At 42.8% G+C, this 144,179-nt stretch overlaps 1 protein-coding gene across 2 annotated transcripts; it reads left to right on the forward strand.

The window, feature by feature from the left end:
* Nucleotides 1-24,513: 24,513 nt before the first annotated feature.
* LOC126481353 (uncharacterized) lies at nucleotides 24,514-92,541 on the forward strand. Of its 2 annotated transcripts, none has more exons than XM_050105049.1 (5): nucleotides 24,514-24,638; nucleotides 28,675-28,700; nucleotides 40,898-41,027; nucleotides 59,510-59,667; nucleotides 92,042-92,541. In XM_050105049.1, exons 1-5 carry the CDS (start codon nucleotides 24,593-24,595, stop codon nucleotides 92,267-92,269), a joined length of 588 nt encoding a protein of 195 aa, XP_049961006.1. In that variant the 5' UTR covers nucleotides 24,514-24,592; the 3' UTR covers nucleotides 92,270-92,541. The 2 variants fall into 2 exon arrangements, with proteins under 2 accessions (XP_049961006.1, XP_049961007.1); XM_050105050.1 differs by having other exon boundaries at nucleotides 59,513-59,667.
* Nucleotides 92,542-144,179: the final 51,638 nt, after the last annotated feature.

Genomic DNA, 144,179 nt, shown 5'->3' on the forward strand with positions numbered 1-144,179 from the left:
CTAAAAACAGCCACCTTCTTCTATCCAGCCACGCCCTACAACCTCGACCATGTCACCCGTTTTGGTCATCCTATTACAAGTGGTGTCAGTTGGGCAACCAGCGCATCACACACTCTTGTTACAATTGGTGACAGAAGTGGTCTTCTCCCTGGATTTGGAAGAAATTGGGGCTGGTAATCGACGAGGATATGTGGCACCTGAAAAGAGCCACAATGGATCAGCAACTCCTGCAACATGACAAGTAAGTGCCAATTTTCCGTTTGGTGGTTTGTCTGAACCTGTAGCATAGTCCGTCTTCCCTTCCTATTCTTCTTTCTGGGCTTACGGTAGTCTTGATTTGATAGCTGGTAGTGATGGAGCAGTCTGTGTCAGCCGAGGTGGCTATTCGGCAGCTACTTGAGCGAGTGTCAGAATTAGAGATAGAGCTTGCTCGGTCTAAAGAAGCGAGCAAAGAACAGTTTCCTGTTAATGCAGTAATTTTTGACACTAACGCTGTGTCTTTGGTCACCCCTTTCTCAGGAAACGCTGGGAAAGATGTTATGATTTTTTTTGAGAACCTTAGCATGGATGCTAAATTGGGAAATTGGGGTGCAGAAACACTTTTGCATGTGGTTAAGTTGAAAGTAACTGGGGATGCCAGAGCGTACGTTACATGCCATGAAGAATTAAGGGATGCTCAGACATTTGAAGTATTCACAAATGGGTTGTTGGAAAGGTATCGCAGGCAAAATACGTCTAGATATTATCGGGAACAATTGAATAGAATGTATCAAAGGAATGGGGAATTAGTAGAAGCTTTTGTAGATCGAATTCGAAAAATTAATGTTAATACATATGAGATAACAGATTCCTATAGGGTTGATGAAGCCATTCTGCAGGAAGCTGAGCAGAGGGCACTAGACGCATTTTTGTGGGGAATACAATCGGAAACCTCCCACAAGATTAGGATGGAATTCCCTAAGGCTCTCAATGAGACAGTCGGAATCGCTGTGGCGTTAGAGGAAGCAGTAACAAAGATGCGGGACAGGAAAGCAGTGTTAAATGCAGAAATAAAATGTTTCAAATGTGGTTGAATGGGACACATTAGATGCGAGTGCAAGGGAGTGCAGTGCAGGAAATGCAGACGTTGGAGTCATTGGGAGAGTAATTGCAATGGGTCCTCGCAGAAACATGATAGGAAACCGCAAGGTGGGCCTCACCCTCCTCAGTTAAACAGGGCAGGGGGTGATGTGTCCACTGTGCAACAGCCCTGGTAAGGATTAATGGTAGTGCAGAATCAGTGGCAGACTTTTTTCTGATCGGCTTGGTGAGGGGCAGACCGTACAAATTTTTATTGGATACCAGGTCTCAGGTATCTGTGGCGATCAGAAATGTACTCGGTAAAGTAGAATTGAAACCACCACGCTGGGCTTAAGTGGCATGGGTGCGGGACAGGTGAAGTCACTCGGATCAGCAGTGTTAAACTTCTGAGTGGAAATAAGGAACTTCCAGGTGAAGGTAGAAGTTCTTACAGTTGTTGGCAGCAGCTATGACGTCATGCTCGGATTGGATTTCCTCCTTCCGCATCACGCTAAAGTTAACCTGGAATGGCGTACAGTAGAACTGGACAGAATACAATTTCGTCTAGGTTCTGAGGCCGAAAAACCATTATTGTCACAAGGAACCGCCCAGACGTTGGGTGGGTCACCTAAACTGCGTACAAGGTCCCTTACGCTTAACTCGCGGGATACTTTACCGAAGGGTACAGGGAAAATAATCTGGGCAGATTTTGGAGCTAGCGTGCCGGTAAATTCGTTGTGTGTCGTTGAACATTTGTCTGGGTAAAATGAAGTGTTTTACGCGCCGTAACGTATCCTACGTGCAGGAGATAGAAGGAAAAAAGATTGTGCCTGTTAGTATTGATAATATGCAGTTAGCATGGGGTACCGTAATAGCGAATCTGGAGATAATAGGGGAAGATGAACTGGAAATGGATTTTGCAGTAGAGTACACAAGACCGGGAGAGTCTGTCAGCTGGTCCGCACTGAGGGGTAAAGTAGCACATTTAGAAGTGCAAGACAGAGAAGTCATGGAGAACCTTTTGATAGAATATAAAGAGTTCTTTAATTCTCATGGTCCACTGCCTGCCACACCGTTAGTTCAGCATTACATCCCCACTGGGAATGAAGCACCGGTGTATAAACGTCCATATCGTGTTCCAAAACGTTTACAGCCTGTCATGGAAGAATTTATTAAATAGCAGCTTAGAGGTGGGATAATAGAAACCAGTAGTAGTCCCTGGTCCGCTCCTGTGGTAATAGTGGGTAAAAAATCACCTGATAAGGGCAAGGCATATCGTTTTTGTTGTGATTATCATATCCTGAATCAAAAAAACTGTATCGGATGCATACCCAATGTCTAATATCACTGAAACTCTGGATAATTTGGGTCAGTGTTGGTACTTCACGACCTTGGATCTTCGAAGCGGGTACCATCAGTTGGAGGTCGCCCTGGAAGACCAACCGAAGACAGCTTCTTCAACACCTACAGGTCATTTTCAGTATCGGCGAATGCCTTTTGGACTCAAAAATGCTCCAGCAACCTTCCAACTGTTGCCTGATAGCGTGTTACGAGGGCTGAAACCTAATCAGTGTATGGTATATTTGGACGACATAATTGTTTTCTCAAGGGACATGCAGGAATATGTGCGCCGTTTGCCCGAAGTTTTCGATCGTCTGAAAGCAGCGCGGTTAACTCTTCATATGCAATAATGTCATTTTTTGTTGCAAGAAGTCCGTTATTTAGCTCATATTATAGGACAGGAGGGTGCCCGCACGAATCCAAAACTTGTAGAGGCGGTAATGAATTTTCTGATACCTACAAAAGTAAAAGATTTGCAGTCGTATTTAGGTCTCGCCAAATTTTTACAGGAGGTATATTCCAAAATTTGCGGAAATTGCAAGACCCCCTCATGCAGTTGTTGAAGAAGGGAGCAAAATTTCACTGGTCAGCAGAATGCGAAGAGGTTTTCAAAAGTTAAAAAAATTGGCAAAATCTAGTCCGGTATTGGCTTTTCCAGATTTTAGTAAACTGTTTATATTATCTTGTGACTCTAGCAATTTTGCTTTGGGTATTGTATTATCTCAAGAAATAGATGGGCAGGAACACCTGATAGCATATGCTTCGAGACAGCTAAACAATGAAGAAAAAAATTACTCAACAACCAAGAAGGAGTTATTGGCATTAATTTTCAGAATAACCTATTTCTGGTGTTATTTGTATGGACGACGTTTCAAGGTGATTACTGACCATGCAGCATTTAAGTTGTTGTTAGGGCTTAAAGACCCAACGAGTAGATTAACTAAGTGGGCTTTGTGCCTTAGTGAGTACATTTTTGACGTGATTCATCGACCGGATAAATCACATGGAAACGCAGATGGTCTGAGTCGTAAAGTATGCGCCATCGAATGCACGGGAATAAATGAGAAGGAATGGGAGGAGGCACAAGCCACCGACACAGATTGTCAACGATTTACCTCGCAGCGACAGTTCATCGTGGAAGATGGGATATTGCACCGTAAAACTAGTAACAGTCCACGCATAGTCGAACCAGAATAATTGCAAAGCGAAATTTTAAGGCTAGCACATGATTCAATGTTTTCTGGTCATTCGAGTCGAAGAGCAACGGAAAGGAGGGTAGCACAGAGTTTTTGGTGGTCAACGTGTAGGCAAGATGTCTATCAGTAAGTAAAGAATTGCATTCCGTGTGCTCAATGGGCAGAATTGAGTCATCAGAAAATTGTGTTGCAATGACTACCAGAAGCGGATAGATCTTTTCAGTTACTTGGCTTAGACGTCTTGGGACCATTTGTGCAAACACCAGCGGGTAATCGCTATGTTTTAACAACAACAGATCATTTTTTGTGCTATGTGTCTTTGACAGCTATTCCAGACCAGCGAACCGCAACAGTGGCCCATCCCATGGTACATCAATGGATATTGAAATTGGGAACACCTGAAACTATAATTACAGATCAAGGGACAAATTTCATGTCCGATTTCATAAAACAGTTATGCAATTATTGCAACAACGAGCGCATTACACCCGCAGGCTAATGGTCGGACCGAGAGAGTTCATCGTACAATAGCTAAGATGTTAAGTTATTATGTAAATTCGCAACACAACAATTGGCATACCCTGTTGGCGATTGTAACCGTGGTGTATAACTCAGAAGTGCATGAAAGTACAGGATTGGCTCCGTATGAAGTACTGTTTGGTCAGAAGATGCCATATAAGTTTTAATTGCTCAAGACCCCATCAGGAACCGATATTTTGGCTGTTAAGGATTTATCCACAAAGTTGAGAACAATCTGGCGGCAGGTGAAAAAAAAAAAGAACACTAAAGCGTTAGAGAGACAGGACAAAGTTCACAATAGAAGGCGGCTTTACCCAAATATCATGTAGGACAATGGGTGATGATGACTAATCCATATGTGCGAAAAGGCAAAACAAAAAAATTTGTATCCTGGTATCAAGGTCTTTACCAGGTGATCGAGATGACATCGCCGGTGAATGTAAAATTACAGCTTCCAACTAGCCCTCCTATTGTGCATGTGAACCGAATTAGGCCTTTCAAGGGGAATTTTGAGGAACTTCCTTCATTGTCTGCAGTAACTTCTAGTGGAGAGAAAGATGAATCTAAGAAAAAGAATAAGAAAGGAGTAGATCAGCAAGAGAACCAAGTTAATTGTGGAAGCGTTCAGACATGCTATTATGCTCTTAGGCCACGTGTAAAAAGGAAGAGCTAATGTGAGTTGTTTTTCTTTGGTTTCTCAGGAGGCGTGACGTTCTGGTAAGACCAGAAGTTCCAGCGTCATGGGTTGTGCTGAAGAGGGAAGAGGGAAGGTGTGCAGTATCTCTCAGCATAGTTATCCTGTTTTGCTGTTGCAACTTAGCTGAAGCCTTGAAGGAACATCCTATATGAAGTGGTGTTTTGTTCTCACGACAAGCAGACGTAATTACGTCCAGACGTCAATGGACCTTAAGGGTGGACTGTAATATTTGGGTGGTTGAAGACGATAGCTGTAAATTAGAGGATACATTTAATGAATTTCATTCCATGGTGGCTAATCAGTCAAGGTTTAATGACACACAGGGGGAATATCAGCTACTGCGATCAGCTTTTGCATGCTTATAAACTCAGTTGTGGCAAACTGCATGGTCAATCCCACACGTCGAGGGAAAAGAGGATGGTTAGATGCAGGTGGCCATATCCTAAAAACTGTTTTTGGGACCGCTGACGTGGTAGATATTAAAAGTATTAATGAAACACTACGGCAGGTACAGGATAATGTGAATAGCAACCAGGGATGCTAGATCTTCACACAACCCAACTAGAGAGTTTGGAGAAAGCTGTAGTTAATAATACGCACCATTTGCGAGCTTTGGCCATGACATTTATGTCCCACATTAAGGCCACAGCTGACACAACCAATCACGACTTGGGTTGGATAATATCGATTCACAGCTGATAATCGCTAAGCTGCTCCGTTTTCTTGCTGCTGGCCGGAGTGGCTGAGCGGTTCTAGGCACTACAGTCTGGAACCGCGCGACCGCGACGGTCGCAGGTTCGAGTCCTGCCTCAGGCATGGACGTGTGTGATGTCCTTAGGTTAGTTAGGTTTAAGTAGTTCTAAGTTCTAGGGGACTGATGACCTCAGAAGTTAAGTCCCATAGTGCTCAGAGCCATTTGAACCATTTTTTCGTTTTCTTGCTGATAGTATTACTGAAGCATGCGTAGAATCCACAGAACTACAGGAGGCCTTGTTGCACGCAATGCGCGAGCACCTAACACCAATACTGTTACCTTCGGAACAACTTCAGGAAGGATTACGGAAAGTTCAATCGGAATTGCCCGCATCCCTGGAGCTACTGATGACATTAACAGACGAACACTTATCTCTGTACTACAAAATGGCCACTGTTACCATTACGTGGATGGGAACCCTACTGAGAATTCATATCATAATGCCATTAACATGTAGGGATTGTAAATTTGAATGTTACGCCTTGCATACGTACCCAGTGAAGTGGGAAATTTTGCAGAAATTCGTACAATTAACCATACGGGAAATACTGTTAGTGGCATGTAACAGACAAGCTCATGCATTCCTCACTGCACAAGACTTGCTGCATTGTCGAACAGCTCCAGTTACCATCTGCCCTGCAAAATTGTTACACACTCTTCCCAAATCTTGTGAGTATTCTCTGGTCTGCTCTCAAGAAATAGTCGCGAAGTGCCCTAAGGAAATTATAGGAAGCACAGTGCAGTTCTTTCAGCAAGTGGGTCCACATTGGGTATTTTCAGTAATGGAAAACATGGTCGTTATTTCCGTTTGTTATGAGCAGGGTAAGCAAGGGAGTACGCGAAGAATAGAACTGCAGGGGCAGGGACTGTTAATTAACAGCACACAGTGTGACATTTCAGGGCCAACTTTCCGTTTACCATCCATGAATACTGGAGCTACAATCATGAACATAACACACACATTGATCTATGTACCTGACAAACCGGTGCAATTCGTCACGAAAGAAAATGTCACTCTTTTGAATAGCGCAGTAGACCCAACTTTGCTCACCTCTTTTGAGCGAATGCTAGCAGCTCAGGATGGACGTATAATTATGGAACATCTTTTTCAACAAGTGCATGAGTACGGTAATGAGCATAAGCAACGCTGACTAGTTATTGGATCATCAACCACCGCCACCTGTATTTTTATCTATGTCTTAGGATTAATGTACTATCAGCTCAAGAGGAAGGTAGCCCAAATCCCGCCCCTTCCAACCTTTAACCTAAGGGTCCAGACAAAATCTCTGAACAGTTGTGAGGCACTGCAGCAGAACACTGATTAATGTTTATGAACAAAGATTGGACCGAGGATAGAAGTGAATGAACACAGTGTAAATAGTGAATCAATCGCATTTTGTGGTGTTTGTGAAGTGAACTGTAGTTGTTTTGAGTTATTGGTTGAATTCAGGGCTGATTTCTTTTCGTACGAGGGAGGAATTGTAGAGGACAAGGGGTTATTTTTAGGAAATATAGTGCGAAATTGTGATTTAGTGTGTTTTAGTGCACAATGTGCCAGCCTCATGCCAGACAGCGGACGAAGGTTGGCCGGCACGTTATGCAGGTGACACAGTTTTGCAACAAGCGTCAGTATGTGTGTAAGTCTGCGGCAGCCATCAACAGCCAGAACGCAGCATTAGCAGAATTAGACAGATGCGGACCACGTGTGACATGGTTGCGTTAGCCAACTCATTGAGAACATTCTAACAAACACAGCGCCGTGCAAACGGCGGATTCAGCAGCGGTCTGCAGTATTTAAGGGCATCACAGGTGGGCGTCGGCATTGGGTCGACCGATTGGGCATTCTGTCGCTGTTACGTCGTCGTAATCGGTGACGCTTTCCCCGAGGACCGACCGGCGGAGGGCGTTGCCTGCTGCTGCACCGGCGACTTCCGGCGTCGTCAAAAACCACAGCGTCTGCAGCAGGCGAGCTAGGCAGGGCCTCGTGCTGCTAACCTCCTACCACCTTCGCAGCCCCTGACCGAGCATGGCGTCGCATTCCCCGGGAAGCGCACATCAACACATCTCCACCACGACACGAGCAGTGGGGCTGAGCTACTAGAAACTGTATTGGAAGAACCAACAATAAAGAGGAAGATTGCTAAAACAGCCACCTTCTTCTATCCAGCCACGCCCTACAACCCCGAGCACGTCACCTGCTTCGGTCATCCTATTACAAGGAGAAATGATTATCATGATAAAATAAGGGGAATCAGAGCTCACATGGAAAGATATAGGTGTTCGTTAATTCCGTGCGCCGTTCGAGAGTGGAATGATAGAAAATTATTGTGCGGGTGGTTTGATGAACCGCATGTCTGGCACTTAAGTGTGTATTGCATAATATCCATGCAGATGTAGACGTAGGTGTAGAATCAGTTGAAATAAAGTACGTATGATTAAAATTAAAACCGGAGAAGGGAGGGAACCGAGGTTACGACTGTACTAGGCACTACACATTAAAGTTTGAATAGTTTGGCTCGAGCCTCCATGTGCTATGGCACGAAAATATATATATTTCTTACACTCAGCTTAACTGTGCGGCCTAGAGATGTGGCTGGTCTCAATGTTTGGCTACGTTTTTCGTCATAGGGTGCCAGCTCACTCTTGTCGTAAACTCAATTTTTAAGCTGAGATAAAATATAACAAAACAATGCAGGCAGGTATTGGGGTGAAATCTAAAACAGTTAATCACTCAAGTTGATTTGAACAAGTAGTTTACTTTTCTTCAGTATATTCACTAAACACTTAAAATACAATCTGAGGGGCTTCTAAGTAAGGGCAGCCGTTAATAACTAATGCTACAACACTTCACAATTCGTATGTCACGACCATGACACTCGACAGTCTGTTCACAGTACACAAAATACACTGTTGTCTGCTGTCCTAAACTACTATATTGCACCCAACTTGATCGTTTTCGAACGTTGCCACGTACATACTTGTCCCCGATCGTGGCTACCAACCCAATGCTACCCGCAGATAGGCGGCGCGTCCGTCTCTTAGCGTCGCTCAAACCCAACTGTCCAGTCATCAAAGATGACCGTCCCATGCACCCTCGAAACGACTGCCTAACTCAAAACAATTTTTGACAAAAATTACGAATATTCTTAAATTAAACACAAAAACATATATAATACACCACTGGCCATTAAAATTGCTACATCATGAAGATGACGTGCTACAGACGCGAAATTTATCCGACAGGAAGAAGATGCTTTGATATGCAATTGATTAGCTTTCCGGAGCATTCACACAAGGTTGGCGCCGGTGGCGACACCTACAACGTGCTGACATGAGGAAAATTTCCAACCGATTTCTCATACACAAACAGCAGTTGACCGGCGTTGCCTGGTGAAACGTTGTTGTGATGCCTCGTGTAAAGAGGAGAAATGCGTACCATCACGTTTCCGACTTTGATAAAGGTCGGATTGTAGCCTATCGCGATGGCGGTTTATCGTATCGCGACATTGCTGCTCGCGTTGGTCGAGATCCAATGACTGTTAGCAGAATATGGAATCGGTGGGTTCAGGAGGGTAATACGGAACGCCGTGCTGGATCCCAATGGCCTCGTATCACTAGCAGTCGAAATGACAGGCATCTTATCCTCATGGCTGTAACGGATCGTACAGCCACGTCTCGTTCCCTGGGTCAACATATGGGGACATTTGAAAGACAACAACCATCTGCACGAACAGTTCGACGATGTTTGCAGCAGCATGGACTATCAGCTCAGAGACCATGGCTGCGGTTACACTTGACGGTGCATCGCAGACAGGAGGGCCTGCGATGGTGTACTCATCGACGAACCTGGGTGCACGAATGGCAAAACGTCATTTTTTCGGATGAATCCAGGTTCTGTTTACAGCATCGTGATGGTCGCATCCTTGTTTGGCGACATCGCGGTGAACGCACATTGGAAGCGTGTATTCGTCATCGCCATACTGGTGTATCACCCGGCGTGATGGTAAGGGGTGCCATTGGTTATACGTCTCGGTCACCTCTTGTTCGTACTGACGGCACTTTGAACAGTGGACGTTACATTTCAGATGTGTAACGACCCGTGGCTCTACCCTTCATTCGATCCCTGTGAAACCCTACATCTCAGCAGGATAATGCACGACCGCATGTTGCAGGTCCTGTACGGGCCTTTCTGGATAGAGAAAATGGTCGACTGCTGCCCTGGCCAGCACATTCTCCAGATCTCTCACCAATTGAAAACGTCTGGTCAATGGAGACCGAGCAACTGGCTCGTCACAATATGCCAGTCACTACTCTTACTGAACTGTGGTATTGTGTTGAAGCTGCATGGGCAGCTGTACCTGTACACGCAATCCAAGCTCTGTTTGACTCAATGCCCAGGCGTATGAAGGCCGTTATTACGGCCAGAGGTGGTTGTTCTGGGTACGGATATCTCAGGATCTATGCACCGAAATTGCTTGAAAATGTAATCACATGTCAGTTCTACTATAATATATTTGTCCAATGAATACCCGTTTATCATCTGCATTTATTCTTGGTGTAGTAATTTTAATCGGCAGTAGTGTATATTGAAAAAAATGGAATTTTTCCGGGCAATAACAATTTAAGGTCCAGTTTTCTGTATTTGCCGTCGTTTTTCCACAAATAATGTTCTCGTGGGGCGATATTGCTTTCCCCAGATTTTTGATACTTAACGTAAATAAACAAACAATAACACATACTTAATTACTCATCTACCTCTTTAAACTTTAGAATGCTGCCGCTAGTTTCGTGCGATTAAATTTATTTGTTACCAAAAACATAGTTTCTCTCAGTCGAATCCCATATTCCGACCTGTCATTCAAAAATGGTACAGATTATGCTAAATCGGCTATGATTTCTCGATTCAGCTCTACTAGCTGCATCCGTAAACACTTTGTTCATATTAATTGGCCAAAGCGTTGCCGAGATGTTAGCTTTTGAACTTTCATAAATTTACAATTTTTTAGACAACAATAACTTTTAAAATATCACATATCTTTGTGGCGCTTCTAGATAATTTAGCTGTACGTATTTTTCTGTCCATGAGTGCCAACTCGCACCTCCGTGTCACTTTTAGTTATGTTTTTATCAATTTTTCTGTGGTATATAAATTTTTCCCAAGAGCGCAAACACGGCCACATGCGCCCCTGCCGAGCGTCCACTCGGGTTTTTCCAACGCCGCGTACACGGTAGCCGCTCGCCACGGGCCCGTAGCATCCGCCAGCCACGTTGTCTTCGGCGGAAAACTGCCGCTCTAAGCTGCCGCCACAGCTTGTACTCTCACAAGGTTCACATCGACACATTTATTTCATCAGGAAATGCATAAACAGTGAGCAAAACACTCTACTAAATAAACAAAGTGGTTACAATTTCATAATAAACAGCAAAATAAAAACATGAAAACTTAGTGTCAGTGTGGAACTTTACCGTGCACATTGGAAATTAGGTAATGCCAAACTTGGAGAAAAGACCAAAATCTTGACACAATGTTGGCGCACGAAATGTGTTACCAATTATTTCTCTCACAATTTGCAACGCACATTAGATATCCCGCTGGGATCTCTACAGCAGTACCAGCAGAAAAAAAAATGGTTCAAATGGCTCTGAGCACTATGCGACTTAACTTCGGAGGTCATCAGTCGCCTAGAACTTAGAACTAATTAAACCTAACTAACCTAAGGACATCACACACATCCATGCCCGAGGCAGGATTCGAACCTGCGAGCGTAGCAGTCGCTCGGCTCCATACTGTAGCGCCTAGAACCGCACGGCCACTCCGGTCGGCAGTACCAGCAGAGCTTGCAAAAACAAATGAGTTACGAAATGACGTGTAATTCACGATATTGCCGCTAGGAGACTAGTAAGCAGCAATGGCTGACAATGGAAGATTGAAGACACAGCAACGATCGGCAATTGTGTTACTTTTTCATGAAACGAAAAGCCTTGTTATGACTCAGAGGCGCTTTCGACAACAGTTTAACACACGATGGGTCCCTTGCAAGAAGACCATCCACAGGTTGTACGATAAATTTGTACAGGAAGGAACAGTATTGGAAGCGAAGCGACCTCGGCCTAAGCCTGTTTGTTCGCCGGAGAATATTGAAGCGGTACGAGTTGCTGTACAGAGAAGTCCCGGGAAATCGTGTAGAAAGGCAGCAGTGCAACTGGGAATATCCAGACGCTCCGTTCAACGCAGTCTTAAAAGTGACCTCCATATGTACCCATACAAGATGACATGTGCACAGAAGCTCACTGAAGAACAATGGCTCTGAGCACTATGGGACTTAACTGCTGAGGTCATTAGTCCTCTAGAACTACTTAAATCTAACTAACCTAAGGACATCACACACATCCATGCCCAAGGCAGGATTCGAACCTGCGACCGTAGCGGTCGCGCGCTTCCAGACTGTAGCGCCTAGAACCTCTCGGCCATTCCGGCCGGCCTCACTGAAGAACACAAGCAGCAGAGACTACTGTTTGCTCAGTGAGCGGAGGATAGAGAAGAAACTCTCAATAACGTTTGGTTTTCAGACTAGGCGCATTTTCATTTAGACGGTGTGGTTAACAAACAAAATGTACGCTTTTGGGCCATTGAAAACCCACAAGTGCTTCGTGAACGACAACATTATGCTCCGAGGATTACAGCATGGGCAGCAATTTCCAGTCACGGACTTATTGGACCCTTTTTCTTTGAGAAACTGTGAACAGCGAGCGTTATTTGAGCATGGTTCGCAATAGCTTCATTCCACAGATTCTTGCTACTTCCTTGCACTTCAACACGCAGTGGTTCATGCAAGATGGAGGAAGGCCACATACTGCAAACACTGTGTTGGAGTTTTTACACGAGCATTTCGACATGCGGATCATTTCACTCAGGTTTCCATGTCGCTTCAATGACTGACAAAATTGGCCCCCCCAATAGTCCAGACCTCAATCCATGTGACTTTTTTATTTGGGAGTACCTAAAGGAAAAAATTTTCCCGAAACATCCACGTGATTTAATGGAGCTCAGAAGACTTATTCCTCAAGCTTGCAGTGAAATTACTGAAGACATGTGCCGTAGGGTAATCACTAACTTCAGTGTTCGTTTTAAGGAGGTTAGGAAACGAAATGGTGGACATATTGAGCATGTGCTGAGTTAGAACAAATCTCTATGGACAGCTCTTCATTGTAGTATATGTTCCTTTCAGATTGTATTGACAATAAAGTTTATATTAAAAAACAAAATGGTAACAGATTTTGTGCGCCACCCTGAGTAACTACAGTAGCACATGAAAGTAGGACACGCAGACTACAATAGCATAGACAGGCAGTGCACGTTATAAACAAATTCATATCAGTGAGGAATATGGATAGAAAATACACAATTGGAAATAAAAGAGGAGCGAGGAGAACGGGTGGGGGAGGGAGGAGAGAGAGAGAGAGAGAGAGAGAGAGAGAGAGAGAGAGAGAGAAAGGAAAGGTCAGGGATGAAAATTATTAGAGGACCCGAAGCGCAAAACACAACAAGAATGGAATAGTAAAGAGGATGGAACCATACGGCAACACAAGGGAATGGTGCTTGAGCGGACCTTGGATGACAACCTGTACACGAAAATTTTATTACGTCAGACGTTATATTAAAAAAAAGGGGAGGGGGAGCTGATAGAGGAACAAGGACTAATATATGAAAGTGGATCTAAACAGAAAACACTGCAGCAGGCAGAATATGTGGTGGAGCCTGGAGATGATCTACGCAACACCAGGCCATCAACTAGTTACATTGAAAAACTATTGGCGAGACGACATTACTTGTATATAAATTCCAAGCTCCTCTAGAACGTACAGTTCCCGTCCTTTAGGCTCCATACGTAAAATTTATGTGTTGTCATCAATCGGTGATAACATATGGTCTACGTTTTTTAAATTTGATAATTCTTAGACATTTCTAGCAGTTTTTATCAATGACTATAGAACTTCATGTTCAACACAGTCCTAGGTTGTTAAAAGACGGTTCTACCACCTTATTTGTGGTTGGTTTTCCGAGATTTCCCACATTCATCCCGTCGAATCTTGCTCCTGGCTTATGCTTGTTCCAACTAATGCAAAAAATTAGCTTTCAAAACAAATTTTATTAAACTTTTTATGTTGCACATTTTCTAAATTCTGTGTCAACGTAACCCCACCGGAATATAATAATTTTTGGTGAACATTTTCTACCTATACTTCATAAGCCATTAGTTACCTTGTTGTAATCATTTGATGATGTACTTCCTGATTGTTGAATAAAGACTGCAGACCATTTAGATTTTAAAATATACTACCTTATAAGTAGTACGTTGATAATTATAAGCGTTTGAGATAAACTAGTTTTGTAAACTTTCTATTAAAATTACGCCCTTTGGCCAATACGTGTTTTCAAATTCAAAAATCAATTGGATCAAAAATGGCAGTGTTAGAATTTCGGCGGACGCCGATGGCGTCTGTGAAGGAGAAAGCGCAATGTGTATTGAGGTCTCATGAAACACGATTGCTTATTATAGTTCAACTACAGTTTCGAAGAGACCCGTCGGATGAGAAGAACATTAAAGGACGGTATGAAAAGTGTAGAGAGACTGACAGTGTTGGTGACAATGTAAGAGGTGGCATACCTGGAGGGATCGACGAAACTGTTGACACCGTGACTTCAGTATTTCAACGCAGTCTGCGGAAGCCGGTGCGTCGTGTTCCAAGAGAAACCGACATAGCTCAGAGCACTGTAGTGAAGATTTTACGCAAATCTGCTTTTCCTTTGAAAGGGTACAGTACCGCCCGACATTGAAAATAGGTACAACATACTTCATTATATTTGTCAGAACACTTTTTTTTGTACAATAACTAAATTTCAATTAATACAGCGAAGCCGGATACCAGTGTGCGAAAGAATGACAATTTATTTATTTAAATTGATCACATGTGCACTCCCACAAAGTAAATCCCTACATCCAGTTTGGTGAGATCTGTGAAATGAATGACTGTATGGTCGTCTGCTAACCACAGATAGTGAATGTGAATATATGATCATCTTTGAGACGATCCATTGGCCACCTTTGGTGGGACCAAAGAGATGAAATTTACCTGAGCTTTGAGCGCCTGAAATGTGGCTGACCAATACGGTAGCAAGGTGCTCCCCCACTTCGACAGAGGTGTGAGAGAACCTGGAGAACGGCCATGTTTCAGCTCTCTGCCGCTGGATCTTGTGCTGTTAAGACCTATCTTAGTTGTGCTCCGTAATGACAAAAGAGTGGAGACATGGTATGCATGTGGAATATTTAAGAGTAGTTTGAAATAATAATTTCTCTATTTCAGAAACTTTTGTGGGGAGAATTAAATGTTAGGCAGGTAATATTAATGGGATTGTAGTAATCTTCGGAAGTGACCAACGGTCACAATGAAACCACGTGTAGCAATAAGTTGAAATACTTCCGTGTGCTTAAGTTAAGCTGAATTACTAGTGTGTGTACAATAAGTTGAAATATTTAAGAAATAGTGTGTGTACCATAAGTTGAAATATTTAAGGAATGGCGTGTGCAGGACTTGAAATTAGAGACGAGTACTTCCACGTGGTGAGTACTGTGTGAGTCTCACACTGTGTATGAGACAAAAGATAAAGAGAAGTACTGATCCATGGTATCAGTTGAGGACTCGCGTGTGTGATGAATATGTTCTTAATATTACTTTGCGTGATATGATTCCGTGTGACGCTAGATTCAAACTCTGAGAGAGAAGCAAGGTGAGTCGGCCGTCTATCCAGCAACGCCACTTGGCTTGCATTGCACAGGAAGACGTGCAAATATCTCCAGAGTTCATAGTAGGAAAGTAGAATTACAAAGTGGGCAGTGTCGTGTGAAACTGGGATAAATACTAATTGAAGTGGGAAAGCTGAAAGTGATAGTGTTGTGACTATTTAGTGTTTTGTATTTCATGTCGTAGTGTGGTGTATGTGATGTAACTTGGGTATGTGTGGTTTGCATGGGAGAGTAGCAAGGTAGTTTCAAAAGATTAGTGGGTTATGCTTGTTCCTTCTGTACTGCTCGGTCTGGAGGATAGTTTCGTGATGATGATTGTGAGAGTCGAAGTGTGAGAAATAATAAAAGATCCACCATCCTATCCAGAAAGTGCACTGTAGCGTTAAATAATTACAAGACCATATTATAGATATTCACCAATGTAAAGCCATGCCCACTGGGCGGAATTTCTCATGTGTTATTGTTGTAGGTTATAGAATTTGTGTGTTTAGGTTAGAGAATTTACCTGAATAAATAAGATAATGAAAAGAAAAAGATTGGTGGACTTTTCCTTCGAATTGTATGTTGTCATAATGTCCCGAATTTATAATGTGTGCGCCATTCATATTCAGTGTGGTGGCCATGTGTTGACAAAAGCCGTTAAATAAAAAAAAGAAAGAAAATGTGGTATTGCCAGTGCGTAGTGTACAGTCAGAGTTCTGTAAATTACTAATAGTCAGATGCGTGTTTCCGTTGCGTACTAATCATATAGGAGGATAACTTGTAACTTGTGAGTACTAGAGTTCATGTTACGCGGTAAATAAGAATGAATCCACTCGCTTGGCAGACCACTCATCTTGCAGGCCTGACTGCTTGATGCCACAGTATGAGCAATGCATGTGGGTGCCTCTCATAATTTCGACCCTGCCAGGATTCCATGCTCTCCTGTCATTCTGATAGTTTCTGCCGTTCCTATCCTCGACTCTGTGTGACCTATGAGTCGTTTCGCCGTTCACAATGTTGCTCTCATTACCCAGTTCCTGTAACAAGTGTTGAAATGACGTGGAATCGTCTAAGCCTCTGCCTGCTATCACTATATCTCTGCGCAATTTCACTGGCAACTTCGCTATACAGATCCTAATGAGCTCCCCAGGTTCGTATGTCACATCCAAATACCTATTTCGTCTCAGCATTTCTTGATAGCACGCCACTGGATCTCTTATATCACCTTCGTTACAATTTGACATCATCAATATGCTTTGTGTAACCTGTTCCTGCTTACTTTTCGACCAGAATTCGTTTAAATAGCTACTACAGTCTTTAATGACTTCCTGCATTTTCGCTCTAGCCTCGTCCCTCAAATGGTTACACACAAACTTCATTTTGAGGGGCAGTCCCCACGATGAAGGTAATGAATCTTGAAATTGAGACAGCCTTGGACTATACCCAGTTGGGTTTGCCCCTGTTTTATCCGACACAACCGTTCTTCTGACTCTGTGAATTCGTCTTCCTCTTTCTGCCTATTTTCGTTTTTTGAATTTATCTCACTCTCCCTCTGCAGTCTACCTGGTGGTGTTTCACCTTCACTTCTGCACGCTAATTGCAACTGTGCAAATTCTTCCCTATGTTTCCTACTTATTTCTAATTGCGCCTCTTTAAGTTGTAATAGTGATTGTATCTCCCCCTGGTTGGCATAAACCTCTCGCTGCATACTGTCAGAGCCTGTGTCGCCTCTTATACTGAGCTTTTCTGCATCTGCACTAATCGTATTCATTCTGACCACTACCTCTTTGATTCGCTCATCCGGCAACACGTCCCTACGTTCAGTAGTATCACTCTTTATTGCAAATACTTGTACCTCCAAATTATTAGCTTTTTCTTTCACGGCGTCACATACTTGCTTCAACGCACCCAGATTCTTCTCCCCCTCATCTAACCGATTATTAACTGCGGGCAGACGCTCATCGATAACTCTGTGTAGCTTGGTCATTGACTCTTTATTTCCCTTATCCACCGCTTCCAATCTTTCCTTTTTATCTACATCCATCGCTTCCCATCTCTCCTTATACGCTTCCCATCTTTCCTTATTATCTTTATCAATCGCTTCCAATCTTTCCTTATTATCCCTATCCATCGTGTCCAATATTTCCTTAAACTCCCTATCTCTCTCCTTATTATCTCTATCCATCCTCTGTAAAAACTGCAGTAGCACATTGTCATTTGCTACTCTCGACGCGCTCACCTCGTTCGCCTGAGAAACGGTAGCTTCGCTAAGGGTAGCTTCACTTTCACTGCATACCTGACCTAGTCCCGGCTCGCCCACGTCGTCGGGAAAAGCCCCCATTTGTGGACAAAGCCTGCCGCATAAAGGATCACCTAGCCGCGGTCCGCTGAACAATTCAGCCCCTTCCGAGTGTTTGTCGTTCTCGCTCATTAACCCATGGTCAACAGCTACTTCCTGCTACACTGCTACGTTCACCCTAGAATCACTATTCTCCATGGTGACTACACTTTTTGACTGCGACCTAGTTACTACAGACATTATGCAAAAAAAAATTATGCAACGATCTTCCAGCCTTGGACGATATAGCAATTAATTACATAAAAAAAGATCCTCCCCAATCCAGAAAGAAATTGCAAACAAAATAAAATTTTACTTCTTAGCACTATCACAATATATTCCATCAAAATAAAAAAAAATCTTAACAGCAAACCCTAACAGCAAAATAATCTGGCAAAATATCCTGGCAGGGTCGAAATTATGAGAGGCACCCACATGCCTTGCTCATATTGTGGCATCAAGCAGTCAGGCCTGCAAGATGAGTGGTCTGCCAAGCGAGTGGATTCATTCTTATTTATCGAGTAACATGAACTCTAGTACTCACGCTTAAGTTACAAGTTATCCTCCTATGTGATTAGTACGTAACGGAAACACGCATCTGACTATTAGTAATTTACAGAACTCTGACTGTACACTACGCACTGGCAATACCACATTGTCTTCCTTTTTTTTTATTTAACGGCTTTTGTTAACACGTGGCCACCCCACTGAATATGAATGGCGCACACATTATAAATTCGGGACATTATGACAACATACAATTCGAAGGAAAAGTCCACCAATCTTTTTCTTTTCATTATCTTATTTATTCAGGTAAATTCTCTAACCTAAACACACAAATTCTATAACCTACAACAATAACACATGAGAAATTCCGCCCAGTGGGCATGGCTTTACATTGGTGAATATCTATAATATGGTCTTGTAATTATTTAACGCTACAGTGCTCTTTCTGGATAGGATGGTGGATCTTTTATTATTTCTCACACTTCGACTCTCACAATCATCATCACGAAACTATCCTCCAGACCGAGCAGTACAGAAGGAACAAGCATAACCCACTAATCTTTTGAAACTACCTTGCTACTCTCCCATGCAAACCACACATACCCAAGTTACATCACATACACCACACTACGACATGAAATACAAAACACTAAATAGTCACAACACTATCACTTTCAGCTTTCCCACTTCAATTAGTATTTATCCCAGTTTCACACGACACTGCCCACTTTGTAATTCTACTTTCCTACTATGAACTCTGGAGATATTTGCACGTCTTCCTGTGCAATGCAAGCCAAGTGGCGTTGCTGGATAGACAGCCGACTCACCTTGCTTCTCTCTCAGAGTTTGAATCTAGCGTCACACGGAGTCATATCACGCAAAGTAATATTAAGAACGTATTCATCACACACGCGAGTCCTCAACTGATACCATGGACGAGTACTTCTCTTTATCTTTTGTCTCATACACAGTTTGAGACTCACACAATACTCACCACGTGGAAGGTCTCGTCTCTAATTTCAAGTCCTGCACACGCCATTCCTTAAATATTTCAACTTATGGTACACACACTATTTCTTAAATATTTCAACTTATTTTACACACGCTAGTAATTCAGCTTAACTTAAGCACATGGAAGTACGAGGGCGGTTCAGAAAGTAACCTCCGATTGGTCACAGTGCGGGTTGTGGGGGGAGTAGCGACGCCATCTGTGCGTTCACGCACTCAACAGGTCAGTCGGCATCAAGTTGTGGTCGAGTGAACGTCGTACCTGCGCTAGTTTAGTTTTTGTGGCAGTTTGAAATGTGTGCTGCAATAGAAAACCCCGCCAAATGTGAAGTGCGTGCTGTCATAAGGTTTTTTACAGCCAAAGGATATTCTGCAGCAGCTATTCATCGTGAGCTTTGTGCCGTGTACGGACCAAGAGTTATGAGTGAAGGAATTGTCCATGAATGGGTACGTTTATTTAAAAGTGGACGAGAAAACGTTCATGATGAAGAGAGGAGTGGTAGACCATCATTGGTGACTGACAAACGCGTTCAGACAGTTGATGCAAAAGTTCGTGAAAATCGACGTTTCTCAATGTCGGAGTTGTCTACTGGTTTTCCACAGATTTCTAAGACTCTCTTGTACGAGATAGTGACAGCAAGATTGGGTTACCGTAAGTTCCGTGCACGATGGGTGCCCAAAATTCTTACCGACCACCACAAAACTCAAAGAATGGCCTCTGCATTAGACTTTCTGTCACGTTACGAGGACGAAGGAGAACCATTGTTAAACAGAATCGTGACTGGTGACGAAACCTGGATTAAGTACGTGAACCCTGAGACAAAAGAACAATCAAAGATGTGGGCACGTTCAAATTCGCCTACCAAACCAAGAAAAGCCTCGCAAGATTTTTCTGCCAGAAAACAGATGGCAACGGTGTTTTGGGATGCCAAAGGGGTGTTGTTGGTTGAATTCATGGAACGTGGTACGACCATTAATCAAGACGTGTACTGTGAAACAATAAAAAAGTTACGACGGGCTATACAGAACAAATGCCATGGTATGCTGACTTCCGGTACCGTTTTTTTGCACGATAACGCCCGTCCTCACTCTGCTCGCAGAACAACGGCCCTTCTTGAGTCCTTCAAGTGGGATGTTATCAACCATCCACCTTACAGCCCAGACCTGGCGCCAAGTGATTATCACCTCTTCATGCATTTGAAGAAATGCCTCGGGTCACAGCGGTTTGATGACGACGAAGAGCTCAAAGATGCGGTCACAGGCTGGCTCCAGGCACAAGCGGGCGATTCTTATGCAGAAGGAATTTCAAAGCTTGTGAAGAGATACGATAAGTGCCTCAATCGCTATGGAGACTATGTAGAAAAATAGTGCAAAGATGTAGCTGTAAGATGTATATATTAAAATATTTTTATTTAACTTGGTGTATTTTTTTAAATCAACCGGAGGTTACTTTCTGAACGGCCCTCGTATTTCAACTTATTGCTACACATGGCTTCATTGTGACCGTTGGTCACTTCCGAAGATTACTGCAATCCCATTAATATTACCTGCCTAACATTTAATTCTCCCCACAAAAGTTCCTGAAATAGAGAAATTATTATTTCAAACTACTCTTAAATATTCCACATGCATACCATGTCTCCACTCTTTTGTCATTACGGAGCACAACTAAAAAAGGTCTTAACAGCACAAGATCCAGCGGCAGAGTGCTGAAACATGGCCGTTCTCCAGGTTCTCTCACACCTCTGTCGAAGTGGGGGAGCACCTTGCTACCGTAATGGTCAGCCACATTTCAGGTGCTCAGAGCTCAGGTAAATTTCATCTCTTTGGTCCCACCAAAGGTGGCCAATGGATCGTCTCAAAGATGATCATATATTCACATTCACTATCTGTGGTTAGCAGACGACCATACAGTCATTCATTTCACAGATCTCACCAAACTGGATGTAGGGATTTACTTTGTGGGAGTGCACATGTGATCAATTTAAATAAATAAATTGTCATTCTTTCCCACACTGGTATCCGGTTTCGCTGTATTAATTGAAATTGAGTTATTTTACAAAAAAAATGTGTTGTTCTGACAAAAATAATGAAGTATGTTGTACCTATTTTCAATGTTGGGCGGTACTGTACCCTTTCACCTTGCATGAAAGGTACAACACCTACATGTTTTTCAGACCTATGACAGGCCCCGACGTGCTGAGTTTACTAAGAACATGCTGGAACGAATCGATATGGACAATGATTACCTTAAAAAAGGTTGTTTTCCCTATGGAGCCACTTCCCACATCTCATAAAATGTATGTAGGTATAATGTCCTGATCTTCGGATCTCAGAATCCACGTATCGTAGTACAAAATGGGTCAAATGGCTCTGAGCACTATGGGACTTAACATCTGAGGTCATCAGTCCCCTAGAACTTTGAACTACTTAAACCTAACTAACCTAAGGACATCACACACATCCATGCCCGAGACAAGATTTGAACCTGCGACCGTAGTGGTCGTGCGGTTCCAGACTGTACCGCCTAGAACCGCTCGGCCACCTCGGCCGGCCTATCGTAGTACAGTGTGGCTCAAGACACAACACAATTATTAGACGTTCTTTTCGCTGAGCATTACGGCAACATTTTACCTGTATATGTGCGAACCTTACGTCACACCGCAGTTACAGGGATTTCAAGCGTTAGTAGTGTTTCAGCAAGGTGATCCACCGCCATGCTGGGCGTTGTTTGTTTGTCAGTTCTTGGATGAAATCTTCCTGGACACATGGATCTGTAATTTAATGTCAAGCCCCTTCAGATACACCGGTGTGCTCATTCCCTCGAACCGAATGTCGCAGTTTTAGGTTTCCAGCTTCCACCGATAAGTGACACATAATCATTTCATGCTTTCTCAACAAGTGGTCGCGACGTTATACCGCGTGGCATAGTCCTATAGAGTATTTTGTGTTATCCAGAGTTTTGAATTATACATTTTTAACGCGAACAGAAAATATTTCTGAGACAATCTGTTCATCGTTTAGATGGGTATTTCGAGCCATGGTACAGTGGATACCTTAAGCTTGCCACTTGATGAAAACAAGTGTAAAAACACCTTGGTCACTTCATCAGTTTCTGTATATATACACCGTAAATAGGGATTGGTTCAAAAATTTTACTCTAATTTATGACTGAGAGTTTTAATATTCATAATAGGTAAACTAGTGTTTAAAGTAGTAGAATAAAATATTATCTGGTATCTTCACATTTCATGTGCAATTAGAATAACACATTAAGCATTTAAGGAGCAGTCAAAAAAATCGGGACGAATGGAAAAAAGTGGTTAAACTGTTTATTATTTCAAAAATAATCACCATAACTTAATAAGTTTTCCCCAGTGTGGCTTCATCGTAAAATGCTTCGGTTTGCGGTCCATAATTGCACCCAGGTGTGCACCTCTTCGTCCGAAGCAAACGACGGCCGCGAACGCCTTTCTTCAGAGCTCCAAAAATATAGGAACCACGAGGGAAGGGATCGAGACTGCGTGGGGGATGTGGCAGGGCTTCCCATCGAAACTTCTGCAGCGTAGTCGAGACAGCCTGCAAAAAATGCCCGCCTAAATATTGCCGAAGTTTTTTCAACCACGCTGCAGGAGTTTTGCTGGGAAGACCTGTCTCATACTCCATAGAGTCCCGATCTCTCCCCATTCCATTTCCATAGGTTTGAACCATGAAGGAAGACCTTCATGGCCGTCGATTTGCTTCGGGCGAAGAGGTGGGCGCCTTGGTGCAATCTCGGTTCTTCATCTACATAGATATTCCGCAAGCCACCGTATGGTGCGTGGCGGAGGGTACCCTGTACCGCTACTTGTCATTTCCCCTCCTGTTCCACTCACAAATAGACGTAGGAAAAAAACGACTGTCTTCATGTCTCCGTATGAGTCCTAATTTCTCCTATCTCATCATCGTGGTCCTTACGCTTGATGTATGTTTGCGGCAGTAGAATCGTTTGGCAGTCAACATGAAATGCCGCTTCTCTAAATTTCCTTAACTGTTTCTCGAAAAGAACGACGCCTTCCGTACAGGGATTCCCATTTGAGTTGCCGAAGCATCTCCGTAACACTTATGTGTTGTTCGAACCTACCGATAATGAATCTAGCAGCCCGCCTCTGAGTTGCTTCGATGTCTTCCATCAATCCGACCTGGTATGGATCCCAAACACTCGAGCAGTACTCACGAATAGGTCGCACCAGCGTCCTGTATGTGGTCTCCTTTACAGGTGAACCACTCTTCCCTAAGACCTTTCCAGTAAACCGATCTCGACCATTCGCCTTCCTTATCAGAATTCTCACATGCTCGTTCCACCTCATATCGCTTTTGAACGTTACGCACAGACATTTAAATGACTTGACTGCGTCAAGCAGAATACTAGTAGTACTGTATCCGAACATTACAGGTTTGTTCTTACATTTTTCCACAGTTAGGGCTAGCTGCCATTCATAACACCAACTAAAAATTTTGTCTAAGTCGTTTTGTATCTTCCTACAGCCATTCAACTTCGAAACCTTGCTGTACACCACGGCATCATCAGCTAACAACCGCAGATTGCTGCCCGCCCTATATATATAGAGAGAACAACAGCGATCCTATCAGACTTGCCTGGGGCACTCCTGACGATACCTTTGTCTCCGATGAACACTCGCCATCGAGGACAAACTGCTGGGTTATATTATTTCCGTAGGCGACGGCCAACATTTTCGATAAAGGCATTGACCGTCTTGTTTCACACAGGTTGGTGATAACTTTTGAAATAATAAACAGTTCAATTGCTTTTTTTCACCTGTATCTTTTTCATTTGACTGTACTTTGTACATACGTCTGATGTGCAGAACTCGAATCCTGCCCTGCTACACACTCAGACGTTTCAGTTCAGTTTTAGTTTCTAGTAAGGCGGAGCAGGTAATGGATACTGACTTGTAGTCAGTGTACCCGGAACTCTTTGTTATGAAATCTCAAAACTGTATCGCCATTCATCTTGAAACGAATAAGTTTCCCACTAGCTCAGATCTTGGGTATACATTTGCCTGTGCGTGAAAGTGAAGCATGACTGATGTTATTTCCCAGGATGCTGAGTGTTCACAGACACCAAGAGTCACAAAAGGTTTGCGTTATGATTTGCAGCAGTGAACTGCTTTAACCCTTCAGTTCATTAGCTAGAGGGAACACAACGTGTGGAGATACGATACGTGGAAAAGGAGAAGTGGTGTCCTTGCTGAGTGGCCTGCAGGAAACGTGGGCAGGTCGTCTAATTACTGTTATCGGCTTCGGCCGCCGTCGGCGTGTAACGAACGAGCGCGCGTTCTCATTTGTAGTCTACGGCGCCTGGTCAGTCACACTGCATTCACAATGCGGGCCACTGTGTGCTCGATAGTCCTCATTCTCTCCAGCTTGGGTAAGTTGACTAATGTAGGTGCCTGAAGTGTGGATGGTTAGGAGTTTCAGGTGCAGTGCGAAAACCCTAGGGTCCCGATTCCCGAAGGCAAATCTGATTTCAACATTGTCGATAGAAACCCTGAAGCAGCCAGAAATGCCTCAATGAAGCTTTTGTTTCCTCGGCAGAAATCATTTCGGGCCAGGTCACTTTACATACAGTTTCTACATCAGTATTCACATTTTTCTTCTATGATAATCTTACTATTGTAAGTAAACGCAGCATCCATTGTGGATACACGTGGTAAAATACACACTTGAGCAGTGTAACTTAAATCTGAGTACCAATTCCTCTATGACTTTGTGCACATTTCACATTACATTTACACTTTTTGACTATCCGGTGCAACGTTTCAGTAAAAGTCAAAGAACTGCCTCTCGGACACTCGTGGTGCATATCCAATAGGACGGATATGCCCACTTCAGTAGAAAACCCCCTGGACAGAAACAGCCGCTGATTAACAGAAAACAACGATGATGGTTTCTTACATGTCATTTTAAAACATATTTGTGCAGTAAAAACAACACATTTACTTTGCAAATACGACAAATTTAGTACCTGATCCAGCTTAAGCAACTGTATATCTGTTGAAAAAATCAGCAACCAGTTGCACAAAAGGAATTTCGTTTCTTTATGGGCTTTAAACATCTAGTGCCCTTCTTCCTGAGATTATAATTACTATCGCCTATTAGCGAGCGTAAAAAAAAATAAACAGTTGCATGCAGCATATTATCGTACTCTTGTGGATCACAGTGTAAAAATTAAGTGGGCAGTTGTGGATAGATACTAGAAAGAGGAATAAAGCGACTATAAATGCACATCATCAGAAGATATAAGTAGGTGGCAGCTCTACAAGCATAGCTCCACGTTACTGCTACACCAAATATCCTCTAGGGTCTGTTTTGCGTATTCTAGTCTTTGCTTGCCCCTGCTGTTATTTGCCGGCCGGAGTGGCCGTGCGGTTCTAGGCGCTACAGTCTGGAACCGAGCGACCGCTACGGACGCAGGTTCGAATCCTGCCTCGGGCATGGATGTGTGCTGTCCTTAGGTTAGTTAGGTTTCATTAGTTCTAAGTTATAGGCGACTGATGACCTCAGAAGTTAAGTCGCATAGTGCTCAGAGCCATTTGAATCAACCAGCTGTTATTTCATTATTGTACTTTTTCCAGTGCAAGGTTATTTACGCCTGGATACCGAGCAGATCTCCAACTACCTTATTCCTTCTTCCGCAGATTTAATAACATCATCAGTCATTGCAGTACTTTTTTCATTTATCTATCCACATTCTTCGATAGCACTACATTTCAAAAAAATGGTTCAGATAGCTCTGAGCACTATGGGATTTAACTTCTTAGGTCATCAGTCCCATAGAACTTAGAACTACTTAAACCTAACTAACCTAAGGACATCACACACATCCATGCCCGAGGCAGGATTCGAACCTGCGACCGTAGCGGTCTTGCGGTTCCAGACTGCAGCGCCTTTAACCGCACGGCCACTTCGGCCGGCGATCTCCGTACACTACGCCTTAAATTTTTCTTTCTAAACTTTCATATGTTACTGTCGAACAGTAGCACTGGCATTAGCATTGGCGGCCACATGACGGACCTGGCGAAGGGGAGCGGAAAGAGGGGGAGTTCTGAATTTGTATCAAAACTGGCAATTTTAGAGCCTTGCCCTTCTGGATGAATTTCTCCATATGCCCATAAACAGTACAAAAATTACAACGTGTTTCAAACACATTCATTTGATTTTACTAGATTAATTTTCTGCATGAATGAAGATGGAAACTTTGGGTGAATATTAACTCATCTCGCTAAATATTTTTATTTTCAAAAGAAGCACCCGAATGCACAAGGGTGTATTTTTCATATACGTAGACATGTGTAAGTTTTGGAGCTGGGTTTAAGATAAAATTTTTCATTTACCTGTGACAAATATCCGTTATGCTCTCAACCGGGCGCGCAGTAAACGTCCGGACGACAGTCAAACTCGACCCAAGCTTTGGCGAGCGTCCCAGAAGTTACTGCTGTGTACCATGGCGGTTGATCCAAAGTTGTTGGAAGGAGAGACACGAAGGCGGAGTCTTTGGTTGATTTGGGGGACGGGACCAAAGGGCGAGGTCATCGGTTCCATCAGATTCGGGAAGGATGGAAAAAGAAGGCGGCCGTGCCATTTCAAAGAAACCATCCCAGCAGTTGCCTGAAGCGATTTACGGAAATCATGGAAAAGCTAAATCAGGATGGCCGGACGCGGGTTTGAACCGTCGTCCTCTCGAATGCGAATCCAGAGTACTAACCACTGCGCCATCTCGCTCGGTGCTGAGTCTTTCATAAACCCCACACAAAAATCAAGTGCACGACGCACAATGAAGGAATTATTCGAATGGGACACAAATCGGTAGATGTGATGAACGTGTGCACACAAACGAATGACTACTTCAGAAAAATTGGATGATTTAGTCAAGAGAAAGAGCTTCACAACCAGAAAGTCAATAACGCATTGGTCCACCTCTGGTCCAAATGCAAGCAGCTATTCGGCTCGACACTGATTGGCAAAGTTGTTGGATGTCTTTCTGAAAGATATTGTGCCAAATTCTGTCCAAATGGCGCTTTAAGTAGTCGAATTCCCGAGCTGGTTGGAGGACCCTCCCCGTGATGCTCCCAATGTTTTCAATTAGGGAGAGATCCGGAAACTTTATTGGCCAAGGTATGCTCTGGAAAGCAAGCAGACAAGCAGTAGAAACTCTCGCCGTATGCTGGTGGGCATTATCTTGCTGAAATGTAAGCCCACGATGGCTTGCCATGAAGGGCAACAAAACGGGGCGTAGAATATCGTAGACGTACCACTGTGCCGAAAGAGTACCGCAGATGACAGCCAAAGACATGCTACGAAATGAAATGGCGCTCCAGACCATCATTTCTGGTTGTCAAGCCATATGATGGGCAATAGTCTAGTTGGTGTCTCACCGCTGCCCAGGGCTTCTCCAGGTACGTCTTCAGTAGTTCAAATGGTTCAAATGGTTCTGAGCACTATGGGACTTAACATCTGAGGTCAGCAGTCCCCTAGAACTTAGAACTACTTACACCTAACTAACCTAAGGACATCACTCACATCTCTGCCCGAGGCAGGATTCGAACCTGCGACCGCAGCAGTCGCGCTGTTCCGGACTGAAGCGCCTAGAACCGCTCGGCCACCGCGGCCGGCTTCTTCACTAGTAATCTGGGCTCAGTGCGATGCGGGACTCATCGCTGAAGACAATTCTACTTCAGTCAATGAGATTATAGACCGAATCTGACCCACGCCACTGCAAAATGGCTTGTTGGTGTACAGACGTCAATGATAACAGGCGAAAGGGGCAACATCAGCCCAGTCCCCTTTCTGTGATCTGCATATTAATAGTTCTTGCCTCCCCGAAGCACCAGTTGCATGTCAGATCAATAGTAATGATGAATTATGGGTTCTGAGATCCTCTCTGGCGTTTGCTCGGTCCTCAGTTTCTGTCACCTCTCTAGGTCGACCACTTCCTTCTTGATCCTGTGTTCAGCCCTGTGACCATGCCTGCCAACATCGTCGAATAGTGGAATGATTTTTTTTCTATAGAAACGTTTACACCAACGTTTCTACCGTCTGAAATCGAAATCTTATGTTGAAATAAGACGTTATTAATACGGTTTTGGCAGCGTCAGACGTAATAAATTTCGTGAACCATCCATCGTAATCGCCTAAATATCGTTCTTGTAGAACCAAACAATTCTCAGGATTCGCAGAAAACTTTTACAGACCAATGTAAATCTCGCTGGAGAATTTGAGAATTATTACAAAACAATGATGTAGCTTGGATGTAGCTTAAACTTTCATCTTTGTCAATGCAAAAATTTTAAGCGTAGTGTACAAACTTGTACTAAATTCTTTGTCAGATTTAAATAATATTTACAGTGGTTGTTCCCGATACAACATAACTTGAAATCAACTTTTTCATTTTTTTCATTTTTCAGGCTTCATCAGTGTTACCAATGCACAGGTAAGAACAGTAACCATGAAACATTTAAGTACAAATGAAGACTACAGCAATTTTCAGCCGAAGCTTCTCACATTAATGTTTACTTTTATAAGAATTGTAGTTTCGTAACGGAGTTGACTTATTTTTGTCGGTCTGAAAGTATCTCGAGATACTTTGATCTTCTTCTCGATTCTAATGCGACAGATCACTAATAAAGATCTTACCTTTGTGCAAAGGTAGAGAGAGAGAGAGAGAGAGAGGTGGGGGGGGGGGGGGGGGAGTAGGAGAAAGAGAGAAGGGAGACAGGAATTAAAAACCGTTAATATTTACTGGTTTCACTGAGGTGGTGTCAGCCATCGGGCAGAAATTTTTGCTATATGGCGGTCAGGATTTAGGAGCCCGTTCGCTGTTACAGGGTTAATACAAACCTTTACGCCAAATTTTTCGACCGAGCGAGGTGGCGCAGTGGTTAGCACACTGGACTCGCATTCGGGAGGACGACGGTTCAATCCCGCGTCCGGCCATCCTGATTTAGGTTTTCCGTGATTTCCCTAGATCACTTCAGGCAAATGCCGGGATGGTTCCTTCGATTTCCTTCCCCATCCTTCCCTAATCCGAGCTTGTGCTCTGTCTCTAATGACCTCGTTGTCGACGGGACGTTAAACACTAATCTCCTCCTCCTCCTCCAAATTTTTCGACCTTTATGCGCCTTCCATATAATACTAAGTGCTCCATTTGCTTGCAGATACTTTTAGCCAGATGGAAGTTAGGCTCATAAATATATCGGAGGGTACTGGTCCACAGCTAAGATTGCTGTAACTATACCCTTTCCAATCCCCCAACTACTGTAAAACTGACGAAAAAAGTCAAGATGGCGAAAGTATTTGTAAACCTTACGAGAGATTCCAATAACCATATTCGGCCATCAGAACTATTAAGAATACCTTCACGTGGTTGACTAGCATTTGACACTTGGTGACCATCTGTTGTTGCTCTCAATCGTTCTGATGATGGTCAGTGGCGACCGATACCGATAGAAAACACAATAGAAAACACTTTCCATGATTACGTCAAAGAGAATATTAGGTATACAATTTAAAAAAAATGTATCACTACCTGTCGACATAATATCATTTCTCCAAATTCCACGAAAGCCAGTTTTCGAAAGTGAAAATGACAAGCAAATAAAAATATGCGAAATTACTCCATAAAATGGCGGGACTAGCACTTGTCTTGCGAAAAAAAGAGCGGACAGACCTATTGAGTTGATAAGTTTGTGGTCTGTGTCCAGACCAGATGTGATTTAAATTCAAAGAAATAATATCGACGGCATTTGACAAATATTGAGCCGTAGCATCGTACATCGTGCCTATTGAGATCGCACATAAGAGCAATGAACAGGCGGTCAGTATGTCACGCGCTGGACAAGTGGCGTCACTTGCCCGTGTGTATTTAGTTTATGTGCGGTCTGGTAGAAGTCACTAGCTGACGGACACTGTTTGAGCTGCTGGAAAAATAATTTCATATATAAACTGAGGAGAGTTACTGCTGCCAGCTGCAGCGGGACATTATGCGGAGTCAGCGGCGACGAGCGTAAATGTGTACCAGACAGGGATTCGAAACCGGGATCTCCTGCATATTAGGCAGGTGCGTTAATCACTGTAAATTGAAGAAAATTGCTGCTGTCACCTGCAGCAGGACATTATGTGGAGTCAGGGGCGACGAGCGTAAATGTGTACCAGACCGGGACTCGAACCCGCGATCTCCTGCTTATTAGGCAGGTGCGTTAACGACTGCGCTATCCTGGACACAGCGTTCTTTCCGACATATCAAAAAAACAAGTACCACGAATTCTTATGAAATTCTGTCATTTCATTTTGCACTTTTGTTTGTTTAATTTTCTAATTGTTTATTAATTTATATTATAATTGTGCTTGGATATGAGAGTGAATGAAGATGTGAATGTGAAATAATGTTTTGTGTGAAGGTTTTTTGCTATACATTGAGTAACTGGTCTTGTGAGGAATATTCGAGATGACGTACGAGTTAGTCATTGGTACTGAGGAATTTGTTATAAACTACTTCGTCAATTTATGGTACTGCGGAAATGAGATTATGATTTCGGTTAAGAGGGAGTTAATTTTATATTTGTGGGTTTTCAAAATTTATTTATGTTAATTTAATGTCCTGATTCAGTGATAAATTTTGATTAGTTATGTATACATGCGCGGGATTGAGAGGGTTCGATACTGTCTTCCGACTGGCTGTGATATTTCTCTGGAAGTCAGAAATTAGCATATTCGAGTGTACTTTGGGAACCAGAAACTTCTTTTGTGTGGAGAAGTGAGCAGAGTCGGGGCTTGGATCTAATAGTGGTCGGACCTATCGATAGGTGCTCCGATGAAAACTATTAATATTCCGATATTTCGGTACCAAAATGTTTGAGAAGTGCCGTAAAGTTTAGAAGATAGTTCAGTTTAATGCACGGTGTGAAATTCAGAATTTTTGATGACATTCTAAATAGCTAAATTCGAACGTAAATATTTTGTTACGTGAGACTGATTATAACAAAACTCCAGCGAGTTATTCTAAAAGAAACAATCCGTTTGTAAACTTTCTGTGGAGGACAACTAATAATTACAATAAACTGGCTACGGTCATGAATGAAATGTACATATGGACTTTTCAGACTTTGTACAGCTTAGAGTAAAGTAATTGGTGTATGCTAGCTTACCGTATTACAGTGAAATTTTACGCACGTAAATACCTTCATTTAAGTATTATTAACCTTCCACCGAAAACAAAAAATTAGTGCGACTTGTGGTTAAGAGGTGTACAGCTGTTTTTTCTGTAGCTGTTTCCGGCTAAGAACTGCATTTCAGTAACTTTTGGGAAGTGTGCGTGTGAGAAGAGACTCACCACGATGTGGGTGGAAATTTATTTGCAGTACCACCCCACCATCGCAATATACACCAAACAAATTAATAAGCGCTGGTACTGATCCCCCATGGTACAAAAAACAGGTCAGTACACTATTAAAGAAGCAACGATAAGAACATGCAAATTTAAAAGATCGCAAAATCCTCAAGATTGGCGAAGTTTTACAAAAGCTCGAAATTTAACACGAACTTCAATGCGAGATGCTTTTAATAGTTTCCAAAACGAAACTCTGTCGCGACATCTGGCAGAAAACCCAAAGAAATTCTGGACATATGTAAAGTACATCAGCGACAAGACGCAGTGAATACCCTCACTGCACGATAACAACGACGATGCTATTGACGACAGCACCAATAAAGCAGAGTTACTAAACAAGATTTTCCGAAAGTCCTTCACAAAAGACGACGAAGTAAATACTGCAGAATCCGAATCAAGGACAGCTTGCAACGTAAGTAACTTAGAAGTAGATATCTTCGATGTAGCGGAAAGGCAAAAGATCCGATCCAGGTTGTATACCAGAAAGGTTCCTTTCAGAGTATGCTGATACTACAGCTCCGCACTTAGTAATCATATGCAATCGCTCGCTCGTAGAAAGATCTGTACTCAAAGATTGGAAAGTTGCACAGGTCAAACCAATGCCCAAGAAAGGAAATGCGAATGATCCGTGAAAGTACAGACTCATATTAAGGACGTCGATTTGCAGTAGGATTTTGGAACAAATGCTGTGCTCGAACATTATAAATCACGACGAAGAAAACGCCTTATCGACAAACAGCCAATGCTGATTCAGAAAAAGTCGTTCTTGTGAAAGACAATTAGCTCTTTATTCTCACAAAGTAATGATCGCTATTGAGAGGGGCCATTAAATTGGTTCGATATTTTTAGATTTCAAGAAGGCTTTTGATACCGTTCCTCACAAGCGACTTCTTATCAAATTGAGTGCCTATAGAGTATCGTCTCAGTTGTGTGACTGGATTCATGATTTCCTATCAGAAAGGTCACAGTTCGTAGTAACTGACAGAGTCTTCATGTAAAACAGAAGTAATATCTGGCGTTCCCCTAAGAAAGAGTTATAGGCCCCCTGTTTTTCCTGGTGCACATCGACGATTTAGCACACAATTTCAGCAATCCTCTTAGACTGTCTGCAGACGACGCTGTCATTTGCCGTCATGTAAAGTCATCAGATGATCAAAACCAATTGAAAAATGGTTTAGACAAGAAATCTGTATGGTGAAAAAAGTGGCAATTGACTCTAAATCATGAAAAGTGTGAAATCATCCACATGAGCACTAAAAAGAATTAGCTAAATTTCAGTTACACTATAAATCACACAAATCTAAAGACTGTAAACTGAACTAAATACTTAGGGGTTACAATACGAGTAATTTAAATTGAACTATTACGTAGATAATGTTGTGTAGAAAGCTAACCAAAGACTGCGATTTATTGGCAGAGCAGTTAGAAAATGTAACAGGTCAACTAAAGCGACTGCTTACTCTACGCTTATCCACCCTCTTCTGGAGTTTTCCTGTGCGGCGTGGGATCCGCTTTAGATAGGATTGACGGATGACATCGAAAAAGTTCAAAGAAGAGCAGCTTGTTTTGTATTATCGCGAAATAGGGGAGAGAGTGTCATGGATATGATACACGAATTGGGTTGGGAGCCATTAAAACAAAGGCCTTTTTCACTGTGACAGGAATTTCTCATGAAATTTCAATCACCAACTTCCTCCTCAGAGTGTGAAAATATTTTTTTGGCGCCCACCTGCATAGGGAGAAAGAGAAATCAGAACTCGTACGGATTATTTAAGTGTTCTTTGTTCCCGCACACTCTTCGAGAGTGGAACGGTAGAGTAGTGGCTTGAAGGTGATTCTGTTAACCCTCTGCCAGGCACTTAACTGTGAACTGCAGAGTAATCATGTAGCTGCAGTGCAGATTGGGTCATTTTTCGTGAATTCTGTTATTTTCTACTTTTACTGTATTTCAGATGTTTCTATATCAACAGCTACTCTCTGCAAACCACTAATGTGCACCAAAACGGCACTTCTCACTGTTCCAGTTATCAGGGTTTCTTCAAGTACCATCCACGTATGGAGCACGGAAAGAACATTTGCTTAAACGCCTATGTGCACACTCTAATTCGTCTAATCTTTTCTTCTCTGTGCCTACGGGAAAAATACATAGTAGACTGTGGTACATTGTTAGATACCTCATCTAAAACTGGATCTTGAAACTTCGTAAGCAGGCTTTCACAGGATAGCTTGCGTCTGTCTTACAAGTGCCTGACAGTTCAAGTTTTAAGGCAACTCCAGGACGCCCTCCAGTGGATCTACACTATCGGTATCTCCGTTGGCTCTATTTGACATGGGTCACACACACACTTGAGCAATATTTTAAAATGGGTCAACGTGTATTTTGCAACCAATCTCTTTTGTAGATCGACTGCATTTCCCTCGTATTCTACCAATGTTTTGCAAGCAAAAAAATGTGATAGCTAATATAGGAAAGTACTTTTTGCACTTAACGGGTCTTGCAGGTGCAGGTCATTAGTGCTAACTGATGTTTTGTCGGACTTTTTCGTAAGTGTCCTACTAAAGTGCGCGTCATTTATGTTGGCGGCCGAGTTTAGGTTCGTTCTGCGCATCTGACGTCACAAAACTCAGCCAGCCAATGAACAGAGAACGACGTTGCCAGATCTCGACTGCAGTGCAGATCACGGACGAGTGTCTCCAGTTTTAGAAATGTTCAGTCATAAATAAAGTAATAGAACAAAAGCAATGTCTTTTATAGAAAGTTTGGAGAATGCATTCTTTATACCAATTGCTTCATATTCTATTAATTAATTAAACCAAACAAGCAATAAGACTCCTAATTCAGGCGATAGCAAGGAAAGGTGTTTGTATCAACCTCACAAACCTCTTTTTCGCAATAAAAAACAGCGGTAATTGTTTATTTCCTATTGTACATCGATGAAGCATGAGTAATTCACAGTCGTACCAATAATGTTTGTCAGTATTTTGCGTGACTTGTTAGAGTTCTCATGGAGTTTCATTGCCAGGTGAGCTGCGTTAGTGTAACGGTTAAGGTGTTGAGCTACTAAGTGCACGGTTATGAGTTCAAACCTTGTGTGGTGCATAATATTTTCTTTTTTTAAAAACAACATCGAAGTGTCTTACTTCACGAATTTTATTCGTTTGAATGCAGTTTTTTGAAATTTCTAGTGCATTGTCTCTTCATTAATCCTTTCGCTGCTGCAGACATGTGTTCCCCGCATTCCGCGCTGTGCGCGATTTTGTCATCACTGCACTGCTCGCATGTGCAGACACATGGTGTTCCTACTGCTTTGACACACTTATCATTCGATTTCACAAAAACTATTTGGCCCAAAAATTTAATTTTTACACATCTTCTTGACTGATACCTCCCCCTCATAAATGACTAAATTTTGTTTCGATGTTCAACGCAGTTATTGTGCAGCATTAAATGTAGTAAACCATTGCGCGAAATTTTGAAGAGTTTGCAGAGGTAAAAGTCCATAGTGTATACTTTCCGTATGGTCGATTTTAGTTGCCACAATGTTGAGAATGAAATGTGGACAAGATACCTAAATTTCATATAAAATTTACTGTATAACAATATCTCATTTAATTTAAGTACCACATAAGTGTCGTATGTAATATTGAGAAATATTCCGTCTTTCGCGACTGTAATAAAAGTTTTATTTACACCAGGCGCTTTTGGCTTTATTTTAAAGCACTTCAATCAATGAAAGGTATGGCACATACACAATGGTACTCATGTTCTCTGTCTTGTTTTTGTTCCACAGTCGCAGTTTTACCAATGGTATTGAAATATATTCCTCTTCTGCAACTGTAATAAGCGACATATTTAGACAAGACGCATTTCTCTCTTTTGAAGCATCTTCAGTGGACAGTATTTTGTCTCCTCCATTGCCAAGTCACCTTTCGTAGTTTTGTGCTGCGGTAACACAATATTCAACGTTTGTGTCGGCTGATCAGTGCTTTACCAAATAAATGCTGTTTGTGTGTGCCACACACAAAAATTATATTTGACATAGCTCAGAGCACTTCACTGATAGACGATATATTCAAGTCCTAATGTTTTTTTAAGTCCACAGTTTTGTTTAATATATTTTGTCTACATCCTTTTGATTGATTGAAGTGCTTTAAAATAAAGCTAAACATGCCCAGTGTAAATAAAACTTTTATTACAGTCGCGAAAGATGGAATATTTCTCAATATTACATACGACACCTACGTGGTACTTAAATTAAATGAGATATTGTTATACAGTAAATTTTATATGAAATTTAGGTATCTTGTTCACATTTCATTCTCAACATTGTGGCAACTAAAATCGACCATACGGAAAGTATACGCTATAGACTTTTACCTCTGCAAACTCTTTCAAATTTCGTGCAGTGGTTTACTATATTTAATGCTGCATAATAACTGCATTGAACATCGGAACAAAATTAAGTCATTTATGGGGGGAAGGTATCAGTCAAGAAGATGTGTAAAAAACAAATTTTTGGGCCAAATAGTTTTTGTGGAATCGAATGATAAGAGTGTCAAAGCAGTCGGAACACCATTTGTCTGCACAGGCGAGCAGTGCAATGACAAAATCGAGCACAGTGCTGAATGCAGGGAACACGTCTTTGTAGCAGCGAAAGGGTTAATGCGGCCGTGATGGCTTTACTTCATGAACTGCGCGCTCTAAACGTAAGCTTGCCAACTATGCTATACTATGGCGCTGTTTCTCTTGGCGCGTGCGTCGTGTGCAACTGGCAACGCAGCAATCTCCCGCGTCTGGGCGGGCATGCGCGAGCGGCCAAGATAAAAGAATTGAGCTATAGTTGTAGCTAGCGGTTCATAACAGGTAGCAGACCGATACTATAAAGCGGCTCCGTGCACTAGCTTCATATGTCATCTGGAGCCTCTGTTTGAAAATTGAAACAATAACCAGATTTAAATTTTAAGAAAATATTGAATCCTGGACAGCTGAGTTTGGTAAAATTATCGAAGAGTGTCTGGACACTTATTTTTTGTGCCAACGGTAGCCTGAAAAGACGACCACTATTTCTCGTGATTGGAAGACAGTTCGTGTGACAGGATTTGATGGTGGCATACCTGTTGCTATCAGTGCGTAGGGAAGCAATTATCTGATTTACATTTAAATTCGAGCAGTGATTTTATATTCTTTTAAATCTGCCTCGGGACGCGTCTGGCGGGATACCTGCGAGACCTATAAGTCAAAGTGCCAGGGGCACTAGCTTGCGTTTGAAGATGAGATAATGAGGCGGTCTTCCTTAATAGAAGTAAAATGGGTTTATGTTACGGGCAGCTTTGGCGAGGGGAATGTTACTTACAGGAGAAAGATGATGACCAATGAGAAAGTTTGGGCGTGAATCAAAAGCAGCTCCCTTGTCCTGAACATTTTACCCATTTCGGGAGTTGTTTGGAGCTCACAGAATCTTGGGGCAGTCAAGCAACCCCGAGGCATTTGAGACGACCTGTGAGTCCTCAGGAGGGTCAAGCTAGTCACACTCCCTTGCAAAACTCTGCATGTACTTTTCTCTCAAAAATATGATACACATGGTACAGGAAGTACTGATGCTGACAACAGACGACTGGCAGGTGATCATCACGCCGCCACTGCCTCAGCATGTCATAGGCTCCAAACATGCTTACTGTTGGGGAACGGCACACATGAAGACGTTTGCAAGGCGGCGCGCCTATTGGCTCGGCATCGCGCATGTCGAAGAGAGGACGGATCGCTCCTGCACTGCTTGCGTGTCAACTGTCAGTACCCACGCGACGGTTCAAAAATGGTTTAAATGGCTCTGAGCACTATGGGACTTAACATTTGAGGTCGTCAGTCCCCTTAGAACTACTTAAACCTAACTAACCTAAGGACATCACACACATCCATGCCAGAGCCAGGATTCGAACCTGCGACTGTAGCGGTCGCGCGGTTCCAGACCGAAGCGCCTAGAACTGCTCGGCCACTCTGGCCGCCCGCGACGGTTCGATGCCAGACCAGTGTCGCAGCGCCCGTGTGTGTGTATAATTGAGATCTTCGCCAATCCATTCTTCAGAAAGATGTGGCTCATTGTCATTGGCGCCTCCTGAAAATTCCCAAAAGTCATTCGGATACCAAATGCCACAGAAAGGGAAACAATAAACGCATTGCAGAAAATATTTACTATTGCAGGGGCCCCAGAAACAAGCTCTTCAAACAATGGCCCTCAATTCTCATATAGTATTTTTCTTCTCTCGAAATGGCATAACACACCTGACAACACCTCCATTCCACACAGACTCCAATGATGAAGCAGAGGGCTTCGTCCGCACCTTCAAGTGCAGATGAGAGAACTTATATCAGACGCATCCAAAGCCGAGATCCTGACCCAGTTACTGGCCTCCTGCAGGACAACACCCATTCAGAGTCGCACCATGGCAAACTGCTGCATGGCCACTGACCCCGGACACACTGAGACCCCTTGCGGTCTGCGACACAATCTCGCCAGCTGAAGCGTCGCGCTCGCTGCTCTCTGGTCACAGAGATAGGACAAGGCAATTTCGGGAAAGTACGTGGACGGCTACTAGGTGTCATGAGAGCAGCCCGAGGACGACAGATGATTGTAGAAGCCAATGGCACGAGGCTGGTATGACTGCAAAAACCAGCTGCGACTACACCTAGCAGCTTCCACCTTGATATAACCGCCACCAACTCTGGAGCGGGCTTGGTACTGCTTTCGACACCAGGCAGAGGCAATCAACCATAGGTCCAGCGACGTCTAAGGGAGTCACTCGTTGGGTGGGACCACTTTCCTACTCTAGCAGTGAGGGCCAGGAAACCGAAACAGAAGCATCATGACGATGCCGCTTACCCCTCCCCCCTCCCCCCTCCCCCCCTCCCCCACCCTAGAAAGCACAATGCAACCACAGACACCAGATCATACACGCTGGTGCGTCGATCCCTCTACCGAGAGGATTGACAGTGACACTTTCGACACTAAACGCCTTAAAATGTGGAGAACGATTCTGTATCTTTACCCCAGACTGTCAGATCGATAGTCCGCGATATACAATGCCAAAGATTTCAGAAGCGACCAATAAGAGGCACACTGGAGCAGTCACGTGGACCTAGGCTTTTATGTCATACAGGAAACAAAACCGGTCGCCTTGCCACAACGAACTCACTTCATACCGTGTTGTACTCCAGTATCTACCTCGCTGACACTATGCATACGTGACTGAGCTGCTTATTGGATCCCTCTTTGGACTGCGAATACACACATGAACGATGGATTTGCGTGACCACAGATTATAAAGATTCTTCTCTTGTTTTGAATCTACAGCTTCTCGTCGGCCCAGCGTAAACTTTTTTGAGAACTGTCAATTGATAACTGTGTACCCGTAGTTACCGTGTAACAAAGAGTGTCTGTTGCATTTTAGCAGGTGTAACAAAATCTGTTGATGGAGTGATGAACCAGGATGAAAATTTAAACTTCTCGACATAATTCCTAAATTCGCTCAATGTTCCCGGTATGCCCTCGCAGGAAAGCTTCTAAACAACACCTCAGAAGCAGAGAAATTGACCGGAAGTGAAATACGCAAGTCAATATTAAGACCAACAATTCCACTCCTTTCAGATAACTTATCAATTTCAGGTGATATTAGCGTACAGTATATCTATCAATAACACTCAAGAATAAGCATTCCAGTGGTGTGGAGTTGGTTTGAAAGACTCATGTTCCTTGCAGGACAACTACATGTTCAGCGTCTGCGTTTTGGACAGCCAAAAAACTTAGTGATCTTTGTACCCGAACGCAAAATAGCAATTCTAGTTTGTAGCTATACATTTTGAAATAGTTAGATGGTATACAAATGAAATAACTGATTGCACTTTATTACCCACTTCAGAATGCAAACGATTCCTATACAGCTAGTTACATATAAAACATAAATTCATTTGTCAATAAAGGTATGTATTAAAAAAAAGGTAATTTTGTAACATGAAAAGATCATGTTGGCCTAAACACAATATTTTTGCAACTGAAACAGACTCTAACACTAAAAAAGACACACACCGAAAGAATTATCCGAATGGGACACAAATCAGCAGATATGATTTAAGTGTACAGACAAACAAGTGATTGAAGTTTTAGAAAAAATGGATAATTCATTCAAGAGAAAGAGCTCCAACAAATAGAACACATCAGTAGCACGTTGGTCCACATCTAGCCCTCACGCAAGCAGTTATTAGGCTTGGCATTGATTGACACAGTTGTTGGATATGTTCCGGAGCGGTATCGTCTCAAATTCTGTCCAAATGGTTGGTTAGATCATCAAAATCCCGAACTGGTTGCAAGACCCTGCCCACAATGCACCGAACGTCCTCAATTGGGGAGAGATCCGGCAACCACTCTGGGCGCTGTTGGGTTTGGCAATCACGAAGACAAGCAGTAGAAACTCGAAAGTTTTAATCTGCCGGGAAGTTTCACATCAGCGCACACTCCGCTGCAGAATGAAGATCTCATTCTGGAAACATCCCCCAGGCTGTGGCTAGGTCATGTCTACGCAATAGCCTTTCTTTCAGGAGTGCTAGTTCTACAAGGTTCGCAGGAGAGCTTCTGTAAAGTTTGGAAGGTAGGAGACGAGGTACTGGCAGAAGTGAAGCTGTGAGGACGGGGCGTGAGTCGTGCTTGGGTAGCTCAGATGGTAAAGCACTTGCCCGCGAAAGGCAAAGGTCCCGAGTTCGAGTCTCGGTCCGGCACACAGTTTTAATCTGCCGGGAAGTATCACATCAGCGCATACTCCGCTGCAGAGTGAAAATCTCATTCGCCATGTTATTGCCCTTCAGGGCAAGCCATCCTGGGCTTACATTTCAGCAAGATAATGCCCTTCCACATACGGTGTGATTTTATGCTCCTTGTCTTCATGGTTTCTATATCTTACCTCGGTCAGCAAGGTCGCCAGGTCTCTCCACAACTGCGAACGTTTGGAGCATTATGGTCAGAACCCTTCAATCAATTCGTGATTTTGACGATCTAATGCAACACTTGGACAGAAGTTGGCACGATATCCCTCAGAACGACATTCAACAACTGTGGAAACTGTTTGCCTAAGGGACAGAGGTGAAACAACGCGTTGTTGACTTGCTCAGTTTGTTCAGCTCTTTCTCTTGAATAAACCATCCAATATTTCTGTTTTCAGGCGTTTATTTCAGGGTATTTCACTTGTCTCTGTAGGATGGCCGCTGTTCGGTAACTTGCCGAGACCATCCCAGCTCTACTGCGGGTGGCAGGCTGCTAACTCTGCGGCTGTCTTCTACGGGAGAGAGTCTGGGACAGCTGGTACACGACACACCAGGCTCCAGCGGTAAGACTGATTTACAACAACAACGAGGTACACTACCTGTAATTGAGACACGCAGCAGACAGTCCAGAGTCTTACAGATTTCTTTGAATGGCTTCATACATTGTTTGACTACACTGTTCCTCGTGACTGTTACAGACATAGCTACATACTGTCGCTTATAGGACAAAGCAAGTGACATCGCAGTCGCCAAGTATTAATATACAGAAATTTAATATTAATATAGTGATTACAAACGAGCATGTCTATTTAATGCCTAATGATTAGAGTTGTGAAACTACTGTAGATTATCATAAGTAACTGTACACTATGATAGTTTTCCAAGGAACTTTGGACAATTAACATCGTAGCTGCGTTACCTGTATGTTAAGTGTGTTGCATACCTATAGGGCGTTACCTAATTTCGATTGCTTTGCTTGTGTATGCAATCAGTCTCTTGCTAGGTTCCTCTAGAAACCAGAAGGGAGAACCGTCTCGAAACTGAGTGAGGACATATAAGGGCTGCGTAAGTTATGGAATATTTTTGTTCTACATCGTTATCCTTCTGTCTGTTACTTAAAAATAAATAGTATGTATTGCAAAATTGAAACTATCAAAGTTTAATTCTGGTCTTATTCGAAAAATGTTGATTTGTAAAATGAAACAGGGGTATGTTGTAATAGAAATAAAGAAAACAATACAGATTCATCATCAGTGCTATAAAACACAGTTTCCTAAAAAAAATAATTAAAAGCTCTATACAAAAACATATCACACATTGTTTCAATACTTCGTCGAGCTTATATAAAAACATCTTTCCGTTATTCATAAACAACTTCCGCCCTTACTTGTAATAACAGGACACTTTTTCCTTTAATCGAGATGAAAAATGATCTGTTGAATACAAAATAACAACAAAAATTAAATAGATTTTTTTATTTTTGCACATGTAAACTGTCCTTGCATCAGAAGTAATTGCTTTGCTTGCATAAAAGCAGAGAAATTACGTGCTCTTCTAATTTTTATTACTTATAAAATGGATTTATATTTCGTAAGGATATAAAATACTAAGTGGACTACCACTGACTGACGTGTGATTCTAATTATGTCCAAAACAAATCAACAGAAAACAAAGAGAGGTCATCGATTACAAGTTTCTCTATCACACATTCATGTTTCTTTCCTTACCAGTGGCACCAATACCACTGGCAATCCTATCATTAGTGGTGGGATAAACTTCGTCCTGAGCCACTCTGCATTGTTGCAAAATTTATTCAAAATGACAGCTTCTCTTACCTCCTCTCCCTGGGGGTTGATATACAACGTCGCACTGATGTCATTACCATATCCATTCCTCCCCCCTCTCCCAGTTCCCTTCCTTTCCCCCCCCCCCCCTTCCATCCCACCCTCCCTCACTTCCTCTCTTCTTCCCCACTTGTGAATTGGTGGGGAAACAGTCTGTGCCGAGCTGTTGGTGTGTAAGGATCTCACCAGTTGTCTGTACGATGTGCTCAGTAGATGAAATGTTGGTTTCAGACAGGGAAGAGTTGAGCAGCCATATTACATATAATCATGCAGCTGAGAACTGTGTCCATAGCGTCCTGCATGAGGCTTGGAAAGCACAGATATTGGGTGAGGGTAAGAACAATGTTTTCCTTCAAACAACGGTGATGCAGTTGGATGGGTTGAAGGTGCATTTCGCAACTCATACTGACAGATGCATGTGTTGGAGCTGCTGATCATTCATGATAAGTCCAGTCAGTCTTCCAAAGCGCAAAGAGATAAGCCACTCTTCCACTCTGGCGTAAGCATCTCTGTGTTCACAACGTGTTCAATTGATGAGATGCTGGTGTCAAACAGGGAGGAATTTAGTAAGTGTACTGCATGTAAACATGCAGCTGAGAACTGCATCAATAGCTCCCTACATGATGATTGGTAACAAAATATAATGGATGAGCGTAAGAAGAATACTTTTCAGCAAATAATGGTGTTGCAGCAGGGTGGCTGAAGATGCATTTCGCAGCTCATACAGATTGCTACCTGCGCTGGAACTGTCTACCTTTTCCGAAATGGCCCATCAATATTTGTAAGAGACAAATGTGTGTTTTTCACCAACAATCCTGGACAACTGAGTTAATTCACAAATCTGCCACTGAGGGAACTTGAAATGGCTTTTGCCGCCCCCCCCCCCCACCTCCAATATACTACCCTCGAGAATCAATAGGAACACGCATTCCTGCCCTCCACCACCTGAAAGCCAATAAGAATGCATGAATGATACTTCCAGTCACATGAGAGTGATGCAGAGGACAAAAGCTGAACGACGTAGCCCATCAGTCTCAGTCATAACAACGACAACAACAGCAGCAGCAGCAGCTGAGACCATCCAGCGTCTCCCATCAGAATAGGAAGAAGCAGAAGAGTAAGTACTCATTAAATGTCTGTGCTACTATTACTGCACATAGTACTTCTTCCTTTTCTCTGTCAAGTTCCATCTCTTTGTCTAACTCCATGTCCTTATAGCGGATGCTTATTGCTTCCCTTCTTTGTTCGGCAGCCTCCAATGCGTCCAGACTGGCAGCAGCAGCAGTCACCAAGTTGTTGGGACCTGCAGCAACCTCAGACTTTTCAGTACCTGCAGCACCATGGGATCCTATAGTGCACCTCACCAGCATTTGGAGCAGGACAAGCTGCTGTTATCTATCCTCAACATCGACCTGTGTAACTAAGACACTCAGCCACCCTCTGACTCCAAGAACCAGTGTACTGAGAGTCCTACTCCACACGGCGCAGGTCAGTGCTGGTCTCTGACATATGCACCATCCCAAAACATTCCAGTGTTACTACAAGGACAGAGTGTATTAGTGGTGGATGAGTAGGTGCCAGTTCCTTCCAGTGTTATAATACTATTCACTTCAAGTTACAATTTAACAGCTAGCGCTTCAAAGCGCTCAAATATTGGTATAGAAGCATCAGTGGATAGTGACTGGCATGTCATGTTAGAGATCAAAAATGCACCGAGAACTGACAAAGTGCACTTTACGGAGTTGGAATGAGATGACTTGTGTAATGCAGAACCCTACATCAGTCAACAGATGACCACAGAGTCTGATCCATCCCATTCTCTCCCAGATATTTGGTGTGCTGGTCTGACGCTATCTATATCATCATTGTACGTCGGTGGTGCACTCATGCTGAGATGAGGTGGTCGGTCCATTTATTTTCAGCACTCCACCATTATGAACTTATTCGGTCTACAGATGGTGCAAACCATTGTGTTGGAAAGACTTAATAGACGGTTGCCTCATGTTCAAACTGTGTGTAAAGACATTTTGAACTGTCTCCATACGTATAGTGTGCATGTAGACGATTTAGAACACATCATCAACACGGTGCCAAAAGAAGAAACTGAAGGAATACCCATCGCTTTGAGGGAAATACAAGCTGAATTCTGTGCATGCAAGAAAGCTTTATTTGCCAAATTCTGTACAAGCATGAAGATGAAGAAAGAACCAATTGATTTTGTTGAAGTGGTGCACCCTGTAAACGACTACTGAATGAAAATAATAATGATGTTATAGCTATCAGTATTTTCAGTGCAATATCTAGAATACTACAGCAGCAGCAAGTTGTGTGAATCACGTCAGTGTCTTAAGTCACTGATAAAGTGAATGATAAATGACACTTTCAGGTGTAAGTATAATCTTTAGCTTAGTTGATGACATATATTTTCTAAAAAAGCCTAATGCACGTCAATATCTGATGTAGTCGGTTTCATGGCAGGATGGATGAAGCGTCCACGACATAAGGACTTTGTTGTAAGTGACTGGTCCTGTGATGGCGCGGAGGAAGACCAGAAGAAGAAGAAGAGGAAGAGGAAGAATGAGATACATGGCGTAACATACATGACATTCACTTAAAGCAGTGAAATCCTCCAACCACAGAAAGTAAAGCCACGCACTGTCTTCAAGTTCGATCATGTTGCTGTGGAAAACCAGGATCAAAATCTACGATGTTTCAGTTTTGGACATCATATGTGTGATGAAGTGTTTTATTTGAGTCAGACATATTCCAGAATCCCAAAAATGTTGGTAAGGGATAATGTAAACTTCACTATAGCCTTCACAAGACAATTTGAATTTAAAGCACACTTACTAAGAACATGAAGCGATTGATGTGTCATTCAGTGAATTTGTAAAAATATGTGGAGATTGCTGGAATCACACACACAGTATGGGTTTCTCGTTAATGGTAAAACAAGAAATCTGAACGATGGTAGGTATAGACGCAACTTGAAGGAGTGTATATATATGTGTGTGTGTGTGAAAGAGGCTAAGAGGCTACTAGAATGTTAGTATACATCAAGCTATGGACAAGTCTGTCTGCATGCCAGGCACCCCACCTGGGAGGGCGGTGTACATAAACGGAGAATTCTTCTACACATAGATGTAAAATTTCTATCTCTCTAAAATAGAGTTATGACCTAGAGATCTATTCCCTGTAGGTTCTGAGAGAAATTAACGTATTAGATGCTAGTGTTACCCCATTTGACAAGAAAGTAAACGACTTAGCTGTAAAGATTGATAGAATTGAAGATAATGTGCGAGACTTAACTACAAAAGTTGATAGGAGTATATATAAACCATGTTCTGTTGAGGAAGCCCGCTTAGTATATAACAAAATGTCGACTAAGCATAAGGTCATTGTGACACAGAAGGCTGTCCGAGAGAAGTTACAGCTGTTAAAGTTAGTACATTTGGATTGAGGGCAAACACTGAGAGAAACCTTTAAACCAGTTACTGAATCTATTGATGAACTCTCTGCGAAATTACACAGTTGCCAACTCCTATCTCAACAATAGATTGATTCATACAATTTACAGATTCTCCCCATCAACTGGAAGAAGATAAAAGATCAGTGGTGAGGGACCTTTGTACAACTGCATCTAAAATGGAACCAGCAGTGACTTCGAATGTGCAAGGACCCGGAAGCGGCGGTGAGCTTCAACCAGTTGGGAACTGTCGAAGGCTAAAGCGACGACGACTACTACGACGACATTCAACTCACTGGAACCTGTCGGCACTGGAAGCGGCGGTGGTCTTCAATCAGCCAGGACTCGCAGCAGCCACCAGATTCCCATCATCCTCATACTGTCAACGAAGACAGTGTAGGCACCAGGAATAAAACCAATGTACACAACGCACAGTGTCACACTTTACAGCACAACAGCGAGGCACGTGCAAACTACAAGTTTTTTAAAACATCAGGTCTGAAATCTCGCAATATATCTATCACAGTGCAATACGATGAGTGTTTTATACGCCAGACCTTAAGCCTCAGCCACAAGGACTATGAAATTAGGATTGTCATCAAACACCAAGATGCTGTAATCCTCCCATGTAGGAGTTTCATATATCTTAATGGATCATTTACAAAAAAGATGGCACCTCCAGTGGCATCGAACCTTACATGTAATGCTTTCGTGTTCCTGTTTCATGAGATATGGTACGATGTTAAAGGGGTCAAGATTGACGACACACACAATACAGGTATAACATCAACTCTTATATTGTATGTCCCTGCTTCTCCCTTGGATTTGAACAGTTAAGAAAATGCTGGATGGTTCATACATGAGACAGTGTGTAGAACAGTGTAGGATTACAAGAAATTTTCTGCACACACACTTCTGAAACTGCTTATAGGATAATTTGAGGACATGTGGTGAGTTGTTCTGAATTCTAAACAGGAACTTGTTCTGGTACAGAGTTCAACAGGTAACTCATACACTCAAGGCGCCTGAGAGAAGAACGAGATCACCATCAATAAAATAATATGGAAAATGCCAGACGTCACTGTATCTGATGAGCAGCGTTTGAAGCTTTTAAAAGTTTGGAATGCTGGTGTATTTCTATTTTTATCTTCCAGTCATGGCAGATTATTAAGTACCCAGCGCTACCAACTGCAAGCAGACAAACGTAGTCTATTAAAATGGTTCAAATGGCTCTGAGTACTATGGGACTTAACTTCTGAGGTCATCAGTCCCCTAGAACTTAGAACTACTTAAACTTAACTAACCAAAGGACATCACACACATCCATGCCCGAGGCAGGATTCGAACCTGCGACCGTAGCGGTCACGCGGTTCCAGACTGAAGCGCCTAGAACCGCTCGGCCACTAGCGGCCGGCAGTCTATTAAAACCTCCGTGCAATTAGAGACCCCCAGATTCATCATACTTTCGTTTCAGACAAATAGAAGAGAGACTACACCAAATGATTCCATCCAATTTGACAGTTTTAGGTTAACCAACTCTAGATTATACCCATATGACAATTTACACCTGCAATGGGATGAAAAGGTATACAGTCTAGCGTATGGCATGTATGTGAGTTTCCGTGCTTCTTACTATGTAGAAGAGAAGGGATGTCTACTATGCCCACGGAAATTCAAGGATCTGGAGCCAGTAATCGTAATAGACTGCTGAAAACAGAGCAAGATAATTAAATCTGGACCTATAGATGTATGAACTGTATTTGAATCTTCGCACATTTCCCAGAACACATTGCAGCGTATACTCTAGTTCTACATGACTGTGTGATTAACTATTGCCTGCTCACTGGTGTTGTGCAATGAGTTGTATAAATCAACAAGTGCTGCACTATATCCAGAACATTTCACAATGGTATCTCAAGGCGTGAACATCATTACAGACGTTCAGGGTTTCTATGATGATCAGTTTAGGCAGTTCATATTTACAGAAGTTGCATTCATAGCAAACACAGAAATGCCAGTGTGATAGAGACATCACAGAGATCATTCAAGAGTGCAAAGTGTGCTAAAACACAAAGGAGTGCAAAGAGGTTAACACGTTTCTACAATGGAATTCGCTGCGATGATCCTGGTATACTGTATAAAGATATGGTGACGTCGCTTCAAATATTCGACCACATGGATACCACCACTTACGTCAAAGGCAAGGAGAAGATCACATGAAAGCTTCGAATCATTTAGTTTGCCACTATTCAAGACCTGGAATTCTACGCGTCCCCTGCTCTCCACCAACTCAAGAAGAAGATGGTTGAAAAGATTGTCGTGTCTGATTATGAAAATATAAAATTACTTTTGAGTTGGATGAAAAATAAATGAATTTTTCCCTCAAAATATGTATACATTATTTCTTTCACACTATGGTAGTACGTAGCACATCTGTGGTTCTCCTCAAGCACAGGAAATATAATAATTTTAGACGTTTGCTATATGCATATGGACTCAGACTTGGACGCATGGCTCCTGCTCCCATAAGGAAACACGTGCTGCACGACAGGCGTAATCCCACGGAACCATTACATATACTTTGTTATTCTCCATCTTAAACTTCAGCTCCTTAACGGCACCCATGTTCAGAACTGTCAGCTGTGTCTTGCACGTCTTTTATATACACAATTAGGGTAGGTTTGAATGGTTATGAATCTTTCATTCATTCAGTTCTCGCAGAAACAATTTAGTTCTTGAGGTTACAGCTTGATTTATGAGATACAATATAGTTCTGGATATACAATTTAGTTCTTCAGATTCAGTTTGGTTCTTGAGATACAATATAGTTCTGGGGGTACAGTTTAGTTCTTGAGATACAATTTGATTCCGATATTCAGTGCATAGATAATTATTACTGTGACTTGCTACCACTTGATTCTAATATGTTCAATGCAGAGGTACTTTCAGCTTACACACTATTACTAATAACTGTGACTAGAAAAATCAAAACCTTCCACAGTCCACCAAACTGTAGCAGTGGTTGAGAATATTTTTACACTCTTCAGTACCACTGGTTGAGAATGTTTTTAGATGGAGTGGGAGCTATCTACACTAAAACCTAATCGGGCTAGATGACTGGCAGCGGGTGAAACTTAAAAACTGATCTATTTACAAGTGTACACGGTACATAGCAATGGGAGCACACATTTTGTATTCAAGGTATATTTAGGAATGACATTTTGTCGTTGTTGGCATATATGATATATATGCAGACCGATGTCTACATGAGAACACACGGAAATATTTACAAATGACACACTGTGCTGGGGAATATCTGTAGGTGAACATAGTACACAGCTATGTGCAGGGGATACTTACATAAGTGTACATGATACACAACTTAAAATATTTACACTATGCAAAACAGGTCATCCATACAACATTTAAACACACACACACACACACACACACACACACACACACACACACAAACGCACACTCAAGTCTCATCAAATGAAAAGTGTGAGTAAGGCCTAGTTTCCATACTGTTCTCACAAATGACCTGTTTATCGTCATTAGGCGACAGACCGACTTTAAATTGCAGTACAGTGTGCGCCTTGTGTCCACTCGACCGAATACCAGTTTGCCGCGCCATGTGCTGTAGCAGAGCACTGCAAACATCATTTTACAGGCACTGGAAATAGTCAAATAATCTTCCATCAAGAGGGCTCTCGATGCCACACACCCCTTTAGCCGACCTCTCGATGGCTTCTTCCAACGTGCAATATGCTTACACTTTTGCTCAAAGACCTACAAACTCCATAATAGGTGACCCATTCACATCGTCTTTCATAAGTCCGATAACCTTCTTGTTCTGTGGAACAGTACCGTAAGGATTATCAACCTCGTACCCAGCAGTGTCGCATGCTTCATCATAGTACCTCATTACGTTATATGGATCGCGGCCCTTCGCGCTATAAGGTGAAGCTATCTCTATCCATATACAGTAAATTTGGATCTTTGAAAAGAGTTTTCACACACCTGTAGTGGAATCGGTAAATGTGGAGTTTGGATAGGTCTAGTATACACATCCCAACACAGATAGGTTCCGTGAACGTTCGCCTTCCCCACAGCAACAAAGTTCTCTTTGAATATTGTCACCCACATAAAATTCGGTCTGGAGATGCATTTTCTTACTTCCCAAAGACCATCCCATTCTGTTCTAAGCAATATGTCACGATGTTCCCTCAAATTCTCCATTGTTTTACCGAAAATTGAGTTATTTATTAATTCATTAATATTTCTCGAAGTCACTTGTCGTAGAAGTTCTCTGTTTCGAATTCAAATCAATATCCTGCTTCAATCAGGGGCCTACTTGAAGGAGATAGCCTAGATGATTCTAACCAGCTCCATCCCTAAGCTGAGATATTGCTGGAGAATATGACAGCATTGTTTTTGGGTGGGGCCTCCTGGCAGAACTAGTTGCTCTGGACACAGTGACAAGTCGCTATGTGCATCATTTATACTAATAGGGTACGTGAGTTTTGCTTCCCTACGCCAGAATCAGTCGCCACACCCCCACCACTACGGAAATTTTTACTTAATCCGACGCATTCGTCATTGGACCATCGAAACCCGCCAATTGGCAGCGATTGTTGCACGTTATTCCCATATAAGTTATTCACATCAACGTACATGATGTAACTCGAATTATCGGATGTGCTGAACATCTCACCCATCCATGAGTCCCTCACACAAAGAAAAGAAGCATGTCAGCCCCAGTCAACAGTGCGATTCTGCGCTTCACTTACTCGGCATAGCCTTCTAAGATAACCCAGGAGGGGGTGTAAAAAAAGGCACGATCCAGGGTATATGTGGTCATGCATAGAATCCGGAATTTTGCGAAAACATCTACAAGCAAGTGCACATCTGTCTCCATATACAGCTGTGCATACTCTCCAAAAGTGGAGATGTTGAATTCCCACCAGACATTCACAGCATGCCCATACTCTGCATTCCTTATGGCATTGTTTGTAAGGTTGCTGCAGAATGCATTTATGTCAGGTAATCTAGTTTCATTGAGTTTTGCATAAATCTCGACACTCTTGTGGGAAAACACACTTCCTAGTCAAAAATTGTTCAAATGGCTCTGAGCACTATGGGACTTAACATCTGAGGTCATCAGTCCCCTACAACTTAGAACTACTTAAACCTAACTAACCTAAGGACATCACACACATCCATGCCCGAGGCAGGATTAGAATCTGCGACCGTAGCGGATCCAGACTGAAGCACCTAGATGTTAAGTCCCATAGTGCTCAGAGCCATCTGAACCATTTTTTGTCATGCCCCTCGATTCTTACAATTGCCGTCTCGTTTCTGTACACGTTGTAAATAGTCCTTTTCTCTCTGTAGACTAGGAAGTGTGACCGACCGGTGTGGCCGTGCGGTTCTAGGCGCTTCAGTCTTGAACCCCGTGACCGCTACGGTCGCAGGTTCGAATCCTGCCTCGGGCATGGGTGTGTGTGATGTCCTTAGGTTAGTTAGGTTTAAGTAGTTCTAAGTTCTAGGGGACTGATGACCTCCGACGTTAAGTCCCATAGTGCTCAGAGCCATTTCAACCATTTTTGAACACTTCCTAGTCACAAGCAGATACTTTTCCCCGTCAGGAACTATGGCTCAAGTGATTTGCAAGTCCTTCTGAGCTACAGTTTAAACAAGTTTCTGAAGTGGTGCCTGAATAAAGCGTAGCGAGTCAAGGAACTGGAGAGTGAGTCTTGGCGTCATTCGTTTGGAGCATGAAATATACTTCTCAACATTCTCACGCAGGACATAAACCTGATCTTTCTGCGCACCGAAATTAGCCAACAAGATCGTCATATGCGCTTAAATTCTGAAAGGAAACGGGTATGTTCGTTGTAATTGGTACTTCAAGTTGCATGTATTGTGAGCTGCATCATAGATCTTCCCTGTAAGATGGCAGTGATTCCTACGAGGTGTTTCCGCCTTTCTATGTAACATAACGCACAAATACACACATCAAAAAAAGTTTTGCCTAACCTCGGTTCCGTGAGTTCCGGAACCTGTACAGAAAAGTAGAATAGAGATCAACATAAACGTCATTTCCACCCTTTTTATTGCTCATGAAAATCACACATTGCATATTATACCACCATACAGCGAGACCTTCAGATGTCATGGTCCATACTGCTGTACACACCGATACCTCCAATACCCCAGTAGCACGTCCTCTTCCACTGATGCATGCCTGTATTCGTCGTGACATACTATCCACAAGATCATCAAGGCACTGTTAGTCCAGATTGTTCCACTCCTCAACGGCGATTCGGCTTAGATCCCTCAGAGTGATTGGTTGGTCACGTCGTCCATAAACAGCTCTTTTCAATGTATCTCAGGCATCTTCGATAGGTTTCATGTCTGGAGAACATGCTGGCCACTCTAGCCGAGCGATGTCGTTAACCTGAAGGAAGTCATTCACAAGATGTGCATGATGTGGGTGCGAATTGTCGTGCATGAAGGGGAATGCCTCGCCAATATGCTGCCGATATGGTTGCACTATCAGTCTGAGGATCGCATTCACGTATCATACAGTTGTTACGGCGCCTTCCACGACCACCAGCGCTGTACTCGGCCCCACATAATGCCACCCCAAAACAGCGGGGAACCTCCACCTTGCTACACTCGCTGGACAGTGTGTCTAAGGCGTTCTGCCTGACCGGGTTGCCTCCAAACACGTCTCCCATGATTGTCTAGTTGAAGGCATATGCAACACTCATCGGTGAAGAGAACGTCATGCCAATGGTGAGCGGTCCATTCGGCATGTTGTTAGGCCCATCTGTACCGCGCTGCATGGTGTCGTGGTTACAAAGATGGACGTCGCCATGGACGACGGGATGAAGTTGCGCATCATACAGCCCATTGCGCACAGTTTTCGTCGTAACACGACGTCCTGTGGCTGCACGGAAAGCATTATTCAACATGGTGGCGTTGCTGTCAGGGTTCGTCCGAGCCATAATCCGTAGGTAGTGGTTATCCACTGTAATAGTAGCCCTTGGGCAGCGTGAGCGAGGCATGTTATCGACAATTGTTCTCTCTCTGTATCTCCTCCATGTCCGAACAACACCGCTTTGGTTCATTCCGACACGCCTGGAAATTCCCTTGTTGAGAGCCCTTCCTGGCACAAAGAAACAATGCGGACGCGATTGAACCGCGGTACTCACCGTTTAGGCATGCTTGAACTACAGACAACATGAGCCATGTACCTCCTTCGTGGTGGAATAACTGGAACTGATCGGCTGTCGGAACCTCTCCATGTAATAGGCCCTGCTCATGCATGGTTGTTTACATCTTTGGAGGGGTTTAGTGACATCTCTGGACAGTCAAAGGGACTGTGTCTGTGATGCAGCATGCACAGTCAACGTCTGCCTTCAGGAGTTCTGGGAACCGGGGTGATGCAAAACTTTTTTTGATGTGTGTGTAACAGTCAACCGCTTCCTCATAAAATTTCATTCTCCATCGACGTGGTCATGGGAATGTTGGTGCTTAAAGCTTATCAATATCCTACGAAAGTTGCTCGTGCTCAGTAAGTAACCATACCGCAGTATTATCCACGACATAAGATTTGTAGCCGCGCGGGATTAGCCGAGCGGTCTTGGGCGCTGCAGTCATGATTTGTAGTGGTTAAGACTCGAATCGCAGAACGGTACAAACTGGTACGCTGCCACATACGGTACATATTTTTCTGTGAAATTACTATGTGAGACTGTGGGGTCACCTTCTCACAGGAGCGAGGTTGGCGTTTTTAAATCAGTGTAAACTACTAAGCGGCATCGCTCCTGGTGGAATGCCTTCTTAAACTTAAAGAATTTGTTTTCCTTGGTAGGCATTATAGCACGTATCGATTTCCTGATAGAGCAATCAGCTTAATGTTTGCTAAAAGGTCACTCGTGGAAAAATAATTCAGACATCTTAAGCAAATATGCTTCATATGATGATCTTCTGACAATTGGGGGCATAGAGGGTGGACACATACTTGATCCAGCTGTAATGATAATCCTTTCTCCTTATGCTCCTCATATGTGAACAGCAAGTTCACATGCATCTTATGGTGATTAGCAAATTTCGAGAAATGAACGGGTCTGACGACTCTGTTCTATACTTATCAACTGAGTTACAAGCGCCCAGCCCATAAGCATGGTATTCTGTGCCTAAATTTTAGGAATGTCCTGGAGTGTAAAGGGGAACTCGATACCATCAAAATTATAAAGTCCACGAACGTCAGTACCTCCAGTGTATCGAGTTGGGTACTTCGGATGATCCTTATGATTGTAATTTCTCTTGCAAGCCAGCAACGACCATGCAAAACAATAGCTGTCTTCTTTATTTTGGGCATTAATACGAGCCATTTTAGGTGAAATATCCTAAGGAAGCTCGATGTAGCTGTGCCCGCCATTGACTGTATCATGGACATGACAGTGGTTGTCTAGATATAGTACGCAGCTGAGTGCTTTAACTGAACCTCTAACTTCCATTTCGGAAAACAGGGCCCATATAGCACTCAAGGCGAATTTACGGAGCCACTCAGCGATTGAGGTGATCCAGGACATCACTTTAATCTCCCTCCAAACGTAGACAAGACTTTTTTATTTTATTTTTTTATTTTTGAGGGGCTGTGTTATTTCACAGCGCAATAATGCAGCACTCTTCATTGACCGATATCGTGGATCATTAATGATTTTGGTGACTTTCCTTTCTGTAGTGAGAATGCTTGCTTCAAGGAAGCTGCTCGGATCATAGTACCCTCTCACAGCATTCTCTGTAGGGGTAACTGAGATCTGCTCCTCAAAAGCATCCTCAATCACTGAGTAGTTTAGCTGCAGTATGGTGCCACTAACCTGGTATCCGTCACTAACAGGATGGGACAGAAAGCTACTGCCAGACTCAGTTGCCTGTGGTGTAAGAGGTCTAGCAACCAGAGGGGTGGAGACCCACAGACGCCAGAGTGGTACGGCAGAGAGTGGGAGTGAGGAATGTTCCCCGTTAAGATATTTGTCAACTGCCTCGTCAGTTTCGTTGAGGTCGTCTATTGTAACAAGAAGTATAAACTCACTTCTTCTTCTTCCTTTGACGTGGGTATATACCGCAAGATTTGAAAATGAAAAAAATTATGTACCTACAAGGTTGATGTGCTGGTGGAGGCACGGCAGGAGGAGACTGCTCCTGAGGCTCTGTACAGGCAACTTCTCTTTCATCCTCCAGCTCGCGACTTAGTTCTCTTGCATTTCATGAATGTACGCTGAAACAAAGAGAAAAAAAGACTGGAATACAGCTGGAAGGTGCAAAAATAACAAGAACTACTTGTCAAAAATATAGTGACACACACACACACACACACACACACACACACACACACACACACACACAGAGAACAATTAGAATAACACCTTTTTCTACGCATCATAGTAAATAAAAGTCTGCAGTGAGAAGTTCCAGTAGTGGAAGCACCAAAAATCATCCTTGGCTAGTCTTCAGACTTTCTGACAAAAACCCTAACAGAACTATTATAATCCAACGGGAAAAGTGCTGAGTGAGAAGTTTCAGCAGTGTGAAGTGCCATCACACACTTGCTGAGAAAATAAACCTAACAGATATACAAATGACTGCCGTTTCTAACTTGTTCCTAAATATAAACACACACACACACACACACGAAGATGAAAGCATGTTTTGTAACTACACAGTACTTCCTCTTCCTCAACTCGGAGGCGTTTGCTGCTAGCACTGCTGGTGTCTGATGATGATGATGATGATGGGAAGCTTGTGATCTTGGCGGCGAAAACTCAAAACAGCGCAGCTGTAGACAGAGCCAAAATGAGGGCGACTGAACCACGATGAGAGTATATATAACCTCTGTCCCCCTCCACCCATCCGCCCACCATTTCCCTCAGGAAACCAGTAGGAAGGCAGCAACCCAGCCTGTTCATGAATACTGATCTGAGAACACTGGTCTGCGAGCACGCCCTTTGTCCTGCTAGCACTGGGTTTTGCTCTTCCAAAATTGAACGTGAGATTAAATATAGGTAATTCTGCTCTCTGACGACAATCTAACGTTCAGCTTCTTATGTATAGGTGCATGTAGATAAATGTAACGGTTGGCAGCAGCCGATAGGAATACAGGAACGGCGATCAACAAGCTGAGACAGGTCAGCAGATGATGAATGCTAGAGATACATATTGTATGTCTTTATCCTATAGGCATGCTGCCACTTAACTGCCCAACATGCCGCTTTCCTCCATCGTCGCCATCCTTGACAAGCAGATATCTAAAGATTTTTGACTGATTTGGAAACCATTTTTAAGCATTGTTTTTCTCTGGGGAAGATCACTGGCAACACCATAATGATGTGCTTCAGACAAATCTGTGACCTCCCACGCAGAGGATACAACTGTATAGTTTTAGACTTCCAGGAAGTAACGATACTTTAGCGATATGAAAACGCGTGTATGCTCCGATTTCTTCTGTCTTCAAGTTTCGTGAACAACAAAATCCCTTTCTGAGATTGGATAAGGTGGATTTTTTAAATTAGGGCGTCTATGTCTGTGTGGAAATGCTGTTAGAACTAAATGTCCAAGCCGAGCCTGCTTGTCTCACAGCGTCTGGCCAGTGGCCGACCGGAAGCGGTAGCTTAGCCTCACACGACCGGCGGGTAGAAATAAAGATTTCGGAAGATTTCGGCTACCGCCTAATCGACTCGTGCCTGCAGCCGCGGGGGCAAGTCCTGGCAGCGGCCCTCCTAGCGCCATCTAGATGGCTGACTAGTGCACTAAGCAGTAAGTTAACGTGTGTGTTGCGTGTGTTCTCCAATTTTTAGGTGGAAATATGAGAAGAATCAATTTGGTGAGTGTTTGTGCTGGACGATTATCCCCCCCCCCTTTCGCCATGTAAACTGACTGGTTGACCGCTTGGCGTTCACGATGACAGTCTCACTGGCCTATGAGCTGGCTGGAGATGCGTCCGCAACTGCTGGCGCGGCTGAAGTATGTGCGGGCCTCTCCCGGGCAGAGCCGGCGCGTTCCCCCAGCAGTTGGGGGACGGTGCGCGCTTCGTGGTCGTGAATGTATGCAGTCTGGTTTTTGTCGCCAGGTATGTTCAGTGTAAGGTGGAAATGTTGTGGTGGAAGAGAGTGCTTGTGTTCTCAAGTGTTGGTGAGTACAAGACTTGAGATATATTTGACGCTACCATCTATTTGTGACAGAAATTTAATTACTTGGTTTGCAAAATGTTTGTATGTGATTATCAAGCGTCAAAAATATATTTTAGTACGAAGAAGAATCATCGTAAGATTGTGGTGTTTTAAGTGATCTATTTCACTCTTGCAAATTGTTAAACAATTAATTTGATATATAGTACAGATGGACTGTTTCTCACCAAGACCAAGCAGTTTCCTCTTCTTCAAAATTTTTCCATGTAAAGGTCGAAGTTTTTTTCGCGATATGCGGCTATGCTCAGGCCATTTACAAAGCGTTTTTCGAAGTGTGGATCAGTTTATAGAATTGTTTTAGTTATCGTTTTAGCGTTGTCCTGCCAATTTCGAGAGGTATTGTCGATTAGGGCAGACAACAGGGTGAACAATACACACGCGATCGGAAAAAGTGGATGCAGTGGGCGGCAGAAAGTGTGGGGGCGGCTGTAGGACAGTTTCGAGCACCCTCTGGTGGCGGTATTGAGAACTAAAGCAATCGGTCTTCAAAATTACAGGTGGACATATACATCAGAAATAGCGTGGACAGGGGGAGCAGCTGAGCACAGACTTTTTCAAAAAAGGGCTCTGAGCACTATGGGACTCAACTGCTGAGGTTGAAACGTCCCCTTTGAAACATTGTACAAGACTGTTCTTAAACTGACATACAATATTTTTAGCGCAACGCAATCTGACTATCAAAGATCCCTGCAAAAGAATGGCCCTGAGTAACATTAAACTATGCGTTTCACAAATCGCTTACCTCACAAAAATCTTGGTTACTCGAACTACTGCAATACAGCAGGCGCCACTACTGCCAGCTAAATAAAAGATTCAAACTATGGAAGGCACTAACTACTGATAGGGATAGTTAGCAAATGAAAGATATTAATAGAGAACAAACAATGTATTTACCTTAATAGTCATAATATATATAGCAGTTGGAGGTGAGCCGCCAGTAGTGGTGGATGTGGGGAGAGAGATGGCGGAGTTTTGTAATTTGTCATGAACTGCTATATATATTATGACTATTAAGGTAAATACATTGTTTGTTCTCTATTAATATCTTTCATTTGCTAACTATCCCTATCAGTAGTTAGTGCCTTCCATAGTTTGAATCTTTTATTTAGCTGGCAGTAGTGGCGCCTGCTGTATTGCAGTAGTTCGAGTAACCAAGATTTTTGTGAGGTAAGCGATTTGTGAAACGCATAGTTTAATGTTACTCAGGGCCATTCTTTTGCAGGGATCTTTGATAGTCAGATTGCGTTGCGCTAAAAATATTGTATGTCAGTTTAAGCACAGTCTTGTACAATGTTTCAAAGGGGACGTTTCAAGGTCATAAGTCCCCTAGAATTTAGAACTACTTAAACCTAACTAACCTAAGGACAACACACACATCCATGCCCGAGGCAGGATTCGAACCTGCGACCGTAGCGGTCGCGCGGTTCCAGACTTCAGCCTCAAAACCGCTCGGCTACCAGCGGCCGGCCAGACTTTTTCCTGCCAATTCACAAGTGGTGGAGGGGGTGGGAAGTGGAGAAGGGGATGGAATTCAGGGGAGGGGAGGGGGGAGGGAAAGTGGGATATGGGGGAGGAGTGGTGATGGAGGGGTGGTGATGTTAGCTGTTCGACATTGCCGCACCTACTCCTCAGGGAGAAGGAGATGGGAGAGAGGCCGCCATGTTGAATAAATTTGGCAACAATCCATAGTGGCTCAGGACGAAGTTGATCCCAATACTACCATTTACCATGTCATGTACGCAGTGTATCCAAATAACCGAAACCGTAGTTTTGGTAGAGCGCAACTATAATAGTGATACATCATTAAGACTTACAGAGAATGTAAAAGAAAGTTCAAAATTTCGATCATTGCACATCTAAATGTTACTCAAGGAACATGTTTGTTGACATAATGAGCAATCAAATTTACAACTATTATTTCTATTCAGATGAAAAGATATTCTACATCCGTCTTCAAGATTGGATCTCAAACTGTAATGCTCTGGTGATTATTTAATGTGCTAATATGGTGTTTAGAAGAAGTAAGTGAAAACAAATGTGTTAAACCTTACACTGCATCATGATAACTGCTGGGCCTAATATCTACCAGAAGCACATAATTAAAAAAGTACTTCTAATGTACTGTGAAATACACTCATGGTTCTGGCGGAATGGAACAGAGCTGGGAATTGATACTTCGCTGTAATAAGGATCCAGTTGTGTTTTGCGTGCCGTATGACACTTTCCCACACTACTGTCGAACACCATGTTCGATGTTCTTCTTTACGTAGTTTTTACCTCATATAATAGCAGCCTGTCAGAAATATTGATCTCTTTAACATGTTTGTCTCCAGTATATTTGGAAGCCAGCAAGCTCATCGTCATGCAGTGTGTAAAAATAAATTCCAATAAAGATTAACGTATTAGATATGGGTTAAAAAGCGAACAACACCTTATTGCAGATAACTGTATACTATTTACTTCTTTTACAGCAGCAAACCGGATGTACCCGACCTTCGGAGGAAATGCAACAGAGTCTCACAGAAACGACTACCCCAGTGAGGCTCCAGAAAGTCGCCTCTTCATTGGACGCAGGAAACACCTACGTGTCTGTGCGAATTACTGCTCCAACCCACGGACATCTGACGAGGTACAGAAAAAAAATAAACAATGACTATCCGAAACATTTGTGAACTGCTGACTTCCAAACCAGCACAAACACTGATGGAAATGTATACAAGAACGATTCTTGAATACATATGCATTCAGGAACGGTGTCATCACAGTGCGGGATGGGGAAGGCACGCGTTATCAGTTTTCACAGCATAAAATAGTTGCACATTACGCTGCCAAAAGAAGTCTGAGCACTTTCTACAGCCTTCACCACCATGATCGACGGGGTCACCAACGTATCTGAGTACACATTTTCATTTACAATGAACATCTACACCTATACTCCACAAGCCATCATTACCATGCGTTTTTGAGGCTACTTCTGACAGCACAAACATTTCCTCCCTCCCCGGTTCCTTTCTAGATGGGTGCGTTGAAAAAAATCTGTAACAGCTCTAATGTCTGTGATTTCTCGTCTTCTCATTGTGGTCATTTCGCGAGACTACGGTGCTGGAAGGACTCTATTGCTCGACTCTTTTCAATAGTGGACGCCTCCGTGATAAACAAAGCATCTCTTGTAGCATCTACCATTGGGTCACTGGGGTTTGTTGCCGTCTCCGTAACGCTCTCGCACCAAATACACTGAAGCGGCAAAGAAACTGGTACAGGCAAGCGTATTCAAATACAAAGATATATAAACAGGCAGAGTACGGCGCTGCGGTCGGCAACACCTATATAACAAGTATCTCACGCAGTTGGTAGATCGATTATTGCTGCTACAATGACAGGTTGTCAGAATTTAAGTGAGTTTGAACATGGTGTTACAGTCGGCGCACGAGCGATGGGACACAGCATCTCCGAAGTAGCGATGAAGTGGGGAGTTTCCCGTACGAACATTTCACGAGTGTACCGTGAATATCAGGAATCCAGTAAAGCATCAAATTCCCGATATCGCTGCGGCCGGAAAAAGATCCTGCAAGAACGGGACCAACGACGACTGAAGATAATCGTCCAACGCGACAGAAGTGCAGCCCTTCCGCAAATTGCTGCAGATTTCAATGCTAGCTCATCAACAATCAGCTGACTTGTGTACCCTTGATGATTGCACGACACAAAGCTTTATGCCTCGCCTAGGTCCTTCGACATTGGACTGTTGACAGGGAACCAGTTGTCTCGTCGGATGAGTGTCGTTTCAAATTTTGTCTAGCGGGTGACGTGTACAGGACAACCTCGTGAAACCAGTGACTCTGCATGGCAGCAGGGGACTGTTCAAGCTGGTTGAGGTTTCTGTAATGGTGTGGGGCGTGCGCAGTTGGAGTGATATGGGACACGACTAGATACGACTCTGACAGGTGACACGTACGTAAGCACCCTGTCTAAAGCAGCCTGACTGATTACCTGAATCCATTTGTGTCCATTGTGCACTCCGGTGGACTTAGGAAATTCCAGCAGGACAATGCGGCACCCCACACGTCCAAAATCGCTACAGAGTGGCTCCAGGAACACTCTCCTGAGTTGAAACATGTCCGCTGCCCAAAAAATTCCCCAGAAATGAACATTACTGAGCATATCTGGGATGCCTTGCAATTAGCTGTTCAGAAGAGGTCTCCACCCCCTCATACTCTTACGGATTTATGGACAGCCCTGCAGGATTCATAGTGTCAATTCCCTCTAGCAATACTTCAGACGTTAGTCGAGTCAACTCCCCAGAAATGAACATTACTGAGATCTGGGATACCTTGCAATTAGCTGTTCAGAAGAGGTCTCCACCCCCTCATACTCTTACGGATTTATGGACAGCCCTGCAGGATTCATAGTGTCAATTCTCTCTAGCAATACATCAGACATTAGTCGAATCCACTCCCCAGAAACGAACTTTACTGAGCATATCTGGGATGCCTTGCAATTAGTTGTTCAGAAGAGGTCTTCACCCCCTCATACTCTTACGAATTGATGGAGCCCTGCAGGATTCATAGTGTCGATTCCCTCTAGCACTACTTCAGACATTAGTCGAGTCCATGCCACGTCGAGTTGTGGCACTTGTGCGTGCTCAGAGGAGCCCTGCAGGTGTACCAGTTTCTTTGGCTCTTCAGTGTAAATAATCTCACGGGGAAACGCGTAGCTCATCGTTCGATTTTCCCCATCTCCTTTTCTAATTCAGCTTTTTAAAGACCCCAGACCGATGAATAATACTGAAGAATCGACTGAAAAAGTGTTTTGCTAGTTACTTTTTCCTGAGATGAATCGAGTTTCCTTAAGATTCTTCTCATTAACCTAAGCATGACACTTTCTTTTCCTACAATCAGTTTTACGCATTCATTCCAGTTTAGGTCGCCTCATATTATTACTGCTAGGAATTTAACGGATGTTACCATTTCCCGTGATTTATTGTCAACAGCACATTCGAGAAGTTATAGACCTTTTTGCCTATTTATGCACAATACATTACGCTTACTCACGTGAATGTTCAGTTGTACCAACCATTGATCTCTCACAAGTCTTCCTGCATTTCGCTACTGTTCTCTGTTGTTGCAACTTTCCGAAGGAGAGCACAATCAGTAGTAGTGAGATGGCAGTGCTAGGACACTTTTGATATCAAATTGATATCCAAATTAATTAAACTGATAAATTGGTAATTAATTACCTCACCCTGCCCAACCATATTCACCCAAACCGCCACCCCCAGATGATTTCATGTGTTTTCCTCAGCCTGATATGGGTCCCCATCCATTCCCCCTCCTCATCCTCACCCCTCCCCCACCAACTCTATTGATGGGAATTTAGAATTTTGGTGGAAATTCTGAAGTTTGGCGGGAATTTCGAATTTTGGAGGAACTTAAAAATGATGGGAATTTATTTCTCCTGCAGCTTTGCTAATGACCTACCCCTACTCCTCATCCGGGAACTGGTGGGAAATTAGAAATGGTGGGGCCGTTTCCAGGACCTGGTTCTTCTGGACCAAAAGCCCAAGTGCAGCCCCCAGCACATGGAAACTATCCAGCCGCAGGAGAGTAAGGTTAGGTTACTGTACTTTATTTGTTTTGGCTGGGAAACTGGAATAAAGATTGGTCCTAATTATGTAATTTATCATAAGAACCAGGCCTAATTACACAACTCTATGCATAGCGTCACTCAAGGAATGCCTAAAATCACAATACAATTAAAAAATTGACGCTGCCATACCACTGGTGTTATATTGCTGGGGAAAAAATTTCACAGTACCACTCAAAACTAGTGGCAGGCGTACTCAAACTCAATCCTTCACGTACAAGCTGGCAGAAAAAAGGCTGAAGTGGAAGGTACTATTTTGTTTTATTGGATAGGAAATATTTTCATTTGACAATATGCTGGTGTTGGACAGAGAGTAGTTTAATAAGTGTGTTACCTGTAAGCACACAGCTTAAGTCTGCGTCTATCGCTGTTTGACGTCGTAGTTTGCTACAGACAGCTCACCCTGCATTGCTTGACAATCACCCTGCAATCCAAGTAATCAAGACCTATACACGCTACCACAGCTGATGGAAAATGCTTCACTGTTCTAATTACACATCGAAATTGTCATGAAAAGAAAATCAGCACTCGTAATCAATGGGTCATAATGCAACGCACGTACTTGGAATTGATAAAAATGATTGTAATTACATAACTACAGCAAGAAACGACCTCATAAGAGTGTAAAGGGCAATAGTTGCAGCTGTGTCCTCCTTGACGGGCTGTCACGAACTAACCAACTTGGGGGCAGTCTTAACCCCCTGCCCTACTACCCTTCGTCTCTCTCTCTAGGGATAGAGGCCTGTTCCATCTTGTCGCTGATGGTCCACCAGAGATTCTTCTGTGCTTACATCCCCTACAGAATCCTTTTGTGAAGAGTTTTTCCCTATTTGCTGGGTTGTAGCACTGTCGAAAATAACATATAATGGTTGAAGTCGAGATTTCGAGATTGGTAGTATGCACTCATAGACTCTGTATGTATGTGTGTAGAGCTGCCATTGGCGGACGGTTGCGGTTTGAATGCATAACTTTCTAACTGTTCATCTATAAATTACATTGCCAGAGGTGCGCACTCTTTAGGTACGGAGAAGGGAAACTCTTACGTACCAGGATGTGTGCAGTTGGCACACTGTCAACTAACGAATAACTTATTACTAGCATAAAAAATACCTGAAATCTACAGTCTGCAGATGTCTTGACATGCTTGTGGTGACATAGCAGAGTTGAAAGGTGTAAACAAAAGTGCCGAAGCTCATATGCTAAGCAATAAGGACATATACTTATGGGAAGCCGGCCGCAGTGGCCGAGCGGTTCTAGGCACTTCAGTCCGGAACCGCACTGCTGCTACGGTCGCACATTCGAGTCCTGCCTCGGGCATGGATGTGTGTGATGTCCTTAGGTTAGTTAGGTTTAAGTAGTTCTAAGTTCTAGGGGACTGATGACCTCAGATGTTAAGTCCCATAGTGCTTAGAGCCATTTGAACCATTTGAACTTATGGGAAAAAATGTCAGTGCAGTAGCAGAAATCAACTCAGTACACATGTCAACTCCCTGGTGCAGATCGCTACACACTAGAGTGGAAGTCATATGAGCATGCAGAACTGTGAAAGACTTTGAGTTTCCATCAAATCAACGCTACACGAATCTACAAACAAGCTCTCTGATGTGTCGTAGAGTATACGGATTTATTTCTGGACTACGAGTTTCCCATCTGTACCACTTGTTGAGTTTCACGCAGGTATGAGTCGCGAGTTACTATACTTTTCATGATCTTTCTATCCACAATGCGTGCATGTAGATCATCGGGAAGAGCGGAATTCATAGTATTTTTTGGTAGGCTGGTGTATAGGACACCCAAATATACTCACATAAAATCAAACAACGCACGGGTAGGCCAACAATATGACCACATACATTCGGAAAACTAACAAAAAAAAATATCAAAAAATGACATAAAATCGATAAAAATCGACGAAAACCTGGTGCAATTGTGACAAATCGATGGGAAATACGTAAAATTGAGGTAAATACGACGAAATATGTGAATTTGCGAAAACAACTTGCAAAATTACGTAAATTGACCGAGAACACATAAAACTGAGAATAAGTACTATAAAATTCGGGGAATTGAGGTGGATTGGGGTTACCTGAGAAAAGCTTAAAAATTATGCTCTGGCTGCATTCAGTTTTAATCCTCCCCCCGCCTCTGTCAACTACGTTGGTTTTCGTAATGCATACTTCAACAGAGACGACATAAGTGTTACACAGAGACGCTATATTAGAGCAAGTGAAACATTTCTAGCCCAGTCCAAAGCTGTGTTCTCACACAGGGGGCTGTACTCGAGAACTTGGTGTTAGGACAAAATTGTTATATTATTCTACACATGAGCAAAACTATCTAACATCAGACCAGAACTTCTTGTGTAAGAGGAATGCTACCAGAGCCGTGGTGACGCTGCTGTAAACAGTAATAAGACCGTTATATCTCCTTTGTCTACTGATCATGGTGCTTATTCCCTAATGAGAAGTTGCTGCTTCTTCGTGTGCATTTTCGTGCATCAGGGCGTGGGTGGTGCCTCAATGTGTCAGCTCTAGAGAATTTTCATGTCGATTTTTCCTCGCTCCATTTCCTAGTGAGACATGCACGCGTCGGTCAAAAGCGATACTACTGCTAACAATAAGCACAACTGTTGCGGAAAGTGTGATTGAGGGTACATACATTTCAGATTTAAAAGCAGTATAAAGTCCATTACTTTCCTAAGAGACATTATAGCCATCTCCTGACTTCATTCTAGTTGGTTTATAAGCAGCTTGTGCGGTGGATACACACTAATGATACCTTACTAGGACACCAGAATAGTGTAGAAAAAACTAGTTTCATCATTTTGAAGTTTGTCACCATAGTGACTAGGGTAGGAAACTTGCAGGATGGTTGTATGTCTGATGCTGGTCAAATATATTCTGCATTTGCATTCCACACGACTAATTCTTAGGAAACCATGTGGCTTTAACAATATAGCATATTTAGGCGCAGAACTGTGTAACCATAGGAGTGTGTGTTTATGTTCTACAATCAGTTTTTTCGCTCTGGTACCTTCCTGGTACTGACTCCAGACAGTGCAATAATACTTCAGAATTGATAGCACAATTGATTTACGTGAAGTGTTTCAAACTCCATCTGTCTGGAGCTCAATAATGTATAAACCACACATTTCTTCTTAACCATCTGTTATATCACTGCAACGCTCTCATGTCTACTATAACCTACAGTGATAAGAGGTGCTACCCAGCTCGGCATGCGTGTATCTGTAGAGATTTTGTGCATTTCGATGGGTATCATGGGTAAGACTGGCGTGGGACAATCATTGCTGAACAGCAGTTACGGACACAGCTCGCCCTGTTCCTTCACAAGACGTGGAACGTAGTGGGTGTAGGACCCTCGCACTTTTGGTCAGTTGCAGATTAAATCGGCAACCGTGTTGCAGGGAGGATTGATCAAGCAAAATGTGGGAGGGATCCGACCTTATGATTGCAAGAATACTCTGTAATGCCCATTCACACATGGAAAGATGGCCAGTCTAATCGTAAATTCTGCACTATGGTCGATGTGCTGAAAATATGTAGATAAGCTAATTGCAACAGTATAAGACGCTGTCTGGTATACTTTGGTGTATATGGCTGAATGGACGTACTGCGCAGCCATCTATCTGCATTCGCAATCTAGTATATGGTACTTACAAAGTAGTGGAGGGCTGATTTAGCGATGATACAGAAATTGGGAAGCCTTCTGCTGTGTCATTTTGGCTGCTGTTGAAATTACAAACAACCCGTAGAATTGCTAAAATTGATCATGCTATCAGCTGCAGTGCATATCACAATACATTGTCCCGTATCAAATGTGTCTTTCCCATCCATCCACCAGTATATTGTTGATTACCACATAGTGATTGACTGGCACCACTTGGTTGATATGGAGAGATCCTTGGTGCAACATTGGATATCTGCTACTTCTCACTGTGGAGCATGGGATTAAATGTAGAGATCATCACCTTCAGACAGTTGGTTGGAAGTGTTACTCAATGGTGCAGACTCGTCCTGTTTCCATATTCTGCGATGCCCTCCACATGTTTTTTTTTTTTTCACCAATAAGATAACGGTACCTCTTTTTATTTCTACTACCTTGCACGTGTTGTGAACAGCACCTTCCAGCGAAGGTCAACATCGGAACAGTAATCATGTAAATGACTGCAAAATGAGGAAGCAATGCCCTTTGAAACGGAACACTCAGACATCCATTACCTGGTCACTGTGAAAGATGAGATTAACTTTTTAGGTCAGCACCTTTGAATAGCTGTTGGAAACACTCTACAATGCTGCAAACTCATCCAGTTTTCATATGTTGCAATGTCTTCCATATTTTTGTCAATGAGAAATATCATTTCTGAGTTTCATTACTAATGATAGTTTACACCATTCCATGCTCAGCTTTCTCTGAGAGCCAATGGATCGAAAGTGTTACTGTCGATTTAGCACTTGACAAAGTCCTCAAAGTCATGGTAGAAAAACAAAGTGTATGACGGTGTGAAAAGCTGTGATTGTATACTGCTTGGATGTGTTACATCCGAAAAAATATAATAATGTATTAAGCTGCTTATGAAGAAACAATGAAGGAACCTACTCTTATGGTTGATAGTTTGTTGGATATGGTCTTCCTCGACAAAAATTTGCGCATATCTGTGCAAGCGACTTTGACCATTGGCCACCAGCCCGAATGGAGCGATATGTGTATATGCAATATGCTTGATGTCAACAACCAGATGGCATTTGTTTTTCGAAATAACGGAAAAGACAGGGACACGGCAAAATCTTATAACAGGTTCTATTATAAGGTGTAATGTAACTGGTTAAAGTCTGGATGCACTACACCTATTTTGTTCGTAAAACTAATAGAAATCAGCTGTATCTATTCTCGTGGAATCATGACTGTTTTTGTTAGTATCGTCACGAGTGCGTGTTTAAAAACTGGTAATACCCCAAGTCCTACATTGTTTCATACTTCATAACCTCTAAATATAAAGTAGACACCACTTGAGTTATAGCTCATAGTGGAACCTCGAAATGGTAGTGTTTTTGCCAACACGTGAGTAGATTTCGGGAAACAGACTGTGATGATAAATTGCTTATAAAACTAGAATGCAAGAATCTGCTGCTCCTGTGAGAAGCTGTCTGCTTGATGAAAGGAATATTACATGCAGATCGGTAGAGGGGAGTTTTAGAGCAAAAATGTCAAACGTAAGCACACAGACAGTATTTGGTTTCGATGTAACTGAAGAGAGACGCGGTAAAGTCATATAGAAGGTTGTATTACAAGATAGGCTCTCACGATTTCTTTCGTAAACGCCAGTATGATATAGCTTCACATTCATTAAACAGGACTTGCCATAGTGCACAAAACAGGAATTCCTCTTGAATTATAGTTTCTTGTTGTCAAATGTAAAATGATCGTGTTTTTTTTCCGAGATGTGAGAAAATGGCATGAAAGACTGTATTCTCTAATGTTACTTCATGTGTCTGAAATGTTTGTAATACATACATGCCTGACAGTTTATTTACATATGCTAATTCCAGCGCGAGAGATGCTCTCAGGTTGCGTAATTTGTCCACAAAGCTGAAAGAAGTTGCTTATAATAGACGTTTTTTCTCCAGAATTTAAATTCTCCCTTTTTCCTTACGTCGATGATGGTCTCAAAATACTGAGGACATTCTGTGGTGATCGGTAGTTTTCGCAGCAAAATTGTGGAATTTTTTCCCCCGATTTTGTGCAAGGTGGACATATATAGGGGGTGTATATCCCAACCTCGAAGTTTTGTTATCTGTAATTGGCGGCTGTGCACTTGGTTGGATGTCGCAAAACAACTGGAATTTTGTGGTAAGGTTTTATGGGACCAAACTGCTGAGGCCATCGGCCCCTCAGCCCGCACACTACTTAATCTAACTTCAACATTCTTACGCTATGGACAACACACACACCCATGTCAGAGGGAGGACTCGAATCTCCGACGGGGGGAGCCGCGCGGACCGTGACAAGGCGCCCAAGACCGCGCGACAAACCCGCGCGGCCGCAAAATAATGAGATGCCGATTCTACCCTACAGTCGCACGTAAAAACTATACCGATTTTGCTTATAAAATTAAAAGAAAATGGACTGCAGCTATTTTCATGGAAAGAGGACATTTATTATCGTCATGATTGTTTTTTCCTTTCTAATAGACGCGCGCTTGTAGGAGGTGCGTAGACATTAAATACTACTGATACAGAGAATTATTTTCCCACTCAGAATGCCGTGCACTTGCTGGCGGAACTACTAGGGGTGTGGTTGGCATGCTCAGTAGGTCGCAGCTGACCGTTTACACAAACCACACACAACTGGAGTAGGTTCATTTATCTCGCTTTTGTTCTGAGGGATGCTGGCATCACAGTTTATTGTATGCGTAGCTTTGGACGACGTCGATAGCGCTGACCGTCCAGCAACATGCTCATTGGGGATACATTGTACTGAAGACTGTGCAAAAGATCAGTTGGAGTCTACTCCTTGAACTGCGGTCGGCATAGGCTGTGAGCTGCCTATTTTCCAAGCAGTGGATGTTTGATAAAGCGGTCTGGAGAGTTCTCTAGAAATTCGTTGTTACTCCAGGGGGGGGGGGGGGGGGAGGAGTCCAGTCTTCCTGAGAAATACAATTAACAGATTGCATGAAGCTTTTTGTTCTTGTCTTTTGTCTGTCTGTGACTGATTTCCGCAGACTGGAGGCAGTACATCAATGCCAGCAGAAGGTTCTCTTGTGGACCGTCAGCGACAAGATAGAACAGACCTCTATCCTTGCCGAAGGTGAGGGGAGAGAGAGATGAGTGGTGGTAGGACAGGAGTTTGCAATCTTATGGGGTCTGTTTTTGCTTTCATTGTATTATTACCATGATTTTTTCCCAATCCCCAGTACACGTGTTGCATTATGACCCATTGATTAAGTACTGTTTTTCTTTTCACGACATTTTCGGTGTGTAATTAGAACAGTGAAGCATTTTCCGTCATCTGTGATAGCGTGTATTGGCCTCAATTGCCTTACCTGTAGGGTGATTGTCGAGCAGTGCAGGTTGAGGCATCTATAGCGAACTCTGATGTCAAACAGTGATGGATAGAATCCTCAGCTGTATGCTTACAGGTAATACACTTATTAAACTCCTCTGTCCAACACCAGTATCTCTTCAGTTGAAAATATTTCCCACCCCACAAAAGAAAAGGTGGTACCTTCCATTCCAGCCTTTTTTTGCTGCCAGCTTGTAGGTGAAGGGTAGTGTTTTTGAATACGTTTGCCACTAGTTTCGAGTGGTATTGTGAAATTTTTTCCCAGCAGTATAACACCAGTGGTATGGCGTCGTCAATTTTGGAGCTGTATTGCGATTTTAGGAACTTCTTTTGTGGCGTTATGCATGGAGTTGTGTAATTACGCCCAATCATTATGATCATTTACATAATAATGACCAATCTTTACTTCAGTTTCCCAACCAAAATAAAGTACACTACCCTAACCCTCCTCTCCTACATCTGTCTAGTTTCCATGTGTTGCCGGGTGCACTTCGGCTTTCTGTCCAGAAGGACCAGGGTTTGAGTCCTGGAAAGGGCACCGCCGTTTTTAATTTCCCTTCAGTTCCCAGGTGGGAGTTTAGGTGGGACATCAGCACAGCTGTGGGGAAAGAAATTCCAGCAATTATTTTTTAAGTTTCGCCAACATTCGAAATTCCCGTCGAATTTCTGAATTCCCACCAAAGTTCGAAATTACTGTCAACAGGGTAGGTGGGGGAGACTGGGGAAGGGGAGGGGACGGAGACCCACGTGCAGGCTGAAGAAAACAAGTGACGTCACCTGGGGTGGAGGTGGGTGTGGGCATGATAAGAGGGGGATGGGGTAAGGTAATTAATTGATCAATTTAATTAATTTTCATATCAATTTGATATCAAAAGTGTCCTCGAAATGTCATCTTTCTACTACTACCATCGTTTGTGACCAGTCTCACGAAGCTTCCGTCGTTATCCGGAAATATGCAGGCATTTAAAGTTGTTTTTCGGAATATTTGGCGAAATACACATCGGATTAAAAAAAGTGGAAATAAACGTTGTTCACCTTGAAGAGGGACATCCATTAACATAACGCTCGGCCCCCTGAACCGCCCCCAAGGGCGGAAGAGGGGTGACTTTGAAATCTTATATACAAAACCCATTTTTTTAGTGCAGATTTGGTTTACCCGTGAAAAAATATATAACTTTTGTATGAATCATGTCTTTCGATTCGTGATAGATGGCGCTGTAATCTTGTCACATGAATATGGGATGACAATTGCTGCAAAACGGTAATCTCTCAAAATGGTTCAAATGGCTTTAAGAACTATGGGACGTAACATCTGACGTGGTCAGTCCCCTAGACTTAGAAAACTTAAACCTAACGACATCACACACATCCATGCCCGAGGCAGGATTCGAACCTGTAACCGTACCAGCAGCGCGGTTCTGGACTAAAGCGCCTAGAACCGCTCGGCCACAGCGGCCGGTGGTAATATCTCACAAAAGTACACGTCCGATTTGGAAAATCAAAGTACATTATTTGATATTTGGAAGAATGTTATCATGTGACACCGTCTGCCCTCCCGCAATGCATTTAGCTTTACCCAGGAACAACGAAGTGTACGTAGTAGTAATGTGTTCCCTTCGGGATACTTAATTTAGGTGAGTCCCCTTGCCTCTCACTATCTCGGGGTGCTTGATTAATGTGAGTCCCCTTGCCTCTCACAAGTGTTTCAGTGCAGCAAATGCTCGAATTGTTGTCCGTTGTTGTTAATTTGCCGCCGCATGTCGTGGGTGGTTGTTGGTACATCCATGTAAGCTCTTTCTTTTAGCCATCCTCACGGGAAAAAATCGGCAGAAGTCAAATCGGGTGAACGTGCGAGCCACGTTTGAGAACCTCCTCGTTCAGTCCATCGACACGGATAGTTTCGATTTAAAGCTTCTCGAGCTAGTCGTGAATAATGCACTGGGCAATATTCGTGTTGAAACCGCTAATTCAGAATTGTTTTAAGTGGAACATCGACCATTAGTAGGGGTAAAACATTATCCATAATCTCGCTGTAAATTTGACTAGTCAGATTACCTTCTATGAAGTATGAGCCAATTACCTGCGTACCTAAAATACCGCACCAAACGTTGACACTCTATGGGCGTTGATGTTCAACTTGCCTACCCAATGGGGATTCTCCACTGACCAATAATGCATATTATGGCGATTCACTTGACCATGATTCGTAAAATTGGATTCACCGCAGAGAAGCATCTGTGAAATGAAATTATCATTGACTGGCAGTTGTTCCTGCATCCAGTTGCAGAAATTCAGGATATTGTGAAAATCGTCGCCATGCAGTTCTTCAGGCAGCGACAGATGAAATGGATGTCATTTGTGTACATGGAGTATGCGTAGAGAAGTTCTTTGCGAAATTCCTGAACCTTGTGCAATTTGCCGAGAACTCATGTGAGTATTTGCAGCAACCGCAGCTAAAACATTCACTGTGTTATTTTCCTTTGTCACATGCCGCGGGCCGGCCGGGTGGCCGAGCGGTTCTAGGCGCTACAGTCTGGAACTGCGCGACCACAACGGTTCGAATCCTGCCTCGACGTGGATGTGTGTGATGTCCTTAGGTTAGTTAGGTTTAGGTAACTCTAAGTTCTAGGGGACTTATGACCTCAGATGTTTGGTCCCATAGTGCTCAGAGCCATTCGAACCATTTTGAACAGGCCGCGGGCGGACTCTTTCTCTGGGTTTAACACTTTCCGTTTCAGTAAAGAGGTGGAAAATACTGCGAAACGTCGTTGCAGACGGAACATTCCTTTAGGGGAACAGAGTAAAATCCCTTTGACGAGCTTCGTCAGGATTTCTATGAGCTTCAAAGTACGCGGCACTGATATCGACCCTCGCTGCAACCGTTAACATTGTGGAGCAGTTTCCACGGTATGTGTACAGTCCGAATCATTAAGTAACATGAACAGTCTGACCGCGGACTGAGCACATGATCACGGTTTGTGCTTCATTCGAGTGAGGGAGGCGTCCATGGTAGCATTATCAAAAATATCAATAAAATACTTCGATTGTCTTAATCGGATGTGTATTTTTTTGCGAAAGTACCGTTTTGCAATAATTGTCAACTTATTTCCACGTTTGCCGATTACAGCGAAACCATCATGAAACGAAAGAAATGTTTCGTACAAAAGTTACATATTTTTTCAAGGAGAATCCAAATCTGCAATAAAAAGTAGGGGTTCCTATTTAAGATTTCAAAGTCACTCCCCCCCCTTCCGCCCCTGGGGGTGGCGCAGGGAGTAGAGCGTTATGTTAACGGATCACCCTTTTCGAGATGAACAACGTTTATTACCACCCTTTTTTTAATCCGACATGTATTTCGCCAAATATTCCGAAAAACAATTTTATATGACTTACCCTGTATCTTATAAATATGGCCCAGTAACATTCTCTTGTCCGCCCGGTTAACCGAGCGGTCTAACGCACGGCTTACCGGAGCGGGAAGGAGCGCCTGGTCCCCGGCACGAATCCGCCCATCGGACTTGTGTCGAGGTCGGGAGAGCCAGCCACTCTGTGGATGGTTTTTAGGCGGTTTTCCATATGCCTCGGCGAATGCGGCCTCGTTCCCCTTATTCCGCCTCAGCTACGCTGTGTCGGCTATTGCTGCGCAAACAAGTTCTCCACGTACGCGTACACCACCATTACTCTACCACGTAAACATAGGGGTTACACTCGTCTGGTGTGAGACGTTCCCTGGGAGGGGGGGGGGCGAACCGCACAATAACCCTGGGTTCGGTGTGGGGCGGCGGAGGGATGAAGTGGACTGCGGTTGTCGTGGGGTTGTGGACCACTGCGGCTGCGGTGGGGACGGAGCCTCTCCGTCGTTTCTAGGTCCCCTGTTACCATACAATATGCAACATTCTCTTGGCGGACACGCGTAATTAGATTTACATCTATTGTTTTTGTCTAATTAAGTACAAGGTGTGGGGTTCTGTCTGCTGCGAAGTTCTGCATCCAATACTCGGTAAGTAACACTGCGGAAATTTCTTTTTCCACGATGGCGTATCTAAATAGCTACTATTTGGGTTTTCGTATGGTGACAGAAAGGTGGAGCCGTGTTATGATTGTAGGCTGTGAAACTGCAGTGATGGAAAAAAAATCGTTGCCGGCCGCGGTGGTCTCGCGGTTCTAGGCGCGCAGTCCGGAACCGCGCGACTGCTACGGTCGCAGGTTCGAATCCTGCCTCGGGCATGGATGTGCGTGATGTCCTTAGGTTAGTTAGGTTTAAGTAGTTCTAAGTTCTAGGGGACTGATGACCACAACTGTTAAGTCCCATAGTGCTCAGAGCCATTTTTTTTAACCATTTTGAAAAAATCGCAACACCAAAAAAATCTTTATAGTAATGACATTTCAGGAAGACATTTGTCTGGATAACATATTTAAGTGATTAACTTTGAAAGATCGCAGGTTAATGTACGCACGAGATAAGCCATTGTATATCTGAAACGCTGGTGCTTTGAGAACCGATGTAACCACCACAATGTTGAATGCAAGGATGCAAGCGTGAACGCATTGTGTTGTACAAATGCCGGATGTCAATTTGCGGGATGGAATTCCATGCCTGTTGCACTTGCTTGGTCGAACAGGTACACTTAATGCCGTTTTTGGATGACGCTGGAGTTGTCGTCCGATGATGTCCCATTTGTGCTCGATTGGAGACAGTTCTGATGATCGAGCAGGCCAGGGAATGTGTCGACGCTCTATAGAGGATTTTGGGCTACAAAGGCGGTATGTGGACGAGTATTATTATACTGTTGGAATTTTGAAATACCCCCCCTCCCACCACACACACCCGCCCCTTGAATTCTGTTCATGAATGGCAGCTCAACAGGTTGACAAGTCTAATCAACAGATTTACTTACAGACTTGCAGTCAGGCTGCGTGAGACAACCTCGAGGTGGTCCTGCTGCCATACGAAATTACAAACCAGACCACAACTCGAGGAGTGGGTCCAATACTTCTAGCGCGCAGAAAGGTTGGTTTCATCCCCTCAGCTGGCCTCCTTCTAACAAACACATGACCATTACTAGTATCAAAGCAACACCAGTTTTCATCAGAACACACTTAGACCTCCACCAGGCACTACAATGAAGTTTCGCTTGACACCACTGAAGTCGCAAATGGTTGTAGTTTGGGGTCTATCGTAGGCATGTTACATTCCGTCTGGTTCGGAGCTGTTTTGGAAGTAATCTATTTGTAACAGTTCGTTGTGCCAATGTGGTGCGAAATGCTGCTCAAATTGCTGCTGCAGATGCAGTACGATGCGCCAGAGCCATACGCCGAACACGATGGTCTTCCCTCTCGGTAGTGACACGTGACCGTCTGGAGCCCTGTCTTCATGCGACCATACATTCCAGTGACCACCGCTGCCAGCAATCATGTACAGTGGCTACATTTCTGCCAAGCCATTCTGCAATATCGCAAAAGGATCATCCCGGTTCTCGTAGCCCTATTACACGACCTCGTTGTAACTTAGCGTGATGATGACAATGGCGTCTTCGTCGCCTTAAAGACATTCTTGACTGACATAAACTCACCATGTCCAGCTCAAAGGTAACTGACGCTCAAGCCTTTATAGCGTGTATTTAAAGCAAACCTGATTTGCATCCTCATAGTGGAGCTTCTAGGGCCGCTCTTATGCGAATGGCGCGAAATCTGAATAGATATCTTTCAGAGGTAGAAACACGCCTACCAACTTTCTTCTACGTCGCACAATTCCTTTTTGGATTTGCGATTTTTCTTTCCGTCAGCTGATTTCGGAAGGCCAAATTTAGTTTCTCGGCCTTTTCTCTGTCATCTTTCGTTTCGGTGACGATATGGTCACTGAGCGACAGAATATATTATTTCGTTTCGCTTACTAACCTTACTTAAGACAAACACTTATTAGGATTCTTAGCGTTGACAAAATTTTTCTTTAAATTCATTTAACGCTTTTCGTCAACCTAGCATTTGACTTCGTATATATTCGTGATGATGCTATCTTTGGTTTTGTAGCAAATTTCTAACAGGGCCATTGAACAACGGTTGGCCTTTCTCTTTCCTCACGAGCTTCGTTGACGTACACTAGGCAAAGGTGTATTGTACAATACTTTTGAATTTTCTCTATTTGTGATTTACATTTCCGTTCTCTGAGATGAATATTTGACGCTGACGATGCAAAAATCTCCAGTTAGTTTTCAGTCATTTTTGCAAAGCAAAAATAATCTCCTACTTTCCTCAGTATGACATACAACACCTATAGTCATTGATGTTGTGACATTCTTGTGACCGCTAGTGTCCTGATCCGAAAATTTCAGTTCTGAAAAAAATGGCTCTGAGCACTATGGGACTCAACTGCTGAGGTCATAAGTCCCCTAGAACTTAGAACTACTTAAACCTAACTAACCTAAGGACAACACACACATATATGCCCGAGGCAGGATTCGAACCTGCGACCGTAGCGGTCGCGCGGTTCCAGACTGTAGCGCCAGAACCGCTCGGCCACCAGCGGCCGGCTTTCAGTTCTGATTGTTACTGGGAGATGTAAGTCCTCACGAGACCGCGGGGTAGCCGAGAGGTCTCGGGCGTCTTTCCACGGTTCGCGCGGCTGCCCCCGTCGGAGGTTAGAGTCCTCCCTCGGGCATGGGGGTTTGTGTTGTTCTTAGCGTAAGTTAGTTTAAGTTAGATCTTAATCTAGTGTGTAAGCAAATGTTCAAATGTTCAAATGTGTATGAAATGTTATGGGACTTAACTGCTAAGGTCATCAGTCCCTAAGCTTACACACTACTTAACCTGAATTATCCTAAGGACAAACACACACACCCATGCCCGAGGGAGGACTCGAACCTTCGCCGGGACCAGCAGTAAGCCTAGGCGCCGATGACCTCAGCAGTTTGGTCCCTTAGGAGCTTACCACTGCCACCACCTCACGAGTCGGTTCCTTAACGATCTGCTAGAAGTAATATTCAGGCAACAATTTCGGAACAATCTGTGACGAATGCCTGTCTCTGGCACCAGTTTAAATCGTATGACTCTACCTATAACCGAAGTCTCTGCATTAGCATAGTAAAGAAAATTACTCACGACATTCCTCGCGTTTTCTCCGAAAATTCCGTGAGACTCCGCCAAAAAGCAGAATGTTCGAATTTAAGTTTTAGAAATTTTCATTCCTAGTAATATTGTTTACAAAGGGAATCTACTACTCATTACACTTAGCGAGACTTGCGTGTGTTAAATGTCAAACTTCCCTGGAGTCTCATTGGGAGAGCGCACGTGACACTCTTGATGACATTTCGTTCATAGTACGTTCACGTTAAGGTTGGCAACCCTCTGGTACTGTCTGAGAGCGACTGACCATGTTCCGACACCAAGTACAACGCTAACGTAGGAAAGACAGATGCCAGACTGAGAGCGGCGCGGGGTAGCCGCTCGGTCTAGGGCGCCTTGTCACGGTCGCCGTGGCTTCACCCGTTGGAGGTTCGAGTCCTCCCTCGTTCATGGGTGTGTGTGTTGTCCTTAGCGTAAGTTAGTCTAAGTTAGATTGAGTAGTGCGTAAGCTTAGGGACCGATGACTTCATCAGTTTGGTCCCATTAGACTTTGCCACAAATTTTCAAATTTTTCCAGACTGAGATTCGTAAAAAGTAATCCACCCACAAAGGAGATAGCGTTCAATACTACCGTTCGGTCGTTACTTGACCATTGCTTCTCACATTGGGATCCTTACGAAGCATGATTTACAAAAGATATAAAGAAGAATGAAAGATGAGCAACCCTTTTCGTCGCGCCTTCGCGTAACGGTGTTTTTTGCAGTTGAAATTCCGAGAGCGAACATTCCTATAACAGTTTTTACTACGTAGACTATATCTCGCGAAAATATCTTGAAAGTGAGATCAGAGAGACCCGAGGTCACACCGAGGCTTATCAGAAATCGTTCTTCCAGTGAACTACTCGTGACTGGAGTGAGGCATGGAGTAAATGTGAGTGGTGCAAGAAATACACTCCGCTATACATAGTAAGCCTGCTTCCAGCTTATAGATGAAGATGTAGTACAAGTAGACAGCAGTGGCCCTGCAGTTCCAGTTTCCACTTCTGCTGACACTACTTAAAATGACCCATTTGTCCTGCGTGAAAATGGAAGAAAATTCAAATTTTGTTCAGAAATTTGCAAAATTATGCCCAGTCTAAAAGACTGGAATTTGGAAACAGTTTTATGTGAAAATTACACACGAGTTACGTGGTATTTGTACAAAGTAAAAATAAGGAGGGAATTCAAAATAAATTGTTTACGCTAACTTAAATTGCGGTAGGTTGGCGCTTCAGTCGCACTAAGGTGGTCACAAAGTGGAGGTATAAATCATTTTCCGTCTTCCGTGGGACCCCCCTTGGAGTTGTCAGTTACGTAGAAAATATCATTGCTATGTTTCAACTCGGCTTCATGGCGTTAACACACGTTTCATTGAGGTCGTCGAACTTCAGAAAAACAGTAATTTTAGCAGAAGAAAATGGCAGGTTTTCCTTCCTAAAATGGAAACAGTTATTCTTAGAAACTTGATTGACATACATTTGAAAGGAAATTTTACCTTTGAATTTTATTCATTTCCCGTTTTTGCTAAAACATATAGATTTCGTAACTTCTAGTAGTATTCATTTCATATCTCAAAACTGCAGCAGAACTATTTTTTTAATATTTTATGTTTATTGGTTTGTATTATTTTCAATAAAAGACTAAATCTTTGAAATTTGTATTTAACTTTTTTACCTGCATGTGAATTGCAGGTTTTCAAACAGTGAAGTACGTTTAGTGGATTTTTTCCGTGAGGTTTAAACGAAGATGGCCAGTTTCGGCTTCCGCCATCATCGACGAGTGTGAGTAGGATGCAAAACGTCCGTTAGTGCTTGCACCAAAGAACAACTTCCTCAGATGAATTTTCACATATGTAGAAGGCTGGTGAGGGCGTCACATCCTCTCACTGTCACACAGCCGAGGACGAACCTGCGAAAAACAAAGATTTATAAATATATATGGAAACAAGTTCAATTCTCACATAAAGAAAGGGTTATTAGTTCTGCACCACGCAACTCTTTCCGTCGACACCTATGTGTCACCCGAAGAGCAGGACGAACGAGGACGTGGGCATCAGGAATCTCCAGCAAGCAGCCACCACCAACAGATAGCTGCAACGTCCAAACCCGCAATTTTCTGGCTAATGCTCTCACCAACTGAACTGTGCAGGTACCTACGATGTCACTGTTGGAAACCCGAATAGAAGTGACGGGCGCTCTAGCTGCTGACGCGCAGGGTCCATGGATTCATGAGATTATCTCCATACACGTACACGGCCATCCGCTCGATACAATTTGAAACGAGACTCGTCCGACGAGGCAACTTGCTTCAAGTCATCAACATTCCAGCGTCGGCGTTGACGGGCCCAGGCGAGGCACAAAGCTTTGTGTCATGCAGCCATCAAGGCTACACGAATGGGCCCTCGGCTCCGAGAGCCCATATTGATGATCTTTCGATGAATAGTTCGCACGCTGACACTTGTTGATGGCCCAGCATTGAAACCTGCAGCAATTTGCAGAAGGGTTGCACTTCTGTCACGATGAACGAGTCTCTTCAGTCGTCGTTGGTCCCGTTCTTGCAAGATCTTTCTCCGGCCGCAATAATGTCGGAGCTCTGATGTTTTACCGCATTCCTGATATTCACGGTTCACTCGTGAAATGGTCGTGCGAGAAAGTCCGCACTTCATCTCTAACTGTGAGATTCAGTGTCCCATCACTCGTATGCCGACTATAACACCACGTTTAAACTCACTTAAAAGTTGATAACCTGCCATTGTAGCAGCAGTAATCGATCTAACAGCTGCACCGGACACTAGTCTTAGATAGGCGTTGCCGACGGGCAGCGCTATATTCTGCCTGTTTACATATCTCTGTATGAATATGCATGCCTATACCAGTTTCTTTGGCGCTTCAGTATATTATGTAACACAGAGATTTAGGAAACAGTTTTTAAATTGTGAGACATTTCCAGGAGTAGATGTTGACTCTGACCACAAAGTATTGGTTATAAACTGCAGATTAAAACTGAAGAAATTGCAAAAAGGTGCCGGCCAGGGTGGCCGAGCGGTTCTAGGCGCTACAGTCTGGAACCGCAAGACCACTACGGTCGCAGGTTCGAATCCTGCCTCGGGCATGGATGTGTGTGATGTCCTTAGGTTAGTTAGGTTTAAGTAGTTCTAAGTTCTAGGGGACTGATGACCTCAGAAGTTACGTCCCATAGTGCTCAGAGCCATTTGAACCATTTTTTTGCAAGAAGGTAGAAGATTAAGCAGATGGAACCTGCGTAAGTTCGAAGAACGAGAGATTGTTGGGAGTATCAGAAAGAGTATTGGGAACTAATGACTAGAACAGGAGGCATGAATACAGTAGAAGATGAATAGTTAGTTCTGAAAGAAGAAGTAGTGGAGACAACGGAGGATCAAATAGGTAAAAAAAGAAGGCCTAGCAGAAATCCTTGCATGTCGCAGGAGATATGGAATTTAACTGATGAAAGGAGACAATATAAAAATGCAGCAAGTAAAACAGGCAGAAGGGAATGCAAATGTCTAAAAAAATGACACTAACAGGAAGTGCAAAAAGGCTAAAAAGAAATGGCTAGAGGACGAAAGTAGGGATCTAGTAGCATATTTCACTAGAGGAAATATAGATACAACTTACTGGAAAATTAGCGTTTGGAGAAAAGGAAAGCAACTGTATGAATATCAAGTGCTTATATGGAAACCTAGTTCTAAGCAAAGAAGGGAAAGCAGAAAGGTGGAAGCAGTATATAGAAGGTCTATACAGGGGCGATGTTCTTGAGGACAATATTATGGAAATGGAAGAGGAGGTAGATGAAGATGAAATGGAGATATGATACTGCGTGAAGAGTTTGGCAGAGCACTGAAAAACCTAAGTCGAAACAAGGCCCCGGGAGCAGACAATATTCCATTATAACTACTGATAGCCTTGGGAGAGCCAGCCCTGACGAAACTCTACCATCTGGTGAGCAAGATGTATGAGACAGGTGAAATACCCTCAGACTTCAAGAAGAATATAATAATTACAATCCCAAAGAAAGCAGGCGTTGACAGGTGTGAAAATTAGCGAACTAGCACTTTAATAAGTCACAGTTGCAAAATACTAACAAGAATTCTTTACAGACGAATGGAAAAACTGATAGAAGCCAACCTTGGGTAAGATCAGTTTGGATTCCATAGAAATGTTGGAACATGTGAGGCAATACTAACCCTACGACTTATCTTAGAAAATATATTAAGGAAAGGTAAACCTACGTTTCTAGCATTTGTAGACTTAGAGAAAGCTTTTGACAATGTTGACTGGAATACTCTCTTTCAAATTCTGAAGGTGGCAGGGGTGAAATACAGGGAGTGAAAGGCTATTTACAATTTGTACAGAAACCAGATGGCAGTTATAAGAGTCGAGGTGCATGAAACGGGAGCAGTAGTTGGTAAGGGAGTGAGACAGGGTTGTAGCCCATCCCCGATGTTATTCAATCTGTATATTGAGCAAGCAGTAAAAGAAACAAAAGAAAAATCCGGAGAAGGAATTAAAATCCATGGCGAAGAAATAAAAACTTTGAGGTTCGCTGATGACATTGTAACTCTGTCAGAGGCAGCAAGGGACCTGGATGAGCAGTTGAACGGAATGGACAGCGTCTTGAAAGGAGGATATAAGATGGACATCAACAAAAGCAACACGAGGATAGTGAAATGTAGTCTAAATGAATCGGGTTATGCTGAGGGAATTAGATTAGGGAATGAGACACTCAAAGTAGTAAATGAGTTTTGCTATTTGGGGAGCAAAATAACTGATGAGGATCGAGGTAGAGCGGATATTAAATGTAGACTAGCAATGGCAAGGAAAGTGTTTCTGAAGAAGAGAAATTTGTTAACATCGAGTACAGATTTTAGTGTCAGGAAGTCGTTTCTGGAAGTATTTGTATGGAGTGTAGTCATGTATGGAAGTGAAACGTAAACGATAAATAGTTTAGACAAGAAGAGAATAGACGCTTTCGAAATGGGGTATTACAGAAGAATGCTGTAGATTAGATGGGTAGATTACGTAATTAATGAGGAGGTATTGAAGAGAATCGGGGAGAAGAGAAATTTGTGGCACAACTTGACTAGAAGAAGGGATCGGTTGGTAGGACATGTTCTGAGGCATCAAGGAATCACCAATTTAGTACTGGAGGGCAGCGTGGAGGGTAAAAATCGTGGAGGGAGACCAAGAGATGAATACACTAAGCAAGTTCAGAAGGATGTGGGTTGCAGTAAGTACTGGGAGATGAAGACGTTTGCACAGGATAGAGTAGCATGGAGAGCTGTATCAAACCAGTCTCAGGACTGAAGATCACAACAACAACGACAACCAATTGTAAAGTCATTGTTGTAAAACACTAAAACGAATTCTTACTGACAAACATAAAAACTGTTGAAGTCGACCTAAGTGGACATCACTTTGGGTTCCGGGGAAAACTAAGAACACACGAGGTAATACTGCCCTTACAACTTGTCTTAGAATATGGGTAAAGGAAAGGCGTACCTACGTTTATAGAAATTGTAGATCTAAAGAAAGTTCTTGGAAATGTCAATGGGACGCAGTCTTTGAAATTCTGTAGGTAGTAGGGGAAAAATACAGTGAACAACTTGTACAGTACGAGACGGTGTTTATAAGTGTCGAGAGCCATGAAAGGGAAGCAGCGTGTGAGACGGGAGTGAGACAGGGTTATAGCCTAACCCTGATGTTATACAATCTGCACATTGAGCAGACAGTAAAGGAAACAAACAAAAAGCAGGAGTAGGGATTAGAGTTCAGAGCGAGGCCGTAAAAACGTTGAGGTTTGCCTGTTATATTGTAATTCTGTCACCGACAGTAAAGGCCTTGGAAGAGCAAATGAACGGAATGGACAGCGTCTTGAGAGGAGGATATAACAACAAAAGCAAAACAAGGAGAATCGAATGTGGTCGAATTAAATCACAAAAAATGGCTCTGAGCACTATGGGACTTAACATCTGTGGTCATCAGTCCGCTAGAACTTAGAACTACTTAAACCTAACTAACCTAGGGACATCACACACATCCATGCCCGAGGCAGGATTCGAACCTGCGACCGTAGCAAATTAAATCACATGATACCGGGTGTATTAAGTTAGGAGATGAGACACTAAAAGTGGTACATGAGTTTTGCTATTTGGGCAACAAAGTAACTGATGATGACCGAAATAGAGAGGATATAAAATTTAGACTGGTAATGGAAAGAAGAGCGTTTCTGAAGAAGAGAAATTTGTTGACATCGAATACGGATGTAAGTGTTAAGAAGTGTGTTTGGAAGGTATTTGTGTGGAGTGAGGCCATGTATGGAAGTGGAATACGGACGATAAACAGTTTAGACAAGAAGAGAATAGAGGCTTTGTAATCTGGTGCTACAGAATAATGATACAGATGAGATGGGTATGTCGCGTAACTAATGAGTAGCTACTGAATAGAATTGGAAAGTGGCACAGCTTAACTAAAAGAAGGGACTGGTTGACAGGACACATTCTGAGACATTAAGAATCATCAGTTCAGTACTGGAAGGAAGTATGGGGGGTAAAAATCGTAGAAGGAGACCAAGAGGTGAAGTGGCCGTGCGGTTAAAGGCGCTGCAGTCTGGAACCGCAAGACCGCTACGGTCGCAGGTTCGAATCCTGCCTCGGGCATGGATGTTTGTGATGTCCTTAGGTTAGTTAGGTTTAACTAGTTCTAAGTTCTAGGGGACTAATGACCTCAGCAGTTGAGTCCCATAGTGCTCAGAGCCATTTGAACCATTTGACCAAGAGGTGAATGCGGTAAACATATTCGGATGGATGTTGGTTGCAGTAGTTATTCGGAGATGAAGAGACTGGCACAATGTAGAGAAACATGGAGAACTGCATTGACCAATCTTCGGACTGACGACGACTACGACAACAACAACTACTACAACTACAACGTCGTGGGTGACGGGAAAGGCACGCTTGCAGCATTGCATGAGCAAATGTTTGTGTCTCTCTGAGTATGTTGGTACGTGTGTTGATGCAGGCAGCTTCCTTGTAATTTGGTGTTTAGAAAGAAGTTTTCAAATCGAGGTTGGTGGAAAGTCTTGCGTCTCTTTTCGGCTTTGGCAAATGAAAATCTCCTCCCAAGCATGAGAATCTCTGTTTTCCTGTGGTCGAGGAAAATAGGAGCCCACTCTGTGCCCTACCGAAGAACTACTGCAGAAGTTAATGAAGGCATATACCAAAGCGCTACACACATCTCCCATGTGTGATACCATGGCGCACCTCTCGCGGGTCTCCTTAGGGAAAGCTCACAGACTTGTGCATTTGAAACAAAGTCTGAGATCTGCTATCCACATTCTCAGTTTCAGAATCATCAATATCATCATCATGTAACTGATCGGCACTAGTCTGTCCAATCTCAGTGTAAGTGCAGCTGTTTACTCAAAGGAATATGTGTCATTGTGATAGGCTATTATTTGAGTGCTCTCTCTCTGGGAGCGATACGGGGAAATTTTAAGGTTCACCTATCCCAATATACACAACATAATTGCTAAACTTATACTGGAATAGGGATATTGTTGAAAACAGTATAGTTGGTATAAAAAATTGTGATCGAATAGCAAATACGAAACGAAGGTTGCTAATGGTAATCCATAAATACACTAATTTCGTATTTACTAAGATGGTATCTGTTCTTTCGGACATGTCCGAAAGAACAGATACCATCTTAGTAAATATATAGTTAAGGCTCACCGGCTACTTGACCATCTCTTCTTCTGTGCGAATGCATAAACAGTGCCCGAACTCTTACGGGAATCGGCAACGCGCCGCGAGTAATGAGTATAATGGGCGGGGGCACTACGAATGTAGTGCGGGACAATACGTTGAGAATGTGGGTTCAGCAGGAGGCGTGCCAGAGATAAATCCCTGCAGCCGTGCTATCCTCTGTGTCCTCGGTGGCTCAGATGGACAGCCGACACGGTAGCTGAGCGCGTTCGGTCAGAGGGTTTAGCTACCCTCTGTAATAAAAAACTGAGTTAATGGATCAACAACGAACTTGAACGAATGCCTTACGACGTCCGCCCCGAGCAGATGCAACGAACAAAAGTGAACATGCAAATATAAGTTGCTACCTCATATAAATTTGTCAGTTAAGTGACTGCCTCCATATGTATATATATTAGAGTTCACACGTTATTAGCAGTCAAATAACCATCAGTTGAAATGTTTCAAATACAGCACGTGGACAACACTACACCTTTTTATATGCATTTAAAATGTAAGAATTATAAAACCGGTTATGCAACTGTCTAAGGCTGATGCTAGAGATTTATTACATTACTGAGTTTTAACTACATTCAGGCGGTGATTTATTACCCCACGTGTAACTCTCTTGCTTACAATTCCGTTTCTATCGCAAAGGAACCAATCCGTTTTCGTATATATTTAGTACCGGCTGTGCTTTTGCACTACGCAGGCGCGTGCTAACCAGCGACCATTATTTCCGTAGGTACGTACCAGTCGGGGTCGAAATCTATTACACGAACTTATAATCTGGTTATCTTTATGGAAAAAGAGCGTTTCAGTAAGAGAATCAAGACGGTGCATCGACACCTTATAAAACAATTGAACATGACGTTGATAATGGAAATATCAAAGAAAGGAAAATAATTCATAAATTTTCTAGGGACTTGCATAGTGCAATGGACAAAGGTCTTTGCAAAAATTTTGAAAATGACAGTAAGGTTGACGAATCTGTAGTGCAGGTAAAAGTGGGGTCAAATCAGCCAAAAAGTCAAGGCATTACGGTGCCACAATATGTCCGCACCCTAAGGGACACAAAAACTACCAAACCATACTCTAAATGCCAAAAATACATGTGAAAAATTTGTTTCTTTCTGTAACGAAAAGTTGTATGTCTTGATTGCGAAGAATGAAAATAAGGCTTAGTTGATTCTTGCATACACCTTCTGTCATTTTCATTGAAACTCATTGTTTATTTTTTCTTGATAGTGTACTTAATTGACCATTTTTTGATCTCAGAACGTATTTCTCAACGAAGTTGAAGTGAGCTTTCTTTGCTTTCTAACGTAACTCCAAAAAAATTTTTTAAGAACCTGATGTTAATGTAAGAGCCTTAATTGTTTGTACGATCACGTTTTTCTATCTTCATAATGATTAATTTTTCATAAATAGAAGCTGTCCTTTTATTGATGATTTAATAGTTCAGAGAAAAATATAAGTAAATAAGATTCATATGGTTTTCGTTTTGGAGTTGGAACCTACCCCACGAAGTACTAAATAACAAGTACAGCTAAAAAGCTTAACTGCGATCTCATCCGCATCCACGTAGAGAGAAAACTTCTACAATCTGTCTTGTGAAGTAACCATGGTTCTTCTGCATACGGCGAATTTCCCCAGAGTCTTCCCTTTTGCGCAGGTGATCTAAACCTTCAGAGCGTAGTTCCTGGAGCATAGCAATTACTTAACGTCACGTTCCGACAGAGCACAAATCACACTCTAACAGTAGGTCAGTTTTCAGTTTCACACTTCACATGTTTCAGACGACAACAGGATACACGTTGACCGTAGCATAATTATGTGTAGCAATCAACCAATCACAAGTTTCCGTTCCACCAAAGTATTCCTCCTGTCAATGAATCTACAAGTGTCACTAATAAAATATTCTCGGGTTTCAAGCCGGCTTAGTTGGGTAACTGCTCACGAGCTTTCGGCAGAGATTTCCTCTGCCATCGTCAAGTGGTTGACAGTCGAGTGAATACCGCTGGAGTGCTTATGTGGCTGCGCCGCCACCAGTGACGTCACTGATGCCCAGTCCCGCACCACATACGGCAATGTTTTGGTGGTGCGCTCGCCACGCCAGCTTCAGCTCGCCAACCAGAGGACCCCAGGCACCACTCAGCTGCAGTCTACCGTCTTTATTGAGGGCGATGTCCGACATTTTGATCTCTATTGCTTAATTTACTACAGTATCTCAAAAGCCGTTGGTCCGCTTAATAATACAAGTATCGTCGAATGCAATTCGGTGTCCCTTTTCCAAGGCATGCTCCACTACAGCCGATTTCTCTGGATAGCGAATGCGGAAACACCTTCCATGTTCTTTGCGGTGCTGTTCAATAGTGCAGACAATCTGACCGACATAAAACTGCCACACCCTCAAGATATATTCCAGATGTTCCGAGGCCTACACTTCTTTCATGGGCTTCATTAGTTTCCGGAACTTTGCTGGGGGCCTGAAGACTGTCGTTTCCATTTTTCTTTAGAAGCAGGCTAATCTTCCCTGTTATTGAGCTACAAAACGGTAAAAACGTAATCTTCTTCATGTATTATTCGGAAGCCTTCTGTTTTTGCTGCTTAGATGAAACTGCTTGCGCAATTTGTCTGTTGTTGTAACCGTTTTCCTTGAAAACTTTAAGTAAGTGGATTAGTTCCAGCGGCAGCTATTGGCGTCTGAGACAGCTTCAGCTCGATGTACCATGTTCATCAGAACATTTATGTGCTGGGTGGTGGTAGCTGGTGGCGTGTATGTGGGCTCCCGGTGAACACTGTGACCGAGACCCCTACTGGGTTTACGGTGGACAGGAACGTGCAGGGAATACAAAGTTACAACAACAGACTGTTATACAACAACAGACAAACTTCGAATGCATTTCTATCAAAGCCGCAAAAGCAGAAGGCCTACGAAGAGGACACGTTTTTTGGCTCAAAACAGGAAAGGTGAGCTGGCTCCTGAAGAAACACAAAATCGACACAATCTTCAGGCCCCCAGCAAAGAGCCGGCATCTAATGAGGCCTACCAAAGACGATGTAGGGCTCACAACGCCTGGAATAGATAAAATACCGTGTGGATGTGGCCGTTTTATGCCGATCAGGCTGTGCGCGCTATTGAACAACACATAGAACATGAAAGATGTTTCCACCTACGCTGTCCAAAAAAATTGGCTATAGTGGAGCATACACTGGAAAACGGACACCACATTTCATTCGACGATAATTCTATTAGTAAATGGACCAACGGCTTCTGAGACAGCGTAATAAATTAAGAAATATAGATCAAAATATCGGACACCACCCTCAATAAAGACGGTGGATTGTAACTCAGTCGGGCCCAGGGTCCTGTGATTGGTGAGTTGAAACGGGCGCGGCGGTCCCGCTACCAAAACATTGTCGTATATGGTGCGGGACTGGGCATCAGTGACGTCACTGGTGGCGACGTGGCCAAGCACTGCGCGGCATTCACACAGCTGTCAACCACTTGACGATGACAGAGGAGATCTCTGCCGAAAGCTCGTAGGCAGTTACCATTTGACACGGCTTGAAACTTGGGAACATTTTGTTAATGGATGTCGCAGAGAGAGCATCACAATGATAGCAAAAATACACTCCTGGAAATTGAAATAAGAACACCGTGAATTCATTGTCCCAGGAAGGGGAAACTTTATTGACACATTCCTGGGGTCAGATACATCACATGATCACACTGACAGAACCACAGGCACATAGACACAGGCAACAGAGCATGCACAATGTCGGCACTAGTACAGTGTATATCCACCTTTCGCAGCAATGCAGGCTGCTATTCTCCCATGGAGACGATCGTAGAGATGCTGGATGTAGTCGTGTGGAACGGCTTGCCATGCCATTTCCACCTGGCGCCTCAGTTGGACCAGCGTTCGTGCTGGACGTGCAGACCGCGTGAGACGACGCTTCATCCAGCCCCAACATGCTCAATGGGGGACAGATCCGGAGATCTTGCTGGCCAGGGTAGTTGACTTACATCTTCTAGAGCACGTTGGGTGGCACGGGATACATGCGGACGTGCATTGTTCTGTTGGAGCAGCAAGTTCCCTTGCCGGTCTAGGAATGGTAGAACGATGGGTTCGATGACGGTTTGGATGTACCGTGCACTATTCAGTGTCCCCTCGACGATCACCAGTGGTGTACGGCCAGTGTAGGAGATCGCTCCCCACACCATGATGCCGGGTGTTGGCCCTGTGTGCCTCGGTCGTATGCAGTCCTGATTGTGGCGCTCACCTGCACGGCGCCAAACACGCATACGACCATCATTGGCACCAAGGCAGAAGCGACTCTCATCGCTGAAGACGACACGTCTCCATTCGTCCCTCCATTCACGCCTGTCGCGACACCACTGGAGGCGGGCTGCACGATGTTGGGGCGTGAGCGGAAGACGGCCTAACGGTGCGCGGGACCGTAGCCCAGCTTCATGGAGACGGTTGCGAATGGTTCTCGCCGATACCCCAGGAGCAACAGTGTCCCTAATTTGCTGGGAAGTGGCGGTGCGGTCCCCTACGGCACTGCGTAGGATCCTACGGTCTTGGCGTGCATCCGTGCGTCGCTGCGGTCCGGTCCCAGGTCGACGGGCACGTGCACCTCCCGCCGACCACTGGCGACAACATCGATGTACTGTGGAGACCTCACGCCCCACGTGTTGAGCAATTCGGCGGTACGTCCATCCGGCCTCCCGCATGCCCACTATACGCCCTCGCTCACAGTCCGTCAACTGCACATACGGTTCACGTCCACGCTGTCGCGGCATGCTACCAGTGTTAAAGACTGCGATGGAGCTCCGTATGCCACGGCAAACTGGCTGACACTGACGGCGGCGGTGCACAAATGCTGCGCAGCTAGCGCCATTCGACGGCCAACACCGCGGTTCCTGGTGTGTCCGCTGTGCCGTGCGTGTGATCATTGCTTGTACAGACCTCTCGCAGTGTCCGGAGCAAGTATGGTGGGTCTGACACACCGGTGTCAATGTGTTCTTTTTTCCATTTCCAGGAGTGTATTATGACCAGCTACTTAATAACACGTTGGTCCACATTTGTTCTTGTGGTTGCAGTTGCTGTCTTTCGATCACGGGACCCCGGGTTCGATTCCCAGTCTCATTGAGGATTTTTTCCGGTCGGAATGGGGTGTGTGTGATGCTCTCAGTAACATTTCAGCATCTTCATCAACGCGCACTCACTGAAGACGCGTCAAATAAAGAAGCTTGCACCAAGCGGGCGAGCTCCCCAGAAGTAGATTCACGGCTAAATATGCCAGACGAACTTCTCTTTTACCGCATCTCGTGCCGCCAGTGCCACAAGTTGGCGTTGAATCTCGCGGAGGGCATTGGTCTTAATGTTTTGGCTCATGAGTGTGTCTGTTGCGTGTGTATGTGTGTGAGAGAGAGACAGAGAGAGAGAGAGAGATAGATAGAGAAAGAGAGACAGAGGGTATGGAAGGAAGAGAGAGGCTGGCAGAGAGAGAGAGAGAGAGACTGAGAGCAGTGGGGGTAGAGAGAGAGATTGACAATGGGAGACCAAGACGTTAGGATCACGGATTTACTACAAATTTTGTACACTTTTAGTAGTCGGTTAGGACAACATAACGTGCGAGTAGCAAGGCGTACTACTTTGGTGATTTCGAGAAAATAGCAAGAGAAGTCTTGTGCGTCAATGTTGTACCGGTGTGTTGCGACTCTTGAGTGCAAGATGGCGGCGGTCATATGGTTAACCTTGAAGTTGCGTAATCGGTGGATCGCTGGATTGAGTAGCACTTTTTTTTATTCACATTTTTTCATCACTAGTCATATTATTTCATACATATTACATTTCAAAGGTAATATGATGAAAATAAGCGTGTATTTGCAAGAACTTGAATTTCCAATGATATTTGGTTGTTTGCAAATTTTCTTATTACCAAAACAAATAGGCCTATTATATTTATAACTATCAACAAGTAAACGATCAAACGCATTACGTTTTTCTGAAAATTAAGCCTGGTATGATTTGCGAAGACCGTCTTACCTGTAATCGGGTAAGGTACCGAGAACTGCTTTGCAGCAAAATGCTTGGATCAGCGGATACAGGTTTCAGGGACGAGAGACAGACTTGGAGACCCCAAGTCAAACATCGATAAATAAAAGTGTAAATGACATCATACAATATGCCATAATATGCCATAATATGAGGTAACGTCGCACATGCTTTCAACATTACAAATTGCAGGATGATATTTTTCGTACAGAGAAGGCATTATTACATCGTACGAATGCAGTTTTAACGCACGCACAAGGAATCTTCGGAGTTTCCAAGGAAAATCAAACCTCATTAACATTTTGAAAAAATTTCTCTTTCTTCCGCCAATTTGGATGCAAATTATGCGTAGCGCAACATTTTATTGGTGCTGAAAATTTGCGATGTACGATTGGATGTATTTTTATTACACCTTCACGACAAGTAATTTGACGAAATAAATCTCGGGTGAACAGCCTGGTATGAGTGTGCATAGGACACAATATTTCGGCAATCGACCATGTTGCCATCATCAGGTGCGTTCATTGTCAATCAGATATGAAGAAATTTGAAGGTGCTTGAGATACAGTTTTTGGCTTGCCTATAGAAATAAAAGTCGCACAATATTTGTTATATTAATAATAACATTGAAAATTCAATAAAAGTTCGTGCAAATACACGTGTCTTTTCATCCTATTATAAATGGTTCAAATGGCTCTGAGCACTATGGGACTTAACTTCTAAGGTCATCAGGCCCCTATAACTTAGAACTACTTAAACCTAACTAACCTAAGGACATTACACACATTCGTGCCCGATGCAGGATTCGAATCTGCGACCGTAGCGGTCACGCGGTTCCAGACTGTAGCGCCCAGAACCGCACGGCCACCCCGGACGGCCATCATATTATATTTCAAATGTAGTATGTGCGAAATAATGTGAGTAGTGTCGAAAAAATTGTAACTTAGAGAAAAATATGACCGGGACTCGATCCAGGGATCGACCGATTACGGAATTTGAACGCTAACCACGTGACCGCCGCCAGTTAGTGCTCAGGTTCGCATCGTAGCGGTACATCACTGGCGCGCACAACTTCTCTTGCGATTTTCTCTAAATCGCTTAAGTAGTACGCCTTACTCCTTGCACATTTTTCCTGATGGGCTGTCAGAGGTGTACAAAATTCGAAGTTCATGCGTGATCCGAAAGTCGTAGCCTCCCCTTGTGAGAGAGAATTTCTGTAAGGTGAGATATGTAAATTTTGTTATATTTATTTGAGAAGCAGTTTATGATTCTACTACTTATAGCCTCATAAAAAGAAGCTCCTTCCAAGGAAATGGAATGAAATCTAACGCCACTTTTTTTTTCCAGAGATCGACATCGCAGCATCAAGATGCTTTCAGATTCAATAATCGAAACGAACTGACCTTGACCCCTTCGTCAAGGCCAGGAAATGGGATCTCTAGAAGCGAACCCAAAGTTCTAGGGAAGTCTGACGCTGATTCTACAAAGAAGTTCGGCATTCAAAATGCGAAAAAGTTTATTGTAGCAAAACATGGACATGATAAATCTTCTAGGGTCAGCCACAGGAAGATTTAGTCTTGAACTCTGGGCACTGGATTGCAACATGTAGTGATGTAGTCTTGAAGTATTATTCTTCTGTATGAACATAGAGCTCACTGTGACGTACTACGTTGCGTGACATATTTGCATAATTCAACAAATGAGTAGGTTTTGAGAACGTGCAGCAGACTGTAAACAAAAAATTTAAAAATCTGTTGTTACGTTATATGATTTGTTCCATAGATACATAGGACGAAGAATATGTCATGAAAAAAAGAATATGTAATACATATTTACAAAAAAACTGAGATTGCCAATGTTCCTTCAACAAATCCTGGGGGAAATGGCACTCGTGGCGGTGGAATTGATAAAATATCTGAAATATATTTTCATTTCAAGCGTAATAGCATACTTGTTTCAAACATATAAAAGTAATTAACAATGGAGTGCTTAAGGTAATTCTTTATTATATCCACACATCATTAAACTGAAAAAGCTTTTCAGCACTTATTTATAACATTTTTTTCTTTTTCTTTACGTTGGTCGCCTTACTGCACTGAAGATGAGCGGAAGTCGGATTTCACTTAATGACTACGGTATCTGACATTATGAACAGTATTTACACCACCTGGTTCAAATGAAATAACTTAATGTGAAACACGAAATCGCGCAGGGGTCCTGTAACAATGTGACAATGATGTAAACTTGAGGAGAACTATAGCACTGCTGACTAGGTGGCTAGAATAACTGGTCACCTGCTGTTCAGAAATGCTTATTTAATGATACGTTTGGTGCGCAGCCCATCATCAGAACATCAAAAACAAAAGTCTTCATATAAAGTGTAGAGTCCCATGTGTCAGCTACTCAACTTGAGGAGAATAAGTCTTCATGCTGTGTATGAAAACTTCTGGTTTTGATGTTCTGATTAGTCAGTAGCTTAGAATTTTTGAACAACTAGTGACCAATTAGTCTAGCGACCTGTTCAGCTGTGGCATAAGGCTCCTCAAGATCAAAAGAAATATTCATCAACAGAGTAGAAGGAGCTGCCCACCAATAAATCCTGTAGGTTCCTCTCATACTACGCTTCAGTTGCAGCTAATCTAATTATTCCTACTGGCACGTTATTGAAATTGTATGTTCCTGAATAAGGGTCACTTTGCTGAACCAGAGTAATTGACTTGAAATATTTATGTAGATCATTCTTGCTTCTAGTACTGATCTCATGAACAGGACTTTTGGTTTGAGAAAAAGGTATATCGAATTTCATTAAAGAAAAAAATATATTAGGAAGCAGTAATTAGTTCCCCCAATTCCTTGAACAAGCCTTTGCAGAACGGTCTTGACTTCACACCACAAATAACTCATTTAACATGCTTTTTTGGTCATAAAACTTAAGCTTGGACTGATTAACTACAACAAAAGTGATCCTGATGACATTATGGAATGTAAGTAAACGAAATACGAGTGTTTGCTCTTTACAGTTTCTGGCAGCTGCATATAAATAAAGATTTGCTAAGGTAGTTCGTCAGTTCCGTTGTTTGTTCCTCCAGACTGAATTTGTTATCCATTGTAATCCCAAGAATTTAATACTGCTAACCTCCTGACTGTCACTCCCAAATTCTGAACTACATGCAGTGTTAACTACATGCAGTGTTCCTTTTCAAATATTAGTGATAATGTCTCTGAAAGTTGAAATGGCAAAGTTCATAGAGCTGGGAGTGGAAAGATGCTGAGAAAAAAATTAAAAGACTTTTAACAATATTTGTTTGCCTTAGCAGCGTTCTAACATTAACAAAATAAACGATGAAAAGCCATCATAAAACATTTAACAGATGCCACAATGAAGGTGATAATTCAGGTCGTTAAATACTTAGACATTTTTAAAGTTAAACGCACACAACTTGCTTTACAATACGGGAATAAGTTTTAACAAAATTTTGAGCAGAAAACAACAGACGATATTACTCTCAGTTTAAAGGACCGAAACAAATACTCTATGTGATCAAAAGTAACCGGACACGTGGCTGAAAATGACTTACAAGTTCGTGGCGCCCTCCATCGGTAATGCTGGAATTCAATATGGTGTTGGCCCACCCTTAGCCTTGATGACAGCTTCCACTCTCGCAGGCAATTGTTCAATCAGCTGCTGGAAGGTTTCTTTGGGAGTGATAGCCCATTCTTCACGGAGTGCTGCACTGAGGAGAGGTATCGATGTCGGTCGGTGAGGCCTGACACGAAGTCGGCATTTCAAAACATCCCAAAGGTGTTCTATAGGATTCAGGTCAGTACTGTGATCGGGTAGTCCATTACAGGGATGTTATTGTCGTGTACCCAGTCCGCCACAGTTGGTGCATTATGAACAGGTGTTCGGTCCTGTTAAAAGATGCAATAGCCATCCCTGAATTGCTCTTCAACAGTGGGAAGCAAGAAGGTGCTATAAACATCAGTGTACGCCTGTGCTGTGATAGTGCCACGCAAAACAACAAGAGGTGCAAGCCCCCTCCATGAAAAACACGACCATACTATAACACCACCGCCTCCGAATTTTACTGTAGGCACTACACACGCTGGCAGATGACGTTCACCGGGCATTCGCCATACTCACACCCTGCCATCGGATCGTCTTATTGTGTACCGTGATTCGTCACTCCACACAAAGTTTTTACAATGTTCAATCGTCCAATGTTTACGCTCCATACATGCCAGGCGTCGTTTAGCATTTACCGGCGTGATGTGTGGCTCATGAGCAGCCGCTCGACCATGAAATCCAAGTTATCTCACCTCCCGCCTAACTGTCATAGCACTTGCAGTGGATCCGGATGCAGTTTGGAATTCCTGTGTGATGATGGTCTGGATAGATCTCTGCCGATTACACATTACGACCCTCTTCAACTGTCGGCGGTCTCTGTCAGTCAGCAGACGAGATCGACCTTTACACTTTTGTGCTGTACGTGTCCTTGCATGTTTCCAATTCATAATCACATAGGAAGCAGTGGACCTAGGGACGTTTAGGAGTGTGGAAATCTCGCGTACAGACGTATGACACAAGTGACACCCAATCACCTGACCCTGTTCGAAATGCCGGGCGGAGTGGCCATATGGTTCTAGGCGCTACAGTCTGGAGCCGTGCGACCGCTACGGTCGCAGGTTCGCATCCTGCCACGGGCATGGATGTGTGTGGTGTCCTTAGGCTAGGTTAGGTTTAATTAGTTCTAAGTTCTAGGCGACTGATGACCTTAGAAGTTAAGTCGCATAGTGCTCAGAGCCATTTGAACCTTGTTCGAAGTCTGTGAGTTCCGCGGAGCGCCCCACTCTGCTCTCTCAAGATGTCTAATGACTACTGAGGTCACTGATATGGAGTACCTGGCAGTAGGTGGCAGCACAATGCACCTAATATGAAAAACGTATGTGTTTGTGACTGTACGGATACTTTTGATCACATACTACACATCTGTTCATTAAAGATACGGTAACACATGGCGACTAAGTCGAGGTTAGCCCAGATAGCGTTTAGTCTCTTCATTCAGCTTGGGTCAGGAATTCTAGAAAACACACACACACGCACACACAACAAAATTTGAAACCACATGGGCCGAAGCTAACACCAACAGAAATAAACTGCAATTCGCAGTACTGTAATCCCGTGAGACGCTTTCAGGTTTTAACTGTGGCTCGATAACGGCGATAGTAATTTGACACATGTGTGTTTAAAAAGTCGGACAAATGCGAGAAGGACTATCACAAAAATTTCAGCTCGATACCTCTACCCATTCCTCAGGAGAAAAAGTCTTAATAAACGGATGGACAGATGGACGATAATGTCATCCTATAAGAGTTCCATTTTTACCGATTAAGGTACAAAACCCTAAAAAGAACAAATACTTCCAAGTTCTTACATATGGGCCTTTAAAAAGATACACACAATTTAAACAATAATCCTTGTTAAAAAATAAAAACAGAAATAAAACTTCTAAAACAATCAACAGTGAAATCTAAATTATATTTACCTTTTACAAGTAGGATTAAAAAACTCACCTTGTACTGGTAACCTTGAATGTTGATTCATCTTGGAGAACTAAAATCAAAACTACCGTTATTGCAGTCGTTATTAAAAGGTAGGGATCATTGTAGGGGAGAACTCGAATTCAATATCTACAGGAAGGCATCACTCAAAGAACGATCAGCACTGTAACGAAAGATGCTCACTGTTTTTCTTTCTACTCTAGTTCTTGGCAGCATAGTGAATACTGGCAGTTCAGCATCCACAAACCAAGGCAGTAGAACCAGGAAATGTGCCGACTCTGAAGGGGCAAATCGTGAGACCACGAAGGCAGAGGAAAGCAGTAACAATTCAGATATAGTAGGTACCCAAAGCCATCGAAAACCCGACGAACCTAAGTCCTCGGCAAGCAATCCCGGTTACTATCCAAAAAGCATGCAATGATTGCGGGTGGGATTTACTCAGCTCGGAATGTAGCTTCTCGCGGGATGCCCATGGACCTGTCGCCAAGATTAAAAGAGCAGAAAGGTTTGGTGAGCGGTAGATAGCGACTGTGACGTATGTAAGCCTCATAAATGTCACCAACCGCTCTTTCGTAAACTATACTTTTGCTGTTTGTTGCAATTTTGTATCATCTGTAAACAAAGCAAGCTTGGAGTCTGTTAATGTTACTGATGACAGGTGATTAACATACACAAGAAAAAGTAAAAGTTCTAAGATGGAACCGTGTGGGACACCACATGTAATTAGTTTCCAGTACCTTAATACATATCTCTTCCCTACTGACAATGTTTCCTACCAGAAAAAAACGATTTTAAACATTTTGCAGTACTTGCAGTTACCATGATACATTCTAATTTATTTTAAAGGAAATTGTAATTTAGATACTCAAATGCCTCTGACAGGTCAAATACCAGTAGCCAGTAGCTTCTTATCTAGAGAATAACATACATTTTCACTCATATTTAAAACTCTTTCTCAGTATATGAACGCTCTCGAAAGCGAAACTGTAAGTTTAAGAATTAGCTTTTCTTAGATGTCGAGAACGCTCACAAAGGTGAAATTAGACAGGACTTTGATAGAATTATTTTATCGTTTGTATTTTTCAGTACTTAAAATTTCTACCATTTGTCTATAGAGAACACACTGTGTTCACGATGTTTAGACTGTTTCTTTTTCTTGTCATTCATCTATAACATTATTTAAACCGACATTGCTCCGTGAATTCATAACGGAACTATATATTTTTGTCACTTCCGAAGTAAAGCAAAAAAAAAAAAAATGATGAACGAGCATACGTTAAGGCCACCACTCCCAACTAAAAGGCTGCTGTATTCAGTGAGAGGGTGTATCAGGTCTAATACATCAGGCGTTACCAGTAAGGCGAGCAGAGAGAGTACACTCACAAAGGCGAGCCTAAAAGCTACAGAGAATGTATGACGGCAGTTTGACGTTGCGGCCTCAGTCCAGCTCAACGCTTAGCAAGAGGTCTATAGGAAGGATTGCTGACAAGGTAGTTTGTTGCGGATACGCAGCCGAGTCGGACTGAATGTGCTCAGTAAACGGTGTTGTAACTAAAATCATGATCTGGTAAGCACACATTATTAGAATAGTGTTTATGGACTACGTTATTGACTAACGTCATTATTTGTTTTACCAAACCATAATAGAGAAACATTTTGTGAACACAATGCTGAAAAAATGCAAAACTTAGGGGAAAGTGGTTGTGTAAGCAAAATAAGTTTTAAACCATGGTTCGTCTCCATTCATACGGTTTGAGAGTTAAGAATTACGAGCATTATATAATTAATAATTATAGCTTTCCATAGAGGGTATTTTTGTGTGACTGAATGATTTCAAAGAATTGTTAAAAATCTTCATGTGTAATTTGTAGGATTGTTTAAATGACAGTGTGGACAACAAAACAGTACTGTGTAGTTCCAATAAGATTGCCCTCTTTGTCCTTACTAGCATCACACGTCTGCAGATCGATGGGATATTGAGACAGGAGGTGTGATTTACAAATAATTGATTAGTCCAGCAATACTGACAGCTCTTTGTGATGACATTTTTATATTTAGAGCACCGAAATAATCTCATGTGGCTGGTGGTAGATAAGAGCATAATAAGAAACAGAAGATCTAAATCACGCTAGGGTCTCTACAATAATTGTGATAATGTCTCTCTAATAATACTACATTAGACATTAGCTACTACACATAGATAGCCTGTAAATATCACCAGTATTTTGTATTAATTTCTGGCCTCTACGTGAACTTATAGCATCCTGTAGAGGAATTTGAATTAATGTTCTCTGTGCACTCTGTTTTTGTTTATGTGTCTTCCTCTGATATAATTCATACATCGCAGCTTTGCTACTGGAAATGTGGATTACTATTTCTTGCAACATTCTTTCAGTTTTGTGCTTCCCTCGACGCTAATGTAACTCGTTGACCGGATATCACTGTGAAGAAAACATAAAAGGACACAATCCACTAATCCTTTACAACTGTTGGCGTAAATGAACGTTTTCCGGAAATAGATTACAACTACAAGTACTGAGAATCCACGATAACAAGAAATAGATGGACAGTAGCTGTTTTGGCTACACGGAGGGAAATATAAATCTCTGAGCATGTAGTAGCCGCGTTATCCTCACTATAAGTACATAGCGAAGGTTTGATAATTGTCGCCATCGAGAACACAAAACAATTAACATCAATTGAAGGCATCTACAAGGGGGGAGGCACTGTCTAATAACGTGACAGAAGAAGAAATTGAAATCGACATGATGCCATAGGGGTTTCGGTGTTTAGTGGTTTGCAAGGTGTAGCATCAAATAATGCGGAACGCATTGGTAATATTCCTTCGGTATTCCTAAAATAATTGGGAGAATGGACAACAAAACATCTGCTCAAGTTGGTGTGTAGAATCTATAAGTCTGGAGACATACCATCACACTCTCGGGAAAATGCCACACAAAGAATTCCGAAGATAGCAATAGCAGGTAAGTGCGAGAACTATCGCACACTCAGCTTAACATATCATGCAACCAGGTGGTTGACAAGAATTATGTACAGAAAAATGAAAAAGAAAACTGATGTGTTAGATTAGTACGGAAGATAAAAGTACAAGAACCTAGCAGGAAAAATAAGAATTTAAGACCAAGTACGAAGTACTTGGGTTAGACAGGATACAACAGAAGGATGTGATCTTTCGCCCCGTACTGTTCAATATGCTCATCGAAGAAATGCTGACGGAAGTAAAAGGTGCAGAAGTAGGATTAAAATTCATGGTGAAAGAATACCAGTGATAAGATTTGCTGATGACGTTGCTGTCCCCAGTAAAAGTGAGGAAGAATTGCAGGATTGTTGAATGAATTGTTATAATGAGGGCACACTATGGGCTGAGAGTAAACCGAAGGAAGACGAAAACCCTGAGGGGGTGGCAGAAATGAGAATTGCGATAAATTTAATATCGTAATTGGTCATCACGAAGCAGACGGAATGAAGGAATTCTTCTACCTTGGAATCAAAATAATACATGACCAACGAAGCAAGGAGGACATGAAAAGCAGACTAGGGCTAGGCTAAAGGGCATTTCTGGCCAATAGAAGTCTGTTGGTATCAAACATAGGCTTTAATTTGAGGAAGAAATTTCTGAGAATGTATGTTTTGAGCACAGCATTGTAATGGTAATGTATTATTGACTGCAGGGAAACCGAAAAAAAGAGAATCGAAGCATTTCAGATGTGGTGCTATAGAAGGATGATCAAAATAAGGTGAGCTGATAAGATAAGAAATGTGGCGTTCATCGCAGAGCCAGCGAGGGGAAGAACATGTGGAATATACTGAAAATAAAAATGGATAGGATGATGGGACATCAATAAAGAAATCAATGAATAAACTCCATATTGCATGAGGGAGTTGTAAAGGGTAGAAACTGTAGAACAGGCAGAGAGTGGACCACATCCACTGAATAACTGAGAACGTGCTACTCGGAGATAAAGAGCTTGGCTCAGCAGAGGAATATGTGGCTTGCAGCATCAAACCAGTCAGAAGACTGATGACCCCAAGAAAACAACTCTTTCCATCCGCAATGAATAATGTGTGAGATTGAATGACGACTTGACCAATCACTCTATCAATAAAGATAATTATCTTGTTTCGAAAGTATATTTTGCTATTAGTTACAATTATTTTCATAGTATCTGTCCTCATTTGCATCCTTATTTGTGGTGGAAACGAACGCAGAAACACAATTCACGTTTTTTATATCTAAACCGCAAGTGTATAGGGGAAACAGTGTGGATGATCGACTAATGTGTCGTTCTAACACCAGACACCATGGTGTTGCTGTGTTGTTACTGTGGTACGGTTGGATATATATATATATATATATATATATATATATATATATATATATATATATATATATATATATATATACAGGGAGTACACAGCATTCTACGTGCAGTGCTGTAGGAATAACGTGAAAATATCGAAAAAAATGGTAGTCTAGTCGGAAGGTCTGACTCAGCATACACAAAAGTCAAAACAGCCTTCGTTGATATTAAGAGCAAATGTAATAACATTAAGAGTAGAATCGGAATTCCACTGTTAAAGGCAGAGAAAAGAGCGAAAGGTGGAAAGAATACACTGACGGCCTGTATAAGGGAGGGGACTTATCTGATGACTTGACAGAAGGAAAAACTCGAGTTGGTAAGAAAGACATAGACGATGCAGTGTTAGAGTCAGAAGTTGAAAGAACTCTGGAAGACTAGGGATGAAATGAAGCAGAAGGGATAGATGTATTGCATCGGGATTTCTAGTCTTTGGGGGTAACGGCACCAAATGGCTATTCAAGTTGGTGTGTAGAATGGTGACGTACCATCAGACTTGCGGAAAAATATCATCCACACAACTCCGAAGAATCAAGGCGAGATAGGTGCGAAAATTATCGCGCAATCAGCTTAACATCTCATGTATCCGAGCTACTGATAAGAATAATATATAGAAGAACGGAAAAGAAAATGGAAAATCCATTACTTCACGATCAATTTGGCTTTAGGAAAGATAAAGGCGCCAGAGAGACAGTTCTAACGTTGCGCTTGATAATGGAAGGAAAGCCCAAGGAAAATCAAGAAACGCTAACAGGATTTATCGATCTAGAAAAAGCGTTCGACAGTGTGACATGGTGCAAGATATTCGCTGGCCGGAGTGGCCGAGCGGTTCTAGGCGCTACATTCTGGAGCCGCGCGACCGCTACGGTCGCAGGTTCGAATACTGCCTCGGGCATGGATGTGTGTGATGTCCTTAGGTTAGTTAGGTTTAAGTAGTTCTAAGTTCTAGGGAACTGATGACCTCAGAAGGTAAGTCCCATAGTGCTCAGAGCCATTTGAACCATTTGCAAGATATTCGAAATTCTGGGAAATACAGGAGTAAAAGGCTGGTGATGCACAACATCTACAAGACCAAGAAGGAAGCGCTCGGATTAAAAAGCATGTAAGACGGTGATGCAGTCTTTCACCCCTATTGTTCAATGTATACATCGAAGAAGCAATGTCGGAAATAAAATGTTCAAGAGTGGGATTAAAATTCAGGTGAAAGGATGTCAATGATAAGGTTTGCTAGTGACATTGCTATCCTTAGCGAAAGTGAAGAAGAATAACAGGATCTCTTGAATGGAATGAACAATCTAATGAGTATAGAATATGGTTGAGAGTAAATCAGGAAAAGACAAAAGGAATGAGAAGTACCAGAAAACAGAATGGCGAGAAACCTAACATCAAAGTTACTGGTCATGAAATAGACGAAGTTAAGGAATTCTGCTACTTTGGACGAAAAATATCCCTTGACGGAAGATATAAAAAGCAGAGTAACACAGACAAAGAGGGCATTCCGGGCCGAGATAAGTCTACTGGTGTCATTGACCTTAATTTGAGGAAGAAATTTCTGAGAATGTACTTTCGAAGCACAGCGTAGAGAACTTTCGAAATACGTTACCTTGTCAGAATCCGATTTCGGATTTGTACTCCACACATCAAATGCAATCTCGTGGTATACATATCAAAAACATTATGTTCACTCTCTTATTTCGGCAATTTTGTAGTGTGTTTCATTTCTGTATATTTTAGTCCTTATATCCCCATGTCAATTTGGGTCACGTAATGTATTATAAATAAGTTTTGCACACAAACAGAACCGAAAAATCAGTGAAGAATCCCGCTTTTTGTTTATAATGCACTAAATCTTCCGTTTAATTGGCCAACAGTGTCATTTTAAATTGTATGAAATATTATTTGAATGAAAAGACATTTTGTATGGTTTGGTTGGTGTCTTAAGAATGACGTCACACGACACTTCTATAACAGAAAGTGGGCAGTGTGGGTAGTTACAGCAGAGAGATGAGAGGCGCATGTGTTGGCTGGTGTGACGCCTAGACCTGTGCATAGTTTAATATGGCTCTATATACTCGTTTCTGTGTAAGTATGGTGGCAACACTGATGGCGGACATATTGGATGCATCTGATATGTTTTCAATTGTGCCGGATGCTGATAATAAACAATTTTTTTACTTTCTTGTTACTGTTATCTGCTCCATGTGGTTTTTGTTTCTTATTGTTAGCTGTACCATGGAGAAGACGTGCTTTCCTGTACTCTGCGGGGTACACTGTTTTCAGTGGGAGAAATTGACGCTACATTGTTCTTTTACAATTAGACTCATAGTGTAGAAGCTGTCACGAACCCACATAAGTGCAAAATCTGTGCTTCTCACACTTTTATTTACATACAAAAGCCGACTCCCAGTATTTACTTAGTGTAAAAGCTTGAAAATGTATGTCATATAAATGACGAGTCTAGACTGCCACTCAATTCGTAAACTTCCGCAAGTGTTGAGGGAAAACGCGAAAATCTGTGTGCTCAAAACCAAAACGTGTGGCTAAAATTCAGTGCAGAATACCTCAGGTCTGACGACTAGCATTATCCACACTGAGTGTACTACTACAGCTTCTTTTGCATTCTTTGGGTCAGACTTCCCGTTGTTACCCATCGTTATACTTAAGAAAATTTACATTTCCTATTTAAAGTGTTGGCTAAAACATAATGGCTTTTAGGTTCTGAGATATAGGTAGCCAAGAGCGGAACACAGCGTCCTTATGTCGAGTACGATCCATCCAACGGCTTTGAACTCGTTGATTTAACAATGTGTGAACCCTTCATCTACCTGAAAGATTCAATCCGGATCAAGTTTTGGCGTCAGCCTTAGCTGAAATATTTCCAGGTAGACGTTTTTTTGAAACAGTTTAGTGAAGGAAAATGGGCCGTGCAGTGTGTGTGGTGACACTGCAGGGAACATATAAACGTTAGGTGAATGTGCTGCGAATACATAGAAAGAAAGATCCTTTATCATTTAGCTATAGTATAGCAGGTCAGCAACTGGAAGCAATCAATTCCATCAATTATCTGGGAGTAGGCATTAGGAGTGATTTAAAATGGAATGATCATATAAAGTTGATCGTCGGTAAAGCACATGCCAGACTGAGATTCATTTGAAGAATCCCAAGGAAATGCAATCCAAAAACAAAGGAAGTAGGTTGCAGTACGCTTGTTCGTCCATTGCTTGAATACTGCTCAGCAGTGTGGGATCCGTACCAGATAGGGTTGATAGAAGAGATAGAGAAGATCCAACGGAGAGCAGCGCGCTTCGTTACAGGATCATTTAGTAATCGCGAAAGCCTTACGGAGATGACAGATAAACTCCAGTGGAAGACTTTGCAGGAGAGACGCTCAATAGCTCGGTACGGGCTTTTGTTGAAATTTCGAGAACATACCTTCACCGAGGAGTCAAGCAGTATATTGCTCCCTCCTATGTATATCTCGCGAAGAGACCATGAGGATAAAATCAGAGAGATAAGAGCCCACACAGGGGCATACCGACAATCTTTCTTTCTACGAACAATACGAGACTGGAATAGAAGGGAGAAGCGATAGAGGTACTCAAAGTACCCTCCACCACACACCGTCAGGTGGCTTGCGGAGTATGGGTGTAGATGTAGATGTAGTGTTGGTACACTGTCTACTGAGTGCTGAAGTTTCAGAAGAGTAGGGAGGCAGCTAATTCGGTGAGCACTTACCTGGTTCATTTTATTAACTATGGCTCGCGGTACCACATGTCGTAACTGAACGATGGCGCTAAGAACAGAACATCACCGCTAGGCCTCGTGAGTCGCACTGCCATACAGGAAGCAGCCCAAATGTTCTACTGCCGCGACAGACAACTCGTCAGCCTCTCTCTGTCGTTCACCTTGTAACTTAACATTTCTTGTTACCTATTATTTAATTATCTTAATAATGTATGCTGCCGGCCGGAGTGGCCGTGCGGTTCTAGGCGCTACAGTCTGGAACCGCGAGACCGCTGCGGTCGCAGCTTGGAATCCTGCCTCGGGCATGGATGTGTGTGGTGTCCTTAGGTTAGTTAGATTTAAGTAGATCTAAGTTCTAGGGGATTGATTACCTCAGCAGTTACGTCCCATAGTGCTCAGAGCCATTTGAACCATTTTGCATGTCTGCTGGATTTGTTTTTGTGTTCGTGTTCCAGGTTTCGTGCGCTCTTTATCATCTTAGTAGTTATTCAATGTTCTTTAATTGTGTGCTCTTTTTTATACCAGAATATTAATGTTTTGAAAATTTTCATTGCAGTCTAATTGTGCCTCTTCTTCAACTAGTTTGTGAATCTCATGAAATGTATTCGCGGTTGCGAATATGGACAATTATCACCTGTATAACTGATTGACGACAATGAAAATTTGTTTTAATGAAATCTTGACCTTTTGCTACTTACAGGCGTTGATAAATATCAACGGGGACAGTTGAAAAATGTGTGTCGCGACCGGGACTCGAACCCGGGACTGCCTACTTACATGGCAGACGCTCTGTCGCACTGAGTCACCGACGACACAGACGACAGTGCGACTGCAGGGACTTATCTCTGGCACGATCCCCGTGAGACCCACACTTTCCAACTTCCTGGGTTCGACCCGGTCGGGGCGCACATTTTTCAACTGTCCCCGTCGATATTTATCAACCCCTGTAAGCAGCGAGAGGTCTAGGTTCCATTATAATTTCATTCTTTGAGAGCTGCAAGATCACCAATGATATCTGTACCGGTACCAGCTTCTTATGAAAATTTGTGGTGGACCAGGAATCGTACCTGGATTTCCCGCTTATTGTGCGTGGTCATCTTAACGTTGAGCTCTACGAGCACGGATTACGGCTTTAATATTTATTAAAATTTTAGGTGAAACTACTTATCTTAGTTAAAATCTTTTTACCTCATATTTTGATTGAGAAGCCAGAATAACTTAGAAATCCTTAAAAAAAGCATCGTAAAAATGATATGAGCACTGCTCATGTTTTGTGCTTGGTGGGATTAGTTCACGTAATTTGTCTTCCACGAAACCTATTACATCACGATCCATAAGACGTGGTTCTGACTTCTAGAAAATATCAGAATTTTTGCGCACAATTTCTAAAAGGGAGCCAAAAGTTGAAACGTGAATCACACGATGAGAGCTGACAGAGTAAATGGACTGATATGAAAACAGACTGATAATTTTAAGCAATTAATAATTTTAAGCAGTTCTAAGCTGTATGAAAAATTTTCTGTTACATTAGGTTAAAACAACTTTTACTGAGTGAAAATTCAGTTTATCATGAACGAAGAGTATTCTAGCTGATGGTATCGATTAAATGTAGACTCATTGCTTGCAATTGATCTTAGATTGACAAAGACAACGGAAATTCCAGTAGAACTAAATCACAACTCGATTAGCTTTATCAGCGAAATTGTATTGTATTGTATTGTATGGAACCGGGGACCTAGAAACGACGGAGAGGTTTCGTCTCCGCAGTAGCTCGCAGCGGTACACAACCTCTCAACAGGCTACAGAAGTCCACTCACCCCACCGCCGCCCCACACCGAACCTAGGGTTATTATGCGGTTCGGCCCCCAGTGGACCCTCCCGGAACGTCTCACACCAGAGGAGTGTAACTCCAATGTTCGCGTGGTAGAGTAATGATGGTGTACGGGTACGTGGAGACAGTGTTTGCACAGCAATCGCCGACATAGTGTATTTGACGCAAATGAAAAACCGCCTTAAAAACCATCCACAGACTGGCCGGCACACCGGACCTCGACACTAATCCGCCGGGCGGATTAGTGTCGGGGATTGTAATATATGTATCCTTTAATTATCATTTTCTATTTTTACTACGCCTTTGGCGCCTGACTTGGGCCATCTGCATTCCAGCGCCTCTAATTTTTATATTTGGTGCCTGTACTGGGACCATCTGCATTTTAGTTCCACAATTTACTTCATTTTGACGCCCAGAGTGCTACCATACGTGTTCCAATTCCTCAATTTGCAACATTACAAAAGGTGTCTCTTGCAGCGAAGATATCCCTGCACCATGAAAGAATGCCGTTTTAGTGATTATTGGTGAAGGTAAGGACCATCTGATAACCAAATCCACAGTCCAATTTGTTTCCTGAACATTCTGGGTAACATATCCAAAAATTATTTTGAAAAATATACAAGATCATTGATTACAACACGGTATGAGGCCTCGCCAGTACGTCAATAAATAAGGTGATCTCACTAGTGACAGACCTTCTACATTCACTCTAGCGATTGGACTTATACTGCTACCGCTTTGAATAACATCTGGTTGCTGTATTTCTTTGACTGCCTTAGTTGAAGTGTCCGGAGGTGCTGTACAGCTGCCTGAGAGACTCTAACCACGTGAGACACGTCTGTTCAAGTGCTCAGGACCGAAAAAGACGAATATCACCAACATTATTATTAAAAATCATCGTTTATTTTTCGTGTACACTATTTCAGATATAGTTACACTAAGTCACTGCAGGGATTTTAAGCGAGAAGGAGGACTGAAATAATAACTAAAATGAAGTGTATTCGTTGGGTTCTTTAAGACTCTCGTCGATATAATGGCGCTCTGGAAACATGGCTTTCTGAAACCAATACTTTTGGCTAGGCAGTATCGTCAGGTTCGTTTACGTTTGACAGTTTTGACACTTCATTCATCAGGTCATACTTCAGTATAGTGTTACAAATTCCACCTCCATTCTGGTATCATCAGCTCATCAGATCAACTCATTTGAAATTCTTCTTCGTAATTACTTTTAGCTCCATAACAACTACTTGTGCCATAACAGACCAACTATTACTGAAAAAGAACAGAGGTACTAGAAGTCGCAGTTAGCGATCTTGAAATACGCCAGTGTTTTACATTCAAAGAATTTAATATACAGTTAAATATTTTTTTTACAAATATTGTCAAATTACTATACAGGACAAATTATAGAATGACTTTGATAATTTAAAATAGGATTACAACTTCGAAGTAAATCTGAAGTATGAAAAATATATGTTTTATGAAAAGTAACTTTCATGTCAATTCCATATTTAATTTATGTGCATGAAACTATACGGCTAATTCATATTATTAGAACTGCAATAAATACCAAGTTACAAATTTTGATTCTGATGGATCATCTCAAAAATTTAATGCTAGTATCGTATTCTTCGATACGTGACAGGGATAGAAGCACTGACCAGTTATATAACAGCAGGGGTCAGTGAGCGGTCCAGTTTTAGGATACAGCGCGAGACCCCATACTACAGAAGTTACATGACAGTGGTATCGTAACTCTATTGGTACGACGCGTTGTTCGTTGTAAGTAGTGAGTCGATAAGAATTACAATAAAGTAGTATAATGCTGCGCTCCATGAACTTGAAAGGTAGTGTCGATGTGTCAAATTGTCACTAGCACCTCATAAAACTACGTTCCTCCTGCTGGAAGGGAAAGTAGTAAGAAACTCTAAAATTAAATTAAACAATGTAAAGATTTAAAAAATCGTAGTAATGAGATACCTAGGGATATATACCTGGATGAACGTCATAAATTAGAGCATCATATAGAGAAGACTGGTAAGAGAAGGTACAAACGTGATACACAAAATTGTAAATACTGCAGAAGTAAAGTTTCCCCTTCTTTTGAAAACAATAGGGGCATACCATCAATTTATATTATAGCAAGTTAGCTACATCACTTACATACTCTGAAAATCACTGCGATGAGCATGACAGACAGTACCTAACAAGGTACCACATGTTAGGTTTTTTTTTCCCATTCAATCGCATATTAAATGTGGGAAGAATGACAAATGCCACTGTGCGTGCTGTAATTAGCCTATTTATCTCTTTACGATCCCTCGCGAGAATGATATCTAGATAGCTAACTTAAATCAATACGTAAATGAGGATGTGCATTTTTTCATCAGCTATACAAATTCATTATTTATTTCATAACAATTTCGCTCTAGCGACCATCGTCACAGGAAAAAAAAGCTGTACAATAGATAAATGTGCAAATTCTATTGAACAAAAGGAAAACCACATTCCTCTGAAGAAGCAGTAAATAAATGACAAATATTTACAGCCTCTGACATACACACAATTCTTCAAATTTATAATAGCTGTATTGAGTCACTTCATTAAACTGTTGGATACGTAAATATTAATACAAGATTGCGTTTTACAACTGCTGCTGGGGCAATTCAGGCACACGCACGAGAACGTACGAATTTCTCCCTAACATCAGGGGGTGAACAAGAATAAAATTTCTCTACTCGCTGAGCCTAGTGCTACGTACCTGCCCGGTCAGGATCCATATGCTACGTATCTATGAAAAATCGGAAGACAGTTGAACGATATTGCGCCTGCAAAGTGTGGGCAATCAGGATAACACTTTGTCGGACTGTGTGTTCTAAGAAGATGTAGTGGATAATGGGAGTCGGACGTTAAGAACTCTGGGGCTCAAAGCAGCATTGAGGAACGAATCTATCTGAATCAGGTTGGGCGAAACTGCAGCCGTAGTATCCACGAAAGCCACGAGGCACTCAACCAAACATCATCACGATGCCATCTTAACAATTCAGTAATTTGTACGGATGAAGAGAAGGCAAACAAAAGGAACCGGTCTTCAAGACTGTACACACTTTAGTGCATGTTTTACAACGGCACGAAGGCTGAGAAGTTACACTGGACTGTGGCATCAGTTTTGACAGTGGAAACACTGCTGGTGTGTAGCCCTGAGTCCAAAGAATTCATAGACAGTGGCTGTTGACCGGGGTAGTTTGAGAGCGGACCTAGCAGCAGAAGCAACCTTATGTAATTTACATGTATATGGATCTCACGTTGCAGTTTTGATCTCTAGGTGTTCATTGTCTGAACACAGCAGGGAATATAGTAACTCAGAAAATCCTATGGTTGACCAGTATTGTGTTCATTGGAACAGAGTTGTTAATGTCAGGGAGCTGTTTGTAGCCCCTACACCATTCTGGGTGGAACGGTGCAGTTATACCCCTGCAGTCGTCAACTTGAAAATGTCACTGTTGTAGATTCGTTTATTGCTCAATAACCTACAGCAGCCCTGACGATTCTCAGAGAGGTCCAGTTGTGGGTGGATCAAGAAGAGGTGCCACAATCGGCAGCGCCGTGTTTCTAGTAGAGTGATGCTGGCAGCGATCACAAAACGACGCAGCGGGCGGCAAGCGATTTGTGTATACTTCAGACCACGGATGCCAAGATGCACCAGCTGAGATGAGCACAGGTGCGCCGAACCACATCATGGTTCCAGTGTGAACGAGAAGCATCAGGGTGTGACCACACGAGCAGAGACAGACTGCGAGGAGTTTGCCCACAAAAGCGATAGCGGCTGAGTGGCTAGCCGGCTCTGCGCGCGTATGGTCGACCTTCAAGGTAACACCTAAAGAACGTCCCTAAGTGGCCTGTGGTTTCGAGGACGCTAAACCCACAACATCTGGCTTGTCTGAAGGTGCAAGGCAGCAGTAAGGAGCGCCAGAGTTTAGAGTGGTGACTTGTTGATCCATATAGACACACAGAATGTCGTAGGACACTCCCTGGATTGGTGGATGGCAGACCCCAGTAAAAAATGGTTCAAATGGCTCTAAGCACTATGGGACTTAACATCTGAGGTCATCAGTGCCCTGGTCTTAGAACTACTTAAACTTAACTAACATAAGGACAACACACACATCCATGCCCGAGGCAGGATTCGAACCTGCGACCGTAGCAGCAGCGCAGTTCCGGACTGAAGCGCCTAGAACAGCTCGGCCACAGTGGCCGGCAGACCCCACTATCTCTGGAAAAAAAGTACGAGTATTTATACCAACTTTGTCTGTACTCGTTTTGCTACAGCATCAGTTCCTAACAAATAAGACGCAACAAATCAGGGGGCTTGGATATGGAACACCAAGGTCATCCAGGCCACAGTGGCTCTGCCTTTCTGCTGTGTCAGTGTTATCTTCGCTCAGCTGCGGCATGTGGGAATCGATATCTTGAAGTCAGCACTTGCCATATCAGCAGACATCCCCGCTTGTGTCTGCGTCTGGGCAGCCCGGCGTGACCTACTTCCACGGCCTCTTCCATTATCTGCATTAGCAGCGCTTACTCGGCTATGCCAAAAAAGTAGTGGCCGCACTGTACACCTCCCTTCCTCGGTAGATCTTGCTTCCGTGTCTCACCTCATGGTAAGCCGTTAACGATTTGACGTAAGTGCAACAAACCCATAATTATGTATAGTATATTCAGTTTTCCACATAAATTAACCATTTTAAACCACAATGTTAACTGGCTGCATACTTAACCTACGTGGCATCCCAATTTATTTTATTTATTTATTTATTTATTGTTCCGTGGGACCACATTTAGGAGAAGTCTCCATGGTCATGGAACGAGTCAATACATGAAATTATAACACGATTGTAGAAACAGATAAAATGAAATATAAGAAACATATTCAGGCGACAAGTCGTTAGTTTAAATAAAGAAAATCAAGAATGTAACACTGGAATTTGCTTAATTTTTTAGCTCTTCCAGGAGCTCCTCGACAGAATAGAAGGAGTGAGCCATGAGGAAACTCTTCAGTTTAGACTTAAAAGTGTTTGGGCTACTGCTAAGATTTTTGAGTTCTTGTGGTAGCTTATTGAAAATGGATGCAGCAGAATACTGCACTCCTTTCTGCACAAGAGTCAAGGAAGTGCATTCCACATGCAGATTTGATTTCTGCCTAGTATTAACTGAGTGAAAGCTGCTAACTCTTGGGAATAAGCTAATATTGCTAACAACAAACGACATTAAAGAAAATACATACTGTGAGGGCAATGTCAAAATTCCCAGACTATTGAATAGGGGTCGACAAGAGGTTTTCGAACTTACACCATACATAGCTCGAACAGCCCGTTTTTGAGCCAAAAATACCCTTTTTGAATCAGAAGAATTACCCCAAAAAATAATACCATATGACATAAGCGTATGAAAATATGCGAAGTATACTACTTTTCGTGTTGAAATGTCACTTATTTCAGATACTGTTCTAATGGTAAATAAAGCGGCATTTAGTTTCTGAACAAGATCCTGAACATGGGCTTTCCACAACAGCTTACTATCTATCCGTACGCCTAGGAACTTGAACTGTTCCGTCTCGCTTATAACATGCCCATTCTGTCTGATTAAAATGTCAGTTCTTGTTGAATTGTGGGTTAGAAACTGTAAAAACTGAGTCTTACTGTGATTTAGCATCAAATTATTTTCCACAAGCCACGAACTTATATCATGAACTACATTATTTGATAATGTTTCAATATTACACACAAGATCCTTCACTACCAAGGTGGTGTCATCAGCAAACAGAAATATTTTTGAATCACCTGTAATACTAGAAGGCATATCATTTACATAAACAAGAAACAGCAGTGGCCCCAGCACCGACCCTTGGGGAACGCCCCATTTAACAGTGCCCCATTGGGACTGAACATCATTACCACTCTCAATATTGCGGAGGAATACCTTCTGCTTTCTGTTCTTAAAGTAGGAGGCGAACCAATTGTAAGCTACTCCCCTTACTCCATAATGTTCCAACTTCTGCAGTAATATTTTGTGGTCAACACAGTCAAAAGCCTTCGTTAAATCAAAGAAAACACCTAACGTTCGCAACCTTTTATTTAATCCGTCCAAAACCTCACAGAGAAAAGAGACTATAGCATTTTCAGTTGTTAAGCCATTTCTAAAACCAAACTGTACATTTGACAGCAAATTATGTGAATTTAAATGCTGCAGTAACCTTGTATGTACAACCCTCTCGATAACTTTAGCAAACACCGATGGCATAGAAATAGGTCTATATTGTCAACATTATCCCTGTCTCCCTTTTTATAAAGTGGCTTCACTACCGAGTACTTTAATCGGTCAGGAAACCGACCACTCCTAAAGGAAAAGTTACAGATATGGCTAAGTACTGAGCTAACATACGTGGAACAATACTTCAGTATTCTGCTAGATACCCCGTCATATCCATGAGAGTTCTTGGTCTTTAGTGATTTAATTATTAACTCAATCTCCCTCTTGTCAGTATCATGGAGGAGCATTTCAGTTAACAGTCTCGGAACACTTTTTTCTAAGAGCGCTATATGATTCCCTGTTGGGACTAGGTTTCTATTTATTTCACCTGCTATATTCAGAAAGTGATTATTAAGTACTGTGCATATTTGCGACTTATCAGTAACACGGACATCCCCACTACGCACTGATTCTATATTCTCGACCTGTCTCTCCAGACCAGCCACTTCCTTTACGACTGACCATATGGTTTTAATTTTATCCTGAGACTTAGCTATTCTGGCAACACGAATGTGCATTTCGTGGAACTGTTTCAGCGTCACGATCGGCCTCATCTTGATACAGCCGTCAGGCGTAATAACATGAGACTTGGGGGTGCGCTGATGACACAAGGCATGAGTCACATTTCAGTGGTGTCGGTGGAGTCTATCAGTAGGACGGGTTTCACTAGACATGGCCTGCACCTCAACAGGTATGGGAAGGGGAGGTTGGCAAAACTTATAGGTGACAGCATAGGTGGGGGTGGTGGGATTTGATTTCTGCCTAGTATTAACTGAGTGAAAGCTGCTAACTCTTGGGAATAAGCTAATATTGCTAACAACAAACGACATTAAAGAAAATACATACTGTGAGGGCAATGTCAAAATTCCCAGACTATTTCCCTCTTAGCAAATGATTAGTCCACTGGCTTTTCTCTTGTTTTCACATAACAGTTACTCCGTTGAAACACCACTTACAAACTACCAAGGCAGTAGTTACCGATTGTTTACTCCCAATCCATCCCTTAGTAATTACTTATCAAAAAAATAGATTCGTTCAATAAATTTTTTACGTTTATTAGGGTGTGTCTATGTCCAATTGCATTTAACTGTTCCTTGTTGGTTACAGGTAATCCAGCCAATCTCGTGTAGTTGTAATTTTACTGAACCTCTCTCGTTTTTCACCCGCAAACATTACTCAGTTCACCTACCACGCAACAAGTTCAAAACGAATACTGGAAACCTTTTTCCCTCTTAGCAAATCTTAACCAATCTTCTCACAGAAAATCGTCGTATTCAACTGATCTCTTACGTTAGGCCTTTCTTTCCGTCTGTCCAGTGGTTTCTTTGCTCGTTGTTTTGGTATGCACATGAATCTCGTACGTTCATATACGGCTCTGAGCACAATGGGACTTAACATCTGAGGTCATCAGTCCCCTAGAACTTAGAACTACTTAAACCTAACTAACCTAAAGACATCACACACAACCATTCCCGAGGCAGGATTCGAACCTGCGACCGTAGCGGTCGCACGGTTCCAGACTGTAGCTCCTAGAATCACGTATGGTACTACCACACACATTACGCTGACATTTAATTCCACTTGTTTCCCTCACTGTAATATTAACTGCTGATTGCATCCTTCTTGCAGTCTTACGTTTCCTTGAGACTTGTGGTACTGCACCACGCGAGTTGAAGCTCAGCGATTTTGCCTGCAGTTAACTGGTTGCTCCCTCTTAACATATGAACTTTGGGGCTGTTGGTTACTGGCAACCGCTTACTCTAGCTGGAACAATGTTCACCGAAGTTCCACCGTGCATGATGCTCACTCCTACCTCCAATACGCGTTAAATTTTGAGTGTTATCATTTTTGTGAAACTTCCGATCCTCTGGCACACAGGAGGATTTAGCCTCGTCCACCAGGTGAATAGTCTCACAAGCATTTTTATTGTTTCTTTTCCTACCCTGTTTCTGAGGAGGCGGAACTATTACATGTGGCAACGATTCTTTGTCATTCAGAAAGAAATACGTCCGAATCACTTCATTACCAACAATTTTTTACTATTTACAACACAAGTAACTTTATCAGTGGCTTCCTGTGCATCCTATGCAGTACCTGCAAATAAATTACCATCTGCAGTTCCTTTCGGTACAAACAAAAGTCGTCGGCACATGCACTTCCCTGTACACCTGACTCATACTCCACGGCGACGAAACAACAACCACTGAATAGTGTACATAATACTGCCCTATATCAGTACCACCCACATTGCTGCTCCCATACTCTTGCAATACAGATGATTCAGACTGTTACAATATTTAAACTTTTTAAGTTTTTACGAGTTCTTGTAGTTGGTAATTCCACATTACTCTCATTAACTTCTACCACATTAGAAATCTTCGTGTCAATTAAAATCGCACAATTAACTTCTTTCTCCACACTTTCCGCTTCCGCACAAATACTACCCTTCTCCTTTCACTAAAGTCTCACCGAAAGCCTCATTTCCCTCATCGCCTTATTTCCTCTTCTCCGCACGCTCTGGAGTAACCCTATTGCACAAGGCTATGTTCTTCTCCTTAAAATTTATTTTCTCCGCTATATCTGCCTTGTCTCTCTCACAGTCGCTATTTCTTTATAAATATTTGCTTTATATCCTCGCAACTCAGCTAATTGGGTTGCTTATATATTCAACATTTCCTCTGTGGTATCGACAACGTCATGATTAACCGTCTATCAGTCATACACAAATGACAAGGACACTTAAATGTAATACCATCATAACACTTCTTACTCTAACTTAACTTTTCCATCCGAGTGAATGCTTATAATGGGCCATTATTTCTGAGTGTAGCAGTTCTTACATCGATTAGTGTAATTTCCTCTTTATATACTTTTTTTCGATTGCAAAATCTGATTTTTTCAGTAGAAAAGATGATCTCAGAAGCATACTGAAGGTTAGGTATAGCTGCTATAAATTGATTATGGCCGGCCGAGGTGGCCGAGCGGTTCTAGTCGCTTCAGTCTAGAACTGCGCGACCGCTACAGTTGCAGGTTCGAATCCTGCCTTGGGCATGGATGTGTGTAATGTCCTTAGGTTGGTTAGGTTTAAGTAGCTCTAAGTTCTAGGGGACTGATGACCTCAGAAGTTAAGTCCCATAGTGCTCAGAGCCATTCGAATCATTGGAATTGATTATGTTTGTCATTTTGCAGCTCTTAGATGAGATGCAGGTTTCTGCGTGTGTGTTGAGACTGCTGCAATGGAAGTGTAGACTAGCAAACAACAGAGAAAGATCTGCCAATGAGAGATCTCGTTGCTTTTGAGGGAGGTGCGTAAGCAAATTTTGCTACTTGGAACATGAGGGTCGCCCTGAAACCATGCCTCCAATTTTTTTTTTTTTTTTTTTTTTTTGCTTTGGTGTCCGAGACACGTCATTTTGTCTTAGTTGTAATTTTTTAGTCTTCCTGATTATGTTGTGTTGGTTTTCTGACGTGCAATGGACAGCGGCAGCAGGTGAGCGTTCGCTAGTGGCGTGAGACATCGACGCACCTATGTATCATTGAATTCCTCACTGCTGAGCAAATGGCACCAACTGACATCCATTGACGGTACAGCAGGTTCGAATAATGTGAGACGGTGACTACTGCGTTTTAGTAGTAGTGAAAAGTACGTACACGAAAACCATGCCCCAATCGATATAGTTCGGCTGCCATCCTTTATAATGAACAGCGTCTCGATAAACTTATTGGTGATGGTCGCCGAATTACAATCAAGGAACTGCGTGCACAGCTGAATGTCGGCTGTAATGCCTTACATGAGATGTTATGCAAACCTTGCTTACTGGCAAGTGTGTGTGAGATGAATGCTGTGGATGCATATACAGTACCAGAAAAATCGTGGAATTGTAATGTGTCGTGACCTATTGCACCAATTCGATTATGAAGGTGAAACTGACGACCATCATCACGGGAGATGAAACGTGGCGTCCAGAAGACGTGGTGTCTACAAGACATGAGTGCGGACATGTGAATTTTACAACAAAGGAGTTCGAGACAACAGCCATCTACAGGCAAATAAAGTGAGCCCAATCTTCTCGATTGCACAGGCTGTGGTTCAGACCGCAGCGAAAATGAATAGGCAGAAATCCCGAATTTACATAGTCCGGCCAGAAAAGAAGAGAAATTCGCGGTTGCTACACGATAAGGCCTGGCATCACAATAGTTTTGCAGCCATGGAACTCATCGCTAAATTTACCTTGTGTGTAAATTGAAGGTGGAGTGGGGATGAAAGAATAGGAAAAGGACGAGCTGAATCGGCAGCGATGAGTGAAAAGATGTGCCAGACTAGGATTCGAACCCGGGATTTCCTGCTTACTAAGGCAGATGCGCTAACATGGTGCGCCGCCTGTGCGGACTACCTCAGCGCGCCTCTCGGCCGACCCACACTCCCATCTAGCGCCACGTACCTCCAACCCCTTCCATTTCCTCCGTGCTCCCTACTCTGAGATTCCCACGGGAGGTGGGACGTATTTGTGCGTCCGCAATGAAGAAGGGGCATTCGTTCCCCATCGAGGCGAATTTATTATAGGATTGCGTGGTGTCTGTTCTTTCGGACATGTCCGGGAGAGCAGACAACACCCATTCATGTACATTTGCCTTTACTGTGGTACCACATTCAACAAGAAGTCCTTATTTCGCACCTTCAGACCTCCCGACTGCTTGATCAACATTTTTCAGAGTCAAATGCTGTCGTCAAAGCTGTAAGACAGTGGCTGGCTTCAGCTAGTTCAGATTTTCAGGAGCACAGCTTGCAGATTCTTGGGTATCGTTGGCATGGTGGTAATTACGTGGAAAAACGACAGCAGACGGCTAAAATCTTGCTCTATTTCACCGTGTTATAATGCTTTGTGTATCAATGTAGTATCTGTGAAAAATATGGGAAGTGTTTTAAAGTTACAAATTCTAAGAATTTAGTAAATGTGTGAAATGCCGTTGGTGGTCGGAATGAGTGGTTTCTCCTGAAAGAGGCAAAGGGCCTGGACAGATACATGCAGGCAGGAAGAGGGCGTTTGTGTATTGTGAGTGAGCTGATGTCGGCACACTAAAATTAGCTGTACGAGATACAACACCCAAGTCACATTGGATGTGCTGTTCAATGTGATTTTGAAGCTCAACGTGATACGGAGCTGCAGCGCTCTTCAGCAGCACTCACCGGCTTTATCTGGTTAGCAAATCATACAATTTGTTTATGAAAATGAACGGGCAAAAAATTCCTATGTTAGCTCTATTAAAACGCCACCCTTGTCCACATGATAATCATGTTGTGATGACCCTTGTATACATGAATTAAGCCTTCAATGTGCATGAACAGGATATAATGCAAAAAGGAAAGTTCTGTATCCAGTCAGCAAGAATATCAGATTATAAAAATTCCATTACAAATATATTTATCCCAATACCTACAAGATTTTGTGGATGAATAAAGAAACAAGGGAGTGTGATGGAACAAGGCAGTGATGCAAAACTAACCCTGCAATTCGTTGGTCCATGCTCCTTAGCATTTTCACAAAGTTGAACAGTCTCACCCCTGAGAGAGGCTCTGAGTACTATGGGACTTAACATCTGAGGTCATCAGTCCCCTAGAACTTAGAACTACTTAAACCCAACTAACCTAAGGACATTACACACATCCATGCCCGAGGCAGTATTCGAACCTGGGAACGCAGCGGTCGCGCGTTCCAGACTGTAGCACCTAGAACCCCTCGGCCACCCCAGCCAGCCCTGAGAGAGGGCACATTTATATTTACATAACATCAAACACTACGAAACATACTTCTCTTAAATTAACAAGAAAGTTCCAAAAACTTTTAGAAACTGTGAACGGGAATAAAATTGTTTTGGTTACAGTGAGACGGAAACAGCTACACATTATTTCATAGCTCTGGACCTGTGTCACTTACACCACACTAAAGTTGTGCAACACACAACTCTATCTTTTACGTTACGATCTCTTTTACGCTATGATATCTCGATGGCTTTAATCGCCAATATATTATTAACTTATATTTAATTTAACAAACTGTGCTAAGAGCAAGGCGTTTTTGATGAACTTTCAATGTATCGTTGCCTAGGTACGGCATTCTTTCGTAACACACAAGTTATAATACGAAAATATCCAAATACATAAATTCTTTAACCATCATATGAAGTTTTCCGGCATTTTATTGCAACAAATCGTACCAGTAACGACGCATTTTCGAGAGATCCTCTATATACTTGTGCTGTCAGATGGTATATATCCATAGGACCTAATTTACAATATAAAACTCACCAAATATGGGTTCCGACTGACAATGACTAAAAGCAATATGGCGTCTCCTCCATTCTGCTTGTGACATAGAGAGTTTTCTCACCTGTTATTGCTTAAATATTTTGTTGCACACTGCCGAAGTATCACAGAACTTACTTCGTGTTTCATGTGCGGCAATGCTTCCCCAATGTGACATAAAACAAAACTCGTGCAGCTCTATACCCTTATCAGTTTTTACGTACGAAATGGCCGGCACTGAGTGAACGAAGTGCATGTGCTATATGAGCTGCAAATTGGTCGCACTCGTCCGAAAATTTTCAAACTGATTCAGTGGAAGATGATACTTGAATTTTAATCGGACTACAGTATTTATGGATCGATCTCGACCGCACGGTGTTAGCCGAGCGGTCTTAGGCGCTGCAGTCATCGACTGTACGGCTAGTCCCGGCGGAGGTTCGAGTCCTCCCTCGGATATGAATATGTGTGTTTGTCCTTAGGATAATTTAGGTTAAGTAGTGTGTACGATTAGGGACTGATGACCTTAGCAGTTAAGTCCCATAAGATTTCACACACATTTGAACATTTTTGATCGATCACGCTAGTTTAATCACTTAAGCTGATGTCCCAAGAGTCAACAGTTTAGGACTTATATTGTAGCTACGTTATTTGGTAGCTCTGACTGCCTGTAATTATTGTAACTGTTTCACCCGTATTACACTACTGGCCATTAAAATTGCTACACCAGACGCGAAATTTAACCGACAGGAAGAAGATGCTGTGATATGCAAATGATTAGCTTTTCAGAGCATTCACACAAGGTTGGCACCGGTGGCGACACCTACAACGTGCTGACATGAGGAAAGTTTTTAACCGATTTCTCATACACAAACAGCAGTTGACGGGCGTTGCCTGGTGAAACGTTGTTGTGATGCCTTGTGTAAGGGGGAGAAATGCGTACCATCACGTTGTAGCCTATCGCGGTTGCGGCTTATCGTATCGCGATATTGCTGCTCGCGCTGGTCGAGATCAATGACTGTTAGCAGAATATGGAATTGGTGAGTTCAGGAGGATAATACAGACGCCGTGCTGGATCCCAACGGCCTCGTATCACTAGCAGTCGAGATGACAGGCATCTTATCCGCATGGCTGTAACGGATCGTGCAGCCACGTCTCGATCCATGAGTCAACATATGGGGACGTTTGCAAGACAACAACCATCTGCACGAACGGTTCGACGACGTTTGCAGCAGCATGGACTATCAGCTCAGAGACCATGGCTGCGGTTACCCTTGACGCTGCATCACAAACATGAGCACCTGCGATGGTGTACTCATCGACGAACCTAGGTGCACGAATGGCAAAACGTCATTTTTTCGGATGAATCCAGGTTCTGTTTACAGCATCATGATGGTCGGCGACATCGCGGTTAACGCACATTAGAAGCGTGTATTCGTCATCGCCATACCGGCGTACCACCCGCCGTGATTGTATGGGGTGCCATTGGTTACACGTCTCGGTCACCTCTTTGTTGGCATTGACGGCACTTTGAACAGTGGTCGTTACATTTCAGATGTGTTACGACCAGTTGCTCTACCCTTTATTCGATCCCTGCGAAACCTTACATTTCAGCAGGATAATGCACGACCGCATGTTGTAGGTCCTGTACGGGCCTTTCTGGATACAGAAAATATTCGACTGCTGCCCTGGCCAGCACATTCTCCATATCTCTCATCAACTGGAAACGTCTGGTTAATGGTGGCCGAGCAACTGGCTCGTCACAATACGCGAGTCACTACTGTTGATGAACTGTGGTATCATGTTGAAGCTGTATGGGCAGCTGTACCTGTACACGCCATCTAAGCTCTGTTTGACTCAATGCCCAGGCGTATCAAGGCCGTTATTACGGCCAGAGGTGATTGATCTGGGTACTGATTTCTCAGGATCTATGCACCAAAATTGCGTGAAATGTAATCACATGTTAGTTCTAGTATAATACATTTGTCCAATGAATACCCGTTTATCATCTGCATTTGTTCTTGGAGTAGCAATTTTAATGGCCAGTAGTGTATGTTATTGACAGCAGAAGGTTGTTGGACTTTATGCAGGATTTATGTGAACTTCGAAATTGCAGAATCCTCACAGCGTTGGTTTCGGAACGGCCCTTATACTCTATGTCAATATAACCTTGCTTTATCAACGTCAAAGAAGTAAAGAAATGGAATTTCTCAAATTTTTGTGCAGATGAGCCGCGGAATATGCTGCTGATGTTCTACATGCTACCGTGGCTATTGGCTAACATTACTGGAGCGATGCTGGTACCACCGAAGCGTCCAGAGGCAGATGTACTGAAGGGAGCGCTCAGAACGTCGCGCCTAATTTTTCTGGATGGTGCAGAGGCCCACGTGTCCACCACCGAAACGTCGGACGAGCAGACGGCGTCTTTCGGCGCCGCACTGCTTCAGCACCTGCACCGGCTTGGAGTGGCTGCGCCCCAGAGCAGTGCGTCCGTGGTGGTGAAGATCGTGACGTCACTACGCGGTGATGAACAGCTCCCATCACCTGTCCCCGCCAAGTGTGCTCAGCGTCTCTATTTCGTCGTCGTTTCGTTCTTGGATACTCCTGGCGCCGACGACGTTTTTGCACGTCAATTGCTTGCTGAAGCTTCGAGATCCAAGTTCTTTCATCCTCGACTGATAACTGTAGGAATCGACGGACTGCGTATCCTAGCTTTCAATCCGTACCACGGAGTAAACTTCATCGGCTCCTTGGTAGACTTGACGGCTAACGACGCAAGCGAATACGAACCCGCACGAAATATGAACGGCTATCCCATTACAGCTACCGTATGGCACTTCCCTCCTAAAGTCATCGTAGACGGCAAAGGTAAAATGTGGGGAGTAGATATCCGGATATATGAGACCCTTGTTTCCTTGCTTAACGCCTCTCGAAATCTAACGGTCTATGAGGACAACACACACCCAGGCCGTCAGCATGCAATGCTGCATTCGGATTTTATTGTCAACTGCAGATTTATCAGGATAGAGCAGGAATTCGAAGCAGATTTCCTCTATCCGTACGAAAAATGCTCATATTGTATTATTGTTCCCAAAGCACCGCCGATAGCCCTATACAAACACTTGTTTTTCCCATTCTCCTCAGCTGTCTGGTGTTTGCTACTACCGACTGCAGTTTTCAGTGCATTTTTGTGGTGTGTCATCCGCAAGATCACGCAACGTCTCTTTGATAGCACTGCTGTCGACACAGCGAGTACAGTGCTTCTTACTCTACGCGTTCTTATAACAGGTCAGTTTATATTTAAGGTTTCAGCTGAACTTCGAGCATTTAATTAAGTTTCTCCGAATCATGTATGTATATTTTCTGTGAATACATTGTCTGCTATGTAGTGTGTTACAAAAATATTATACCACCTTTCTAAGTGATATTTATGAAAATAATTATGCAAGAGCTATATCCTACGTTTGCTATTGTTTGAAAACTAAAATTTTTTCGAATATCCACATAACTTTTTGTTTTTAATATTTTACTTAACCTTATTTTGTACTTAAAATGTTTGTGTGTTATTCTTCCTCATACGTATTTGAAGGTAGTGTTAACACAAATCGGCGAATTATTTGACATCAAACAGAAAATATGTACAGTCGGGCTCAAAAGTATCCGAACGACCTGAATTGCATTTCGCCTGATTCGCCTACAACTCTCATAACGCAGCTGCTAGCAGGTACTCTCATCGCTCGTCGGTACAGTCGTTTGACTATTGAAAATGGTTCTGTGGTGTCACCGCCAGACACCACACTTGCTAGGTGGTAGCTTAAATCGGCCGCGGTCCATTTAGTACATGTCGGACCCGCGTGTCGCCACTGTGTGATCGCAGACCTAGCGCCACCACAAGGCAGGTCTCGAGATACGGACGAGCACTCGCCCCAGTTGTACGACGACATTGCTAGCGACAATACGGACAAAGCCTTCCTCTCATTTGCCGAGAGTCAGTTAGAATAGCCTTCTGCTAAGTCCATGGCTACGACCTAGCAAGGCGCCATTAGCCTTACCTAGTTGAGAGTTATCGTATAAATGTCTCCAGAAGAACTTTGTAAACCAACAAAGAATAAAGTTAAGTGTATTCCAAAGCTACGTCTTTTCTTTATAGCAGTCATAACGTATCTTGTTCCAGACTTGACGCCAGTCGGCGTGTGTGTACGCGTGCCTTCGGCTCCCTTCTCAATGTGGCGTAGCTAGCTTGTTACGCCACAACAGGTTCCAACAAATAACCACTAGAAAATAATGCTCTGTATCGCAATAACTCAAGATGTAAAGTAGTAACACGGCACTACAAATATTATGGAACACCTTATCACAGATAAGACTGTCCTTAAGGCTTGTAAGCTCACATTTATTACAATAAATGGCGTACCTGAAATGTTATCACTGTCATTATTATATCAGATAGGTAACGCACGTAATAAGACCGCCATATTCATGGTTTCCTCTTCAAAGTAACATACCGTACTTATTATTTAACACAAAATTACATCAAAAATTTAAGTTTTTCCCGAGCTGCTAGTTGAGAATATGTATGAACTTCAAATGACACGATGAACCGTCCCGTTCTGCATATGCACTCAAACCCAGGTCCTGTAGATTAAGCAAAGATTTCGTGACTGACGGAAACTAACAGTCATTCCTGACTAGGCATACAGAGAGTGATATCCCTCGATTTGAGACAGTATCAGTTAGGAAATATCAACTTTAAATTACATAACGTAAACATTTTTAACGGACGCGAATTCCTACCCAGCATCAGTTGCCCCTGTTAACGAACTACGAGAGATGTTAAATATTGCTTCTCCACAAGTAACTTACATGAAACGCCGTGAGGTAAAGCTTTGTGTTGGACAGGGATTCGAACCCAGAACATAATCGGATTGTTATCGAAGCACAATCAACTCTGACATATAGGGTTTTTTAACTGAAATGACAAGACGAAACAATAACTTTTTCCTGCCCAGGACTCCAACCCGGCACCTATAACTGTCATATTCTAGAGAAAACGAACGTTAAATAAGGGTTTCATACACCAGCAACAACATGTCAACATGTTTGAACTAGAAATAATATGACGAAGAGTTCAGTGCTGACTAGGAATCGAACCCCACACATATCGTTGTTGACTACACACAAAGAGAAGTCAGCTACCGAATTTTTCTCCACCAGCAGCACGGAATAACATCGTTGAACTTACAGTGATCTCGCAAATAGTTCTGGTCTCACTGGGAGTCAAAAACATCATATACCGTTAGTGTAGACAACGAATGAAAATACATTAAAAATCATAATTATTATCCACCACCAGATAGGTGTTCTCATGCGAGAGCTTGATGATACATAATGAAAACTTTAGTGCCGGGCCAGGATTCGAACTCATTCAGGTGCAATAAGTGGAGATGCTGAGAAATCTGCAGTTTTGAACAAACAACAAATTGTAGTCGAGCTGTATTGTCACGAAGGGATCAAATTCCGTGTTAAGGAATAACACAGAAGTTCAAATAAAAGATTGAATAAGTGTCCTGTGACCCTACAAAGCGTTTGTTTCGACACTAGAAATAAATAACTAGTATAAGAAAGTTTACTGGCGATAGAGTTTCAACATGTCGCCACTCCTGACTTTATTGTGGTTCAACCTAACGTCTACTTGGTAGAGAAGGAATATCACGTTTAATGTGAATTTTAGACCACAATGCCACTATACCTTCTTCACTTGGCGTAGCCAGAAGAGAATAGAATCTGTCTCTCCCTATCAAAAATAATCGGCAGAAGTTTGAATCGAACCCAGATCATGAGTATATCAACCTCTCAGCGACCCAAAACTCCACCAGACAAGCATCTCAGTGGCTCATTTTCCTGTTGTAACACCGTTGCGTCACACTGGATGACAAATGTAGTGGTTTGCAGCATATTCAGTACATTCATTAACTTGCTTGACTGAATCGCCATGAACTAGCTGCCTCGGCTACCCAGTGCATACATTCGACTCTATTTTTTATTCACCGAAATAAAATCACGTAACTGCCACCTACACAGAACTGCCAACAGTGTAGGATGCAGAAATTTAAATAGGAAGTGTTCCTTTCCACTTGAACTACTCTATTGCGCTATCTCTTTGTTGAAAGCGTCGTGCAGTGCAAAAGAAAAGCTGTAACTGTCTATCTCTCACAAGTTTACATCCGCCCATATCCATTATCTCGCAACACTGTGGAATGCGGAAGTTCTGTAGGATTTTTGTTGACTTCTTGAGCAAGCGTAACTACTGTTCAGCTAGTAGTGTAGCGGCAAGTATAATGCACTGTAGACAAAATGTTGTGAGTTCAAATAAATCCACTGTTACATTTTTTAAAACGCAATTCTGCTGTCTGCTGAAGTTATCAGTGTAATGGAACTTTGAACATAATTCCCTTCACTTCTCAACTCAAAATAATCGCATGTGGAAAAAGGGCTAACTACGGCAACATTATGTACTTTTCAGGTTTAATAGACGGCCAGGCAGCAGATGCATCTGCAAACTTTTATATTATGCTTGGGGAGCGCGCATCGTGACAAAATACGTCAGCTAAGAATTTTCTATATTAGCTGTCGTGTGGTAGTGGCATTTTATTCTTCTTCAAACCTTGAGAACTCGCATATATCGTTGACGATTAATTTCTCTCTCATGTTTGATATTGTTTAAACAACACTAAAACGAACCCTATGAAATTTGTGCACTGTAATATAAGAGATGAAATAAAACTACCCACAACAACCTTACGACGAAAGTCTGTTTTAATAAAGCTGAGTATCTGTACACAAACGTGCCTCTATCGAACCGAATTAGTAAAATACTACTCACTTTCATTTCGATTGGGTTTGTATTTAATTGGTATGCTGTGTCATACTCAAGAGGTATGCAAATGTAGCATTTCATGAATAAAGTTATGTATCCCTAGAACCCCAAAATTTGCTTGTCAGCAACAGAAAGAGGCATTACCTGTTGTGCAGCATTGTAAGTTTTTCGCCATTGCACTATGAGCCGAAAGTATTATCTTGCGTTTTCCTTATCGATGTTTGATCTGACTGCTTGTAGGTCTTTCAAAGAAGGGATAAAAACGTTACAGTCAGTGAAACTGCAACCGCAATCCAGGACAGTCACGTTTCTAGAGAGCAGCATGTTACCACATAGCTAGCGAAGAGGTATACATTTGGGATTCCTATTACGAGCCCCAATAGTGACTAGAACTCGTAAATCGCTATTTAAAGGACAAGATTAGTTGAGATTTACACGTGCAACGACTTTCCTGGGCTGAAAACCGTAAATGTACAGGCTTTTGTTACACCTCAAGCGATATTAACTCAGATTATTCAATGGAAATGACAGGAAAAATCAAGTTAACTTTGAGGCTTAATTCCGTGCACAGCGGGAAGTAACTCGTCGATCACAGAGTTGCCAAACATACCTTGCCTTGTTGCCAAATCTCAGTTACAGTACCAGCAGGAAAAGACGAACCGATGTGTTCCTACAGAGGGCTGGGAAGTGACCATAGGTAGCATCTCAAAGACGCGGCTGGCACGGCCTGGAATGCGTCTGATTTGCATTTCTGTAACTAGGTTTAGTGTCTGGAGCGTAGTTACTAATAATAATCAGGACTGACTGTAAACTAAGCCTTATAAATCAGTAACATTCATAGTTGTTTATATATATTCCTTTCGTAAGTGTACTCAAAACTAAGAAACTCATTCACGGACGTTCCCGTGCCTGGCCGATAGTCGAGCACAACAAACAAGAAAAATAAAGAACAATGCGTGTGTGTGTGTGTGTGTGTGTGTGTGTGTGTGTGTGTGTGTGAGAGAGAGAGAGAGAAAGAGGGAGAGATAGAGATAGAGAGAGAGAGAGAGAGAGAGAGAGGAAAGAAAGAAAGAGAGAGAGAGAGAGAGAGCGAGAAATATAAAAAAGAATGAGAGAGAGAGAGACAGAGTATAAATTGTTGTATAGATATTGCATCATGGTATGTAAAGAAATCTTTCATTAAACTGACATGTTCCACATTATTACGATATTTCGTGTTCATGATCCATGGAACAAATATTAATCGAATCAAATGAAATCTAATCAAATCTAATCATATTACTGACTAACCATGAAGAGTCATGAATTACCGAAATATTCGCCAATATCGGTAACCAAATCTAAACTTGAAAATAAAAGACCACAGTTCTTGTAATAAACCGGGACTCCTATCAAGACCCTTTCGTCTCTGTTAACTAACCATGAAAGATGTCTGATATACCTCCATTCAGAAGTAACAAAGTGTGCATGCATTTAAAGATGGAGCACATGATGTGAAGTTCTGTGACGGAGATACGAAACCAACACGTAATCGGATTGTTAACTAAGTAAAATCAAATGTTATGTATTGGTTTTTCTTACCAGCTGCTAGGTGTTTGAATCTGAAATAAGTATACAAATTCTTGTGCCTGAGCGACAATCGAACTGCACACCTACCATCCTTCTTTATCACCTACGAATATGGCTTAAGTATCAATTGGTTACTCACCAACAGTAAGATGTGTGCGTGTCTGACCAAAAATAACGACACCTATTGCGAATGTTGGCAACACATGAACAGACATTAAAAATGCATATTAATTTTCACAAGCAGGCCGGTATGCACGCGATAGGGCTGAAATGAAATTATGAATATTTTTGTACTGGATCAGTATTCGGACCCACATACTTACCTTTGGAGTAGACCTAGAGGAAACTGCAGTCTTGGGGAAAAGAACGAAATGACTGAACTAGACTGTTCCGAGAGATTCAGATCCTCGAGAGACGAGATACGAATTCAAATCACAGTCCAGCACCAAATTTTTTCACGTCTGCAGTTCAATAAAGTACAAGTAATATAAGAGCTCTGTTCCTTTGAATGGCTATCGGTTCATCAAATAAAATAAAATTTTCTAACGTAAGTAAGTTTACTGGTGACAGTATTACTGTTTACCATTTCTTCCGCCTATGTCATTTTCCAACGTAAACTGGCTCTGCCCAGTTGGTAATGAAGGAACGTGATGTTTAATGTGGATTAGGAATTATAACGTCTTTCTCTTGAGGTTAGCAGAGGTAAAGTAAATCTGTTTGTGCCTCTTAAAAGTAAATGCCTGAACCCACGCATTGCCCCTGAGATAGTTTGTTCCACCAGACCATTGTGGCCACATTTCCCAGCCCCAGGAGTGTGCTGTAACGGATGACATGCTTAGCTCACTAAATTAGTCACGGTGGAAAACATGCGAGTCTATTACATGGTTAAGCAGAAGAAATCGACTGACACAGGGATTATGCTATTCTCATGTCAGGAGGGTGTAAAAACTCTTCATTTACTTGCGCCTAGAAATGGCCGTCGAATACTGCCAAACCAAAAGCCAAGGGATCTTACTGCCTTCCGATATACGTCGCAGTCATTTCTTCCATATGTTTTGGTCGACGTGACCTGTCCAAGTTGTGTATGACAGAGAATATTTAGAAAATCAATTATTTTCCTTTGCAATAGCCAGAAAGATTTTCATTCTAAGCTACCGAAGTTCAAAATTTTCGCAATATCAGTTCAAATTTAATATTCGCTTCTGTAATGCGGGAAAGTATTTCGCAGTTGCAAAACCCGCATCCGACCCACTGACCTCAAGCTTAGTCGCTGACCATAAATTCTAGCTCAGAGTGACACCAGTTTAAGTAACTAAATGTAGCGAAGACTGTTTGCCGGTCTCTTTCTCACCGGAAAATACGGAAACTAACCCATTGGGCTGGAAGTTTTGTTTTACAATCTTTCGTACCTTTTCCTATTTGAGATATCTGTGAACGTAGCTGCATAGAACGATTTATGAAGAAACTAAATTTCCTTCAGCTGCGACAATGTTTAAAGAAATCGTCTTAACGGCACTAAATCGAGGTTTTGGGAATCGTTTACCAACCGTACTCTGCCGCATCGCTGGTTGGAAGGCAAAAAGCTTACTGACAAATTTCACAGAAGGAAAAGGGGGACGAAATGTCTCCCACTGGAAGATCATGTTGTTTTATTTAAATGATTACAAAATCAGGTAAAACGAACAATGAGGTTGTCAGTAAAAGCACATTAATGTCGTGCTTGGGTAGCTCTGCTGGTAGAGCACTTGCCCGCGAAAGGCAAAGGTCCCGAATTCGAGTCTCGATCCGGCACACATAGTCGGCCCTCGGCGGCCGTGGCGAGCGGACGGGCGCTGGTGTTTACGTCTCCGCTGCTGCCGGCTGATCGCTGTTTACGGTGAGTTGACGCTCTTGTAGCGCACGCAGATAAGTGTTATTGTGTGAAAAATGACACGAATTGACTATGAATGAACTAGCTCGAAAAGATACTTTGAAATTACGTTTCGATCCGAAATATGCACGACCTAAAGATTACGAACTTGAAGCATGGATGGAGAATGTTTTGAAACGATCTTTTGATGAAATAATTGGTGTACATCTTTCGATCGTTAGCAGTACTGCGCACATAAAGTTTAAAACTGCAGAAATATGCGATCAAATTGTTCAATCAGGCGGTGGTAGCCTTAAATTTGCTCACAGCGATGATAATATTGGCGAAGTTCAGGTATCTCGTGCAGGAATTAGTGTCCGCACAGTTAGAATTTTCTAACTACCTTTTGAAGTTCCTGCCGACGAAATAAATGGTTCAAATGGCTCTGAGCACTATGGGACTTAACTACTGTGGTCATCAGTCCCCTAGAACTTAGAACTACTTAAACCTAACTAACCTAAGGACATCACACACATCCATGCCCGAGGCAGGATTCGAACCTGCGACCGTAGCAGTCGCGCGGTTCCGGACTGCGCGCCTAGAACCGTTAGACCACCGCGGCCGGCAATAAATGCAGTATTGAAAAATTATGGCACGGTTATCAGCAATAATGCGGAAAAGTGGATGTCCTTCAAAGTTCGGCCGGCCGGTGTGGCCGTGCGGTTCTAGGCGCTTCAGCCTGGAACCGCGTTACCGCTGCGGTCGCAGGTTCGAATCCTGCCTCGGGCATGGATGTGTGTGATGTCCTTATGTTAGTTAGGTTTAGGTAATTCTAAGTTCTAGGGGACTGATGACCACAGATGTTAAGTCCCATAGTGCTCAGAGCCATTTGAACCATTTTTGAACCTTCAAAGTTCCTGTTCAAAAAATGGTTCAAATGGCTCAGAGCACTATGGGACTCAACTTCTGAGGTCATTAGTCCCCTAGAACTTAGAACTAGTTAAACCTAATTAACCTAAGGACATCACAAACATCCATGCCCGAGGCAGGATTCGAACCTGCGATCGTAGCGGTCTTGCGGTTCCAGACTGCAGCGCCTTTAACCGCTCGGCCACTTCGGCCGGCTCAAAGTTCCTGTCTTGAACGGTGTTCGACAAGTGAAAATAGAACTGGAGAAACACATTCCATCATATATTACGATCTGTGGATATAGGGCCATTGTTATATACGATGGTCAGCCTCGAACTTGCTCTGGGTGTGGTGCAACTGATCATGTTCGCGCACAATGCGTACAGAGACGAGTGACGCAGTTGCCACCAGGCAAAAGTGTTCCTAGTAACAAGATGTCATCAATGCCTCCAACTTACGTGGCGGCAGTCCGTTCGACCATGGCAGCTACGGAGGTCACTCACATGGACACCACTGTCAACACCACCGAAGTTGACCAGGCACCAATGGAGACTGCCACCCCAGAGGGCAACGCTGACACCACCCCCGACGTGACGATGAAACTGAACGATCCGGAGGCTACGTGTTTGGTTATCGCCCAGGTTGGCGAGAAAACCCAAGATGTCGAGAATGATCCACGCCCCGACAAAGGAGCGGATTCTAAATCAATGGGAAGCGACGACAACACCGGATTACCAGTCTGCAGCTCTTCCTTAGTGCCTGTGGCAAATGAAAGGGCGGACGTTTCTCCTAAAAAACACAAAAAGCGACGGATCGCTCACAAGGATGCTGAGAAAACAGCTCCACTGCTGCGCGAAAAAGGTGCGCAAATTGCCCGTGAATTAACTGACGCAACTCTTGGGAGGACAGATGCGAAGCAATCGAGTGGCCACGACCAGGCGATAACAGTGACCATGCCGAGCTCTGGGATTGGAAATCACGCTGCAGCAGACGAGGATCGGGTCTTTCAGCAGCTTCTGAGAGAGGGGCGAAAAGAACAGTGTCCAACGGAAAGGGCTCAGATCAGAAGATGGGCATGTCCAATGCAGGCAGCTGGGCTGATGATATCGAGGACATGTCGGTGGATCGAGGACTGACTACGTCTGAACCACCAAGGGAGGCTATGCCAGCCGGGAGAGCGGAATTAATTGTGACACGACAGCTTTCAACGAACCTGAGAAAAAATGATGATTCGGATACGTATTAATTTCCTCACCGACATCATGCTTGTGCTAACTGGTCAGCGACTTTTAACATAGAGAACTTCATGCCTCCTTTTCAGGACTACAAGATAGTCACTGTGAACATCAACAAAATAACTTCTGAGTAGAAGATACACAGTCTCCGCGATTATTTGTATAGCTGTGATGCGGACATCGCGATGCTGCAAGAGGTGGCACACCATTTTCTACCTGACTTTCCTGGGTATGACATACTGACAAATACCATCCCAGATAGCTCCTCAGGCACAGCTCTGTTATTCAAAGAGGGTATTATTGTATCGGACGTGGAAAGACTAGAGTCTGGCAGAGGAATCTCGTGCCTTATTAATGGAGTTCGATTGATAAACATCTATGCTCCCTCGGGGAATCAAAATAGAGGTGCCAGAGCACATTTTTACGCTACTGACTTATTGCATCTTTTACGGAGGAATGAGGAGGACGTGGTCGTCGGCGGTGATTTTTATTGTGTCTTAAAGCCTAAAGACTAATGGCTGAATTTTAACAGTTGTGCGATACTTGCCGAAACTGTCCGACTGATGGACCTAGAAGACACCTGGGAAATCCTGAACGGGGACCGTCAGTGTTTTACGTATTTTACCGCTCAAACTGCCAGCCGATTAGACAGAATTTATGTAGGAAAACACCTGAGGGACAAGATCTCTGCAACGGAGACGTGGCCGTTGTATTTCCCCGACCACGAGGCATATCACTGTACAATCCGAATGGTACGGCAGGGAACGTACCGTGGCAGAGCAGCTTGGAAGCTGAATGTTTCAATACTCAATGATCAAGGTCTAAGAGAACGGCTGCAGGAAGTATGGGATCTCTGCTCAGGCGCCAACAAACTTTCCCGTCGGTCACGCTGTGGTGGTGCCGCTGTGCAAAGCCCAAACTTATTAATTGCCTGAAATGTTACAGCTATCAAAGGAGCCGGCAGCAGAAGGAGCTTTTCGAATTTTATTTTCGATGTCTCCGTGAGCTGTATTCTGCTATTCATGTCACACAGGAGAACTTTGTACAGATCAAAAGGATTAAGGCGAAGCTAACACTACTGAAACGAAGACAACTGGAAGGAATTAAAATACGTTCTCGCGATGGTAACAGCGTCTATGACGAATGCCCATCCTCCTTCCATCTTGCGAAAGAGAAACGCCGCGCAAGACAGAAATTGGTTCACAGATTAAAAAAAGAAGATGGCAGTGTCGCCACAACCCAGAATGAGATAAAGGAATATATAACCGCCTATTACCGACGGCTATACATGTCAGAGCCCACGAATGACGACGCAATTACGACCATGAAAAACTACCTTACAGCGACCCTCGACGAGACGGACAGACAACTATTATTCAGTGATGTCACTGAGGAAGAACTTCGGGAGGCTCTGCGGAAGGCTCAGGGTAATAAATCGCCCGGGGAAGATGGACCACCCATTGAATTCTACAAACAATTTTGGTACTTACTCGAACATTGCTTTCTGAACATATGTAATGAAATTAAAGCAGGTCGGCCACTACCAGCAGGCTTCAGTGATAGTCTAATTGTACTCGTCCCCAAAGAATACCCACCAGATGATGTCAATAAATTTCGTCCCATTTCCCTCCTCAACTCCGATTACAAAATTGTGGCCCGCGTTCTAGCAGCGAGAATTAAACATGTTTTACAGAAAATCATACATGACAGCCAGACAGCAGCCGTCCTGGTCGAACGATCTCTAAAAGTCTCGCAGATTATAGGGAGATCACCTCCTTTAGTGCTATTACCCAACCGGAAGCAGCCATTTTAGCTCTAGATCAATGCAAAGCCTTTGACAGGATCTCGCAAAGCTACCTTTTTCAAATTATGAACCATTTAGGTTTTGGTGACGGTTTTATTACCATGGTCAAAAATATGTACACCTCTGCTTGTTCTAGGATCGTCATCAATGGGGAACTCTCCCGGCAAATAACTATTGAGCGATCTGTACGACAAGGGTGTCCTATGTCAATGCCTCTTTTTTTTATTGCCATTGAGCCACTTGTCCGTTTGCTAAACCGTACACTTGAGGGCTTAACCTTGTATACGACGACTGTAAAATGTGTGGCATATGCGGATGGCGTAAGTGTTATCGTACGTTCGGAGCGAGACATACAAGAAGTCAGTAATAGTATACGGGAGTATGAACGAGCCTCATGCTCAAAGCTCAACTATAGAAAGACTAAACTAATGGCGATCAGCAGAGGGTTTAGAATCGATGACAACTGCCCATATGTAGTACACGAGAGTATCAAGCTGTTGGGAATACAAATGAGTCGTTGCCCTCTGGAAACTACTACGGACAACTGGCAGGAGCTTCTGACTATGACGAGAGGTTATCTCCAGCAAAATAAAGGCAGGGAACAGGACCTCATACAAAGAGTACAGTTTATCAATAAAATGATACTTTCGAAAATATGGTACGTAGGGCAGACAATCCCTGTGGTCAACAGCATTTCCAAGCAAATAATGACGGCAATTTGTTGGTATATTTGGAGGGGCGAAACATTCAAAGTGGGAATTAATGTTATTACTCTCCCACCAGAGAAAGGGAGCCTAGGGCTAATAGATGTTGACATTAAATGCAAGGCTCTTCTTATACGGAGGACTATTCAGCTGTGTCAAGACTACCCAGACAGCGCGCTCCATATGGCCCTACGGGCGTATACACCTACTAATATGGCAATACCGATAAATCTGGGGGAAACCCACTACAAAGCCAACCACATCCGGATGTTTCTGCTAGAAGTTAGTTACCTCCGAGCGAAACTTAGTGCACCACTACAGGACCTTACAGCCGCCCAACTATACCGGATAATGAATACTAGTGGAAGAATAAACCACATGGAAACGAAATATCCCCTACGGGATTGGGATCAAATCTGGAAGAACATCCACAACAAAGTGCTCTGAACAAATATCCGATCAACGTGGTATAAAGTAGTTAATGAGACCATACCTACGAAAGAAAAATTACACAGAATACGATTGTCGGCAACTGACAGATGTGGGGAGTGTGCCCTCATAGACAACTTACAACACAGATGTGTCTGCGGAGAAAATAAATTGGTTCAAATGGTTCAAATGGGTCTGAGCACTATGGGACTTAACTTCTAAGGTCATCAGTCCCCCAGAACTTAGAACTACTTAAACCTAACTAACCTAAGGACATCACACACATCTATGCCCGAGGCAGGATTCGAACCTGCGACCGTAGCAGTCGCGCGGTTCCAGACTGTAGCGCCTTTAACCGCTTGGCCACTTCGGCCGGCAATAAATTGGTCTGAGAATGGTGCAGAATGAACCTTGCCTCTATCTGCAGGACAGCTAGACAGACAATCTCCATCACATCGGTGTTGCAACCTGATGGCACTTACTATCCCATCACGAAGAAAAATACATGGACATGGCTGACAGGACATTACCTAATTCAAGCCGAAGACGCGCCATCTTACCGGGGCTACAGAGTATATCTAGCCACACAAGCAAATGGCTGGTTCAAATGGCTCTGAGCACTATGGGACTCAACTGCTGTGGTCATAAGTCCCCTAGAACTTAGAACTACTTAAACCTAACTAACCTAAGGACAGCACACAACACCCAGCCATCACGAGGCAGAGAAAATCCCTGACCCCGCCGGGAATCGAACCCGGGAACCCGGGCGTGGGAAGCGAGAACGCTACCGCACGACCACGAGATGCGGGCACACAAGCACAACTGCTGACGAAGGATGACAATACAGACAAAAGTTCGCGAACTGTATACCAGCTTTGAGAATAACGACACTATGAACGACAAAGACGTTGAAAGAAAACGAGCAAGGAACGACGAAGTAGATGTAGGCACTGCGTCCGACTGTTCATAACGTTGATGGCAGTGTGTTATGTATTTTTTTTCCCCCTTCCCTTCCATATTCTCCACATCACAACCAGTGTGTGGCATCCGGCAATTGGGCACTCAGTGTTAAGAGAAGACAACTGCTGACATATAACAGATAACAGATAACATACAAATGGGGAAAATGGAACGAGACCAAGCATATGCTTGGGGTATACCATAATAGGCAACCCTCGAGAAGACGAGCGTTGAGTGCCGTCAGTAAGCCGAGATATCTCACGCAAAGAATAGTGGAAACAAACAATTTAAAAAAACTTTTTTGTATATTAAAAAGTTAAAAAAACAAAAAAAGAAAAAAACAAAAAAAGATGAAAATAAAAGCTTTGCAGCAAAGAGTCATCGACAGGAATGAAACGTTTCCTTTGCTGCAGAAGCAATGCACCTTGATTCCACTGCAGTGACAACAGTGTTTTCTTTTTTTGATGCAGAAGAAGCATCCTTTGCATTAAACGTTCTTTTAACGGCATAGAAGCCAGGCCGAGAAGGCAGAAAGTGGCGAGTATAAGGAAAAAAACAACAAAAAATAAAAAAAGTTTTAATCTGCCAGGAAGTTACATATTAGCGCACACTCCGCTACAGAGTGAAAATCTCATTCTGGAAACATCCCCCAGGCTGTGGCTAAGCCATGTCTCCGCAATATCCTTTCTTTCAGGAGTGCTAGGTCAGCAGGGTTCGCAGGAGAGCTTCTGTAAAGTTTGGAAGGTAGAAGACGACATACTGGCAGAAGTAAAGCTATGAGGAGGGGGCGTGAGTCGTGCTTGGGTAACTCAGCTGGTAGAGCACTTGCCCGCGAAAGGCAAAGGTCCTGAGTTCGAGTCTCGGTCCGGCACACAGTTTTAATCTGCCAGGAAGTTTCACATTACTGTTGTCAGTATAATGTTGCACTGCCCAGCGCCTGTGATGATAAAAGGTCCGTCTGGATCAGGCATATTGTATATAGAAGTGGAAGAGAGAGCACCACTAAATTTTACAATCCGTATGCATTGCATACACACAGAAATTACTGTTACAGTGTACTTATGGAGCCCAATGGGTTAACTGCGTACTTCCCGGTGAGAAAAAGCACCGGCAAACAGTCTTCGCTACATTAGGTTACTTAAACTGGTGTCACTCTGAGCTAGAATTTATGGTCAGCGACTAAGCGTAAGGTCAATGAGTCGGATGCGGGTTTTGCAACTGTGAAATACTTTCCCACATTACAGAAGCGAATATTAAATTTGAACTGATATTGTGACAATTTTGAGGTACGGTAGTTTAAAATGAAAATCTTTCTGTTTATTGCAAAGGAAAATAATTGATTTTCTACAACATTGTCTGTCATACACAACTTGAAACAGGTCACGTCGACCAAATCATATGGAAGAACCGACAGCGACGTATATCGGAAGGCAGTAAGATCCCTTGGCTTTTGGTTTGGCAGTACTCGACAGCCATTTCTAGGCGCAAGTAAATGAAGAAAGACGTTGTGTTTGTGTTTTCAAGTGACGTCTTTAGCAATTACTTCAGTTTTTATGTAATTGATGATATTTGATATTAACATGAAAAGAATAGGCGACCGAAGTGGCCGAGCGGTTTTAGGCGCTTCAGACTGGAACCACGCGACCGCTACGGTCGCAGGTTCGAATCCTGCCTCGGGCATGGATGTGTGTGATGTCCTTAGGTTAGTTAGGTTGAAGGTGGTCTAAGTTCTAGGGGACTGATGACTTCAGAAGCTAGGTCCCACAGTGCTCAGAGCCATGAATAGAATTCCGTAGACAGGAAAAGAACCTGTTCCTGGCAACTACTTCTATAATGACCAAAAGGCATTAAATGATGTTCAAGCACATGTGTTCCAGCAGCGGTATGAAGAAAATGATAGTAATAATGACGGTAATATTCGAATTATCCGGTAACTTTGCACATCACAGTGGATTTTCTCGAACAGAAAAATTTGCTGAATTAGTGAAAATTTCAAAGTGGCTTCGCATGGAGGAAATGATGCCTAGAAGAGTCTTTACATCCTGCTGACATAAGAAAAGCATAATCTCTGATTCAGAAGATTGCTTCTACTTAATCATTTAATAGACTCGCATGTTTTCCACCGTGACTAATTTTGTAAGCTAAGCATATCATCCGTTACAGCACACTCCTGGGGCTGGGAAATGTGGCCACAATGGTCTGGTGGAACGAACTATCTCAGGTGCAATGCGTGGGTTCAGGCATTTACTTTTAAGAGGCACAAACAGATTTACTTTACCTCTGCTAACCTCAAGAGAAAGATGTTATAATTCCTAATCCACATTAAACATCACGTTCCTTCATTACCAACTAGGCAGAGCCAGTTTACGTTGGGAAATGACATAGGCGGAAGAAATGATAAACAGTAATACTGTCGCCAGTAAACTTACTTACGTTAGAAAATTTTATTTTATTTCATGGACCGGTAGCCATTCAAAGGAACAGGGCTCTTTTATTATTTGTACTTGACTGAACTGCAGACGTAGAAAAATTTGGTGCTGGACTGTGATTTGAATTCGTATCTCCTCTCTCGAGGATCTGAATCTCTCTGAACAGTGTGTAGTTCAGTCATTTCGTTCCTTTCCCAAAGACTGCAGTCTTCTCTAGGTCTACTCCAAAGGTAAGTATGTGTGTCAGAATACCGATCCAGTACAAAAATATTCCTAATTTCATTTCAAGCCCTATCACATGCATACCGGCCTGCTTGTGAAAATTAATATGCCCTTTTAATGTCTGTTCATGTGTTGCCAACATTCGCAATAGGTATCGTTATTTCTGGTCAGACACGCACACATCTTACTGTTGGTGAGTAACCAATTGATACTTAAGCCATATTCGTAGATGATAAAGAAGGACGGTAGGTGTGCAGTTCGATTGTCGTTCAGGCACAAGAATTTGTATCCCTATTTCAGATTCAAACACCTAGCAGCTGGTAAGAAAAACCGATACATAACATTTGATTTTACTTAGTTAACAATCCGATTACGTGTTGGTTTCGTATCTCCGTCACAGAACTTCACATCATGTGCTCCATCTTTAAATGCATGCACACTTTGTTACTTCTGAATGGAGGTATATCAGACATCTTTCATGGTTTGTTAACAGAGACGAAAAGGTCTTGATAGGAGTCCCGGTTTATTACAAGAACTGTGGTCTTTTATTTTCAAGTTTAGATTTGGTTACCGATATTGGCGAATATTTCGGTAATTCATGACTCTTCATGGTTAGTCAGTAATATGATTAGATTTGATTAGATTTGATTTGATTCGATTAATATTTGCTCCATAGATCATGAATACGAAATATCGTAATAATGTGGAACATGTTATTTTAATGAAAGATTTCTTTACATACCATGATGCAATTTCTTTACAACAATATTTACTATCTCGCTCTCTCTCATTCTTTTTTATATTTATCTCTCTCTCTCTGTCTCTCTCTCTCTCTCTCTCTCTCTCTCTCTCTCTCTCTCACACACACACACACACGCATTGTTCTTTATTTTTCTTGTTTGTTGTGCTCGGCTATCGGCCAGGCACGGGAACGTCCGTGAATGAGTTTCTTAGTTTTGAGTACACTTACGAAAGGAATATATATAAACAACTATGAATGTTACTGATTTATGAGGCTTAGTTTACAGTCAGTCCTGATTATTATTAGTAACTACGCTCCAGACACTAAACCTAGTTACAGAAATGCAAATCAGACGCATTCCAGGCCGTGCCAGCCGCGTCTTTGAGATGCTACCTATGGTCACTTCCCAGCCCTCTGTAGGAACACATCGGTTCGTCTTTTCCTGCTGGTACTGTAACTGAGATTTGGCAACAAGGCAAGGTATGTTTGGCAACTCTGTGATCGACGAGTTACTTCCCGCTGTGCACGGAATTAAGCCTCAAAGTTAACTTGATTTTTCCTGTCATTTCCATTGAATAATCTGAGTTAATATCGCTTGAGGTGTAACAAAAGCCTGTACATTTACGGTTTTCAGCCCAGGAAAGTCGTTGCACGTGTAAATCTCAACTAATCTTGTCCTTTAAATAGCGATTTTCGAGTTCTAGTCACTATTGGGCTCGTAATAGGAATCCCAAATGTATACCTCTTCGCTAGCTATGTGGTAACATGCTGCTCTCTAAAAACGTGTCTGTCCTGGGTTGCAGTTGCAGTCTCACTAACTGTAACGTTTTTATCCCTTCTGTGAAAGAGCTACAAGCAGTCAGATCAAACATCGATAAGGAAAACGCAAGATAATACTTTCGGCTCATAGTGCAATGGAGAAAAACTTACAATGCTGCACAACAGGTAATGCCTCTTACCGTTGCTGACAAGCAAATTTTGAGTTTCTAGGAATACATAACTTTATTCATGAAATGCTGTATTTGCATACCTCTTGAGTATGACACAGCATACCAATTAAACACAGACTCAGCCGAAATCAAAGTGAGTAGTATTTTATTATTTCGGTTCGATAGAGGCACGCTTGTGTACAGATACTCAGCTTTATTGAAACAGACTTTCGTCGTAAGGTTATTGTGGTTAGTTTTATTTTATTTCTCATAATACAGTGCACAATTTTCGTAGGGTTTCTTTTAGTGTTGTTTATGCAATAGTAAATATGAGAGAGAAATTAACCGTCAACGATATATGCGAATTCTCTGACGTTAGGTATAACAGTCTGACAAAGCACATGCAGTTTATTGATTACATGCATGTAGAAAACTTGTTCTGAATCAAAGCTGTCAAACAAGGTTTGAAGAAGAATAAAATGCCACTACCACACGACAGATAATGTAGAAAATACTTATCTGACGTATTTTGGCACGATGCTCTCTCCCCAAACATAATACATAAGTTTGGAGGTGCATCTGCTGCCTGGCTGTCTATTAAATCTGAAAAGAACAAAATGTCGCAGTAGTTAGCCCTTTTTCCACATGCGAATATTTTGAGTTGAGAAGTGAAGGGAATTCCGTTCAAAGTTCCATTAGACTTATAACGTCAGCAGGCAGCAGAATTGCGTTTTAAAAAATGTAGCAGTGGATGTATTTGCACTCACAACATTTTGTCTACAGTGCATTATACTTACCGCTACACTACTAGCTCTTTTTTTTTTTTTTTTTTTTTTTGTCGGGCCTCCTTCCTCCCCTACAGCCCGTCCTTCCGCTCGCCATTTGTGCCTTCTTCGGCTAGCTTCTGTGCTATGTTTGTTCCATAAGAGATAGTTGATCAACGAATTAAATGTGTACAAGTAAACAAAATCCCTTCTTTTCGGGTTGTGGAAAGAAAATAGGTCCGCTACATTCTTCCATCATTGCGCGAGAGCGATTTTTATAGGAGAGCCAGGCATACTTCAGCCTGCTGGCGTCTCAGGTTTGCGTCAGCAACCTATTAGTGCTGCTACACGAGGGCAAAGGGTAAACGAAATAGCCACCTTGTTGGCGCAAAAGGAATGAGAAACTTAATAGAGAATTTCATTTAAAAAAAAAAAGAAAAAAAAGTAATCCTGAGATTGTACAAAATATCGTTTAATCGTTCTTCAGCTCTGTCGGTAGGACAAAGTTCGGTTCAAGAAATTTGCGTAATTTTCTTTGTATTTCTTTTGTCGTTCGAGCTTTTGATGTTCTGTCATCAGGTACATCCAATAGTTTGCTGCACTCTTCGTCATAACCGTTGAGATGTAATGGACTGTCAGTCCATTGAGACAGTTGGCTGACCTTCTTTTAGTGTTAGGATATGGCACGTCATCTGGCAGAAGGAAGTGTGTCGGTGTAATGGTGTTAGGTGACGTGTGGAGCACATGTGCTAGTTTTTGCCTGAAGAGATTCCACACGTCTTTCACAACGTCACAGACGAAACGATGTTCTTCAGTGTCGACGACACTGCAGCTGGGACAGTTTGGTGTGTGTGCCAGACGTATCGCGTGCAGTTTAGAGTTGGTGGGGATTTTTCTATTGACTGCGAGGTACCACGTCGATCGCACATTGGATGGTAGATGGGGGTCAGATATGTTTTCCCATATGTTTTTCCAGTTATAATGTCGAAACTTGTTTTCTATTCGATTGCGCAATTTTCCTTCCAGCAAGGTGTTGTAAACCTCCTTAACCTGATATATGTCCTTCTCCGGTATTCTATGGCGTACATAGCTGTATTCCACAAGAAAATGCTTATAGTGATACAGCTCGTGGGAGATGTGATGCACATCGATTGGTGGATCTCTGCTGACTGGGGTGATTTCACGTAAGAGATGAGCCACTAAGGTCCGCGGTGATCGTTGCCACTGTTTATAAGTTTCGCTAACGTATAGCGCTTGCGCCTTAAGGTAGATGTCTGTTAGATGTAGCCCTCCATTGCGTGTCGATAGCGTCAAGGTATCATATGAAACCTTAAATATCTGACCTCTGCTGACAAAATAACCAAGGGCTGCTTGCATTTGGTGTGCTATGGTTCGTGGCAGAGGAAGCACTTGAGCAACGTAGTTTACTTTGGAGGTTATATAGGTATTGGCTAGTTGCACTTGTTGTATTGCATTTAAATTACGCAAGCTGTGTTGTTTTATGCTTGCTCGTAATGTGGCAAGTAATTTTCTATAATTGAGAGCGGCTGTGCGGCGGATATTATTCGTATATTCTATTCCAAGGCATTTTACTTTTGCCACAGTGTTGATACGTCCAGCGGCTCTGATCTCTATGCCCCTACCAAGATTCATAATACCAGATTTATTGGCGACTCCATGTTGTCTTGTGCACTACGACCAGATAACAGGTATACTTGAAAAAAGAGACAGCATTGGCCGTATATTTTTTACTATTGCAAAATCGATTTTCTGTCACTGAGTGACCATCTTCAGTGCTATATTGTATAACTTAAATTGGGATGCACTGTTGTCACTAAGCTTACGGCAATCACATAGACTCTATGTGATTGCCGTAAGCTTAGTGACAACAGTGCATCCCAATTTAAGTTATACAATATAGCACTGAAGATGGTCACTCAGTGACAGAAAATCGATTTTGCAATAGTAAAAAATATACGACCAATGCTGTCTTTTTTTTCAAGTATATCAGATTTATTGCGGTTGAGTTTAGCTCCTGACGCCAGTTCGTAGGTCGCCACAACTTCAAGTACTGTTGCCACCCCGCTTTCGTCAGTCACAAGTACCCCTACATTCCGCGTAGGCTTGACATATGATCTTCTGTCCGTGTATATGTAGTCCACGGAGTTGCCGAGTCAGGGATACTAAGAGAGGTTCAAGCGCAATCGCGAAAAGCGTCATGGACATGGGGCAACCTTGTCTTACCGAACAGTGAATATTGATCGCGTGACTGAGTTGTCCGTTGACACTGATTCTTGACGTGCTATTCGTCAGTATGTTTTTCACGGAGGCTATAATTTTCTGTGGGAAGTGCATGGATGTCATACACCGGAACTGGTACGAATGATTAACTTTATCAAAAGCTTTTTCAAAGTCAAGCGACATCAGGAGACAGCAAATGTTGCAGGCTTCCGATATCGCTATAATGTCTCTGTAGTCGCATAAGGTCTGAAATATCGTTCTATCCCTTCCCACACTTGTCTGGTAAGTTCCTGTCACTGTACGAATAACTGAATTAAACCTTTGCATCATGATACGGGCGAAGATTTTATAATCACTATTGAGAAGTGTTATGGGTCGAAGATTCTCCACGGTTTTGCCTCTTGGTGTTTTGGGGACTAAGACTACTGTACCTTCACAGAATTCCTTCGGAAGGTCAGTGTCGGCATTTTGTATTTCATTGCAGACGAGTGTCAATTTAGCAATTATCTGTTCGCGAAAAGTTTGATAAAATTCAGCGGGTACCCATCTCGTCCAGGTGATTTATTCTTTGGACTCCTCGAGATGGCATCTTCGACGTCTTCGTCCGTTATTCTTGCTGTGAGCACATCAGCTTCTTCTGGAGTGAGTCGCTCTGTCGTCCTAGCAGTGAGAGCTTGCTGCGCTGTTTCATATGTGTATTGGCCAGCAACTCACTAAAGTGTCGATGGATCTCATCTCGTATTGCAGCTTGATCTGTCAAGAGTCTCCCGTCTGAAGTTTTGAGTTCCGTCAGAATTTCTGTTTTTGTCTTTTGTTCTCTTGGAGGATGTGGTACATCGATGTTGTTTCTTCTCGTGTACCGTTCTGCAAACGCGTTCGTATTTTACAGCCTTCGAGGTGGTGTCTCTGCAGGGTGAGCAATTTTGCTTTTATTCTGTTGATTTGCCCATAGTTTGTTATGATTGTAGCATCCCGAAGGCACAAGTCCCTCAGACAGCTGAAGTAAAAGTCTAATGTCCGCTTCCGCCAGGCGACTTTTTCACGGGAGTAAGTTTTCATTGTCTTTATTATTGCGGGCTTCGCGCAGTTTAGCCACCAATGCAGCGCGGTACCGTACAAGTGGAACTTCCTTTCACATTCTGCCCAAGTGGTGTGGAAGGCGGCGTGACATCCAGGATCCGAAAGATGATCAACGTTTAGCTTCCACTGACCTCTCGCCCTGTAAGTTCCTTGTTTCTCTAAATTTATCGTACATATGTACGCGATATGATGAGAGAAAATAGTGGGCCATACCTCGGACTGTAAAACGTGTCTCCATAAATTGGACGTTGCGTAAATCCTGTCGATACGACTGGCAGAATGGCTGGTGAAACCTAGCGGATCACCATGTTTTAGTTCCCAAGTATCTAACAGATGGAATTCTCTGACGATGTTCTCCAGCTCCAGAGATTTGTTAAAATTTGGCGTCTGATCTTTGGGACTCAGCACGCAATTAAAGTCACCCGCAATTATTATTTGTTCAAATCGCACCGCGAAAATGGGGGCGATGTCCTCCTTGAAAAATTCGGCCCTGCGGCGCTTGTTTCCGTTTCCTGACGGGGCATGTATGTTGATAAACCTGGTGTTGTTTATCGTGACAGCGAGACCTCTACTGTTCGGCAGTTTCGCCACGCGTGTAAGTAGGATCCCCTCTTTA

The sequence above is a fragment of the Schistocerca serialis genome, chromosome 5, assembly GCF_023864345.2.
Source record: "Schistocerca serialis cubense isolate TAMUIC-IGC-003099 chromosome 5, iqSchSeri2.2, whole genome shotgun sequence".
In the NCBI taxonomy this organism is placed as follows: domain Eukaryota; kingdom Metazoa; phylum Arthropoda; class Insecta; order Orthoptera; family Acrididae; genus Schistocerca; species Schistocerca serialis.

What these genes read in the sequence shown, in the direction of transcription:
- LOC126481353 (XM_050105049.1), top strand. Translation starts at nt 24,593, where the DNA reads ATGCGGGCCACTGTGTGCTCGATAGTCCTCATTCTCTCCAGCTTGG. An exon ending in CCTCATTCTCTCCAGCTTGG is followed by an intron (nt 24,639 to 28,674) that starts GTAAGTTGACTA and finishes TTCATTTTTCAG; the next exon opens with GCTTCATCAGTGTTACCAAT. An exon ending in CGACACACCAGGCTCCAGCG is followed by an intron (nt 41,028 to 59,509) that starts GTAAGACTGATT and finishes CTTCTTTTACAG; the next exon opens with CAGCAAACCGGATGTACCCG.